Source organism: Palaemon carinicauda, unplaced genomic scaffold (genome assembly GCF_036898095.1).
Source record: "Palaemon carinicauda isolate YSFRI2023 unplaced genomic scaffold, ASM3689809v2 scaffold331, whole genome shotgun sequence".
NCBI lineage: Eukaryota > Metazoa > Arthropoda > Malacostraca > Decapoda > Palaemonidae > Palaemon > Palaemon carinicauda.
Genome location: NW_027170988.1, coordinates 52,501 through 172,338, shown reverse-complemented (window position 1 = coordinate 172,338; position 119,838 = coordinate 52,501). Strand labels below are relative to the sequence as shown.

General features: G+C 38.2%; 1 protein-coding gene across 1 annotated transcript; it reads left to right on the top strand.

The window, feature by feature from the left end:
* The first annotated feature begins 49,579 nt into the window (after window positions 1-49,579).
* On the top strand, window positions 49,580-118,381 carry LOC137636576 (uncharacterized). Its single transcript, XM_068368969.1, has 4 exons — window positions 49,580-49,657; window positions 50,089-50,252; window positions 97,044-97,082; window positions 118,342-118,381. The coding sequence occupies exons 1-4, from the start codon at window positions 49,580-49,582 to the stop codon at window positions 118,379-118,381; spliced, it is 321 nt and encodes a 106-aa protein (XP_068225070.1).
* The last annotated feature ends 1,457 nt before the right edge of the window (window positions 118,382-119,838 follow it).

Sequence of the window (119,838 nt, the reverse complement as noted above, 5' to 3'; positions counted from 1 at the left end):
AATGAAAATTACCTGAAATCATATGTTTTTTAAGACTGACTTCAGATTTCCTAATTTCTTACTTCAGTTCCATGTACCTTGCATCTATTTTGAACCTAAGGATTTTATATCCACAGTTATTTCTCTATAATCTTCACGTACTTGCATCAATACTCTCCTTATATCTCGGTTCCTAATGTAGCCTAAAATATGACTAAATAGTTCAACTGCAAGGCAGCAGTTCACAGTTAATGCAGTGGGCCAAACGTTTTCCTAAAAGCAAGACTACAAGGGAGCAGCTGTCCTTTCGGTCGCTTTCTAAGACACACAGGACCTACAGTTCTCATATAGCTATCATCTTTTTCAAATCTTGTATATTGTTCTTTAATTGAATGTGTGAAAGATTTAGTTATATTCACGATCTTCTTCATGGATTTAAATATTTTTAAATCCCCCTTTTGTTTACATATCTTCACCTCAGATTATGTTTGTATGCCTCTTCATATTTGATATTTTTCCTTTTTCTTTCTCTATTATCCTGTTCTAATTTGCCTGTTCTTCATTCTTTAAAAATTTTCCTATAGACTCTGCTAACAACCCTATCCTTCTGTCAGTATTATATCCTGTTTTTTAAACCCATTCACATTTGGATAATAAATTTTTCCCTGGCGTCCTAATAAGCTCTTTAGTTGTTATTCAAATTTAACTTGCTGTTTACTGTATTCCATCCGCTTTCTTGTTTTACTACGCTCTGGATTCTTTTTCTGTGCGACTTCATATTTGTGTGATATTTGTATCCTCTTGAGTCATATTGGTTCCATAGCCTCTCTATAGCATTTGTACTTGCACTTGTAGCCTTCCACATTGCTTCCAAAAGACCATCTTTTTCTTTCTTAATAGTATCTATATAGTTCTGCCATTTACTATGAAGCCTTATCTTCTACCTTCTTTGATATGTGCTTCATAGTTCATTTACATTTCTCTTACTTTTTCAGTTCATTTTTAAATCAGCAAAATTAAGTTTTTATCTTGCACATAAACGTGTAACTACTTCCTCTTCTGCAACTACATTTTAATTATCCATATGCAATACAGTGATTTTTCTTAATTCTACATTTCAGAAAGAAATTCCTACCTCTAAATTGTCTGATTTGTACATTTTATTACTTGTAGTTTCCCACATCAGTCTTCATTCATGTCTGGCTTTGAAAATATTCTTGTACCTTCTTTCTTCTCATCTTCTGCTATTGTCATTATCTTACATTGGCTACTAGTTCTCCCCTTTCTCGTGTGTCCATTGAGTTTCTCATCCCATCTCTGCCTTGTGTCCTAACCAGATATGTGTTCAAGTTATTCAGGTTCCCCACTTGACAGTTTAGATTTCATGTTGTACATTTATGATTCATTACTCTTTCTGTTGATTTATTTTTGAAATTTAGTTTACCATTTACAATTCATTTTGTCTCTAGCTTTGTTTTTCTATTTGTTTTAAATATGTTAACTAGTTTGCTCTAGCATTATCATCCAGTTTGATAATTCCCATTCAACCTCCAAATGAATCTTTTATTTCTGTTGCATATCACTTTTCCTAATCAAATTTAAATACAATGCTGGGTCCCATTTGTGATACAAATTCTTACTCATAAACAGAATTCCATTCATTCTAACATGCAATATGTCCCTATCCAGTAACAGGTATTATCACACTTTAGTTTGCTTACATAGCCATCTTACATTCACAGCCCATCTCAATATTGATACCATAAAAGTTCCTATCAGCAACCCAATTGTAATGAACACCATTCATTGGGCCATTTTCCCTGTTTGAGCCATTGGGCTTATAGCATTCGCTTTTCCAACTAGGGTTGTAGCTTAGCAAGTAATAATAATTAATGCAGAATGTACTTATTTTCACATTGTCAACAACATATACTACAGTTTTTAAAATTCAATAATACACACACAATTGAATTGCACTCTTGTTCAATCAACACAAATCACTTGAAATTGCTTTTATCTAGATGTTGTTCTCAATTCTTTATGGCACTTCTCCACACACATCAATAAGATTCGAACATCTATTCACCTCCTTCATTACATGCTGACTATTATTCTCATTGCTGAGTTAAATCTGTTCAACTTCTACATATTTTTGTTTTCAAAAAGTTTTTGCTTTTCATAAAATATCATTAGTTATGAGATACTCTATTTAAGCTTCAAACTCACTCGTTCTGCTAATATTCCCCTGACTGGGACATTATATTATTAATCTTAGTAACTTTTCTTGCAAGTTTTCCTTTACTGGTTTTCCTGATTGAGGTGATAAATATTAAGAACACCTTTATTTCCTTCTCTCAAAGACACTTTTAATCTTTAGTAGAAATGATTGACATCTAAAAAGACCTGACTTTCTACCATATCACGGTCTTTCGTCTCCCTTTATTCCTCATTTGCTTTAACTCATTTTTAGAATCCTTAGCTTCTCTTTTAATTTATATATACCTATTACTCACAGCATCTGTTTAGTATCGTCCCTATCTCTTTTTTCCTTTGCTTCCTTTCCAGTCACGATTTATTATGCTTAAGTTCAACTCCTTACTTTATTTCAACCTCTCTCTGTTTCTCTTTGTTTCATTCCCAGTTTAGTAACGTTTCATCCCTTCTCTTCTATTTCTACATTCATATTTCACATATTCTTATTCACTCTGTTATTCAATACTTTGTCCCAGCCTTTTCATAATCTACAATTATGTGGTACTGTACTTTTCCATTAATAAGCTCTTTGTAAAAACTGTCTTTCCTTGCATTAATTTACTTGAGGTATAAATGCTGAATTGAACAAAGATACTATAGTACCTACTTCTATTAACTGAACCATGTACGTTCACAGACACTCGGTTTTTACGGCCCTTCAGATTATATCAATACATACACTATATACCAAACCACATGAATGGCATGAATAGGTCCCATAGAATATTATACCAGCCCTTCCATTCAATCTTATTTCATCTTCTATTGTAATATCTGCTTGACATTTATCCATAATTTATTTTTGTCACTTCTACATATTCCCAAATCAGTAACATTTTATCCAGTTCTTAGTTACCAAATATATATTGCACAGTTTCATCCGTTTTATCTAATATTGTCACATTTAAACCAGCCTCAAAGGATATTTGTTCTTTCAGTGCTAACAAACTAATACTATATACATTATAAATCCTTTTTTTACCAACTTATCATTCCGTTCTTCCACAACAGATCAATCATTCACCATCTCTCTCACTCTTATTCCTCACACTCTTCTGTAATTATTCTTATGTCAGCTTTTATCTCATTTCAACCAAAATCAACCGCTCATGTCCACAGTAACTTGACTCTTAATATATTTATTTATTACATACATATAGTAGTTATTCATGAAGGGAATAAGTGCTTCAATGCTCTGGCTGTTCTTTTACTGTATTTTTTTTTCTGTGACACATTCTAACTATCAACTGTAATAAAGTAAATTGCCTTTCAGTATATGATACTTCAAATTTCTCTTGCGTCTTAATGAAATTCAACCCTTCCTTTCTGTCACTTCTCTTAGACCTCTATTTCCTATGGCTTATCCATTTTATTCATTCATGAAATCCATTAAAAACTTTACAGGAATATCAGTAACCCACAAAGTTTACCACGATACAGACCCCTTTCATTCTTGGATTTCATTAGTAATATTTCATACAATTTTATATAAAGCCTTGTAGTATATTATTGAACTCTTCTTTCATAACCTCAGACCCACTATCACTGAACATTTAGGTACGATTACACAAACATCAAAATGTGACTCTTTAAGCTCGTAATATTCCTGCTTCTCTTAGGTATTTATTATGTAAATTTTTACATATGATCCATCCTTATCCCCATTCATTTATATTCCTTTGCAGTCACAGTCAAAAGCCTCCTTTATACTTTTATCATGAGGATCTTACACATGGGAGATTTGACGCAAGAATAGGTTCAACCAATTCATCCTTCATACATTCACAATATTAAAGTTTCCCTTATGTACACGAGTAAAATACACATTTCAAAGAAACCTGTTTAACTACACCTGTAAGAATATTTCAAGCCTTTCTTCCACAGCCTCCAAGTCTGTGATAACTTCATCTTCGCTCCTTACTGTACTTGAGGTACTTACAAAATTGGCTAATTATATTTTCCTACCCCGAAAACTATTAAATTCTAAAGTTAAACCATCCATATTCCTTATTTTCTAATGCCAATTTGAATAGTATTTTTAATTAATGCGAAACTTTGTACTAACTCACTACATACTGTACACCAAATCACATTAATAATATCTATCACTTTTATATGATATTTTAAGACCTTCCATTCTGGCTCATTTCATTTTCCCTTCCAGACTCTATTCTTATTCATTTAAAATATATCCCACATTTCTGTATTTTCAATTGCATTCCTGGATCTGTAACATTCAATCCATTTATTTTTCTATTTCTACATTCATGTTTTGCACGTTTTGTCCTGCTTTTTACTCCAATCTTAGAGTTAAACCTTTCTCAGATGATTCTTGATATCACATTACAAACCTACAAATACTAAATGTTTTTCCCTCTGTATTTCCATTTTTCCATGTAAATTGTTTTGTTCTTAATCTCTCATAATCATCTTCAGTGTTCTGGATGCTTGCTTTCATCTACCATAAACCCAAATGTATTCCATATTTTCCAAATAACTTTACTGTTTCTCATCATAGTTTATTGCATTCATTCTAAGTACCTGTACACTTATTCATTTCATGATTCAGGTACTTCAGTGCTCTCAGGGTTCTCTCCATTTATGAAGCTTACTTTGATATACTATCACTTCAATTATACTTCTGTCTTCGTACACAATTTCTCACAATTTACTTAAACAATCTGACCATTTTTTGATAATAATTGATCCTCCAAACATTTCTCTTGTCTTTTTCAAACTTGCTTTTTCAATCCATTCTTTCAGAAGTTTCATTTTCTGTACCATGCTGTGATGATATCATTATTGGTCTTGCCATCCCTTTCCCTTACACGCACACAGACACCAATCACGATATTGCCTTCATGGCAGTACTTCTTTACAATTCATTTTGTAATGGACACCACTAAAAACACTGAAAATGTGCATGCTCACTTTCCCTCATCATGGTACACAACAGGATTTTCCATTCATGCACACGTTCATACTGTTCTACAATCTTGTACAACCCACTGATTTTTCTCTTACAAACTTCTCCCAAAGCTTTATTTCTCATTTCATCCCCACTTGTTGGGAATAACTACAATAAATTCATAATTTTCATAACCCCTTCATATTAAACACACTCAAACATCAACTTACCCACCAATGCATTCCTTCCTAATTCTCAGTCCTTTTTGGCAGAAAAATCAATATAAACTCTACTACTCTTCTGTTCTCGTTTCCAGCAGCTTACTTTTTTGTTCTTTTTTCCTCATTTGCTAAAAAAGGTGCCGTGTTGGTAGAGTGCAAAACTTTTCTCATACTTGTTTTACACCTACTATTGTCTTCGGTCTCTGTGATATCCAGCCATCACTTCCGTTGGTACTTTGTAACTTTTCTTCTTAAATTCTACAAATATGTTGTATAATTGTTTTGTCTCAAGTAGATAAGTTTTCTCTGGTTAGTGCTTTATAAAGACTGCCTTTGTCTTGTATTGCTTGTGAGGTATTAGGATCAGAAACTATCAAATATATACACTACGGTCCCTTGCTTTATTCACTGAACCACACACATTCAAATATGCTCATTGTCTATGCCAGTACAAATTAGCATAATACAGATGCTGTAAAGCAAACTTTACATGACATTTATCCAGAGTTTTTCGTTCACACACTTCCGTCCTCTCACTTGAATTTCTGATTCAATAGTATTTATTTTCCTATATTGATTCGATAGTATTTATTTTCCTATATTTCTTTGATCACCGTATACACATTTTGCTCATTCTTATCCATTATCTTTTGTTATCAGTTAAACTTGCCACTGAAGATTTTTTGTGTCATTTCATTCATTCCATACTCCATATCAGTGATTTGCTCTCCAGTGCATAAACACAGTTATTCTTTACATTCTTCTGCAATGATATAGATGTCTGCTTTCATTTCATTCAAAATCAGCTGCTTATTTTCCCACCATTTGTCTCCTCAAATGTATTCAATGCATTCGCTCTTTAGTATTTTTTCCAGGGAAGATTTCTTCTTTTATCAGGTGGTTCTTTTCATTTATGCAAGTCACTATGCTTCTACTACTACTGCATTCAAAGTCCTATTCTATCAGATAAGTTATTTGATAAAACTCTCTACAATATATGGTGCTTTTGAATTTATCTCATTTTACTAACATTCAACCTTCCATTTTGAATATCATCTTTCAAAATTTTGCTCTTCTACTTTATTTGTATATTCTGACCTTTTTGCCTCCATATTTCTGTACCATTCAATGCCTATCTTAGTTTTAGTCATAAGCACCACTTAAAAGTCTTACACAAAGTTGCATTATAAACCTTCTACTACACAAATCCCACCCCTTTTCTTTGTCACCCTTTATAATACTGCATTTCATTCATTGTTTTCACAGTATGAATAACCAACTTCATGTGACTGAAAAGTTATGTTCACATCCTTCCTCAGTTGACCTCTGAATTCCAGTAACCTAAGAATTTGCTCAATTGTGCATATCCACAATATTATGTACCATAACAAATTAATCAAAGATGACTTCCAGACTCCCGTGAGTTAATGTAAAAGTGATGTCGTGAATTGTCACAATAAGACGCATACAATAAACCACCTCACTTTAAACTGTTCTCTACTTCCAACATATTATTTTTTTGTGTTGCTTCTGCATGCATATCCTGTTACACTTGCAACATTTTTCAGAAAGAATCTATTCTTTCATACTTCTCCATACTTTTTACCTTGATACCCAGTCATGTGTTTTTTCCTTATCATTGAATATTCTCTTTGTTGGAGGATATTGCTGACTCTAGACATTATTTTAGTGTCTTTTCAACCTCCCTTTCTCCTCTAACTGCATTCAATGTTCTGTCTAATACTCTACATTTTTTTTTTTTCAAATACACTTCATTCTAAATCTTAGGTTAGATTAAAGTAACGGTAATATCTAAACAAGACTGTGGTAACTTCTGCCTTCATAATTTCCATGTTTCTTGCCGTGTTACTTTGTGTATTTCTTTCTCAATTCTACAAATATGTTGTATCGTCTTCTCCTCTTATTTATGTACCTTTCTTCTTAGCTCATTTTATAGAAAGACTTTTCGTTGCTTTTTGTATGAAGTACAGGGACTAAAATCAAACAAACACGTACACTACAGTACTATTTTTATCAATTGAAGTATGCATATGCACTTGCCGAGTAGTTTTTGTTAAATCAATATTCAACAGACACTACACCAAACCACATATTTAGCAAGTGTAGCCCCTATTTGATACAATATAAAGCCATTTTCTTCAGTCTTATTTCTTTTTTTTATTCTGAACTGTAAATGACATTCTTTCAGAATTTATTTTCCCACTTCTGTTGTCTCGCCCAAGTATGTTCAGTTTACGGTTTGCTACCATCCCCTACTCTCTTGAGTACCTCCTGTAATATTCTTCCAAAAAGTTAACAATAACATTCACTTGGTGATTATACTGTTATAGTCATCCATATATCCTTATAGGGCTTGAACATTGAGACTTGTTCTTTGTACTTACTCCCTTCATTCTTTGCTTTCACATCCACTTGAAATTCATAATCCTACACAATCTCTTGACGCATTGTCCTCTTTGAGGCATTAATTTGCTAATCTTGATTTCCTGGGATGCCTGTTAGAAACTTCTTATGCTTGTTCCTTTTACATAAAAGTTTATCTAATGTTGACACTTGATTCATTAATACCTTGTGTTATGCCTCATATTTTATGAGTAAAATCAATTAACATTTGTTAGATCCTGCAAATTCATTCATTTCAGTACTCCTCTTCTTACCATTATACCCTCAGGCTTTGATCTTTCTGTCACTATTCCTGATAACCTTAACAAAGGTTCTTGGTTTTCCTCTGAGCAATATACTGAGGACACTTTCATCCTTTTCCTCCTTCAGGTTTTTTTTTATGCTCAGTGCTCATTAGAATATTGTTTCTCAAAGATAACAGAAATGTCTCAAAGACTTAACCCTCTCTTCCGTAAATGGTCACCTAATACAGTTCTCTCAAGGAAAATCTTGTACTCCATATATATTTGGGTGAACTTAGACATCGCTTGTGACCCTATCTGTTAAACAACATACTGTACATAGTTCAGTTCATTCATACTCAGCATACATATACAGTAGTCAATTTCCACACTATACTTGTAGTGTTTACTTCCTCTCCTAGGCACTAAAAGGTTTTAATTAGTCCTGCTAGTTTTTAGACGTCACTCCAATCTATGGTTCCAGTTTTAAAATCTTTTTTATAAGAGGATACCACCAACCTGTTAACAGTAAGTAGTTTATACAGTATACTGTATAGTAGCTCCGTGGTATCTTCTTTTCCGTACTCTTGTATAGCTAAATTTATCATATTGTTAAGCGACTCAGGGCTAAACTTGAATAGACTTAAACACTTATTTCAAATTCGTCTGATACACTTGACATTGCTTTCACTCTAGCTCTTGTGTTATGATGCAGTAACTTCACTAGCTCAATGTGTTGGCCTGACCAACCTCTTGACTTCATATCTAGGTATTGTCACCTGCCATACAAAGTTATACAATTATGTTTCACAGTCTGCTTTTTCTTCCTTCAAGGTACTGTACTTTTCCAGTAGAGTACTGTAGTTACTTCATCAAGACTGTTTTTAATACCTCTTGGAAGTAGCTAAATAGATAGATGCCAGTTTTTCAACGTATCCTCAGTCATTTCTCAAACTGCTGCTGCTAATGTATTCACAATTAACTCGAGCATTCTTATTTCTTTGATTATTTCATATGGGACTGTATCTCCCCTTCTTTTATGCTGTTAACATAATCCTTATCCTGCTCCTTTGGTGTCTACAAATGTTTTTGTTCTGGTTTCAGTTGGCTTTTTGATGACCTACTTTTAGTAAATGTTTGTTTTGGCATGATTTAGTCACAAGCTCTCCTTATTAGGTGGTCTTCTACCAAATATATTTAATCTTTTGTCTTTGCAATTTTTCCCTTCATTCATTTCTCTCGTACTGTATCCTCATTGAATCCGGATATTTCAATTGATACTACATTCAGTGTGCTGATTTAGTTCAACTCCAGTGACAGTACTCAGTAATCTAATTCTTTTGAAAAAATATCATCCATATCTCTCCACTTTTATCTTCTTAATTTAGGTTTTTTGGCGATATTCTTTTGTTTCATAAATTCTCACTTGTGGATTTCTCTTCTCATTTTGTTAATGTGTTATTAACTTAACTCGACTATTTCATATACATGTCCTTTATGCTAACTTGTTCTGCACCATATCCAATATTACTTCATTTTCAGTTCCTCTTCCTTAGCAATTTCCTGTTTGTTGATATTCTATTCTATTTCTCCTTATATTTTACTAGAGTCTTTGTAATGTAACTTGATTTGAGATTCTTTATGGTGTATATTGTAATTATTCCTTCTTCAACCTCTTCCTTTGTCTTGCAAAGTCTAATGCAGTACTGTACCAATTTCTTTATATTTCCTATCTCGCTTCATCTGCGTAAATACCTAACCTTAATATTCATGTTGCATATGTTACATAATATTCTACCTGCTTTTAAAATTAATTCTTTGACCCTTTATGTCAGGGTTCCTATTTTGCTACTGAAATTCACAAACTTATATATGATTTTGAAATTTATTTCAGAATTCTTAATAACTTTCTCTAATTACCACTACACTTTTTCCATTTCTTGTACTTGACATTTAGATTTAGCTTAAGGACTTATTTTATCTTTTCAATTTTCATCTCTAATGTTATTTTTCTTTCAATCTTATGTTTACATATGTTTAGCACCTTTGTTCTTCATTATCTATGCTTTTGAAACATTTAAATTTGAATAATCTATTCACCTCAGTTAATGTCTTGCAAATAATTTTCCTACTTGCTATTTGAAAAAACATTTTGCTTGCTGTATTTATTTCCACCCTGTTTTTCTTCACTCTTTAGTCTATATTTACTTCCTTTTCTTGTGTTGTTAGTTTGTTCTATAACAACATCAGTGGTGTAACTTCGCTTTGCTTCCAAAGGACCATTTTTTTATTTTTTAATAGTAACTTCTTTTATTGTGTATTATCCTCTCACTCTTTTATCCAAGATCACTATTCAAAAAAAAAATCTTTCTTCAGACACAATTTGTGGTACACTGGATTTTGCACGTGCACCTCACACTTATTTCCAGATTAGTAGGGGTGCTTTTCATGCTTTAAATTTGAGTTAATATGTCTTTGGTCCTGTAAACTAAGAGTTGTATCCTTTATTTGACAGATTAGATTTTCTGTTATTCTTTTGTTACTTGTAACCACAATTATTGTTTTATACATTGATTATGTATCCTCTCTTTATTCGTTCCCCTTTTCTAATTTTCATTTATTCTTACTTTATTTCCCTTTTGCAATGCTGTTATTAATAGGGGTGCATATAACAATCAGAAGAATATCTTGTCCAGTGTACTTTTGTTGCTTACTCTATTGTGATATTAAAGCACTCCTTTATGTGCCCTATATAGACCCTAACATATATCTCAAATTCTTCTGATACACTTATCACTGTATAATGTTCGCCTAGGCATTCTGTCACTTGATTCTCAAATTCTACAATTACATAATATAATGTTTTCCTCTTGCACAGTATTTATCTTATAATTTCCATCATAGGTTGTATTTTTGATATTTCTACTGGATGACATAAATATCCTTCCATCATAAGATGTATTTTTACTATTTCTACTGGATCACATTAATATCCATCCTTTACAACCTTGTATATTTGCCTATCCTGTCAACTCTCTGGACTAGACCTCAAAAGCTAGGGAACTACAATGCTACCTCTACAAAGCAGTTTAAAAGAACAATAAATGGAGAATTCAACCATGGGGATACCCTGAGCACATTTCATATGATATGACGTCTAGTCCAGAGTTTTGTCCAGGATGTTACATACTTCATTATGGTACGTCAGACATATTCAATTAAGTTATCCTTCTGATTCATGCATCTTTTCAGTCTCTTGGCAACCTTGTCTTTGATTTGAATTTTAATGTATAGTTGTGTACAAGTTTTAATTTAATTCTCTTCTGTATATCTATGTTACACTTTCTTCCATGCAGTCTTTATAAGGTTTCCATATTTGGCATCGAAGGGTGGCCTGTAGGAATTGCTAAAAGGTTTTTGCAGCATCCAATCTACTTTACCTCCATCCTACTTTCTATCAACTGTTACTACTTTGCATACTTTGCGCTACTAACCTTTCCATTGAATGTCCTTACGAGCCCAAGTGTTTGTCCATTTAGCACAAATTTCATGGATTTTCTTCTACCTCTTGCACTATTTTCCATCTGATGTTGGGTGATTGGGTTACTGTTATTTTCTTTTCATTCCTTTCAATCCCCAATATTGCATACATGCATCAGTTTCATGAATCTGTACTGTACCTCCTTTCAATTCCTTCATTTTTCTTTACTTCACACTTACTATACTGGCATAGATGGTTGGAATAACTGCAACTTATATTGTTAACTCATTTTTAATGGCACATCTCCCTATTTTCCAATATTTCCAAATTTCATTATTTCATGCACTTTGAGACTCATTTTTTTTAAAATTCATTGTACACTCAGCTCATGGTCATATTTCTCATTGGTCCTTTCCTCCAGGTATTTTTACTCTATTCCTCTTACATTTTCACTACCTCTTACTTATTTATGTCTGTCTTATCTTTATTTCCTATAAATAATATTAGTGACGACAATGATGTGACGGTGACTTTTTCCAATTTTTTTTTCAATGACAACAACCTATTTCAACTTACTCTACCTCCCATATGCTGCAAAGGAACATGGTGACATCCACGTTTTGGTTCGTTTATTTCAGGGTCTTATAAATCTATAGTTTTATGGGTTATTGTTTCCTCTCTAGTCTTTGGCTATTGAGCAAAGTACAGGTGCAAACATTGTGCCTTCATAACTCTTTTTATGTATTTCTCTCTTATTTTGTTTTGCCCAAACATTTAACATCTATATTCATGGTGCTAATTCCTACATTCTTGCTCTTTTTATTTAGCATTATGTATGTTTTTGGCACTAGTCCATTGATGCTTGGTGTCATAATCCTTAATTTGTAATGAAAATTACCTGAAATCATATGTTTTTTAAGACTGACTTCAGATTTCCTAATTTCTTACTTCAGTTCCATGTACCTTGCATCTATTTTGAACCTAAGGATTTTATATCCAAAGTTATTTCTCTATAATCTTCACGTACTTGCATCAATACTCTCCTTATATCTCGGTTCCTAATGTAGCCTAAAATATGACTAAATAGTTCAACTGCAAGGCAGCAGTTCACAGTTAATGCAGTGGGCCAAACGTTTTCCTAAAAGCAAGACTACAAGGGAGCAGCTGTCCTTTCGGTCGCTTTCTAAGACACACAGGACCTACAGTTCTCGTATAGCTATCATCTTTTTCAAATCTTGTATATTGTTCTTTAATTGAATGTGTGAAAGATTTAGTTATATTCACGATCTTCTTCATGGATTTAAATATTTTTAAATCCCCCTTTTGTTTACATATCTTCACCTCAGATTATGTTTGTATGCCTCTTCATATTTGATATTTTTCCTTTTTCTTTCTCTATTATCCTGTTCTAATTTGGCTGTTCTTCATTCTTTAAAAATTTTCCTATAGACTCTGCTAACAACCCTATCCTTCTGTCAGTATTATATCCTGTTTTTTAAACCCATTCACATTTGGATAATAAATTTTTCCCTGGCATCCTAATAAGCTCTTTAGTTGTTATTCAAATTTAACTTGCTGTTTACTGTATTCCATCCGCTTTCTTGTTTTACTACGCTCTGGGTTCTTTTTCTGTGCGACTTCATATTTGTGTGATATTTGTATCCTCTTGAGTCATATTGGTTCCATAGCCTCTCTATAGCATTTGTACTTGCACTTGTAGCCTTCCACATTGCTTCCAAAAGACCATCTTTTTCTTTCTTAATAGTATCTATATAGTTCTGCCATTTACTATGAAGCCTTATCTTCTACCTTCTTTGATATGTGCTTCATAGTTCATTTACATTTCTCTTACTTTTTAAGTTCATTTTTAAATCAGCAAAATTAAGTTTTTATCTTGCACATAAACGTGTAACTACTTCCTCTTCTGCAACTACATTTTAATTATCCATATGCAATACAGTGATTTTTCTTAATTCTACATTTCAGAAAGAAATTCCTACCTCTAAATTGTCTGATTTGTACATTTTATTACTTGTAGTTTCCCACATCAGTCTTCATTCATGTCTGGCTTTGAAAATATTCTTGTACCTTCTTTCTTCTCATCTTCTGCTATTGTCATTATCTTACATTGGCTACTAGTTCTCCCCTTTCTCGTGTGTCCATTGAGTTTCTCATCCCATCTCTGCCTTGTGTCCTAACCAGATATGTGTTCAAGTTATTCAGGTTCCCCACTTAACAGTTTAGATTTCATGTTGTACATTTATGATTCATTACGCTTTCTGTTGATTTATTTTTGAAATTTAGTTTACCATTTACAATTCATTTTGTCTCTAGCTTTGTTTTTCTATTTGTTTTAAATATGTTAACTATTTTGCTCTAGCATTATCATCCAGTTTGATAATTCCCATTCAACCTCCAAATGAATCTTTTATTTCTGTTGCATATCACTTTTCCTAATCAAATTTAAATACAATGCTGGGTCCCATTTGTGATACAAATTCTTACTCATAAACAGAATTCCATTCATTCTAACATGCAATATGTCCCTATCCAGTAACAGGTATTATCACACTTTAGTTTGCTTACATAGCCATCTTACATTCACAGCCCATCTCAATATTGATACCATAAAAGTTCCTATCAGCAACCCAATTGTAATGAACACCATTCATTGGGCCATTTTCCCTGTTTGAGCCATTGGGCTTATAGCATTCGCTTTTCCAACTAGGGTTGTAGCTTAGCAAGTAATAATAATTAATGCAGAATGTACTTATTTTCACATTGTCAACAACATATACTACAGTTTTTAAAATTCAATAATACACACACAATTGAATTGCACTCTTGTTCAATCAACACAAATCACTTGAAATTGCTTTTATCTAGATGTTGTTCTCAATTCTTTATGGCACTTGTCCACACACATCAATAAGATTCGAATATCTATTCACCTCCTTCATTACATGCTGACTATTATTCTCATTGCTGAGTTAAATCTGTTCAACTTCTACATATTTTTGTTTTCAAAAAGTTTTTGCTTTTCATAAAATATCATTAGTTATGAGATACTCTATTTAAGCTTCAAACTCACTCGTTCTGCTAATATTCCCCTGACTGGGACATTATATTATTAATCTTAGTAACTTTTCTTGCAAGTTTTCCTTTACTGGTTTTCCTGATTGAGGTGATAAATATTAAGAACACCTTTATTTCCTTCTCTCAAAGACACTTTTAATCTTTAGTAGAAATGATTGACGTCTAAAAAGACCTGACTTTCTACCATATCACGGTCTTTCGTCTCCCTTTATTCCTCATTTGCTTTAACTCATTTTTAGAATCCTTAGCTTCTCTTTTAATTTATATATACCTATTACTCACAGCATCTGTTTAGTATCGTCCCTATCTCTTTTTTCCTTTGCTTCCTTTCCAGTCACGATTTATTATGCTTAAGTTCAACTCCTTACTTTATTTCAACCTCTCTCTGTTTCTCTTTGTTTCATTCCCAGTTTAGTAACGTTTCATCCCTTCTCTTCTATTTCTACATTCATATTTCATTTATTCTTATTCACTCTGTTATTCAATACTTTGTCCCAGCCTTTTCATAATCTACAATTATGTGGTACTGTACTTTTCCATTAATAAGCTCTTTGTAAAAACTGTCTTTCCTTGCATTAATTTACTTGAGGTATAAATGCTGAATTGAACAAAGATACTATAGTACCTACTTCTATTAACTGAACCATGTACGTTCACAGACACTCGGTTTTTACGGCCCTTCAGATTATATCAATACATACACTATATACCAAACCACATGAATGGCATGAATAGGTCCCATAGAATATTATACCAGCCCTTCCATTCAATCTTATTTCATCTTCTATTGTAATATCTGCTTGACATTTATCCATAATTTATTTTTGTCACGTCTACATATTCCCAAATCAGTAACATTTTATCCAGTTCTTAGTTACCAAATATATATTGCACAGTTTCATCCTTTTTATCTAATATTGTCACATTTAAACCAGCCTCAAAGGATATTTGTTTTTTCAGTGCTAACAAACTAATACTATATACATTATAAATCCTTTTTTTACCAACTTATCATTCCGTTCTTCCACAACAGATCAATCATTCACCATCTCTCTCACTCTTATTCCTCACACTCTTCTTTAATTATTCTTATGTCAGCTTTTATCTCATTTCAACCAAATTCAACCGCTCATGTCCACAGTAACTTGACTCTTAATACATTTATTTATTACATACATATAGTAGTTATTTATGAAGGGAATAAGTACTTCAGTGCTCTGGCTGTTCTTTTACTGTTTTTTCTTTATTTTCTGTGACACATTCTAACAAGTAATAAAGTAAATTGCCTTTCAGTATATGATACTTCAAACTTCTCTTGCGTCTTAATGAAATTCAACCCTTCCTTTCTGTCACTTCTGTTAGACCTCTATCTCCTATGGCTTATCCATTTCACTCAGTCATGAAATCCATTAAAAACTTTACAGGAATATCAGTAACCCACAAAGTTTACCACGATACAGACCCCTTTCATTCTTGGATTTCATTAGTAATATTTCATACAATTTTATATAAAGCCTTGTAGTATATTATTGAACTCTTCTTTCATAACCTCAGAACCACTATCACTGAACATATAGGTATGATTACACAAACATCAAAATGTGACTCTTTAAGCTCGTAATATTCCTGCTTCTCTTACGGTATTTTTTATGTAAATTTTTATATATGATCCATCCTTATCCCCATTCATTTATATTCTTTTGCAGTCACAGTCAAAAGCCTCTTTTATACTTTTATCATGAGGATCTTACACATGGTAGATTTGACACAAGAATAGGTTCAACCAATTCATTCTTCATACATTCACAATATTAAAGTTTCCCTTATGTACACGAGTATAATACACATTTCAAAGAAACCTGTTTAACTACACCTGTAAGAATATTTCAAGCCTTTCTTCCACAGCCTCCAAGTCTGTGATAACTTCATCTTCGCTCCTTACTGTACTTGAGGTACTTACAAAATTGGCTAAATAATATTTTCATCCCCCAAAACTACTAAATTCTAAAGTTAAACCTACCATATTCCTTTTTAAATACCAATTTGAATAGTATTTTTAATGCAAAACTTTGTACGAACTCGCTACATACTTTACACCAGACCTCATTCATAGCATCTATCACTTTCATATGATATATTAGACCTTCCATTCTGGCTCATTTCATTTTCCCTTCCAGACTCTATTCATGTTCCTTTCAGATTTATTTCCTCACATTTCTATATTTCAAATTGCATTCCTGGATTTGTAACATTCCGTTCATTTATATTTTCTATTTCCATCTTCATATTTGCACATTTTGTCCTGCTTTCTTTTCCAATCTCACAGTTAAACTTGTCTCGGATGATTCTTTATTTCACACTACAAACTTACAAATACTAAATGTTTTTCCCTCTATATTTCCATTCTTCCATGTAAATTGTTTTGTTCTTAATCTCTCACAATCATCTTCAGTGGTCTGGATGCTTGCTTTCATCTACCATAAACCCAAATGTATTCCATATTTTCCAAATAACTTTACTGTTTCTCATCATAGTTTATTGCATTCATTCTAAGTACCTGTACACGTATTCATTTCATGATTCCGGCACTCTAATACTCCCATGGTTCTCTCCATTTGTGAAGCTTGCTTTGATGTACTTTCACTTCAATTATACTTCTGTCTTCGTACACAATTTCTAGCAATTTACTTAACCAATCTGACCATTTTTTAATAATAATTGATCCTCCAAACATTTCTCTTGTCTTTTTCAATCCATTCTTTCCGAAGTCTCATTTTCTGTACCATGCTGTGATGATATCGTTATTGGTCTTGCCATCCCTTTCCCTTACACGCACACAGACACCAATCACGATATTGCCTTCATGGCAGTACTTCTTTACAATTCATTTTGTAATGGACACCACTAAAAACACTGAAAATGTGCATGCTCACTTTCCCTCATCATGGTACACAACAGGATTTTCCATTCATGCACACATTCATACTGTTCTACAATCTTGTACAACCCACTGATTTTTCTCTTACAAACTTCTCCCAAAGCTTTAATTCTCATTTCATCCCCACTTGTTGGGAATAACTACAATAAATTCATAATTTTCATAACCCCTTCATATTAAACACACTCAAACATCAACTGACCCACCAATGCATTCCTTCCTAATTCTCAGTCCTTTTTGGCAGAAAAATCAATATAAACTCTACTATTCTGTTCTCGTTTCCAGCAGCTTACTTTTTTGTTCTTTTTTCCTCATTTGCTAAAAAAGGTGCCGTGTTGGTAGAGTGCAAAACTTTTCTCATACTTGTTTTACACCTACTACTGTCTTCGGTCTCTGTGATGTCCAGCCATCACTTCCGTTGGAACTTTGTAACTTTTCTTCTTAAATTCTACAAATATGTTGTATAATTGTTTTGTCTCAAGTAGATAAGTTTTCTCTGGTTAGTGCTTTATAAAGACTGCCTTTGTCTTGTATTGCTTGTGAGGTATTAGGATCAGAAACAATCAAATATATACACTACGGTCCCTTGCTTTATTCACTGAACCACACACATTCACATATGCTCATTGTCTTTGCCAGTACAAATTAGCATAATACAGATGCTGTAAAGCAAACTTTACATGACATTTATCCAGAGTTTTTCGTTCACACACTTCCGTCCTCTCACTTGAGTTTCTGATTCAATAGTATTTAATTTCCTATATTTCTTTGATCACCGTATACACATTTTGCTCATTCTTATCCATTATCTTTTGTTATCAGTTAAACTTGCCACTGAAGATTCTTAATGTGTCATTTCATTCATTCCATACTCCATATCAGTGATTTGCTCTCCAGTGCATAAACACACTTATTCCTTACATTCTTTTACAATGGTATGAATGCTTTCATTATATTTAAAATCATCTGCTTATTTTCCCACCATTTGTCTCCTCAAATGTATTCAATGCATTCGCTCTTTAGTATTTTTTCCAGGGAAGATTTCTTCTTTTATCAGGTGGTTCTTTTCATTTATGCAAGTCACTATGCTTCTACTACTACTGCATTCAAAGTCCTATTCTATCAGATAAGTTATTTGATAAAACTCTCTACAATATATGGTGCTTTTGAATTTATCTCATTTTACTAACATTCAACCTTCCATTTTGAATATCATCTTTCAAAATTTTGCTCTTCTACTTTATTTGTATATTCTGACCTTTTTGCCTCCATATTTCTGTACCATTCAATGCCTATCTTAGTTTTAGTCATAAGCACCACTTAAAAGTCTTACACAAAGTTGCATTATAAACCTTCTACTACACAAATCCCACCCCTTCTCTTTGTCACCCTTTATAATACTGCATTTCATTCATTGTTTTCACAGTATGATTAACCAACTTATTCACATGTGGCTGATAAGTTATGCTCACATCCTTCCTCAGTTGACCTCTGAATTCCAGTAACCTAAGAATTTGCTCAATTGTGCATATCCACAATGTTATGTACCATAACAAATTAATCAAAGATGACTGCCAGACTCCCATGAGTTAATGTAAAGGTGAGGTCGTGAATTGTCACAATAAGACGCATACATTAAAGCCACCTCACTTTAGACTCTTCTCTACTTCCAACAGATCATCTTTTTGTGTTGCTTCTGCATGCATATCCTGTTACACTTGAACATTTTTCAGAAAGAATCCATTCTCTCATACATCTCCATACTTTTTACCTTGATACCCAGTCATGTGCTTTTTCCTAGTCATTGAATATTCTCTTTGTTGGACGATATTGCTGACTCTAGACATTATTTTAGTGTCTTTTCAACCTCCCTGCATTCAATGTTCTGTCTGATACTCTACATTTTTTTTTCTCAAATACACTTCATTGGAAATCTTATGTTAGATTAAAGTAACAGTAATATCTAAACAAGACTTTATGGTAAATTCTGCCTTCATAATTTCCATGTTTCTTGCCGTGTTACTTTGTGTATTTCCATCTCAATTCTACAAATATGTTGTATCGTCTTCTCCTCTTATTTATGTACTTTTATTTTAGTTTTTTTTTTTTAAAGAAAGCCTTTTCGTTGCTTTTTGTATGAAGTACAGGGACCAAAATCAAACAAACATGTACACTACATTACCTAGTTTTATCAATTGAAGTGTGCATATGCAGTTGCTTACTAGTCTTTGTTAAATCAATATTCAACAGACACTACACTAAACCACATAATTAGCAAGTGTAGCCCCTATATGATATAATATAAAGCCTTCTATCCAGTCTTATTTCTTCTTCTATTTTGAACGCTACTTAACATTCTTTCAGAATTTATTGTCCCACTTCTGTAGTCTCGCCCAAGTATGTTCAGTTTACGGTTTGCTACCATCCCCTACTCTCTTAAGTACCTCCTGTAATATTCTAAGTTAACGATGACATTCACTGCGTGATTATACTGTTGGAGTCATCCGTACATCCTTATAGGCCTTAAAAATGAGGCAATAATTTGCAAATCTTGATTTCCTGGAATGGTTGCTTGAAACTTTTTAAGCAGGTTTCATATATATCTTCATCCAGTAAATGCTTCCTGCCTAATCTCCATTCCATAAGCATTTGTTTTTACAGTTACATTATCTTTCTTTGTTGCTTTTTCAAGTCCATTAGTTCTTGTGCTATCTATCACCTTACTTTGCTCAGTCACTCACAATAATTCATCTGTGTCTTTATTATGCAATAATACACAATTTCCTCTTCTTGATGCACCATCTCATGATTTTTCATCTTCCATGTACATTTCTTCATAGCTTCTTCAGATTGTAGTCCATTTAATAGCAATATCTAATAATTCACCCTCAAGTCAATCCATTATTAGTTTGGGAAATACTTTTTCCCCATTGATCATATGCAATCAGGATTTTTAAAGTCTTAACACGCAAGAACTTATATCCTTAACAGAGAGAAAGGAAACAATTTTTATTCTATACAGTATTTCTTTTTGCAAGACTGTACTATTAGCTTTTTTTAAACCATTCTCTATTTACATTTCTTGACATCCTCTCTACAATACTGTATATGCATAATCAGTATACCCCAATGTCATTGCTTTTTTTTATTCTATTTTCTATCTTTTCCTTCTTTGCCAGTGGCAATTTATCTAAACCAATAATACGTTTTATTCACTCGCCCTTTCTGTTTCTCCATTTTTGTTTCCTTAGTTTTTGTCATAACATTATTTCACCCCTTTTCTATACATGTATTCCTACGATCTTCCATTATTTTGACCACATTCTCACTTAGTGTTATGCTGATTCCACCAGAGCAATGTCATCAGCAAACAGCACACTCAAAGAGACCACCTCCCTTATATCTGATGTGACGACGTTCATCACGAGGTCAAAGATTTAGGGACTTGAAGATAATCCATAGTGTAGACCAACTCTCACCTTAAACTTTCCTGTACTTCTGCCAGAGTTGCTTGTTTGTTTGGCTGCCTCTGCATACATATCCTGTACCAGTTTTTAACTATTCAGAAACTCCAATGTGTCTCAAATTCCTTCATACTTCTTGCCTTGGTACTCATAGGCTTTATAGCAGGTGTAGTCCTTTCTGGTTTTCTCTATATTCTGTTTTCTCTCTTAATGCATAAATTACATGTCATATATCTACCAGGCATAAGCCTAGTTGAATCCATCCTTATTGCAGTTTTCTGTCTTAGACATCTGGCCTCACTTCACAAATATTTCTCTACCCAAACTGGTATACCATCAGTTCCTGCTACCTTTCTCTCCTTTGCATTGTATCTCATGCTCTTTTCATCTCATCTCTACCTATATCTGAAACTTGTCTTGCTTGTGGGTAGCCATATTCTGTTATTCTTTTAGGGTTCTCTTCATTCAGTAATTTCTCGACAGGTATTCTTAGCCTTTTGTTCTTTTACATTACTCACCCTTGGTATGTTTGAAGTATGGATCTTGTGTTAAAATCTTAGATGTTTCTGATTTTCCTTGACAAATAGGTAGTAGATTGGCCAAGGCATCATCCACTCATTAAGATACTACCATTTGAGAGTTATTGGGTCCTTTAACTAGCCAGACAGTACTACATTGGACCCCTTGTTCTGGTTATGCCTCATTTCTCCTTTGCCTACACATACACAGAATAGACTACCCTATTCTTTACACATTTCTCCTCTTTCCTTATACTCTTGACAACCCTGAAATTACAAACAATTATTCTTCACTGAAGAGGCTAACTACATACATACATATACCAAAGGCACTTCCCCCAATTTTGGGGGGTAGCCGACAACAACAAGAAACAAAACAAAAAGGGGACCTCTACTCTCTACGTTCCTCCAGCCTAACCAGGGACTCAGCCGAGTTCAGCTGGTACTGCTAGGGTGCCACAGCCCAACCTCCCACATTTCCACCACAGATGAAGCTTCATACTGCTGAGTCCCCTACTGCTGCTACCTCCGCGGTCATCTAAGGCATCGGAGGCAGCAGCAGGGCCTACCGGAACTGCGTCACAATCGCTCGCCATTCATTCCTATTTCTAGCACGCTCTCTTGCCTCTCTCACATCTATCCTCCTATCACCCAGAGCTTTCTTCACACCATCCATCCACCCAAACCTTGGCCTTCCTCTTGTACTTCTCCCATCAACTCTTGCATTCATCACCTTCTTTAGCAGACAGCCATTTTCCATTCTCTCAACATGGCCAAACCACCTCAACACATTCATATCCACTCTAGCCGCTAACTCATTTCTTACACCCGTTCTCACCCTCACCACTTCGTTCCTAACCCTATCTACTCGAGATACACCAGCCATACTCCTCAGACACTTCATCTCAAACACATTCAATTTCTGTCTCTCCATCACTTTCATTCCCCACAACTCCGATCCATACATCACAGTTGGTACAATCACTTTCTCATATAGAACTCTCTTTACATTCATGCCCAATCCTCTATTTTTTACTACTCCCTTAACTGCCCCCAACACTTTACAACCTTCATTCACTCTCTGACGTACATCTGCTTCCACTCCACCATTTGCTGCAACAACAGACCCCAAGTACTTAAACTGATCCACCTCCTCAAGTAACTCTCCATTCAACATGACATTCAACCTTGCACCACCTTCCCTTCTCGTACATCTCATAACCTTACTCTTACCCACATTAACTCTCAACTTCCTTCTCTCACACACCCTTCCAAATTCTGTCACTAGTCGGTCAAGCTTCTCTTCTGTGTCTGCTACCAGTACAGTATCATCCGCAAACAACAACTGATTTACCTCCCAATCATGATCATTCTCGCCTACCAGTTTTAATCCTCGTCCAAGCACTCTAGCATTCACCTCTCTCACCACTCCATCAACATACAAGTTAAACAACCACGGCGACATCACACATCCCTGTCTCAGCCCCACTCTCACCGGAAACCAATCGCTCACCTCATTTCCTATTCTAACACATGCTTTACTACCTGTGTAGAAACTTTTCACTGCTTGCAACAACCTTCCACCAACTCCATATAACCTCATCACATTCCACATTGCTTCCCTATCAACTCTATCATATGCTTTCTCCAGATCCATAAACGCAACATACACCTCCTTACCTTTTGCTAAATATTTCTCGCATATCTGCCTAACTGTAAAAATCTGATTCATACAACCCCTACCTCTTCTAAAACCACCCTGTACTTCCAAGATTGCATTCTCTGTTTTATCCTTAACTACTGCACTGTAATTGTTCAGTGGCTACTTCCCTCTTGGTAAGGGTAGAAGAGACACACTAGCTATGGTAAGCAGTTCTTTTAGGAGAAAAACACTCCAAAATAAAAGCTTTGTTATCTAGTCTTGGGTAGTGCCATAGCCTCTGTACCATGGTCTTCCACTGTCTTGGGTTAGAGTTCTCTTGCTTGAGGGTACATTTGGGCGCACTATTCAATTTTATTTTCCTTCCCTATTGTTATTTTGAATTTTGAAGTTTTTATAGTTTATATGTAAACATTTGTTTTACTGTTATTGTTCTTGAACTTCTCTTGTAGTTTATTTTATTATTTCCTCTCCTCAATAGGCTATTTTTACCTGTTGGAGCCCTTGGGTTTATAGCATTCTGCTTTTCCAACTAGGGTTGTAGCTTAGCAAGTAATGATAATAAGGGTAATATATTTTCCTCACTTTTGTGCTGGTATGGTACTTTCCAAGTAAAGTACTGTAGTTACTTCATTATTAAGACTTACCATGCAAGCTCTTGCAAGTAGTTGATTTGATACATTCTAGTTTTTCATGGTGTCTTCAGCCATTTCTACAGCTGTTTCTAATATTTTATTTAACTCTGGCAGTCTTATTCCTCTTTTGTTATGCTATTGTATCTCTCTCACTTTTATATCATTGTTGTTACAGTATCGTTTTCCGCTGCTCTGGAATCAACACATCTCTTGTCCTTTCGTCAGATTTGTGATGACCTACATTTAGTAAAACACTTGTTTTGAAAGCTCAACCAGACCATTTATTATACAATATCAAGTTATTTTCTTCATTCAGATAATTTACAAAGAACTATAATTGTTCCAATGTCTCATTTTTTTTTACTTTAATTCTTCATATACTTTATATCCCTAACAGCTGTTAGGTCTTCCTACCCACATTGCATTTCCTGAATATGTATGCTTCTCCTCCCCATGTTGAGATCCCTCCCAAATTAATTTCTCCTTTTTTAAGTTCTTGATTTTCTTATGGCCCTCAATAGCGGTAGACCCTGGGGGTAACTCCTGGAGTAAGAGTTAGTTCAGTACAGTACTTGATTATAATCTTGTTCCTACACCAAGATATTTTTTTTGTGTTTACCCCTTGACATTGTCATCTTTTCCACCCATTACCCATACATTAAAGGTTCAGTTTTCTGATGCGCCTTCATCAATTCCTTCTATTGTCTACCCCTTGTAATACATATACTCTTTCATTTTATTATTTCCTTCATTTCCTTGATTTGACACTTCTGACAACTGCGTTTGCAGCGAATGTGAACTTTCCTTTCAGCTTCCCTTATAGCTGACGTGATGACGTTAATCACAGGGTCAAAGGTGTAGGGACTAGATGCTAATCCTTAAAGTGCTGTCACACTAGCTAATTGTCCGTGAACTTTTTCAGAGTATTTTTATCAAATTATAAAATAAGGTAATGTTCCTACCTTATATGTTGTTGTCATAACTTATAAACAAACTGCCTCATTGTTGAAACAAGTATATATACCTTTTAACAGTTAATATTAAAGGTTTCCTTCTAAGTTAGCATGTCCTGTTTTAATTCAGGGGTTGAAGACGTGCTCACACATTTAAAATTTAGTATACAAAGTCTATAACAGTTCAAACTAGGGTAGGAATAGCTTACTTCTAGCCTGTTCATAATCTTATTTACACAACCATAGTCTCCTTTATTTCTTCAACCAAAAACTGTTCCAATCTCTTCAACCAAAAACTGTTCCAATCTCTCTCTATTCCTTTTGATTATTTGAAATGCATAAACAATAAAGTCTGCTAGTGGTGGGTGGAATTTGATCACTGTCATTTTCAGAATATGAGACGAAGACACCAGAAAGTGGTCGTCAAAACAGAAATTAGATGAAAGTTTTGCTAGTGTGACTGCCTTTAGTGTAGACCAACTCTCACCTTAGACACTTTTCTACTTCTATCAAAGATTCTTATTTATGTGGCTGCCTCTGTAACATATCCTGTACCACTCTTTAGTATAGTTTTCAGAAACTCCCTTCTCACGTATACCTCTCATATCTTCATACTTCTTGCCTTGGTACCCAATCATACATTTTATAGCAAGTGTATTATTTCTGTTTATATTTATTTTTCAATTTTATACCATGCATATTCCGTAGTTCTTTTTGTTTTTTCTGTATTCCATTTTCTGTTTTAATATAAAAATTTCATCATCTGTACTCTTAAAGGTTTAAAGGCTACTCCTTGTTAACTTTCTTCACTGGGCTATTCTCCTTGTTGGGGCCCCTGGGCTTATAGCATCTTGCTTTTTTAACTAAGGTTGTAGCTTAGGAAGTAGTAGTAGTAATAATAATAATTTCTTCAATAATGTTATACAGTATACAGTACTGTTGTCTATGATTGTATATTATTTGTTTATTGGAAAATATAATACATTTACTTTAGATTTGTGTTTTATTATGCATACCAATGTTTTTTTATTAAACATGTTAGAAGAAAACTTGTGGAAAGAAAAAGAATCATATCCTTGGAAATGACTTCTGTGAAACTTAATGCAAGTACTTTTACTCAATCTGTTAAGCAAGAAATAATAGATATGTTAAATGAAAGGCATGAGAAATACTCATTGGGGTGAAAAATTTAAAGTTTGAAAATATGTTTTCTAAATGGAAGAAAAATCAGATTTTGTCGATATAAGATGACTTTTGATGGAATTAGTTACTACCACCCATACTTACACAGGCTTGCATATCATTGTGTAAGTTTCTTAGAATGTTAAGGAATTTTGGAGGTACTCCAAATTTAGAGAGAGCAGTCCATAAAAGGTCTCTGTTCACTGTGTCGAAGGCCTTTGTTAGATTGATAAAGGCTATGTGAAGATCACAGTTTTGTTCATGGCATTTCTCTTGTAGTTGTCGGGCCAAGAATATCATGTCACAAGTGCTGCGTTCTTTACGAAAGCCACATTGCGTCTCTGCTAGTACATTTTCTGAAATGTGTTTGCAAAGTTTGCAAGCATTATTCTTGCCAGGATTTTACTTGCAAAGCCGAGCAAGGTGATGCCTCTGCTATTGTCACAGAGGGAACGGTCCCCTTTACGTTTGTAGATGGTGACAATGTCTGAGACAAGCCACTCATGGGGGACTTCTTCCATGTTCCAAATAGAGAGAATAAGGTTGTGGAGATGTTGGAGTAATTAGCCCCCTCCTTGAATAGTTCAGCTGGTAGACCATCAGGGCCGGGGCTTTTGTTGTTTTTCATGGCCCTTATTGCTTGTATAGTTTCTGGGAAAGTGGGGTTGGTATCTAGGATTTCTGAGTGAGGGACATCAGGGATGTTGTTGAGGATATTAGGCTCTACAGGATTTCGTTGGTTAAGGATCAAGCTAAAATGTTGTGCCCAGCGATCTATTATCTCCTGTTGGTTTTTAGGAGGTTTCCTTCTATAGAGCGAACAGGAGTTATACTATTTTTCGTTGGGACATATAAAATTTTAATAGAGTTGTAGAAACCATGTTGATCATTTGCATCTGCGTATGATTGAGTTTCTTTTGCACGGTCATTCCACCAGTTATTTTCCATGTCTCTGAGTATTTTCTGCACTTCTGATCTTAGCTGTTGGAAGTTTTCTTTGACAGCTACAGAAGTAGGTTGTGAGAGCCATGCATCGTGCGCTTTATTTTTTGCTGTGATTAGGTCATGTATACCATCAGCGTTGTTATCAAACCAATCTTGATGACATCCTGTGGAGAAGCCAAGGGTTTCTTCTGCATTTTCCTGAATTATAGTTTTCAGTTTTGTCCACTCAGAGTCAAGCTCATTGTCGATGTTGTTTGGATCAATGTTAGGGATCTCAGCCAGCTTTCTTGCTATCCCATGACGGTAGTTGTTCCAAGTAGAGGTGTCTTTCAGAGCAGGAATGATTAATTTCTTTGAGGAAGGTTTGTGAGAAAGAGGAGGACGGATGGTTAGCTTGAGCTTAGCACGTATTAGATTGTGATCTGTGTGGCACTCGGCACCTCTCATTGCACGGGTCTGGACGGCACCTTGCTGGTCTCGCTTTTTTATTATGACTTAGTCAATCAAGTGCCAGTGTTTTGACCTTGGGTGCATCCACGAAGTTTTGTGCTTGTTTTTGAGCTGAAAAAGGGTGTTGGTGATGACTAGGTTGTGTTCTGAGCATAAGGAGAGCAATCTGAGTCCATTGCTATTCATATTGCCAACACCATGATGACCGATGGCGCCTCCCCTGATGTGGTGTTCCCTTCCCACTCTGGCATTAAAGAGTCCTAAGAGGATCAGTTTATCTTCCCTTGGAGTTTGGTTAATGGCTGAGTCTAATAATTCATAGAAAGAGTCTTTTGTCTCATCTTCACTGTCCAGTGTAGGAGCGTAAGCACTCAGGAGAGTGGCATAACGACCTTTTGCAAGTGGGATGCGCCTGGACATCAACCTCTCCGAGATGCCAGCTGGTGAGTCTGGGATTTTACTTAGCAGTTTTGTTTTCACTGCAAAACAGACACCATGATTTCTGCGTTCATTTGCTGGATAATCTTTCCAGAAGAATGTGTATCCTTCTCCTACCTCTGTTAGGGTGTCCTCTTCTGAAAGACGAGTTTCACTTAAGGCAGCTATGTCAATGTTGTATCTTTGCAGTGCGTGGGCGACAAGAGCTGTCCTGCGGTGTGGTCTGTCATTTTCATCACTATCAATTAGTGTGCGAACATTCCAGGTGGCAATGTTAAGGGGTATTTTTCTTCTATTTTGACCGCAGTAAGGAATGTCTTGGTGGATGCGGTTATCCACCCGGGTGGTAGTGAATCAGCCAATGTTTAGGTTACCTTTTCTAAACCCTTCCCTGCCAGGGGTGAGCAGTGGGGTCTCCATTTCTGGCTGCTCAGTTGCACTGGAAGCTGCCGAGGAATAGACCTGATTCATGCCATCTCTCCAACGACCATCACTCCAGTGCCGCCCACGTGCTGGACTCGGGCTGATGACTTCCAGCCGCATTCTCGACCTGTCACCGTTACCCTATCCTGTCGCCGGGGGACTTTTGTTGGTTGGTGGTGAGGATGAGAAAGGGTGGTGAAAGTGAACGAAGCAGTGTGCTAGCGCAGAGAAAGGATTATTGTGGCTGTGGGGGTGCGCTCTTCCCAGAACCACATCTTGGTCCTCCTCAACTCATGTCAGTGGCATGAACGATTCAGGACGACTGACAGCAGATTTGGGTTGCAGGGATATGCCGGAAAACCAAGTATTTCAGGAAACCGCCTTATGTGGTACCCCGCGCACAGATTTTTCGTTTGAGGTTTACTCCCGTAGCCTTAACCCACCCAAGGGCTGTCCACAAGGCAGTGGGTGCAGTGCTTGGTAGGCATCAGGGTGCATCCACACGCTTGTGGTCCTGCATGCCGTACATCTGGGGCCTACTGCTGCTCCGAGACACTAGACACGTCTGTCGGGGATCCTGTTGATTTTGCCTGTGATTTTCGGCAGCATTTGTAATAGTGGCCCTGCTTGCAGCACCCGGGGCATGAGGTTCTGCCAGAGGCATGGCGGCCTCCGCAGTTCTCGCAGGGAGGAGGTGGGGGACCCTTACCTGTGCCAGCAACGGTTGCATTCAGATGATCTGCCTCGGGTGTCTTGCTGCCGGCCGCGCAAGCAGTTTTCCTCCAATTGCATTGGCACGCAGCGGCGTCGACGCAGGCCGCCTTGTAAGCACAGCAACCGGCCCTGAGGGGACTAACACTATTGATGTTGTTGCTACATTGGTACACATGGTGACGCATAGCCTCATCACTTAGGCCCACCATTAACTTAGGTAATAACATATATTCAGCTAGATTACACTGACACTGAGGGCACTGGAAATTGCAATCGGTGGCCTTTTGAGAACACTTTAAAAAATAATCACTAACACTTTCTCCTGGGCCTTGTATCGCATTGAAAAACTCCGACCATAACACAGCACGGTTTGTAGAGCGTAACACAATATCACGAATAAAATCCATGGCTTCCGTAGCGGTGAGGTTAGTTCATTCCTGTGAAGTGAATCTGGCGTCCAGCGCTCGTTGCAGAGGGGTGTGCAGTATAGCCTGATGTGGTGGACGACCTCGTGGGGTGGTAGTCTGCACAGTTCGATCCACCATTCCATCGACCTCCTCCAGGACCTGAATGCGGGGGGCTTCAGCTCAATTTCACACTTCTCCTGGGTTGCGGATGCAGGGACACGAGGTGCAGGGGTAGCATGAGTCGTAAGCCGGTCTTGGAGGATGTTGATCATTTGTTGCTGTGCCGCCATGGCCTGCCTGGCTTCTTGCAGGGCAGGGACGAGCCCAAGGAGTATGACGGGGCATGCGGCCCTTGGGGTGGACCGCGTTGAGTGGCGCTGGAAGGGCATGGTGAGGGTCACGGAGGTTCTTGAGAATTACTGCGCTATATTGGATGTCAAGGTGGGACAAGAGATACACGGTGGTGGAGGCATGTGGTTTATTGCGTCCTGAGGTACAGATTAATGACAGTTGCTCTCTGCAACCGGCACACTCACTTGGCACCTGCCCGTCATGGGAAAATATATCGTACTTGCAGGTACTCCATCACTCTTGGTTCAAGTTAATGAGTTTTGTGAAGAGGAAAAGATATATTTAAATATAGAATCCAAGATAGTAGAATCTTTGATACATGTAGACATTGAAAACAGTTTTTCATTTTGTTACAAAACTATTACTAGTTCCTTCTCTTAGTCCTGATGTCTTAGGAATGTATCATATTCCAGAATGCAGAAAGAAAAACGCCTATATTCATCCACTTTTAACGTTAATTGAGACATTCGTTGGATACAGCATGGGAATAAAACAATGTTTTAAATGTGTTTTATTTATTTATTTAGGGAGGAAAATAGAGTATGAATTATACTTATAAATATTATCAAGATTTGACACTCTGGAACAGATAAGGCTGAAAAATCCTGACAAAATCATTTAGTGAGTTGGTAAATCGGATAATAACTACAGTATTCAACATGGTGATTAATCTTGGAGTTTCTACAGTTTCTTGAGGAAAGGGAAAATCACATATGATTAATGTAGAATTTCTTGATCACTTTCATAACACAGTTGGAGATCTCCTCAATTGGTTAAGAATGTTCAATGGGATATGATAACAGAAGATGCACAGACCTGATACCAAACAAAATTGACTATTTATAAAGGAAGGAAGTGTAACCAAAATAAAATATTTGATAATGGTTGCAGTTATAGGCTCAAAATTAAGTTGTCTATGTCGATTGTATTCAGAAAGTAAATGGCAAGGACAATCATTTGTTGAAAGATACTGAGAAATTTTGTCCTTAATTGAAAGCATAAAAAATACCGCCATGACAAAGGAACTTTGCTGGTATAAGAACTCTCTCTCTCTCTCTCTCTCTCTCTCTCTCTCTCTCTCTCTCTCTCTCTCTCTCTCTCTCTCTCTCTCTCTCTCTCTCTCTCTCTCTCTCTCTCTGTTATCCTAAGGAAGTGAACGGGTTTGGTTGCTTCTGATCATACCAAAAAGGCCACCAATTCTTAGACTTGCGCATATCACATTGTGTCTAATGTGGCTTAAGGCTAGGCTCCACTTTGTAGAGCTGATTTTTGCCAATTTTTTTTTTTATTTTTTTTCCTTTGCTAAAAGTCTTCCTCTGGCCCAACCTAACAGAATGCCGTGATACGTGTAGAATTTATCTCCAGCCTCTATAATGCCCCCATGGTCGTCAATGCAACCCTACCTGTATAACATATATCATTGCATGTTGGGCGAGGTGCCAAATGTTCATAGTAAAAATAAGAAATTTCATAAGTAATTGTGTAATATTTTTAGTCTACCTCTCGAAAATTGGTCAAAGTCGTTTTCTATTGTTAGTTTCATCAAAGAAAACCAGTTTAGGGGTGACTATGAGATTATTTCTCATTTTCTTATGTCTTCAGAAAAAAAAATCACTTTTCCTTGGGTTTTTTTTCGGTAGAGGGGTGTTATTATTATCATTACTTGCCAAGCAAGCTACAGCCTTAGTTGGAAAAGCAAGAAGCTATAAGCCCAAGGGCTCCAACATGGGAAAATAACCCAGTGAGGAAAGGAAACGGAAATGAATAAACGATATAAGAAGTAATGAAAAAATAAAAGTAAATATTTTAAAACAAACACTAACAACATTAAAACAAACAATTCATGTAGGCCTATAGCTATATAAAGACTTAATGTCAGCCTGTTCAACCTAAAAACATTTTCTGCAACTTTGAACTTTGAAATAAGGCTTTATATTCATGTGGTTGGTAATTTATATAAAATTAATCTTATTGCAATCATACGACCGTGTACCGAATAGCGGATTCAAATATGACGGTTTGAGAGAGAGAGAGAGAGAGAGAGAGAGAGAGAGAGAGAGAGAGAGAGAGAGAGAGAGAGAGAGAGAGAGAGAGAGAGTGTGTGTGTGTGTGTGTGTGTGTGTGAGTCCAGTCTTCTGGGTTGGTTCAAGTACTCAACTTTTACGAAATTTCTGACGGTAAACGTTATTTATCATAACTAATTTAATTGTCGTTGTTTATTTGTAATTAGTCTCGGATATATTGAAGACCATATTTCGTTTAAGAACAATTTTTCCTTAAACTTAAAAAAAAAAAAAATAAAAAAAAAAAAAAAAAAACACGTGGCTCAGAAGGCAAGAAGGTGCTAAAATTGTTATGGTGACTATGAGCTCATAAGGTCGAAACTCAACTGAACTCGGTGGAATAACCACTCTTGTCTCATGGGTTGGTAGCTTGTGGAACACCTGTATCCTTTTAATAATTATCCGGTCGAAAATCTTCACAAAAAGATATGAGATTCGACCATCTGAGTCGTGGTTTTTACCCTGGTACGAGCTAAAGAGGCTCTCTTCCCTGCCTAGAAGTTGAATAGACCCACAATCGAAGTAATATTCATATGTATTTAATTTTAGAAGCACCAAATTGGATTTAATATATCGGTTGAAATGTTTTATGTAATCTCATTTTATATTTGAATATCTTGAAATATATTTCAATGGTACAGAGGCTTCCCTTTGTAACATATATACCAATTATTTTTTTTTCTTGCTTTTGGATGTACTATGCATTTGCTTTGTACAGTTTAACGCACAACCTTGACTCAAGTTGATGTAATTAGCAACTACAATGGCAATTAATATCGAATTCTACCTTTGTAAATGTAAAACCTCTGGAAATTCATTTATGATCAATGCATCTAGCTGGAAAGGACTCGAACCCTTAGAGGCGTATTGTAGGTTCAAGTCCATACCAGCCAGAAGCATTATTATTATTATTGTTATTATTATTATTATTATTATTACTACCACCTACTAAGCTACAACCCTAGTTGAAAAAGTAGGATGCTATAATTCCATGGGCCCCAACAGGGAAAATAGCCCAGTGAGGAAAGGAAACGGAAAATAAAATATTTTAAGAACTGTAGGCCTAACATTTAAATAAACATTTCCTAGATAAACTATGAAAACTTTAACAAAACAAGACGAAGAGAAATGAAATAGAACAGTGTGCCCGAGTGTACCCTCAAGCAAGAGAACTCTAAACCAAGACAGTGGAAGACCATAGTACAAAGGCTATGGCATTACCCAAAACTAGAGAACAATGGTTTGATTTTGGAGTGTTGACTTACCTTGGTTGCTGATGCAAAGTTATTATAGTTACTTGCAAGTAAATTTTGAAAGGCCATCCCACCAAAGATGAGAGAGAGAGAGAGAGAGAGAGAGAGAGAGAGAGAGAGAGAGAGAGAGAGAGAGAGAGAGAGAGAGAGAGAGAGAGAGAGAGAGGATATTGTGGTCTGGAATATTTTGCATAGAAGAAGAAACCACGTGACGTTTACTCTGTATGAAAGAAGAATTTAAGAAGTCTAATTTCAAGGTAGAAGGAAATAAAAGTAAAGATTGTGAATCTCATTACTATATTAATTTATTTAAGGCACAGGTAATATAAACTTAATAACAATGATGAGAATAAGCTTAAAGAAGCTTTGCAACTATCTGTAATATAGAGAGTAATAAGGAACCAGGTGTATATAATTTTAAATTATATGTCTGATCTTGGGATCCTGAGTGTTAAAATATTGTCTCCTCAGAGGGCTAGAATTGGCCAATGGCCAACTTTGGAATTTCGTTAATTTCTGTTAAGCATCCCCATTGAGAAGTACGATATTGTAAGTATTAGCTAAGACTCCAAACATACATAATTATGTGTAGTTTGTATGAATATGGTTTCTGATACATTAAATGAATGTCTCCAACCGGCATTATACGACTCAATTATCATGTGACCAATTAAAAGCTGGATCTTATAGTTTAATATAACCATTTTATCTGTTAATGGTTGGAAATGGCTCTTGCTTGAATGCAAGTCGTTTGTTTTGTGGTCTGACTTGATATTTGCTTTCCCAATAACACACATATATACATACACATCATATTTAGTATATGATAATACCTAATATTTTATTTCTTACAAAATTTCGTACATAGAAATACAGAAAAGTTATTGAAGTTATTGGAATAGTCAAGCTTTTTTAAAAGTGCTTTTCTTAAAGTGATTTTATTTCCTTGTAGGTAATTATATATTAAAATTGGAATTGATAAGATGGAAGCAAAGTAAATTGTGGTGTATTCGAAAGTATGTAAGCTGTGAATGAATTTTTTTTTTTTTTTTACAGATTGCAAATATGACGCTTCTAGTAGTGTGCCCACAATCACAGTGTTGTACATGTTGACTGAGCAACGAGGAAGTTGTTTTGATTACCTTTGTGAAATTAGTGGTACGTTTCGCGCGATCCTGGATGCAAAATAATTAATATAATTTGGACAATTAAAATCATTAAGGTATGTATAACAGTACAATAGGTAGTAGCCTTGCTTTAAACTATAATATACTTATTTACTTTGATTAGAGCCTCCACGAAATATCTGATGATGGAGTTAGGTCATTTCTAGTTTCGGTAAAGTTTTGCTTAAAGTGTTTTTTCCTTGGTTACATTGCCCTGCAATATAGTAAAATAACACCGAATAATTGCCCAGTGAGGAAAGGAAACAAGTTAATACACTAGGAAAGAATTAATGAGGAATTTAAATAAAATAGTTTGGTAATTATCCAAAGAATACGACAAAAGATGCAGGAGAAGGTAGAAACTAGGGTATTATTTTACTGTATTACAGGGTAGTAGCTTCATAAGTAATAATAATATTAAGTAACATTTGGGTGTATGTATGATAGCGGCCCCCTATATGTATTATTATGGCTAACTTAGAATATGGCAGTGTAATTGGGGTTACAAGGGGCGTTAGCCTCCCCCTATTAGGTATGTAGGAGCCTTTGTATATCAGCGGCCAGTTCCTCACGCGTTCATTAAAATGGACATCAACTAACCTAAACTATCCCCCTAACCTAACCCACAAGCCATGTTTGACATAATACATACAGGTGGCCACTATCATACATACACCCCATTATGTATTTAAGGACACTGCTTGTAGGTTAGGGGGAAATTTACGTAAGTCGATGACCATATTTAATCAACGCATAAGGAACTGGCCGCTGATATACAAAGGCTCTGTAAAATTATATTAAACTTAACCCAAATCCGCCAATCTACAAACTGTGAATTTGATGGGTCTTGGAGTTTAGGAACGAGGTTAAGGTTTGAATGTAGGGCTGGTTGGGAACAAGGTCTTCGACCAAGTAAAGTTGGTTTAATAGGCTGTGTTTCTTTCAATTGAGACTGATTTATAAGACTTCCATCATGTTAAATGTTTAATATTGCTGTTTGAAGGTTGCTCATGAATGGCAGAGGCAAGGGACAGTGGCATTGTCACAGCAAGCAGGACAATGCCCTAGAGACTGACCACATATTTATATGATCAGCGCCCATGCCCCCTCTCCACCCAAGCTAGGACCAGGGAGGGCCAGGTAATGGGTGCTGATCACTCAACAGATAGACCTATATGCTCCCCCAAACCCCCCAACCTTAGCTCACAAGGATGGTAAGGTTGCAGATATTAATGGCACTAACGAGTCTGAGCGGGACTCGAACCCCCGCCTGGCAAACACCAGGCAGAGACGTTACCAATCAGGCCACGACAACCCCTGTACCATGAAAAGATTACAAGAAAAGCTAGGATTTGAGTTTTTCTGTCTAAATTGGTTTATTTTTTCTTTCCTTCAGATACTTAAATGTAAGATAGATATGAATAATTATTTATTTTGTAGTGTATATAATCTCTATTGATATACTGTACGATACAGTATTTAGAGAAAGACCATTTAAGTTTAATTGTAAACAATGGGGGATTTTTTAAAGTATTTAGCTTGACGTAAATTTCAATAATCTACTTGTGCTGTAGCAAATTGAGAGGAGGTTAACCCCCTGGGATGCTGATAAAGTCCAGAAAATTATCAGCTTTAAACTCTCTCAATATTTGGTATTATTTTTCCATTCAGCAGTACAGTACTGTACAAAATTGCATTCCACCAGCATCTGGGTGTATCAAGTGGTCTTGACTTATTCATTTACAGTAACAAACTACTAAACCTAGTAACAGGATTCATCGTTTAAAGGTAGTTGGGGTGGCAGTTCAAATTTCGATGATCAGGAATTGTAGTAGAGTAATATTCTTGGTGCTGGGCATAGGGTTTGAGCTTATAGTAGACAGACATAAGAGAATTATCTGGGGTATATATGCAAAAGTTCCAGTGGGTTCTTTGGCAAGCAACCTCTCATAGGTCAGTAGAACCATGTGAGCGGAGATGGTATCTGTTAGGAGGTTGCTTATTTTTTTATGCATGCTCCGGGCTTAGCGCCAGGCTAAGTTAGCAGCCCGGAGTTGACATCAGTTTGTTTCAAGGAGGAAATACCTGGGTGACGTGATATGCTATGTGATTGGCTAAGGTGCTCTCTTGGAGCTTTATACATTCAGGCAGGTTACTGTCCTGCTCATTGTTTGCCGAATCATTGCCATAGTTGGTGTCGTTCTCACGTGAAGGGGGTTGCAACATACCGTTGGTTAGCTGGCTGGAGAAACAACAATTGGGTCGTATTGAGTGTGGGCTTCTGCGGATAAGGACAGCTTCTGGTATGTTGAGGTTCCTGCCGTCAATTTTCTGGATTATGAATTTGCAGAAATAGAGCCTTGATTGCATCCTGTTGCGTGTGACAGAACAGCCGTTTAGAAAGCCTCATAGTTGTCGTATTTATGTAACTTCTTGGGCATCCTCGTACGAGGTACAGTATAAGTATCTGTATGAAACATTCCTTTTCTTTAGGCTGCCCTGTGTGGGATGGGTGGGGTTGTTCTTAGTTATGAGGCAGTTGGGTGTAGCTGTCTGATAATAGATAACGTTCAAGGTGGTGTCTTTTCCGACAGTGGAGATGTTGTTTGTCATAATATTCCTTATGGCCTTTTCATCTTCTTGGTAGTTCTTGTTCATTAGTCCTTTGTAATATGAATTACAGTAGTACTTGTCTAATTGGGCGTCATTGTATCAGTTGTTCCTTTCTGACCTCTCTGTAGACCTGGTTGGAGGTACCCATGAGTACAGTACTTGGGTAACCCTATCCAACGTCTCATGATTGACCCTGCAGGAGGAATAGTGAGGGGGAAAGGCTTTTACTAAGGTGTTGCTGTTATAGTAGACGTAGATCTTTGGTCTTATTTCGGGCAGATTCCTGGTATGTTCGTGTCTTAGAATAATTGCTTTGATTGGGTTAGTTTGTATGGAGCCAGCTGAAATGTGCGTGCACTGGTGACCCCTCTATGTTGATATGACGTTTCGTGTGATGATTTTAAGATCATTCGAGATCATGCTGGAAGTCATCCTCGAATACGTGTTTATGCCCTTTGAGTGATTTGGTCTATAGGGACGTCTTTCTGAATAAATTGCAGTCTGGATACGATAACCTGCTTTTTATGTGCCTTCAGGAAATCTACTCTGAGTAATAGAAATGTGATGTTTGGAGTGGTGAAACAACTACAGTACAGTATATGACTGATGTCCTTTGCTACTTTCCTACTTCTGGTTCCATAAATCTTTCGCTGGGCGGTTTTTGCGGCAGACTCTTGGATGGTATTGAGTTCTGGTTTTGATCGTTCATCGGTGATGACTTGGACAAACTATTTGCTTGTGCCTATGTTGATGAGAAGTTGCCTGTAGCACATATGTTGGTGATATAAAAACTATTACTGTTCTTTTTGTGTTTCTTGAAGGGGAGATAGCAAAAGGCAGACTTATTTCCCCGTATGAGGCTGGCTGTTGCTGATGGTTAACTGGTTGAGCCACAACAGCGGGGATGTGCATGTTTTTGATAGAATACAGTACTGTGCAGCCTTCATTGATCTCCATGGTTGTTCTTGTGCTTTCTTGATTCTAGCTGTAATCTCCTTGGCATTGCAGGTGCTTGATAGCACACTTGTAGTTTCTTTACCGGGCAAATCTGGCTCACTGTCGTTTTCCTTTTCACTTTAGTAGTGTAGCTTGCGGCGACCGCTGCTACTTGTTGAGTGATTCTGCTGATGTCTGGCCCAAGTAAACCTCACCTTGGGTAATCCTTGAGAGGCATGGTGGATGCATTGGGATTTACTGCGACTTTCTTAGGAGTACTCAGCGCGCTAAGTCCACCGTCATTTCGTGTTGGCCGTCAGTGGCAGGAAGTGTTAATAGTTGTTGGAGTTGCTTGCAAATGTGAGAACCATTGATTTCCTATTGCCATTCCTGCATTGTCTAGAAATTCTCTGGCTCTGAGGTAAGGGCCAGGCTGAATAATGATCTTAGTTCTATCTTCATAGTTCCATATGTGATGGTGGTGTCTGTTTCGACTAACCACTCTGCCATTTGTTCAAAGACATCGTCAATTAAGAATTCTTATTATGGCATCTGCTTTTGTGACGACGACTAGATTTTATTTGACGTGAAGATTATTTTTGTAGATATTCGTCGTCCTCCTGGTTTGCTGCTTACTTGGGGTTTAATATCCCAATTTGGACAGTGTTAATGGTGTTTCTGGAAAGGGAATCGATGGTGGTGTTAAAAGAACTCTTCAGGTAACTGATGGCGCAAGAATTCTCTGGGATCGCTGGTAGTTGTCATTGTTGGTGCACTGACCAGAACTTATATTTTTATGAAGGCTCAAATCAAAGGCTGATAATCTATTTGCTCCACAAATTGCTATTCCCTGAGCATGTCCTAAATGCTGGATTGTCATTAGTTCTTTGTTTAAACGTGGAGTTTTCTTGTTTGCTGGAGATAGCTTCTTGCAGAAAAATGCTAACAGTCTGCGGCTGTAGCCTGCTCGATTCCTGTCCCCACCGCTGTGTATCTGTGGTCAGCGTAAGTGACCTAGTGGAGTGGGGAATCACTCAAGCAGCAGAATTAGGGACATTTTTTGTTTCTTGAAGTAAATTCAGCGAAAGGCAGACTTGTTTCCTATATGAGAAGAGCAGTCTGACTGTTGCTGACAATTTTTTGGTTGGGCTGCTGTAGCATGCTTTTTGATAGCATTCAATTGGGTTTGATTACATTTTTGAGCTTCCGTCCCAAACCTTCAATGAAAAATAGGAAAGGCTGTTTGGTTGCTCGTGTTCTTTCTTGATTCCAATCTTATGTCGTATTCTCTGGCAACCATAGTTGCTTGGTAACACAGTGTTGTTTATGTGGTAGTTACTGCTCATGGGTGGTCGACTGAGTTCTGCCAATGTCGGGACTAAGAGAATATCATCGGTCATTTTTAGGAAATCCTTGAGGGGCGTAGAGATGTATAAATTTTTGTTGGCAGGAAGTGTTGCTAGTTGTCGGAGTTGTTTGTATATGTGTTGGGGGGCATTGATTTCTTGAATGATGACCTTTTTTCTGCCTGTGATCTACCAGATCTTGTTTACTCTTAAGAATGAAGTATTGTAATTGACGGGGAACTAGATACCGGTCTTTGGTGTGTGTGCACAGTTCCTCAGACACCATTGCGGACAGACATGGCTAACAGAGTACGGCCCATCATAGGAATAAAGACCACTCCATTACCATACACCTGAAGGATATGTAACCTTGGATCGTTTCTCTGTTCTACGGGAGCCTTTCTCCATAAAATGTTTTTGGAGAAGTAGTTACCAATTGAAATCCTGGTACCTGGTCTGGGTACCACACCCCTAGTGTTCATGCAAGTGTTTACGCTAGTCTCTTTTGAGCACTTTCTATCGGGACTCGTCTACCGAAGCGACAGGTCTCGGTGAGCTCTCCTTTCTACCCTCCTACAGGGGACTCTCGTCAGCATCAAGACAGACTTCTTTCTTGTCTCGATCTGCAACAGAGTTAATGTTCTGTTCCTACACTGCCTTCCAGATTGATAAAGACAAATCCTTCTAAGAATCCCTTTGTCGACGAAAAGGTTAGTCCTGCACGGCCACCTCCAAGCATTGACACCGATAATTTCCGAAGCTTTACTGGTTAACAACCAGCATTCTTCATACCTTCGGGTTAGGTGGCATCACGAACATGGGACGATATACCTGGTAGTGGCACGATGAGTTATATTATGCTAAGAAATTTCCTCTCCTCCAAGAATCTAATGTATCGGAGGAGGGATGACATGGCTACATGAGTTTTTTTCCATCTAAGGGAAGTGATTTACAAAAGGAGCGCACCTGCTTCTCAACCTACTTGGTGAAGAATCAATTGTGATCCTTATATCATTGCTTGGCAGAAAGGCTTCTTAATCCAGGTCTTCACCATTTCTCAACCGGCTCGTTATTCATCTGAACAAAATACTTCTTCTTTTCCCCAGTTCCAGTCTTTTGTCAGTGTTCGAGGACACCTTCCTGGAAATTCTAAATGCTTTCTCCGTACTGCCCATTTCCTTTTTTCGCTTATTACTCCGCAGTCTGTAGATAATATTTTGGAAAGCATGACCCTGATCTCTCCCAAATAGCTACACACTAGTGGCATTTGAGTCTGCTGTTTTCTTTTTCTCCTTTGTCGAGAAAGTTCCTCAATCTTTGTGGTGATGGATGTCGCTCAGGCCTTGAAGCAGGTTTGCAATTAGGACTTGCGTCTTTACTTGTTTCCAGAATCGTTTGGACTCTTGTGACGTTCTGGGAACATCAAGCCGCTGGGAACCTTTCACAATGTCGAAGGTTTCAAGTGATACTGCTGAAACCCTGGTGGCTGGCAGCAGATACGACATTGACACTCTAGACTGTCCTTTACTAGTCTAGCCTTGACGAAGCTAGTAGGAACCGGCATATCTTTGCCAGTGTCACAAGTCATTCTGGAGGTTAAAAAATCTCCATTACCTTGGTTCAGGATTTTGTGGTCAGGACTTATAACTCGGCTGCTCATCACTTGAAGTCCTCCTTCATCACTTCCCTCCCTGCCTTCCCATCTCGAGAAGACTCATCTCTTCCTAGAGCAACATTAAGAATAGGAGAAAAGACCCCAGAACTCTGATTCTGTCTGGCTTCATGGGACATTCAGATGTGCTTCTCTGGCTAGCGAGTAGACAAAGTAATTAGAACGCTTTTTATTTCTGTCTTTGGAGTACTGTATAGTCAAACGTACTCCTCCATCTGGCAAGGAGACAAATCGGTCGTCTCGGGTTCGAGCTCACAAAGTCAGACATATCGGATCTATACCAGCTCTGGGGAAGAACTTGTCAGGAGTACACTTCTTGAAGGCTAGATTTGGGTAAGGACAGAACCATCTCTTCTCATTATCTATGAGATAGATACAAGTCCCAGGATGCTAGTACTGTATCCTTTGCCTAGTGGCAATTCATAAACAAATCCTGTAGCAAAATTAGCTCCTTCACGTAACAAGAAACATGTCGTATAACATAGCGATGGGAATTTAAGTTTAGAGTGAGAGGTAATCGACTGGTTCTTCTACATGTACTTTATTCCCCTTTCTCGGGGTTCAGCACATGCTTCAGTATGTGCTGGATGTATGGAAGCCACACAATCAAGCAAATTTTCTTGCATATAAGTTTTATTTAGAAGTTTCTCTTCCATCCTCCTAGACGAGGGGAAGGATGGCGAAATGTATACAACCCATTATTCACAATGACCATACATCCTGACAACATATTCGTCATGCGGATATAAGTTTTCCGTGACCGTCTACTAGCGCCTGATAGTGACCTAGCCTAATATCTGTTGCGTCTTCAGTTTATTAATATTTACCCCAAGGTTTTAAAATGATTCCATTGTCTTTCCTTTCAATAGACATGTGTCTAGTAAAGTAATGAGAGAGTAGCCGTTAATGGCAAGAAGCGAAGCATTATGGGTTCTTTGTCATTCAATTTCTCTGTTGACTCGGCAATTGTAAGACTAATCCCCTTCCAGATTATAAGGTTTTTGCATTTAATGTGGTGTTCCTTTGGGTTTGTTAGAGTTATGCATGGAGATAGTACAGTACTGTACTCATTCATTTATATCTTATCGCGCCACTCGTGTATTTTACGTATGGCTCTGACATTTACTTCCTGTAGATCCACATCGGAACATGCAGGTCCCAGTGGGCAGTAGCGGATGTAGTAGATGGTCTGGGGTGATTCACCTCGGGCATTCAGCGTTGATGACATAGCTCTACTTTTGAAGTCCATCTCCTGTTTCCCTAATCATAGGTCTTGCTCTATTTAAGGTGGCCCACTCCTTTCTGTTAAGGGACACTCCAGAAGGTTGGTGTTCACTAGGGTCAGGTAGTGCTCCATGGGTTGAATTACTGTCCCTCTCCTTCCATGTCATCAATCTGTAGGCAGTTGGGTTTAGATGTTCAGGACCCTCCACAGACAGGAAGTATTTTCTTGATTTTAGTCGCCATCTAGTACTGTGTTTTTAATAACCATGGTGAGGAGTGCATTTGCAACCGCTATCTTTCACAGTGATCTTCGGAAGCAAAGGATGATTTTCTCCTATTCATTTCTTCAGATCAAAATTATATTAAGACTAAAAGTCATAAATGGTTGATGGTATTTAATTAGAAATTGACTTATTTGTCCAACAAGAGCTGTTCAATAGCTTTTGGACAAACCACAGTATAAACATTACAATTAGTGTTTGTGATATAAATTAGAATTCAAATTTTTCCTGTCTTTAAATGCAATGTTACAAGTTTAGCTACAGAAACGCGCCAAGAATTGGATCTAAATATTATAAAAGCCTTGACGATTAAGGTTCAGGATATTAGGAGTATACTTACATACAGTATCTTGGTTTTAGCGGAAATGATTCTATGGAAAGAATTTTATTGGCAGTCTAATTGCTAGCATTTTGGTGTTTGCTGAAGATTGTCTTGAAGGATCCTGGCTTTCTTATCGTATTGTGGGGCTCTTGATCCTGTATTAGCTGCTGGTAATGCTGTCTTTTAATTTTTTCTATTTCGATTGATTTATAATTTTCCTATTTTTGAATTACAGTACTTCAAATACTGTACCCTTAGATGAACAATCTGGAGTACTGTTTTTGAAGCTGTATTTTGAAATTGTTCGTTTCCATCAATCTAGACCAGTCTAGAATTTCATTTGTGTTATACAACGATTTCATTTTAATTTTTGCACTATTTCTTTCCTTCACTAGTATCCTGCCTGCATCAGTGTGTGGGAGTCAGTAGCAATATGAACATCATGGGAGGTTCATAGAAATAAACATTATTTTGATAGTAAAATGTGTTATTTCTTTACTGTACAGTACTTGCCTGATGTTCATATACATGCCCACCTTCCTCCCCACTGACTTGTGATGTCACGGCATAAGGAATACAGTACTTCATCATTTCTCACTAGGCGCCAGGTAGGCTTTTCAATCAGGTCAGTCGAAATTGATTTAACAAAAATTTTGTGCCTTCTCCCGGTAAACGAGTTTCACATATTCCCAAAATATCTATTTTCCTCCTGCATCATCATCACTATTTCTTCCTCCTTTTCTCGTAAGGTACTGAGATTAATTTTCGCTATTCTTAGTGATTTAAATTTGTGTTTTTCTTGACCATGTCCGTTTTTGTTCCGAGTCCGGATGTGCCCGGGCATCCGTTGATCAACGGGTCTGTCCTGAAGCAAGTCGTGCGGTTCATGAGCAAAGGATTAGACACTTATCGGCTTGCTAGGCCTGTAATGAGCCATTTCAGAGCTGTTGATTAGTGCCATCCATAAGCCTATAGCTCCCAAAAGCAGTCTTATTATAGGTTTAGGCCACTGCACCTTTACAAGGTTACACAGCTCCTTGCCCTAATGTATTTTGACCTTCGGGCCGCAGTACTTTCAACTTAAAAAACTGAATAACAGAAGCACTTAGGGGTTTGTGTCTTGCCATTAATTGTTAGTGTGGTTCATTACTTTACCAGGTGCATGTGGTCTATTGACAGAAAAGAGAATAGTTTTTTTTATTTTGTTGGTAAATGATAAACCAAACTTCGGGAAAAGAAACAAGGCAAGTATAGAAATGACCAATTTTATTAATAAAACTCAGTTTTACCTTAACTATAGAAACCTGAATCCTTTAAGTCATACTTAGCCTGAAGGTCAAAAGTTAGAGCTCAGCGACCTGTCGGATGGGTAGGGCTTCCTCACCACCCGTCAGTAAATACCTCCACCTCATTAAAGTTTTAACAGCCATACCCAGCTTTGCTGAAAGCATGCTATTCCCCATCTGGATTCTGTCATGTGCAGAACTACTACAAGAAAGGAATTTCTCCAGAACTTGAAAATTCAGGTTTAGAGGTTACTGAAACCTGCTTTCTGGCGCCCATAGGCTTTCATATTTGGATTACCTCTCGGCTGTCATTTTCACACTCTTGAGTGGTTCTGTCAACACCAACCCCATCTCGTCTCGCCGTCATTGTCGGTCTTGGGGGTTCCCTTGCCATTTTCACACTCGGGTGGTTCAGTCATCACCAACCCCATCTCGTCTCGCCGCCATTGTCGGTCTTGGGGGTTCCCTAGCCATTTTCACACTCTCGGGTGGTTCCGTCATCACCAACCCCATCTCGTCTCGCCGCCATTGTCGGTCTTGGGGGTTCCCTAGCCATTTTCACACTCTCGGGTGGTTCCGTCATCACCAACCCCATCTCGTCTCGCCGCCATTGTCGGTCTTGGGGGTTCCCTAGCCATTTTCACACTCTGGGGTGGTTCCGTCATCACCAACCCCATCTCGTCTCGCCGCCATTGTCGGTCTTGGGGGTTCCCTTGCCATTTTCACACTCTCGGGTGGTTCCGTCATCACCAACCCCATCTCATCTCGCCGCCATTGTCGGTCTTGGGGGTTCCCTTGCCATTTTCACACTCTCGGGTGGTTCCGTCATCACCAACCCCATCTCGTCTCGCCGCCATTGTCGGTCTTGGGGGTTCCCTTGCCATTTTCACACTCTCGGGTGGTTCCGTCATCACCAACCCCATCTCGTCTCGCCGCCATTGTCGGTCTTGGGGGTTCCCTTGCCATTTTCACACTCTCGGGTGGTTCCGTCATCACCAACCCCATCTCTTCTCGCCGCCATTGTCGGTCTTGGGGGTTCCCTTGCCATTTTCACACTCGGGTGGTTCCGTCATCACCAACCCCATCTCGTCTCGCCGCCATTGTCGGTCTTGGGGGTTCCCTTGCCATTTTCACACTCGGGTGGTTCCGTCATCACCAACCCCATCTCGTCTCGCCGCCATTGTCGGTCTTGGGGGTCCCCTTGCCATTTTCACACTCTCGAGTGGTTCCGTCATCACCAAACCCATCTCGTCTCCCCGTCGTTGTCAGTCTTATGTGTTACATTGCCAACCAAGCATGGTCCTCATGCCCTGTTTTATGGAAAATTGCGATGTTTTCACATCGCCCCCTTGCAAATAATTACTGTACATCTCTTCAGACAGGCTGCCAACGCAAGAGCCTCTGCTCCACCGTCATATAAACAAGTTATGGGTGCGGAGTTTTCTTATAGTTTGTTTCCTTTCAGTTTATGGGATTTGGTACATCATAAGTGTTAAACAACTTTTTTTATTTCTCCTATCTGAATAATTTTCTTTTCCTTCCCTGCACAAATATTCAGTTGAGGTGATCCTGTCACTTTACTCATAACTGGAAGTCCCTTTATCCCCTTTACTAAAATTGTCAAATGGTCTTGTTTGCCAAGACTTTGATGCTGATGTTCTAATCACTTTGTATCATTGGTGTAACTGTTGTGACTAATATTGTCTTTATGTAGTACAGTAATCATAATTATTTTATAGTTGACGTATGGATATTGGTTGCGCTTTTGATTTCCCTCCACAAATTTATGGACGTTGCCCTATGGGAACTTGCTTTGAATGTTAACCTTTTGTGGCAACCAGCCCTTTTGGTTGCTTATGATCATAGCAGTGGTGCTCTTTTGTACTTGGTGTACGTTTATTTTTATAGTTTTGTATAAGCAGATTATTCCTTCTTTACTGCTGTACAGTACTGCATGTTAACCCTTTTACCCCCAGGCTATTTGGAAATTTCCAACCCTTATCCCCCAGGGGTTAATTTTTTTCAAGCACATTTTGCAGTATATATTTTTTAAATTGCTCTAACAGCCTTAATTTTTGTCATAGAGAGGTCAGGTTGGTCTCATTCTCTTGGAAATTGCCCGAAGTTTTTCAAAAAATTATCAAAAATATGCAAATAAAATTTAAATAGCAGTTTTTTACAAGAACGTACCGGTACGTCCATGGGGGTAAAGGGATGAGTTTTGTGAAACGTACCAGTACGTCCTTTGGGGAACTATGAAAAATATAAAGCCAAATGTGAATAGTACAAATTGAGACAACAGGATGCCAATGTTTCATGTTTCAAATTCCATTGAATGTACTTAACATGGCCATCTTACCTTTGTTGAAGCTTTGCTTATTGGCAGAATATTTCTGGCATATGTCCTTCAGCCTTATTGTATTTTCTTTACTGGTGATGGTGCAAATAATATGAGCACCTTAGTTTGAAGCCCTGCTAGGTAAGATCTATTGTCTTCCTCTAACATTTCTAAACAATTTTATAGAAATTTCCCTTTTGATATAGCTATCTTATTAGTAGTTTTTTTTTTCAATCATCTTCTTTTGGCTCTAACATGGTATGTAAGGAATGCAGTCTTCCAACTACACGGTAATTAGGACCGTTATTTTGGTGTTCTCTTACTGCATATCAAACTAGCAATGCCACTAATGAAATTGTGAATGGGTTCTGTATACACAAAGACCTATAATAGGCAGGAATTCTAACAAAAAATTGCTTTAAAGTGATGATCCCCAATTATACATGAAAACTCATTTACACTCATTGTCAGGAAGGGAAAGTGACATAAAACTGATGATGATGATGACCCTAACGCTTGCTCACAGCAAAATGAAAATGTTAAATACAATTTCCTTGGTCCTTATAAGGCACACATCTATTGTATACACTGTACAGGGATGAGAGTCTGTATCTGAAACGTCGTAAGGTACTGTACATACAAAACAGCAAGGCCACACAAATTCGAAAATGTTCCCAACTATCTGGCTTATGCAGTTAATTGAGCAACAGCATTAAATATAACTGCCTTGAATTTTATTAGAAAAAATTAAACAACTCTTAATTGCAAAGTCTTCAGTGAAATCTAGAACCTCTTGATTGGAATTTGATTCAGGGTTGAATTGTCCACCAGTTCATCCAGTTTTTGTTCATCGCTTTGATTGTTTTTAGTCACTTTCTTCTTGAATCAAATTCCAATCTAGAGGTTCTAGATTTCACTGAAGGCTTGGCAGTTAGTATTGTTTAATTTTTTTCTAATAAAATTCAAACCAGTTACATTTAATGCTGTATCCCACGTGACTGCATAAGGGAGATAGTTGCGACTGTTTTTTAATCTTTGCTGCCTTGCGGTTTTGTATGGACAGTACCTTTCATTTCAGATATAGGCTCCCATTTCTGTACAGTGTGTATACTATGTGTGCACCTTATAAGAACCATGGAAACTTTTTTGACGTGTTTTATTTTGCTATGATTCTATTGCTTCTTCATAACTGAGGGATGCTTATGTCGCATGCCTCCGCCTCTGACAAATGCTTTCAAGCTTCGGATAATATTTGTAGTAGATTCTGGGCTTGGTTATGCTATTAAAGTACAGCCTTTCAACTCTGATAATTCTCTTGCTATCCTTGGAAACACCCTTAAAACTACATGCCTGTGTTTTGACTGTAGACAGGATGGTACAGCACTTGTGGCCTACCTTTGCCATGGATTATAGACCTCATTTTGAAGGCTGTGTGTCGGGCCTTACTTGTTAAGCTAATTGACCTTGATTTATAATAATTGGCAACAGCATTGAGGTGGTAGATGAGATAAATAACGAATGTTATATCCCAAAAGTTGGAGACTATTTGTTATCTCCGCATTGGTCACACTTGGTTGACACATGAATTTCTGCTAGCTGACCAACACCAGCCTTATTGCTACAACTGTTTGGTACCCTTGACAGTGAGGCTTTTGTTGAGGGAATGCCCCATTTATAGTACTGAAAGAAATATAAAAATGGTACGTTTGAGAAGGTGAGGATGGCAGCTTCATCCTTGCCAAGATTCTTGGACGTGATGTATCGTAGTTTGCTAGCAGTATTTTTAGGTTTATTTCAGAAGCAGGTCTTCTGAAAGCCATTTAACTTTTATAATGACATCTTCGCTTTTATGGTTTTAATTTGATATTCTTTTATTCTTTATGACAAATGATATTGGCATCAATGACCTTAGATGTCAGGAGGCCAGAAAACTTCAAATCAATCAGTCAATCAATTGACTGTGGAACAATAACTTATTTGTACAGTTTCATATTTGTTCTTACCAATTGAGACATTTAGCCTTGTTACATTCTGCTTTTCCAACTAGGATGACATAACATATATTCAAAAGTAACAATGATATACAGTACAGCATTTTGACATTGTTACACGAGACTTGTGCACAAGGTGATTTGAAAATAATAATATTTTCTTTAACTTGTGTTAAGTTTCATTCAGGATGTAAAAAGGGACCAGTCAATGTTCTACTGAGTATGAGAGTGAATGGCCCAGATGTATAGGAGTTTGTTTACTATTCTCGCATATTATTCTGAGCTAAGAAACAATAGAATATTAAAGACTTACCCCCAAAAACACATCTGCTTTGCCTTACCATCCCTGTACAGTGCCAGGGTATGTACATCACAGAGAAGTTCTCTCACTAAATGGATAACCAAAAGATATACAGTACTGTAACAGCCGTACAAGATAGGATTTATATCGTATTATACATCCTGCCATGTCTTTTAATCAGTCTACGTCAGTATCATCTTGAAAAGGTTATACGTCAACTCTTCCCTCTATGGTTGTCAGTTTTGTAATTGTTCTCCTTAACTCCTATCAGTTCTAGGTCTTCATCTATCCCCATTTCCATGAGCATACCCTTATGTGCTACAGCTCAGAGTAAAGCTAAATGCGCTTCAGTATATGCCAATAAAAGGCGTTTGCGAATCCATGGATTTTAGGTATAGGACCTTATGGTCAAGATTGCCTATTAAGAAGGACTGTGACTCTTATACGTCAACTACCTGAGATCTTGTGTAATGGGAAACTCGGAGGTACAGCAGATGTCACCATGATGCCTGTGGTTACCGGTACGAGGATGACCTCGGTTGTTGATAGATTGACTGGAAACACGATCACGTGGCATCAGTGCCTCATATTCATGGCAAAGACCTAATCCAGGAGGAGAATTAAATACAACTAAGTAGCGTTTACACTCATGGTAGCATAAAACTACAAGGGATGTCTTCTGTGAATTTCAGAGTTCTGTAGTCACTGTTCTGTGACCTGCGAGACCCTCTATAGCTTCATGTCCACTTTGCTTTCTTGTCTCATTAGATGGAGATGGTTTCATGAAAATGAAAATTAATTGGAGTTTAGTTTAAGGTCACTATTATTAATCAGGTGTTATTAGATTGTAACTTCGGTAACTACAGCTTCCTTCATTAATCTAGAGAAGGAGACTTTCCTGTTCTAGGCTGTATGACATAGATAGCAGTACAGATCCACCAGGTTCCCTTAAATGCTAATATCTTTACCTCTTGATTGACTGCAATTGTGTCCTTGATGTTTTGAAGATTCTGAGCTCTGAAAAGGACATGGATACCCTTCTTGTATTTCTTCTTGTGCTTTGTTTTCTGCCTTCAACGTTAACACCAGAATACTGTGGCTGGGAAGTAGCCAGTTTTGTCCTCAGATGGGGTGTGGGTCGACGTGGGATGATGTTTGGGAAACAGTGTGGGATATTATTGATGTGGGTATGAGGGCGGGTTTGGTGTGGGTGTAGCGGGTAACGGAATTAATAATTAAAACCGTTAAGTTTAAAGGAATGCTCTCTCTCTCTCTCCCTCTCTCTCTCTCTCTTGTGACAGTGTTGGGAAAGACGTAAGTATTCTGGGAGGGTCTGATGTGCACCCAGTGAGCCTTTCTGTCTTAATGAAGTGGCCATGACTGTGGAAGTTTACTGCACACGGCTTTCATCCACATAGCAGTTGCGTTTGAATATGGGAGGGATAGATTTTTAATTTACCTAGGAGCCGCCCACTGTTACTAGAAATTGTTTTTTAATGACAAATGCATACACACAACAACACACACATATACTGTATTGGCTGTTTGTCCTGTTGAAGAAGTTTTCATATAGAAAATTAGGTTTAAGAAGAAAAAGGTTTATTGCTATTTAACCAACTGCTTTTATCGTTTCAGGTTTTAAATTCTGCTCATGCCCAGAGACAAGGGACAGTAACAGTACCCCTAGAGAAGGCCCCACCAGTGAAAAATAGCCCAGTGTGGAAAGTAAATAAAGTAGAAGACTGTCGAGCTCTAGCGGAACTAGAGCTCCAGTCCAGCGATTGCCTTCAAGAGTCCAAGTAAGTATTTTTGTATTTGTAGGTCCTGTTCATTTTTTGTATTTTTTTGTATTTATGAACAGATGGATCTATTTATCAGGTGTAATTATTATTATTATTATTATTATTATTTTTATTATTATTATTTTTTTTATTATTATTATTATTTTTATTATTATTATTATTCATTATTATTATTATTATTACCTGCTAAGTAACAACCCTAGTTGGAAAAGCAGGATGCTATAAGCCCAGGGGCCCCAACAGTGAAAATAGCCCAGTGAGGAAAGGAAACAAGGAAAAATAAAATATTTTAAGAACAGTAACAACATTGAAATAAGTATTTCCTATATAAACTTTAAAAAAAACAAATGGAAGAGACATTAGACAGAATACTTGAACCTTGCCACTGAATTGTAGACAATGCTCTTTTGCATGGGTCTCTTGCTTCTAGTACAGTATTAATATTATTATTATTATTATTATTATTATTATTATTACTAGGTACAGACAACCCTAGTTGGTACATGTATAATTGTTCCGTAACTGAGATACAAATCACGCTATTTAATATGGATAATTACTTTCGGCGTAGCTGAAATGACAAGCCATTAGAATTTTAACGAGGGTTTACTACCCCACCACTAGTTTGCGGGGGGTAGGGGAGGGTAGCTTGCTACCCCCCTCCCCCCTCACACACCTGTGCTTGAGCTCACTTTGATCTCGGCTCGGGTGGTAGTCGGACGTGTCCGCTCTCACCCTCGCCTCTCCGACAGCCATTAATGTCTCTGACTGCCCTTGTGGAACATTCATGTCGGCGGTCGAGATGAACCCTCACACCCTTTGCCCTTACTGTAGAGGCCAACGGTGTGATAGTGGTAATAAGTGTGGTGAGTGTAGGGAGTGGTCTACTTCCCAGTGGGAGAGGTGTTCTCGGCGACTTAAGAAGAAGTCTAGGCGGGATATTTCTCCTACGAAGTTTTCTTTGAAAGGAGAAAATCCCAAGGATTCTTCTTCCGTTGCCCAAACCTCCTCCGAAGCTCCCACTCGATCGGTCTCTTTCGAGAGACCGTCGAGTGGTAGCATAGACCGTGGTTCTGTTTCCCGATCTCGGGGTTCGAGAGATGGCGTTGCCTCCCCTAGCGAGGCAGCTCCACCTCTTCCCCCGGGGGGAGGATTTAAATTTAAATGTAACAAATTTATTCCAGCTTTGGTCTTCCTTGGGGCTCGAGGGTTCGCCCTCCAAGGAAGCACTTATTGACATCATCCGATTGGGTGCCGCTGTCAAACAATCGCCGACTTTGGCAGAGGTTGATCCTCTGTCTATTGTCGACTTTGTGGTGTCAGAGGTATCCAATGCGGTATATCCTAATACCTCTGCCTCTTCTCATCCCGCAGTAGCTGAAGGCTTAGTTTCTCCCGTTCCTGCTCAACCTACGAGGGAGAAACTAAGTCCAACAGTCTCTCCTGCTGGAGATACTCGCCCTCGGGGGAGTTCACTCACAGAGACTCCTCTTCGGAGGACTGCTGAAGGTCAGCTTGCCGATCCAACGGCCCCCAGATGGCGTATACGTCGCAAGGCTCGCCTTCCTCTTTGCCGCAGAGGCCTTCCTTCACCTTATAGGACGGTGAGGAGGCGCTTCTTTGGTTCATCATCGTCGTTGCAGTCCGCCGCAGAGGAGCCTCGTCATCAATCACCGACTGTTCCTACTACGACCCTGATTCTCTCAGCGGATCGTTCGCGATCCTCTTCGGTGGAAGGTCGACCTTCCATCCGACAGACCTGCTGACCTGCCGTTGCCGTTCCTGGCAGCTGATGCGCTTTATGCGCCAACAAAACCTGTCTATCATAGTCAGGCACCTGTCCCTTCGGGGCATCAAGGGCGTACGCGCCATCATGCGCACACTTCCCTTCGCGCCATGCTAAGCATGCGCTCCAACGATCACCTGACCACACTAAGAAAGCGCACAGGCGCTCACCTGCTGAGGTTCCTGAGATAGCGCACAGGCGCTCACCTGTTGCTGTTCCTGAGATAGCGCTCACCTGCGCGCCTTCAACCTACTGCGCGCCATGCGCGCCAATGCTCTCCTACGCGTCAACGCTTGCCAACGCGCCAACGATCTCCTGCGCGCCCATGATTTTTGGATCTGGGTGCGGTAGGGAAGTCTAAGACTTCTTCTACTCGTCAGCGCTCGCCAGCGCTCAATTGCACGCATTCACCTGCACACGCCCACGCCCATCCGCTACAGCGGCTACACACCGCCAGCCTGACGTGCGCCCACAAGAGGCGCGCCAACAAACACAGGTTCCGACTGCGCGCCCGCGCGCAAGGGATATCTCTCCTGCACGCACCCTACAACATATTCTGGGGCGCGCGATCTCTCGCCTGCACGCCCACGGGCCCTTCATCCTGATCCTGCGCGCCCGCACGAACATTCATCCTCGCGCGCGCGCGAGCGCACAATAAGCCTCCTGCGCACTCTCCTGGGTCCCCTGCGCACGCTTCTACGTGCCATTGCTCGCCCGTGTGAGCCCTCGCAATCGCGTTCGCGCGCGCATCAGCATTCCCCCGCACGAGACCCCAGGTATTCCCCATCACGCGAGCGCCAGCGCGCTGCCCTGTGCGATCATCAATACCCTCCCGCGCGTGAGGCTGCAGGACAACGCACGGCAAGGTCACCACCGCCACATTCTCCCCCCCCCCCCTGCAAGCGCAGAACAGCGCGTTCGCCGGTGGGGGGGAAGGTTCCAGAAAGGTCCAGGGGCATTTCTTCTTCCTTTTCTTTACAGGCGAACCCCCCTATGGAAACTCCTCCCAGGGATCGGTCGATCCCTGTCCCTCCAGAGGGAGTGTCTGACAGTGCAGCCATCAGCCAGCAGCCTTGGTTTGGGGCACTAGTCAGAGTGGTTATGCAGGCCTTCAAGCCTGTTCTCTCTGAATTGGGTCACAAATCCTTGGCTGCGTCTACCCCCCTGAAGAGAAAAAGAGGAGTTTCGGACGCGGTGACTTCTCCGAGGACTAAGCTGTCTCCTCGTAAGCCATCGAGGCAGGCCCCCCCCAGACTTTTTTTCCCTCCCTGTCAGACGAGGACTACCCATCCTCAGGGGAGTCACGTGAGGTGAGACTTTCCCCCATCGCACCAATGGGGGAAACCCCACCTCACACTGGAAAGTCTTCTCGGGTAAGGGCAGAGAAGAGCCTACCTCCGTCGTTGTTGGAGTCCTACATCCCTCCCAGGAGGGAGTTGAAGGACTCTAAAACAGTACCGAAATCCTCGACAAGACTTAAAAACGGAGCCAGCCAGTCACTCGGAGAACGTCAGAACGTCCGCGATTTTCCCCAAGAAGAGCCTTTGGGGACAGGAGACTTCGCTGCGAGTCCATCCAGAGGAGAGCTACAGGAGTCAGAACATGCATTTTGGCAAGTTCTAACCCTTATGAGGACTTTCATTGGGTTTGCTGACCCAGAGATTCCCCCTCAAGAGGGCAAAAACATGGTCTTGGACCGAGTATTTTGGACTTAAAAACCCTCTAAGGCCAGTGCGGCTCTGCCCTGGTCTCAGGGGGTTAAGAGTACCAGGGGCAAGATTGCGGTCCAACTCTCTCAGCTAGCCTCCTCCAGCCGATCCAGTGCCGGCAACAAGCTTCTCCCACTTCCTCGCGTACTGCAGAGGGGGTACTTCGAGATCTTAGAGGAGCCTTGTTTAGCTCTTCCCCTTCACCATTCTTTGGAAGAGCTTACCAGGGGAGTCCCTCTTGAGAGAGACTCCAACTGGCAGGTCTCATTCTCAGCGACTGAGATCCTTAATCAGGAGAAGGTTGCGAAGTGTGCTATGCAGGCCACTAAGTGGCTTGACATCTGGTTAGGGACCTTAGGTATTCTGATACGTTCGGAGGATTTCTCCAAAGAACGTACCAGGAAAGCTATGGAGACCTTTTTACTCTCAGGCACTCGTACGATCTAGTTTCTGGCCCACCAAGTCTCGAACTTGTGGGCAAACACCATCTTGAAACGTCGGGATGCGGTGGCTGAGAGGTTCCTTCCGAAGGTCCCTAGCACCGAGATAAGCAGGCTCAGACATTCATCCGTGGAGGGAACGAATCTGTTTCAGCATGCTGCTGAGAGGTGGAGGAAGTCCCACCAAGACTCCCTCCTACATAGGGCTTTGACATCCAAGCCCTATAAGCCTCCAGCACCCCAGCAGCCCTGTCCTACCAAGACCACGAAACCGACAACGGCAGCGAAGACAATGGTGTCTAAGCCCTTTCCTCTCAAGGACAGGAAAGGCAAGAAGTCCTCCAGAGAAGGGAAAAATCCTAGAGGGAGCAGCCGAGGCCGCAAACGCTAGGATTGGAAGTCCCCTGCATGTCCACCAGTGGGGGGCATGCCTACAAAGTTGCGCAGACAGGTGGCAGCGACTCGGGGCCGTTTCCTGGACGATTTCCGTAATCAGTCAAGAATATCGCATCCCGTTCACAACATCTCTACCTCTCCTGACGATGAATCCAGTGTCATCGAGCTCCCTTGCCATGGGATCAGCAAGGGGGCAGACCCTTTGTGCAGAAGTCCAGACTATGTTGAAGAAGGGCGCTCTCCAAGAGGTCCTTGACGGGTCCCTAGGCTTCTTCAGTCGACTCTTTCTTGTAAAGAAGGCGTCTGGAGGCTGGAGACCAGTCATCGACCTCTTGGCTCTAAACAAGTTTGTCAAACAAACTCCGTTCAGCATGGAGACCGCAGACACGGTCAGACTTGCAGTGAGACCACAAGACTTCATGTGTACACTGGATCTGAAGGACGCGTACTTCCAGATCCCAGTCCATCTGTCTTCAAGGAAGTACTTAAGATTCAGCCTAGACAACAAGGAGTACCAGTTCAAGGTGCCGTGTTTCGGTCTCTCCACAGCACCACAGGTTTTCACCAGAGTGTTCACCCTAATATCGTCATGGGCACACAGGATCGGCATCCGTCTCCTCCGTTATCTGGACGACTGGCTGATCCTAGCAGACTCAGCGTCATCCCTTCGTCAACACCGAGAGAAACTTCTGGGACTTTGCCAGGGTCTGGGGATCATGGTAAATCTCGAGAAGTCCTCTCTGCTTCCCACTCAAAGACTGGTTTACCTAGGCATGATTATAGCCACCAATCTCCACAAAGCCTTCCCATCAGACGACAGCATAGCAAGGCTGAGGAAGGTCGCAAGCCCTTTTCTCAGACGAGAAGAGCTTCCAGCCCAATCGTGGTTACGTCTCCTCGGTCAACTCTCATCTTTGGCTCGTCTAGTTCCCAGCGGTCGCCTCAGGATGAGATCCCTCCAGTGGCGACTCAAGTCCCGGTGGAATCATGGTTACGATTCCCCAGACGTCATGATCCCTATGGGACCTGCGGAATGGTCAGACGGACCTCCAGTGGTGGGTCACAGACGAGAACCTACGAAGAGGAGTGGATCTTCTCGTCCTCCCCCGGATTTGATGTTGCTTTCGGACGCCTCAAAGAAAGGTTGGGGCGCCCACGTTCTACACCACAGGACCTCAGGCCTGTGGTCAGAATCAGAAAAGTGCCTCCATATATAAATCTTCTAGAGATAAAGGCCGTTTTCTTGGCCCTTCAACAGGTCCAACAATATCTGGCGGTTCGCTTTGTGGTGGTGATGAGCGACAACACAATAGTGGCTTACATCAACAAGCAAGGAGGTACCTTTTCAAAGCAGCTATCCCATCTTGCAGTAGAGATACTGAGATGGACCAAAGTCCACTCGATTCCACTATCGGCACGTTTTATTCCAGGCAAGAGGAATGTGTTCGCCGACAATCTGAGCAGAGCGTCTCAGATAGTGAGTACCGAGTGGTCTTTGGATCATCTAGTAGCCAACAAAGTCCTGACTTTGTGGGGTTCCCCGACTGTGGATCTGTTCGCGACAGCGTTGAATTTCAAGCTCCCGCTATACTGCTCCCCAGTCCCGGATCCCAAGGCGCTCTGGCAAGATGCCTTCCAACAACGGTGGGACAACGTCGACGTGTACGCATTTCCCCCATTTTGTCTAACGAGGAGGGTGCTCAACAAGACCAGAATATTGGTCAATCTTTCAATGGCCCTCATAGCTCCGCTATGGCGTTAAGCGGAATGGTTTTCGGAACTTCTGCAACTCCTAACGGAACTTCCGAGAGAACTCCCTCCGCGACACGATCTACTCAGACAACCACATGCCAACATCTTCCACAAAGCCGTAGCTCCGCTACGACTTCACGCCTGGAGACTATCCAGCATCTCCTCTCTGAGAGAGGATTTTCGCAACAAGTTGTGATCAGGATGTCTGGACATCTGCGAAAATCATCTGCATCTGTCTACCAGGCAAAGTGGAAAGTCTTCTGTGGTTGGTGTCGTGGAAGGGGTATCTCTCCACTCGATGCCACTATTCCAGCAATAGCGGAGTTCCTCGTGTATTTGCGGGAAGAAATGCGCCTTTCAGTCTCGGCGGTGAAAGGCTATCGCTCAGCCTGAAATGTAGCCTTCAGGCTCAAAGGAATGGACATTTCTTCCTCGCTGGAACTTTCCCTACTCATATGAAGTTATGAACTTACCTGCCCTCAGTCGGAAGTGAGACCTCCTCCATGGAACGTGGTTTGAGTTCGCAGGTCTCTTAAGATACTTCCCTATGAACCATTACGCCAGGCTTCAGATCGCCACCTAACTTGGAAGACGGTGTTCCTACTAGCTTTGGCTTCAGCCAAGCGAGTCAGTGAACTACATGGTCTCTCGTATGACATCGCCCATTCAAGGGGATGGGGGGAGGTAACGTTCAAATTCGTCCCTGAGTTTATTGCTAAGACTCAAAATCCAGGGGTGGCGGACCCTAGGTTCGACTCCTTCCAGATTTCGTGTCTCCGTTCTGTAACAGATGACCCAGACCATCTCCTACTGTGCCCAGTAAGGAGCTTGAGGCTGTGTCTCAAAAGAACGGCTGCAGTCCGTCTTCAGGTGCAAGCATTGTTCGTTAGCACTGGGAGGATTAAGAGGAGGGTCACCAAGAACACCATCTTGGCATGGATTCGTAGGGTGATCCATCTGTCCCTGAATCCAGACCCTCCTCCGCCACGTCGCCCTATAGCATATGATGTCAGGGGCGTAGCTACGTCCCTGGCCTTCAAGAAGAATTTCTCAGTGATGCAGGTTCTTCAGGCTGGGGTGTGGAAGCGTCAGACGACCTTCACAGCCCACTACCTGTAAGACGTGACCCATAGGAGGCTTGATACGTTCTCTATCGGCTCTGTGGTGGCTGCACAACAGCTGGTTTAAAACCTCAGGCTCCTTATTGGACAAGTAGCAGAAGGTTGAGGGCATTGTTACCCAGTCTTAGTCTGCATGAATGAAAAGGTTTGTCTGGCCCTTATTCTTTTCTTCATCCTCCCCTCTCTTGGGGAAAGCATCATCCTGGGTTCTCTGCACAGCTGACCTCAAACCACTGCAGGAAAACCATGTTTCCTTGTGTTCCTAGTATTAAGCTAATACTGTCACGTCCCCATACCCTGACGAGGTGGTATTGGGAGAGTCCTAGCCTAAAGTTTCCATCTAAAGGACTACAGGTCAACTTCCTAGGACGAGTCACACTTTATTATACCTTCACACACAGCTTGCGTAGTCCGCAGTCCTTGCGTAGCAAGGTTCTAGCAAGATGCAGGGACTCCTTATTGTTTAAGTGCTGACACTCAAATAATGAGCGCCCGGGGAAAGCCAAAAACCAGTACTGGCCGGGACTTTCCACCCTTCCTAATGGGTGAGTCACCCCTATTAAATAGCGTGGTTTGTATGTCGGTTACGGAACAAATGACAAATTCGTAGATAATTTGTATTTTTTCTAACTATACAAACCTTAGCTATTTAATCAAACTTGCCCGCCAGCCCTATCCCCCTTGAAGTCCTACCTCCAAGCAAAGTGAGCTCAAGCACAGGTGTGTTTGTGAGGGGGTGGGGTAGCAAGCTACCCTCCCTACCCCCCGCTAACTAGCATTGGGGTAGTAAACCCTCGTTAAAATTCTAATGGCTTGTCATACCTGTTTGCAAATTCATTGACAATGGCCAGTACTATTGTTATTATTATTACTTGCTAAGCTACAACCCTAGTTGGAAAAGCAGGATGCTATAAGCCCAAGGGGTCCAGCAGGGAAGGTAGCCCTGAATAAACTACGAGAAGTAAATAACAATTAATATAGAATTTTCAAGAACGTTAATATCAAAATAAATCTTTCAAATATAAACTATAAAAACTTTAAAGAAACAAGAGGAAGAGAAACAAGGTAGAATAGTGAGCTCAAGTGTACCTTCAAGCAAGAGAAATCTAATCCAAGACAGTGGAAGACTATGGTACAGAGGCTGTGGCACTACCCAAGACTAGAGAACAATGGTATGATTTTGGAATGTCCTCATAGAAGATCTGCTTACCATAGCTAAAGAGTCTCTTCTAATCTTACCAAGAGGAAGGTGGCCACTGAATAATTACATTGCAGTAGTTAACCCTTTGAGTGAAGAAGAATTGTTTGGTAATCTCAGTGTTATCAGGTGTATGAAGACAGAGGAAAATATATAAAGAATAGGCCAGATTATTTGGTGTATGTGTAGCCAAAGGGAAAATAAGCCGTAACCAGAGAGAAGGATCTAATGTAGTTGTTCTCCAGTGATCTTTGGCCCTTGACAAATTATTATGGTTTTATTGTAGTCAAAATTAGCATTTTGTTTAATGCAATATAGATCCTATTACTTCACCTTATCATTAATTTTTTCCCAATCTCCATGAAACCAATTTGTTCAAAGAGACATTTATGTGTTTTAACCCAGTCTGGTTTATACCAAGAAGAGACATAAAATTTTACCTAACCTGCCCAAGGGCTCTCCTTACTGAGAAGATTGTCGGCTATTAATGCCAGCTTCTATTTTTCGTATACTGAAGTAGGGTCATATATCAGTTCTAATGAATCTTGTGGTTGTGGGACCATTTGAATTGCTAGCAATTTGGCCTAGAAAAAGTACATTTTAAAGGCCAAATAATTCATGTCATTTAGGAGAGGATGAGGATCTAAAGTCTTGCTTTGGTTAAGCTTATGGAAGCCACAGTATTAGGAGTGTTCTGTATCTCAGTCAATATTGGCTCTGTAGTACAAGGATAGAGTACTTAAAACTTAAGTTTAGTCCCCACTTCACAAGAGACGTTTGAACATCTTTTGTTATGTAAAAGAAGTCTACAGTATTGTTATTACTAATCTATGTTTACCTTTCATTAGCTTAGAGATATTTTTGTTAGACACTATGCTGGCTATGGAATATGGGTTGTGCTAGTTTGGCTTTCATTTCTTGATCATAGAGACCATATTGTATGACTAGGATATTTCCTTTGAACTAGTTATAGTCAGCTTAAAGCATGTAGTGGCTGGAAATTAGTGGTCACTCTGTGCTCATGACTTATAGATGTGTGATATGGAATGGAATATTGGTTAACAGTAATGCTTTAGGTCAGTCTCAATCATCGTCATCATCATCATAATCTCCTCCTATGCCTATTGACCCAAAGGCCTCAACTTAGAGTAACAAGAACTTTGGGTGTGGAGGAAATGCCCCCCTAAATCTCGATGAAGTCACTGGCAGCAGGGTGATGGATTGGGGCTAAGGTGTGAGACGAGATGTCTTTTCAGCTTTTACTCCTGATGCCAGGTAGATGATTATACTGGAATTAGTAGGGACCGGCAAGGGTCCCTTGCCTTCATCGGATAGGCACTGCGCATCACAAGGCTATCCTTTGATGAATCTAGCCAGTGAATCCTCTACAGATTTAGTCAGCCTCAATAGCATTTTCTTTTTTTTTTTAAACCTGTAGAATTCTACAGAAGTCATTATCTTCATCATCCAAGAGTTTTGTTTTTAACCCTTTAACCCCCAGGCTATTTGGAAATTTCCAACCCTCAACCCCCAAGGGGTTATTTTTTCCCCACCACATTTTGCAGTATATTTTTTTTAAATTGCTCTAACAGCCTTAATTTTTGTCATAGAGAGGTCAGGTTAGTCTCATTCTCTTGGAAAATGCTTGAATTTTTTCAAAAAATTATCAAAAATATGAAGAAAAAAAAATTTATAGCATTTTTTTGCAAGGACGTACCAGTACGTCCATGGGGGTAAAGGGATGGCTTTTGTGAAACGTACCAGTACGTCCTTTGGGGGTAAAAGGGTTAATATATGCAATAAATAAGATTTTTATTCATATAATTATAGGGTCACTGATATGCAGTAGTAGAATGCTGAATTGACATTTGAGAATTTTTTTGTATTCGCACTTTTGACTCGCACAATCCTCCCAGCTTTGAATGGCTACTGTACCATGGTCTTCCACTCTATTGGGTTAAGAGTTCTCTTGCTTGAGGGTACACTCGGGCATACTATTCTGTCTAATTTCTCTTCCTCTTGTTTTGTTAAAGTTTATATAGTTTATATAGGAGATATTTATTTTAATGATGTTACTCTTCTTAGAATATTTTATTTTTCCCGTTTTCCTTTCCTCAATGGGCTATTTTGCCTGTTGGAGTGCCTGGGCTTAGAGCATCCTGCTTTTCCAACTAGGGTTGTAGCCTAATAAGTAATAGTAATAATAGCACAAAGGCAAGAGAGTAAGGAGCAAAGTAAAGTAGACTTCTGTACCAAATCTGCGGCCCAGTATGTGCGTTTGTCTACAATTCATGTTGCCAACACCATTTGATGGTATAGCACTGACAATGACTTATGATATACAAACATAATTTTTTTTATCAGATCTTTAAAACTATTTTGGTGCCACATTAGCTAATGGTCTATGCAGTCCTGTTAACTTTATTATTCCGTCTACCTGTCCATCTACACTTCATCATGTAGTTTACGTGCTTATTTACATCTAAGATACAGTTTGTATCAAGTACAAAACTGTGGTACAGGTTGATGAAAGCAAATACTGTACTATACAAGAACTATTTTTTCAACTATCTTATGCTTTATGCATTTCTGATTGGCGCAAACCATTTTTTTCAAGCCCTTTGTGTATAAGTTAGTACTGTGACCCTAAGAAAAACTGCAATGTACTCTTAAAAAGGGAAGATATGCTGTAATGAATTTGTCAATGCTGTAGCGATGATGCCTATTAATATGCAAACACAAAATTTAAAAAGAACCTTTAATAAGACATGATGCAACCTAAGCTAACCTAACCTAGTACTGTAGGTCCTGGCTTACATTCTCTTCCAACTCTTCTCTTTTCTCTCTAACTAGGTCATTGTTTACATTCTCTTCCAATTCTTCTCTTCTTCTGTCTAATTTCTTCCTTTTTCCTTGTGCAACTTTTATAATAATTTCATTAGATTGTGTTTTATAAGAATATTAGTAAATGTTTATGATCAGTACAGTTTTTGGAATAAGAGGTTGACACTGCATTATAATAAGTTATTGCTTCCATTTGAATGTTATAGTGGAAGATACCCTATTGATTATTAATATGTAAACCATATATAATGGTTTAATCTGAATTTGCAAATGTATTCCACAGAAGTTCAAACTTGCCGTGAATGTTCAAATGTTTACCTGGCTGACATAAGTCACCTTTCATAGTTTATATATGACAGATCTATTTCAATGTTGTTACTGATCTTAAGACATTTCATATTCATGATTCATTACTTATATAGTTAATTATTTCCTCTCCTCATTGCACTATTTTGTCCTGTTGGAGCCCTTGGGCATATAGCTCCTTGCTTTTCCAACCAGGGTTATAATTTTTCTAGTGATGATAATAATAATAATAATAATAATAATAATAATAATTATTAATTATAATGATGATAATTTTAGAAATAACTTAAACTTATCAGGTCTTTTGCTTTGTGAAATGCAATATTGACAATAAGATTTTTTATTTTTTTCTTTATATATGAATTATTTCATATTCATTATTTTGTATTTGTTGAAATGGTTTGTATCAAAAGATTGTTAGTACCGTACTGAAAAATTATCTTTATTTTTTTCAGGATCTATGTAGCCCCGGAGAGCATCAGGCTGCTCAAAGGTATGTACAGTAAATGGTTTAAAATTGTTTTATATAGTTTTCCGACCAATTTCGTACACATTTAGATAATCATTGTTGTTTAGGTACACGTTTTATTAATATTTTGGGCATTTTGGAATGCGTAGGAATGTATAAAAATAAATACCATTATTTCTTATGGGAAAAAAGGTTTTGGTACTCGAACAAATCGGTGGTCGAACACTGATCCTGAACGGATTATGGTCGAGTACCGAGGTATCACTGTATTAATTTATCTTTCTTAGTATACAGTATTAATGGTAGTTCGCTAGCGACTACTTTTACCTATTACCAGTGCAAATACTACTACAGCTTTTTTAGAGTAATAGAGGCTTTGGTTTTATTTAGTAGTGTCATAAGTCATTACCTTGGGCCCATTCTCCTCATAAGTGACTTCTTTAATTCCCAGATGGGTAGATTTTTTAAAGATTCACTAATTCTGGAAACAACAAGTTAATAAGTTTATTGCTAATGAATAGTGAACCTGTATTGCCCTGTGGTAGGGTATAAGAATACTACCACAGGATGTTCTGTGTGTTGTAGAAAGCTACTGACAAAGGACTGCTGCCACCTTGATTTTTAGCAAAAGGCTATGCTTACTACCAATAATTGGGGAAACTGCTGCCTTGCACTTGGACTGTTTAGTCAAAGGTTAGGCCCACCAACAATAACAGATTAACTACTATGAGCTGTACCACAACGCACTCCGAATATTACCATGTCAAACTCATTTTTCTTGCAGGTTTCTTGCTTTTTATTGTAATCCATTTTTTAGTGATACTAAATCAACTTTAGAGGTCTTTAAGGTTACAGATAGAATGTCAGTCATTTTTGGTGTAATATTAACATGCTTTTTTCCCAGTCATATGGGGTAAGCACGGTTGCCTTCTTTAAGAATGATTTTGGTTTGGCTTTGGAGTAGACCCTAGTCCCGATCGGCTGTCCTGCCTGACATCGCTTAGATATCGGTAGTGTATGTTCATGTGCCGTACCAGGCACCAATGTCCTTCCTCTCTGGAGCGAGGCGTGGTTAGGACAAATCCTTTCTTTTGAGTTGAATGAATAAAAAAGGGATTTTGGTGAAGGAAAAATCTATTTCTGGGCGAGGAACCTGTGTCGCCGAGTGAAATGCTCCTTAAAGCACCATTTCAAAGGTATAAATACTGCTAAATATACCAGAGAAAAAAGTTGCATGGAATGCTAGAAATATATCCAGCTCGCTCACCCCTAAAGGGTGTCGGTATTGAAACTGGGGCGAGTGATACCACTACCAGAGGTCCCTTTCCAATTAGACTTCTCCCTCCTCAAAATCCCCCGTTACTACAAGGTGTCGTTCACTACAGCTACTGCCCCCCCCCCCACCACCACCACCACCACTACCTATCCTTCTCCCGTCATTCCTTTTTAGCACCCATGAACGTTCGGACGTGTTTTTCGTAGTTCTGTGTTATCTTGTTTGTGAAGATGTCAGACGTTTTGGAGATCCATGCTCCCAAATTGAGTATTATGTTTGTCTGTTTGGGACTTCTAGGTAGCGACACGTTCATTCTATTACCTTGTTGGGTTTTATCTCAGCCACTTTGTTGACGCTCCCTTACGGGTGTGTATGCGGTCTTTAGGTGTCGCTTCCTCGGATCTCTTTGTTTTGTAAGACTTTCTATTCGTTCCTTTTAATAATTGTAGTCTTATTTTTGTGTTATGGACATCTAATTCAATGTTTTGACATGATTTCCTTTTACTAATTGTAGTCTTATTTTTGTGTTATGGACATCTAATTCAGTGTTTTGACATGATTTTATCTTTTATTTAGGCTATTTGGACATTACAGTAGTTAGCGGCTTCGGTCGGGAGCCTTTCTTACGAGAATTCTTGGTTTGTTTTTACGGGGAATCGGAACACGTTTTCATTAATTTTAGTCCTGCCTGTCGAGATCGGTATTTTACCCGATTTTGGAGGACTAAGCTTTGTTTAAATGGTATAGTTTCCTAAATAAAAATTTTATTTTGATGTTGATTTTAAAAGTTGTTATTGATCAGATGGTTTGGTTAAGGAGCAAACATCATCTACTTGATGTAAGGTTATGTCTTTGTCTGCATCTTGTCTAGTTTTTCTTTCTAATTTTGTACTGGAAATTAATGGTACAATGGGAACTGTTGAAAATACCATTAATAAATTTTTCTTTTTGGATATTTGATCATTAAGTGTCCTTTGAGAATGGAATTAACCGAATTTCATTGTGCGGTGATATTCTGTTGCTTAAAGTAGACTTTGTTTGTTGGTCTCTCTATGCAATCTCCATTTTTGTATGGTAAAATTTCCTTTTTGCTAAAGCGCAGATAAATCTCAGTAGGAATGATTTGTAGGAATTAATTCTTAACAGACTGAACCTGTCAAGACACTACCGCGAGATGGTTATTTGGTCCTTTGACTGGCCAGATATTACTACTGTACATTGGATTCCCCTCTGGTTTTGGCTCATTTTTCCTTTGCCTACTCATACACCTAATATTCTGGCCATTCTTTACACATTCTCCTCTTTCCTCATAGACCAGACAATGCAAAGATGACCAAAAATCCTTCTTCATTCATTCAAGAAGTTAGCTACTGCACTGTAATTGTTCAGTGGGTACACCTACACATACATCTGATATTCTGGCCCATTCTTTACACATTCTACTCTTTCCTCATACACCTGACAATGCAAAAAGGACCAAAAATCCTTCTTGATTCTTTCAAGAAGTTAGCTACTGCACTGTAATTGTTCAGTGGGTACTTTCCACTTGGAAAGGGTAGATGAGACTTTTTAGCTATAGTAAACAGAACTTCTATGAGGACACTCCAAAATCAAACAATTGGTCTCTAGTCTATGTTGATGCTATAGCCTGTGAACACTAGTTCAGCATTGCCACCAAATGCAATACAGGTTTTTGGAAGGAGTGTATTGGCCAACACACCTCCATCTAGAATTTTTGGAATTTACAACTAGTGAGCTATAGTCCACTGGTGTAACAACGTTATCAAAGCATTTGATAACGTCTTACTTTGTATCCATTCTAAGCTCACCCATATCAAAGAGAAAGTGACACGCCATGGTGTTTTTATCTGAAAAACTCATCCGTGTCTCCGTTGCAAGATTGACATGAGATGTATATTCTGCTGAATCGTTCACAGTTGTTTGTCAGTGGTGATATGATGACAGGTTCCTGTCTGTCTGAGGGATAATGTCTTATGGAGCAGGGTCAGTTTGTTTTTGGAGATGATATCTAATATAGTACAGTGCTGGGATAACTCATTGCTCTAGCCGTTCAGGAACAAATATGTTATACTGGGATTGTCCAACTGACTCTAGCCACAGCACTTTCGTTCATGACTTCCTTTGCGTCGCTTTGGACTATGTCGTTACTGCTGTATCGATTTCCCAATTCCTGAAATATTGTAACCATTGGTTTCACATGGGTTGGAAATTTGATTGCATCAAATCTATTGGTTATGGTGCGTAGTTAATGTATAAATTGTTCCACATGAAGTTTCAAATTGATCATTTATCCGAGCAATTTCTGGACTAGCTGTGATGCACTGAATCAAAGCAAAAGGGTAATCTGTGATTCCAAGGATGTGTACCAACCGTGTGTCACACGATCGTACATAAATTATTTTGTATATATTATGCTTGTATCTGCGCTCTTCCCTCGCACTAAAAAGAACCTGAATACAGTATTCATGTCTCCGGTTTTCCTCTGTAACATTGTCACTTTCTCGAACATGTATTTTCCTGTTGCCTTGAGGTTTTGTATATAAAGGAGAGTGTTCCTTAATAAAGTACTGTACTCAGTTGATTGCATCCTGCCTTTGAGTTCACAACCCCCTCTCGGCCCATCACAGATGCCTCCGTTTGCTTTGGGTTGTGCACTCATCTGTTCATGGGCTTAGTCATTGGCTATTGTAATGCAGTTTGTGCATTCTCTGCATTAGGGAGTTTTAAGAACCAGATTCCAATATTGGAACTGTGGTGACTGCTTAGCATTTGACTTGAGCCATGTTTTCAAGTTCATCTTTTTCCCATCATCCAAGAGAGAGACTGCATAATCCTTATTGGCTGACATCCTGCAGTATGTACAAAGAGGCTGCTGTAACTTGGTGTATATACCGAGATCTCGTGACGGCAGTCCTTTTAATATTGCATCTGCTCGACACATGGTTGTAACTTGACTGAACAGGGATCAAAGTCCAGCCACTTCCACTGAGAAAATCTCCAAGTAATTTCATGAGATTCTTCTCAATGTGGAGCCCTCCAATTACTACAACAAACTGTGTGTCACCCATGGGATCTTAATTGCAGGTTTCTGACCTGGATGCAAGTGGTTGATAGCCTTTTCTATCATTTTCATTACATGCAATATTGTTGCAGCATTGTGGGCTGGTTCAGTGAACAATGGCATGAGTGCTGTGTGTGTTATTAGTGTAGAATAACAATCTGCCTACCTGTATGGTATGCTGCCCATGACTCAGTCTTGTGTGCTAGTCTCCTGCTTATCTTGTACAATGTTTGACATCTCTACAATTAGCCATTTTCGGCTTCACCTTTGGTATCAAAAGCAGTGTCTGCCTTGGATTCACCTGTGGACACGGTTGCAATCATGTCAGTTTGAGGTAAGCTGACAGCATCAGTGTTCTCTTAGTAGCAGGATATATGGGTACAGGTTCTTATTGGTTTTTTATTTGTCTTGCACTTGAAACTGAAGCATAGATATGGCAGTTCCTTGGAGTGAATTCATGGCATTTCTGGCAGAGGGATTGTGATCAATATTATCTACAGCTCTGACGGTAAACAGTTCACCTTTCAATGGGGAAGGTAACACACATTAATCTCTCTTTGGGCAGGATGTGTTGTACAATGCTAGCGGTGTTTTTGGAATTATTTCAGAAGCAGGTCTTCTGAAAGCAGTTTAAATTTTATAAGGACATCTTTGCTTTTACGGTTTTAAATTGAACATTCTTTTATTCTTTGTTTATAACAAACGATATTGGTGTCAATGACCTTCGATGTCAGGATACCAGAGAACTCATAAATCAATCAATCAATTTCAAAATGAGTACATGCATGTTTGAAAAATGCATGGACCCTGTCATATGAGATACACCGACCACAGTTTGACAGTCTTTCCAGTCAAACCAGTATAAATCACAAGAGGAGTTTCTCTGGTCTTGTGGTGGCCAGTATAAGATATAACCAATTCTTTCTGAGATTTTCCTTGTATTGAGCACCACCAACTGAGATATTGGTAGTGCTACTTGTGTTGCAGAACTAGTGGATTGGTTATGTGTTGTGTGATTAATGTAATTAACGATTTTTGTTTGTAATATACCTTGGAAAACACTGCCACAGTTATGAGGTGGTTAGATTGTTTACACCTTTAGGAGTTGTCGGAAAAACAATGTCGTTGTGACGAGGGGGACAGATCGTTCACACCTTGAGTTGTCAGGTAGCTGTTATCCAGGTAGGGTGATTGCCCCGGGGCTCTGAGGTTGTGAATTCGTGGTGTGGGTCCTTTCTTACTATTCTCCTCATTGGTTGGTGAGTTGCAACTCGAAGCTCGTCCATTACTACCACCGAGGGAACTTGTAAGGTGAGTTTTAACTACATTATGGTGCTTGATACAGTACTTTGCCCTCACAGGATCATGCTCACAAGAGCAAGAACATACTGGAATGTCCTTTTTCTCAGTATTTGTGCAGCACTTGCCATATGGACGGCATCATCATCATCATCATCATTGTTGGAATAAGCAATCTTGATGGCATCTTCAATGTCAGAATGGAAGATCAGCATCTCCTCCTAACATTGGGTTCGGCTCTTAAGATCTGGAATAGCACTCGCAAGTCTCTCCTTTAGTCTTGTGGTATTCACTTTTCCAGTATAATTGGAAACTTGTTCTTTTAGTTGGAATTCATACAATTTTCCCGAAGTTTGACCTTTTCAAGATTGGTAGTGTTTAATTTTGATGGAATTCTTCCATACTGTATAAGAAATAAGCTCAGCCAAAATACTATAAGACAACACTTTGCTTGTACAGTCATCATGTTTTAGTGCAGCTTCATGATGTCAAAGTTGGTTATACTATGTCATGCAGCTTGAATGATAGTGTGCATTTAAGGCATGCATATCACCTTCAGAGAGTTTTCCCAACAGCTTTCGCTCTTGAATATATGGGCATATTGGTGAAGGCTTAGGTTGAGTTTGTCTGTACATCGTGTAACTTTTTATGTTTGTCACTTTCATCGCAATAGATACAGTTACTTGACTGAGACATAGAACCGACATTGCTTTGTCTTGTCCTGACAGGGCGTGGTTCGAATCCTGGCTGTTCTTTAGCCTTCCGTTTTTTTAGCGTGGAGCTTCTGTTTATGCCAAACTGCATGGTTTCTATTGAATGACACTTCAAATCAGTGCCCAGTGTCCTGACTTTTAATATTGATATTTTCTGGCAAACATCCTATGTCATATAATTCCGAAAAAGTTTCAGCAAAAAGTTTATATCCACATTGTTTACTGCCCTTGTGTTTGGAAGTGTCCACAAGGTTTTCACCATAGTACTTGGTGACATGAGATGTCATGTAGAGGAAAACAGATGATTGCAGAGATGGAGAAATAACATCCTGAGTCATATATTTTTCGTAGTCCATACAGCAAGAGGATATAAACAATGGTGCTCTGCAAGGGGAATAGCTCTTGTCAAGAGAAGCAAGAAGAGTACGCGATGATGCGTATGCACAGAGTGCTGACAGTGTAACTCGTGCACATGCGTTTGTAATGGACAAAATTTATAGAGTTGAAGGATGCATTTTTGCATTCAAAGAGTTATCTTGAGCATACTAAGCAAGTTACATACAGTGAACTATCATATAATAGTCTGCAAAGTAAATAACATATAGTGAATTTATCAAGTATGAAGGTACGAAGAAAGTTGCGTAAATGGCACGTGAGCTTTGTACACTATGTAGCCTTGTTAAAGCTTTGAGATCTGCAGGGAGTTTTGGAGGACATTGATGACTTTTCCATGTGAAGACTACGGACCCCAGGAGATCATACTTTGGAACTTGATTGGGACCTGGCACCGGATGGATATAAGAATTGATGTTTTTGACGTAGCACTCGACTGCTTGAGAGCAAATCTCTTACTCACGTGATCACTCTCCAGCAGTGACGTTCCTAATCTTGTCTCATCTGTGGGATTTTGGGTCCTGTCGGCAGCTGTGTTCGCCCACATTCAGCCTGGACAGGGGACAGGTGGGGCATCATAGTTGCATTGCACCTGAGCATCTCTGGTAGCAGCTCAGCAGTCACTGTCATTTGCCTTTTCTTGCCAACTTTCCATGGACAACAGAGGATGAGCAGACACTCATTACAGAGAAGATGACCATATAGTACCTGAGCAGGAGAACGACCAGAATGGTTAGGCATGTTTCGTAACTCGAGTAGGCCACGTTCAAAGACCCTGCAAGAGTATCCTTAAGGGGCCATTTTGAGGATCTAAGTGTTTGACAGCCTTGACGGCACCCTCAAAGTGTCCATTTGACTGCAGGTAGTGTGGCGATAAAGTTACGTATTTGGTATACACTCCAACGCTCTAAAAAGTCAGCAAACGCTATCCTATTAAACTGCCATCTTCCATTGGTGAGTAGACTCAGGGAAACATCAACCTCTCTGAAGTAGTGGCAGAAGTGCAGCATGGTTCAGGAGGCAATCGTCGAGCCTAGTGTTTATAAGACTCAACACCTCATTGGCTGTCATGCAGTTTGGAGGGTGTGTGGCAACATAGAGCTGCAGGAACTAGTATGTTTGCGCTCCATAGCGCGTAAGGTCGCCATCAGTAGAGAGGGCTTCTCACAACTTTCAATACGGTAACAAAAAAGTTTGCAGGTAGTACCGATTTGTGGGGAACGCAGACATGATGTAATCATGAAGGCGAACATAGTGAGGGTTGGCCTGTGCTGCTGTCGACATGTCTAGCAGGGTCTGGGCGACATCGATAGTTGGGGTAAGAAGCTATTACTGTACAGTACAATGTTGATGACAAACCTGATGTGTGATGTTACCTCTGTACAGCAAGTCGTATTCTCGGATATAGGGTAGCTGACTGGTGCCAGGGAGACTGCATCTGGAATCAATATTTTCCAAAGTGTTACACTTTAGTACAGTAAATTGCTACTGTGTTATGTGCTCCTTCACTCTCTGAAGCTGCGGATTTTCAACAATGTTGATGGTGTAACTGTTGATTGTGGACACTAGTGGAAAATGATCAGTTTGCCGTGTGAAGGTTGGCAGTCTTAGGAGATACAGGGGCATTTTGTGAGGACCCAAGTGTCTCTAGCTCTATTGATGGATACCTCGTCTTGGCATCTGTGAAAAAGCAGGATCCAATCCAGACTTCTCAGAGGCATCCGTTATCATGAACCAGTAAGAGGACGTAACCTATCACGTAGAGATGAGATGCATTGGTCTGCAAAATAATTGGCAGGGTTGGGGTAAAAAGAGATCTGAACAGGTGGGCTTGAGAGTTCATGCTTCACAGGGTTGAAGGCCTGGTTGTGAGGGCTTGGGTGAAGGAGCTGTGTTGTCATGGCAATATCTGGGGATAACTGCCATTTGGTTTACTAACACCATGAAGGAACGTACATCCGTCTGTCAGGTTAGACGGTGGGTGGAAGTCTTGCAAAGCCGTATCTCTTCCTGGATTTGCAGTTGTTCTTTCTTCAGGAAGGGTGAAGCCGCAAAAGTTCACTTGCGGCTTATGCCACTGTGAACTTGTTTCTGTTGAAAGTGATGCCATTTTATTTGACATTGGCTGAGTAGTTCATGGATCTTGTTGTAGTACACTATGTCAGTAGGTCATATTCAAAGATGGGAATGTCAGAGTCAAGCTTAACATACTTCATCGTGCCTTTCACAGGCTTTGCAGGTGGAATCAAAAGCCCATATGTTCTCAGCAATTGTAGAAGGATCCTTAAGGTGTAATTGAAGTCGTCAGGTGTCGGTCACCCTCTGCCAGCTCCATCTGCTGGTAGCCGTGTAGAGCATCCATGATGGTGAAGAATTTAGTGAAGTCAACAGCGTGGACAACCGCTATGGGCGCATTTGAAGTTCAGCGTGGTAAGATCCACTCTGTTGCTTTCATGATGATGACTGGAGAGTTGCATCATTCGAATGGTTCACTTCCTCAATCTTAATGACTGCTTGATGGACCATGGAGTCTAGTTCATTCTTGATAGGTTTATCAGAAAGTGTAGGTGATTTGCACAGAGGCGTTTATAGCGAATGGGACTGTGTCCTCCTTAAGGTGAATTGTCATGGGAGGGTCTGCCATCAGCCATAATGAAGCTGCTTTAAGGTCCTCCTTAGACATGAGCATGTCTTGGAGAGTTTATAGGAAATATTTTCAGGCCTTGGCAGGGGTCCTATTGGCATGGAAGGGTAGTTCCTTACATCACTTAACAAGAACGTCTTGTAGAATGGACTCTGAAAAGCCTTGTAGGATGATTGCCAACTCTTTTCAGTTTGCATATGACATGAGTCGTATCTGAATACCTTTGTGGTGAGACAGGACTGCTTGGCCAAGGACAGGGTGGCTTTAATGGTACCTGAAGCTGTTGTTATTTTTATTTATCTGCTGTGAGTATCATCAAGACGGCAAGAAGCTGTACTTCATTCCTGATGATTTGAAGCAGTACTAAGTGGAAGGGCCCATCTGTGATATATCGGTGGAGATATCTCCTATTTAGGTGAGCACGAATGATATGAGCGATGGTGAGGGGCAAGTATGTGTGGAAAGGGTATCTACCTTATGACAATTGGAGGGCTTTTTAGAAGGGAATGTGGCACTTAATGGCGTTCGTCTGTTGTCTGCAACATCTGTTATAATGATTCACTTAGCCATGGTGTCTGTTTGTGACCTTGTTTGCAGGGCACTTAGGAGTCCTGCACCAGTGTCTCTTACAGGTACAGTTTCTTCATACACTGTTGGTGGCTGGACACTTTTCTGCAGAGCCATGCTTCTTTGTGCAGTAAGGGCAGTAAGTGTGCATGTTAGGGGTTGGTTGTGAAGTAGCACCTCTGCTGCCATGACCTTTGGTTTTCTTTGTAGGTAGAGATGGTACTCAATTTAGGAGGGGCATGTATTGCTGTGGTGGCTGTCAATGTCACCTCATAAGAGCGACATTCGTTCACTGTGGTATCAATTAAGCTGAAGCATTCAGGCCAATGAGCGCTTTGTCCCTGACTCCCATGATTAGGATCATCTTTACCTTGAGACTCTTTGCAAGCAGCAGGTTCTACAGGACAGATGTACATATCCTCTGTTACAAACTTCAGTCGGACGTAGAAATAGCTGAAACTTTCCTTTTCCTTCTGTTTGAGGAAAGCAGTTCCCTCTCTGTCGTAAAGCTTCATTCCGCAAATTGTTTGTGCGTTCCTGGAGAACATCGAGGACTTCCATGCTCTGATACGTGTCTGGTGTTATGTTGAATATGTATTCGAGTATTCTTTGGTTCTCAGGCTGAGGCACATACAAAGTTGTATTAATTGCTTCCTGTAATAATTATTAGGTCCACCATCGTGCTGTGGTTATCATAGTGTCTACGCTATTCCCTAAATCTGATATGTGGCGTTGGGACATAAGGGCGGTGGTGTTTGACAATGGTCTTCTGTGAGGGTGGTGGCTGTGAGGATTGTGTGGGAAGATTTTGTGACTGCTGGTGTTGCTTGCTGGTGGGTAGAGCTGACCCTAGCTTCAAAATGATGGGGGAATGCTGCTCTTCCTAATTCCTTTTTAATTTGTCTTCTTGGCAGTTGTCTTCTCTTCAACGTTGATCCTCCTCTCACCGACATGCAGCCAACTCAGACTGTTGAGATTCCTCCATATATTTGAGCTTTAAATCCCCACTTGAAGTTTTGAAAGGCAGTATATTCAGATGTGGTAAGAACAAATGTGTTGGTTATACCATTGCAAAATCTGGTGGAGCTCCAGTGTTTTGGTGAGACTGAGTGTGAAGGCAACTGGCAGTCATCAGTGTCCTTGTTGCGTTGCATATCCCTAGAATCGTCTTGATGTGTGGTAGAAGCCATTATGGATCATTTTAAGCGGTATCATTCACATTTTAAAAGAAGAGCAGAAAAGATGAGAGAGAATTTGTATAGTTTGAATTTTAAAATCAACTGTAGCAAAGATTGGCAGCCACAGGAGGGCTCTCGGAAGGGGTGGGCACAGACAACTGACCATTGAGACGCATACTGAGACGCAATGGGTAATGTGTGTTCAGTGATGAGAGAGAATGAACACATATTGGAGTCCAGAGCTTGATGGAAGTGGAGGGATCTCCTGTATGTTTGGAGAGGGACATAAGAAAAATGCTACCCACTAAAATCAAAACACTAACACCACACTGCACTGGCACTGCATCATGTCACAAACACCACACCAACACTGTAAGATCCATATGCTATCATAAGCTGTGTGCTGGGGAGGATATTAAAAGATCCTTTAGAACTTAAAGGTTTATACTTGCAACAAATGTTTTCATTTAGTCTTTTTATAGTTTGTTTATGAAAAATCTCTTTTAATGTTTTTACTACTCTTAAAATATGTTATTTTAATTGTTCAGTACTTCTCATGTAGGTTTTTTATTTCCTTTTCTCATTGGGCTATTTTCCCCTTTGCCGCCCTTGGGCTTATAGCATCTTACTTTTCCAACTAGGATTGTAGCCTAGCTATAATAATAGCAATGATAATAATAATAATAAAAATAATAATAGTTCTATGATAGGTTATTGCTGGAAGAGATCTTGTTTAGTAGCTTTAGTAAGATGCAATTTTCAAGACTTGATTTTCATTTTGATAAATTGTTCTGCCTGGTTAGTGTACAGTAGTTAGGTTAGGTTAGGACTTGGGTCAATGAACTAAGGTTGTATGCGGGTAAAATAAGCTGGCCTTATGTCAGCTTCTTCTCTTGCTCCAGGAGCATCCCATAATTATACAGGACCTCTTAAAAATAGGCATTCCTATTCCTTAAATGTGGTTTTGACATTTAACTAGATTTTGACTTTTAACCAGATTTTGACATTTAACCAGATTTTGACATTTAGCCAGATTTTGACATTTAACCAGATTTTGACATTTAACCAGATTTTGACATTTAGACAGATTCTGGCTTCTATGGTATTGGATAGATATGTGCAAATCTGCATATAGCAGCTATTTCTTTTGCCAAAATACCAAAAATTGCAGAGTTCATTCGCTTCTATTGCATTTTAGTCTGAAATACTACCACTAGAGAGTTACTGGGTCCTTTAACCTGCCAGAAAATACTACATTGGAGCCATCTCTCTGGTTACGGCTCATTTTTCTTTTGCCTACACATACACTTAATAGTCTGGCATATTCTTTCTACATTCTCCTCTCACCTGACAACATTGAGATTACCAAATTATTCTTCTTTAGCTATGGTAAGCATCTCTTGTAGGAGAAGGACACTCCAAAATGAAACCATTGTTCTTTAGTCTTGGGTATTGCCATAGCCTCTGTAACATGGTCTTCCACCGTCTTGGGTAGTGCCATAGCCTCTGTACCATGGTCTTCCACTGTCTTGGGTTAGAGTTCTCTTGCTTGAGGGTACACTCAGGCTCACTATTCCATCTAATTTCTCTTGTTTTGTTGAAGTTCTTGTATTATATATAGGAAATATTTATTTTGATGTTGTTACTGTTCTTAGAATATTTTATTTTTCCTTGTTCCTTAACTCACTGGGCTATTTTCCCTGTTGGAGCCCTTGGGCTTTTAGCATCCTGTTTTTCTAACTAGGGTTGTACCTTAGCAAGTAATAATAATAATAATAATCATCATCATCAGTTGAACTTTTGAAGTTCAAACTTGCAGTGAATGTTTTTATATTGAACAGGCTGACATTTTAATGGTATTACCGTTCTTAAAATATGTTGTTTTAATTGTTCATTACTACTCTTGTTGTTTATTTCCTTTCCTCACTGGGCTGTTTTTCCTTGTAGGAGCCCTTGGGCTTATAGCATCCTGCTTTTCCAACTAGGGTTGTAGCTTAGCTAGAAATTATAATAATAATAATAATTTAGTATTTGTGTGAATAGGATCGTGATTAGTTTGTTTTCTTTAAAAGGAGCCACCCACTGTTACTAGCCATTGCAGTTGGGAATACATACACAGATATATATTGTATTGTGCATATAGTTATGCTTGTGTCTGTATGAATACATACACATACTTGAATGTGTATATACAGTATGCATATATATGAATGTTTTTATGCATTTATATGTACACATACATACACACACTATATATATATATATATATATATATATATATATATATATATATATATATGTATGTATAAATGTATATATATTATATACATATAAATAGTGTGTGTTTGTATGTGTGTATGTATGTATGTTTGCACATATAGGCCTACCTATATCAACCATCTGAAAATATTGTATAAAACGGAATAGTATTTGCTAAAAAGCCAATATGCTCTAATAGCATTTAGTATAATTTAATTATAATTGATATCAGAAAGGGCAAATGAAGAAAAATATCTATACTTTTCATAGATTAGATTGAAAATTGATGTTCAAGAACATTTCTTAGAATAGATTGAAAGTTGATGTTCTAGAATCTAGGTTACTCTAGTGATCTTCACACACACACACACATACACACACACATACACACACACACACACACACACACACACACACAGAGAGAGAGAGAGAGAGGGGGGGGGGAATATTTGTCAAGGTTGCCTAGGGGGGTTGAATATTGATTCACCTCTTTATGTAAGCTAGTAATTCATTTTACATTATCTGCGTTGATAAATTTTGATCTTGTTTAACATATATTTCGTTGTAATGAGGAAAATAGGTCAGATTTTAAGAATAAAACGACGTATTAAGACATTTAAAAAGGGCCATCGGCCTAAAGCTTCCTCCTGTCAGCTGGAAGTGATGACGTCATAGTTTTGTTTCGGTTTTGTCGTAATATTAGGCTTACTGAGCTAATTAAGGGTGATATTATAATGAAATTAGTATTAATGGTTATTTTAATTATTATAACGAGTTTGTGTAGTGTTTATTTCCTATTCTTAGAGATGTACACTCCGTGAATCGTATGATATAGTGGTTTCCAGATACCGAGAATTCGATTCAGTATTTAAAAACGGCCATAATTCTTATATGCAAGCTTTTTTATATAATTTATTCATAGGATTAATGTATATAAGTATTGTGTATGCTCATTCTATAAAGAATATGACGGTATAATAAAAATTAAATTGATAAATGAGTAAAATTAGCTGACATTTCATCCTAAGCTGGTTCGATATCGGACATTCCCGATCGTCAAACCAAAGGCTATTTGGCTTCTATTATACCGGCTTTATGCCTTCAATATTGTGAATAAGGCTTATATATATGGATTCCTGCCATAGAAAAACCTATTTTAGGAAGGAGAAATATGAAAATTAATGCCGATTTTATTTAAAATGATGACTCAAAGTTTCGAGGCGAAGTGATGTGGCATATTCTTTACAACAGTATAGGAAAATAGTACTTAAAAAAATTCCTGCTTCACAATCAAATATTTTTTTTATTATATTGAATTAGTTTTGATAAACATTCCATAAAAATACATTAATCTGTTTTATCAACAAGGTAATATGATGAAATAATTATTACTTACAAAATAATAGTATTGGTTTAAGCTTTAATTACAATTAAATGTATTGGTATTATTATTATTATTATTATTATTATTATTATTATTAGCCAAGCTACACCCCTATATATATATATATATATATATATATATATATATATATATATATATATATATATATATATATATATATATATATATATAATATATATATATAATCTTGTTTCTCAAATCTTGATGATTCCTCTAAAACTCATTTCCTTTTAGAAACTTTACATTAATGGTGTTTTCACATCACAATCAGTTTTTTGTAGATGTGTTTTCTTCCCACTTAGTGATTTGCCATCACTTTCAGTCAAATGGTATTTTTCATTAATCATGTAGTTAATTTATTTCCATATTTTATTTCCTTTCCTTACTGGGCCCATTTCCCTCTTGGAGTCTTTGGGCTTATAGCATCCTGCTTTGTAAAGTAGGGTTGTAACTTAGCTAATGATAATAATAATAATAATAATAATAATAAACTTCTCCACAACTTTATCATTTTAATAAGCTTTCATACCAAATACAATGTTTTAGATATATATATATATATATATATATATATATATATATATATATATATATATATATATATATATATTAAAAGTACTGTACAGTATCTAAATCATCCACATTCCTTTCATAGTACCAATTACTTTATAAATCCTTTACTTTTTCTCCTTTTCTCACAATTTTCAATAATATTCTGAGTTAATTAATTGAAATCTCGTTTCTCTTTCTCATATTTCATTAAAGTTTTTATATTTTATATAGGAAATATTTATTTAGATGATGTTACTGTTCTTAAAACATTTTATATTCCTTATTTTCTTTACTCACTAGGCTTATTTCCCTGTTGGGGCCCCTGGGCTTATAGCATCCTGCTTTTCCAGCTAGGGTTGTTGCTTAGCAAGTAATAATAATAATAATAATAATAATAGGTCTAACTTTGATTGATTTGGCTTTTATTGAAGGAATAATTTTTAGTTTCTTTTGGATGGAGGTTGGTAATGTTTATTGTCTATAGAGATGAATGACTATTTGATAATATTTTCTGTCATTATTCAGGGATGTGATATTTTCTATAAACATTTTAATGATATTTAATTGGGTGATTTTATTTATAGTGTTATTGGTTCTTCCTTAGTGTTTCCAAATGAATTACTATACAAAGATGGGATAGTGAGTTAAGTCAGTCCTAATTTCAGTGTACCATCAGTAGGTTTCTTTCCCTTCACTGGACGTTTGTGCCAAATCAAGGGTATGTGCTGGCATATTATTATTATTATTATTATTATTATTATTATTATTTATTGCTAAGCTACAACCCTAGTTGGAAAAGCAAAATTCTATAAGCCCAAAGGCTCCAACAGGGAAAGTAGCCCAGTGAGGAAAGGAAACAAGGAAGAATATTTTAAGAATAAAATAAGTATCTCCTATATAAACTATAAAAACTTTAACAAAACAAGAGGAAGAGAAAAAGAATAGTGTGCCCAAGTGTACCCCAAGCAAGAGAACTCAAATCCAAGACAGTGGAAGACCATTGTACAGAGGGTATGGTACTACCCAAGACCAGATAACAATGGTTTGATTTTGGAGTGTCTTTCTCTTAGAAGAGTTGCTTACCATAGCTAAAGAGTTCCTTCTACCCTTATAGAGGTTAAAGGGGTCAGCTGGGCAAGACCAACCCTCATTTTGGTGCCCAACCACAGCACTGGCCTCCTCCGTAAACAATTTAAACTCATGGTCCTTGGCGGGGATCGAACTGCTGCCATGCGAATGCTAGGCAAATACAGTACCACTGTACTAGCCAGAAGGCTTGTATTGTATTGATGTTGTTTAACAAATATTCTAGTTTTATACTGACCCAAATTATGAAAACAACAATATCAGGTTATACCGTTTACTAATTCATAGCCATTCTGGTCTTACAACCTTTCTTAGGCTACAATTATCTATTGAAATTGTCTATATATAAGTCCAGATACACAGTCAGCTGTACCGTACATTTACAGAAAGTTGATTCCATGGTTGTGTAGTTTGCCCTTCTACTTTGGGACAGGTATATTCATTGTGGTTATGGAATCCACTTTGGTCCCTTTTCTACTGATCCCCATAGTTCATTCTGATGTTCAGGAAAAGGAAATTTAATAAATAAGAAGAACGATTAGGATATACTGTATAGTAGATTGATTCAAGGATCTGTAGCAGTTGGAAGAGCGTATTAGATCAATTCTACTTTGTTTTTCATATAAATTTCTAGTGTTTTGTAACATTTTGTGGGGTGTTCTCTTTCTTGCTTTTCATACGTACTGTATATTTATACAGTATATTGTATATGTTACGTTGCTTTCTGCCTTTATTCAGATAATTAGGAGATTAGTTCATGTGACATGAATTTGTAAGCTTAGTTTGCTGTATTAAAGGCATCAGTTTGTCTCCATAAGATTCATCATATACATTATACTGTATTTGTTATGTCTATGTTATATGATACAGTATAATAGGTAACTTTGCTAAGGTGCACTTATCAAAGTAAAGTGCATAGTGGCCACTTTCCTCTTGGTACGGGTAGAAGAGACTCTTTAGCTAGGGTAAGCAGCTCTTCTAGGAGAAGGGCACTCCAAAATCAAACCCTTGTTCTCTAGTCTTGGGTAGTGCCATAGCCTCTGTACCATGGTCTTCCACTGTCTTGGGTTAGAGTTCTCTTGCTTGAGGGTACACTCGTGTATACTATTCTATCTAATTTCTCTTCCTCTGGTTTTGTTAAATTTTATATAGTTTATATAGGAGATATTTTAATGATATTACCCTTTTTTTAAGTATTCTATAACTTTTTCCTTTCCTCACTGGGCTATTTTCCCTGTTGGAGCCCTTTGGCTTATAGCATCCTGCTTTTCCAACTAGGGTTGTAACTTAGCAAGTAATAATAATAATAATACTGGGTTTTCCTTTACAGCTTAGTCTTGTAAGAAATTTTCTCTACTCTTTCCTACCTTGTGATCTGTATAAAGATTCTTGTACATGTTTAAAGACAGATTGGATTCCAGGGTCACTTATGTTCCACGACCATTGGACAAAACCTTTCTTTGTGCATATACATGATACAATTTTGTTTTCATTTTCTCCTGGCTTTAAAGCTTCATTCTTTTGTTATGGTAGTGGAAATAGCACTGGAAAATTGGTCCTTGATTATAGTGTACAGAAGTTTGTTATAAATTTTTCTATCTTCTATGTATCTTCAATAGTTGGAAGAACACATAAAAAATAACCTTTGGAGTAATATTGAAGAGCTTTGCATTTCATTCTGTTATTTTCTTTACATTTTTCTGGGTCTCAAGGTTATAGTATACACTTTTTTTTTGGTTTATTTATGTATATAAATGTATATAATTTGTTTTTATTGAAATGTTTTCTGCTATTTTGGATAATTAGGTCAAGTACAGTAGTACAATTTTCTTATACTGTACAGTAGTAAACTTTGTATGCTGTTCTAAGCAGCTTGTTTCACTATAAAGTATCAGTACATATCTCGGTGAAAAAAAAAAAGTGTTTATAACTTCTGTATCTAATGTAACAGTTAGTAACTTTGCTTGGATTTGTTTATTATAGCAAAGTGCAGAGTTACTGGGTGTTTCATTACATGGTTAGACACACAGGGAGTTCTCTCTTCCTTCTTGTGGATTTTTATTTAGATTCTTAGCACAGCCTGCCAGATATTGAAGGCCTTTTTATTTGCCAAACTGCTTGTGGTATTAAGTGAAATATTTCTACAGACATCCTAATCACTTGGTTTACTTTATACTGTAATCTGATACTGTAGGATTAGAACTGTTTTGTAATACAGTACAGTGTTTGCTAATGTTAATATTCAGAGTTCAACGATGGAAGTAGGATTTTGACTTAGAATTAGCTGAAGAGGGCACAGTGCAAGCAATATGAGCTTTGTAAAAGTAGGCACTATACTTGTACGCAATATGGACTGTCAGAAAATCCTCCTTTAATGGAAGTGTATTAGATAATTGGTGAACTTTTGCAATCTTATCGGTTATTTTAGCTATTAAAAGTTAATCTTACCTTTGTCTTCAATCTCTAGGCTTTTTGTCAAGTCTTGTTTTGTTGAAGTTCCAATCAACATAACATATACATGGTAAGCAGCTCTTCTAGAAGGACACTCCAAAATCAAACCATTGTCCTCTAGTCTTAGGTAGTGCCATAGCCTCTGTACCATGGTCTTCCACTGCCTTGAGGTAGAGTTCTCTTGCTTGAGGGTACACTTAGGCACACACTTCTATCTTATTTCTCTTCCTCTTGTTTTTAAATATTTTATAGTTTATATATGAAATATTTTTTAATGTTGTGACTCTTCTTGAAATATATTATTTTCATTGTTCATTACTTCTCTATTAGTTTATTTATTTTCTTATTTTCTTTCTTCAATGGACTATTTTCCCTGTTCGGGCCCCTGGGCTTATAGCATCCTGCTTTTCCACCTAGGGTTATAGCTTAGCAAGTAATAATAATAATAATAATAATAATACAGGATGGGTTGTGTATGTCATTGGAGAATGATGGAAGTAGGGAATACTCTCTTAGAGTTTAAACACTGATTCATCTTGGTCATATACATTTTGAGAAGATTGTCATTTGGAGCTTTCAGAAGTAAATTACTGTAATCATAGATAATTTATTAAAACAGCACTGTTTATTATGCTGAGTTTGGGTGCATTCAATACAGACAATCAAGTAGATTGTGTTTATTCAAACTTCTGGGTCTCTTACCAAGATGATGATGATTTAGTACTGGTAATCTTCATAGCTAAAGGGGTTAGTAATGTCTAATTCTCAACTGTTATGAAGGAGTTAGCCCTCTGGTAGTGTGTGATGTTAACCTTGCTCAATGCTTTCCTCCAGCCTTTTCCTTCTAACCAATTGTTAACTGCTTTCCAATCTGCATTTCATTGTATAAGGGGACCAAACATCACTGAATGCAATCTTTGTAATGATAAAGCATTGTCATTGAATCAGAATAGTTGTGCTAAAAAGGGGTTGCTTAAAATATAATTCATGAGCTTTTCCAGGATTCTCGTGTTTTTTAACACATTTCCTTACATGTATAATAAGTTATTTATGTGTAATGCATTGGGATTAAATACTGTGATGGTAAAAGTTTACTGTCATGTGTTTTGTTATTAATCTCAACAGCAATGGGCCACTGAAATGTAAGGGGACACAGAAAGTTGGGTTTAATTTGGAGGTGCAATATGTGGTTGTTCATTCTTTTATAAAATATATACAGGAGTAGTTGATACAAAATTGATTGGGATTATTGAAGTAAAAGTGATGGTGGTAATTGAAATATAAGTAAAAATGCAGTATACAGTATTGATATTCTTGAAATAAGCACTCTTTTTAGTGACAAACTTTATAGTAAATTCTATTCTCTACTTTGACTTCATGATATCACACATTAGGCCTGATTTTCTGCACATGATACCTTCTCCATACATGAGTTGGACTTTACCTCAGCCTTAGCTCATAAACAGTACAGTATATTGGTTACAAATTCTCATTTACCAAGTAAATCGTAAGAACCTATCTAAATACAACCAGGCTAATTGCAGAAATTGAAGCATTCCTTAACTATGTCGAGTTTAAGGACCTCAATGTGTGCTGATGGCAACTTCCTTCATTTCTCTGGTACTACCTGACAACTCAGTGTTCAAGTATGGTTCAACTGTTATAGTGATTTTTCTGAGTGTGTGAAGTTAACTTATTATTGAATTTATCAGATTAGTGGATTTGAAGACACTTGTTTAAAGTTGTCATGCAAATTTTATGATACAATTCACAGATAGAATCACCTGACTGTTCTAGCAAGCAATTTTTTTTATAAGATATACTCATACTAAAGTACAATAAGAGAGATTGCATGTAAACCAGTTGTTTTCCTAGTTTGAACCTGGACTATTAGTCCTTCATGTAGTAGGACAAGTATTCTGTTTATTATTTCTCTCTGATAAATTCCCAAACTCTTCAACTAGATAAGATGTATCTATACATCACTTATACTATGAGAACAGGTATTTTGTTTTGATATTTTTCAGATGATTTCCCAAAACTCTTCAACTGGATAAAATGCTGAAGCTGTAGGTGCCTTTTCTACATCTGTTATAACTTGGGTTCTTCCCTGTTGTTATTTTCAAGTTCCCACAGACGTCTGTGAACATGAATGTCCTGGTTGCTGTCATTTTGGCCTCCTGCTTCATCATCAGACTTACATTATATAGCTCTGTGTGTGAGTTGGGAAGGATGGCAGCTGAATCATCCTCTTTTTGGAGTACAGTATGTCATACAAGCCTATTTCAGTGGCGTCCCTCTCTTCCCATAGAAGGGCAGTGGCACAATTGATTGATTGGTTATTAGGTATTATTTGGCATTGTAACAGCAATGGTCATTGATGCCAAGCAGTGCCACTAGTGCATCTAAAGCAGGTGCACTATAGGCATTACTTCCAGGTCTTTGCAGCCTCCGTTTTGGGCCCCAGTTTTAACTTTACCTCTGTTCCCAGTTCCCTTTTCCATTTTGACTTTTACTTCAGGGATTTCCTCCAGTTGCACATAGTACTTAATGGCCTCCTTGGCCCCAGTATTTGGCCATATGGCATAAATTTATAAATCCAATTCATTGTCTAAAAAAAAAAGGTCCCTCAGACCCTGTCATGATGTTTGGACCTGGGGATTAGATGTCAGATCTTTTCATTTATGGAAATGTATTATGTATGGTTTGGCCAGAAACTACCCAATTATACTGCAGTCTTGATATATAGTCTTTGCATGTCTATGTACAGTAGACTTTAATCACTTCTAATCAAAGCTTAGAAGTGCTTTGAGTCTCTTCGTCTTGACTTTTACTCTCATCAGTGACTTTTTATGTCATGTTTACATATCTGTATATATTACTAGTGTACGGGATCTGTAAAATATGACAGCTAAATATTCAGATATGCACATGCATGCACTCCTCTCTCACCAGGGTATGACTACTCCCTCTCTCCCTACCCTAGGGATGGGAAGAGCTAAGGGGGAGTTAAGATACACACACACACACATATATATATATATATATATATATATATATATATATATATATGTGTGTGTGTGTATATATACACTCTGTCTATATATATATATATATATATATATATATATATTATAATTATTTTATATTTAACCAGACACCTGGCTCATTATATAGCGGAGGTTACATGCTGTATATTATGTAGTAGTGGCTTTTTTTCTGCACATTGTTCTAGTAGTTTCGTTCCATGCCATATCGGGCTTTTGTATTGATAAGATATTTTAAATAATCATAATAGTAATTGTGATGTGACTATTTTGAATGCAATGATCATCAAAAGTGAATAGGATTTTATATTGACACATTGGAATAATGTTTTCTCTTCTCTTCCAACAGAACGGCCACTGGGGTTACCAATCAGCCTGGCATCATGTGAATGGTAAGTACATGACATCTTCTGTATTCATTCATTGATTTGCTTCTCTTTGTAGTAAGCAAATTTAATTGCCCAACATATGGTACATTTAAATTCATAAAGAAGTTAGTGGTTGAAACCTTAACCCAGGGTGCCTATTTTATAACGTCCCTGCCTGGTGGATCGCCAGACTGGGGTTAGAGTCCAGCTCAAACTCTTTAGTTCCTTTGGTCGCTGCAACTACACCATCCTTTTGAGCTAAGGATGGGGGTTTTTGGGAAGCCTTTAGATCTACCTGCTTAATCATCAGTAACCATTGCCTGGCCCTCCCTGGTCCAAGCTTGGATGGAGATGGGCTTACAGGCTGATCATTCTGTATATATGGGCAGTCACTATGACATTATCCTGCTTGCTAGGGCAATATCACTGTCCCTTGCCTCTGCCATTCATGAGCGGCCTTTAAACCTTAAACCTAATGTACTGTTCTCTACTAATGTTCTTCGCCTATTATTATTATTGATATTATTATTATTATTATTATTATTGGTTAAGCTAAAACCCTAGGTGGAAAAGAAGGATGCTAGTCCAAGGGCTCCAACAAGGAAAAATAACCCAGTGAGGAAAGGGAATAAGAAATTAAACTACAAGAGAAGTAATGAACAATTAAAATAAAATATTTCAAGAACAGTAACAACATAAAAATAAATATTTCACATTCAAACTATCAAAACTTCAAAAAAAAAAAAAAAGGAAAATAAACAAGATGAAGAGAAATAAGATGAGAATGGTGTATCCGAGTGTACCCTCAAGCAAGAGAACTGTAACTAAAGTTATTAATCCCAAAAAGACTTGGAAAGCCATGTTCCAATTTCTCCTTCTCTCTGCTTATAGTTAGAACCGAGTCCAAGTTATGTTTTGCAATATTCCTCCACCAGGCTTTGCCTAGCTATAGGAGATCTATTTTAATGTTAATAGTTTTAAAAATATTATTTTTCCTTGTTTCCTTTCCTCACTGGGCTATTTTCCCTGTTGGAGCCCCTGGGCTTATAGCATCCTCCTTTTCAACTAGGGTTGTTGCTTAGCAAGTAATAATGATAATAATAATAATAATAATAATAATAATATCACCGAGATGATCATGCCTTTGTGCGAGGTGTCTTTTTAAAGGTTTAAATTCCACTCATGAATGGCAGAGGCAAGGGACAGTGACATTGCCCTATCAAGCAGGACAATGCCCTAGCGACTGACCATATACAGTATACATATGATTAGCACCCAAGCCCCCTCTCCACCTAAGTTCGGACTAAGGTGGGTCAGGCAATGGCTGTTGATGACTCAGTAGATAGATCTATAGGTTCCCCCAAACGCCCCCATCCTTAGCTCACAAGGTTACAGCGACCAAAGGAACTAACGAGTTTGAGCAGGACTCGAACCCCAGTCTGGGGTTCACCAGTCAGGGACGTTACCACATTGGCCTCCAATACGTATGATATGATCTCGGAATTTCGTTTGTCTTTCTTTTTGGTAGGAAGTAGGCAACCGTGAACTGTAGGTCTACATAACTGACAAAAGAATTTCGGACAATACATGAAGGTTCCTTGTACGAAAATGTGTTCCATGTCATTACAGAGGCACAAGATATATTTTCACTTTCCTGTCATTATTCACAAGTACAAAATGTTCATCCTTGTTTATTTATAATTGGAAAGACAGACCTGAACCTCTTCACTACTTTTTGGTAGTGCCATAGCCTCTGTACCATGGTCTTCCACTGTCTTGGGTTAGAGTTCTTTTGCTTGAGGTTATACTCGGAGACATTATTCTATGTTATATCTCTCTCTCCTGTTTTTTTTAATTGAAGTTTTTTATAGTTTATATATGAAAGATCTTATGTAATGTTTTCGCTATTCTTAAAATATTTATTTTTTATTTTTCATTACCTCTCTTGTTTATTTCCTTTCCTCACTGGGATGTTTGTCCCTGTTGGAGGCCTTGGACTTATAGCATCCTGCTTTTCCAATTAGGGTTGTAGCTTGGCTTGTAATGATAATATGGGAGAGATTTTTCTTCTTTCTTGGTGGCAGGCAGCAAGTTTTTTCAAGTTTTGTGGTTCAAGTTGATTACCAGGAAAGTCTTGGAGAACTTTTCTGATTCTAGCATGGAATCTCTCTCTCTCTCTCTCTCTCTCTCTCTTCGGTGTATCTGTGTGAGTGAATTTAATTGAAAAATAAATGCACATCTCTTCACTTGTACTTTAAACTGCTGTGCCTCGAGTTTCTTCTCCATGTCCCGCCTTAATCTACATCAACTTCAAAGTGTCATATTCGCAGGGAATGTTTTCATGCTGAACAGGATTGCATAAGTCTCTCTTTATAGTATGTAATGGAAGATCTGTTTTAATGTTATTTTTACCCAAAACCTTTCCATGGAGATCAGATATCTGCTTTCCAGATACTAACGTCCTTGTCCTTTCCTAATGGGATGCATAAGGACTTCGTGCTATTAAAATTTTGCTCTTGGGTAGAGCGATTCACTTGAAGCATTTAAAGAATTCTTATGATCTTATCTAACTTCATGTTAAACTCGTTTACCTAAGTGTTACAGTTTACTAGATCCGCTGGAAGTCTATTCCATGCATTTGCGAGAGAGAGAGAGAGAGAGAGATATTATGACGCAGTTGACTAGGCTTAAAACATGTATGGGGTGTGGTGGGACCATGGGTGGACTCGCAGGGGAGAAGGAAGGAGAGGGGGGGGTAGACATTGGCTGGCTGTAGCTAAAAATAGATTCTAGAGGGTGGTGAAGGGAGTAACGAGGCCGTAGATCAAACAGAATAAGGATAGGGAATAAAAACAGTCGTAGATATAATGGAATTAAGAACACTAGACCATGAGAATGATTTAGATGTGTGAAATAGACTAATTCGTGATTAAATATAGAGATATACCGATTGATACTGTTCGTTTGCATTAGAGAGATTGTTAGCAAAAGTTTTTCGTCCTCGAAAATCAATTCTGTAGTTTTATGAGGCATGTAAGAGTCACACTTGGCTGATGTGTGAATGATGGCGTCAAGTAGGAAATCAATTAACAATAACAACAACAATAATAAGTTTTGTTGAAAGCAATTGCTCCCTCAGTGGCGTTAATTTTTTAATGAAGTTTTCCTGTGGTTCTTATAGAAGTTCATTACGAAATTATCGCCTTGAAAACATCGGCTTGAATAACGGGTTTCCTTCCCCCACCCACTACTAAACCCCCCCCCCCCCCTCTCTCTCTCTCTCTCTCTCTCTCTCGATCCATATACCCGGGTAGTCTCCCTCCCCTCTCCTCTCTCTCTCTCTCTCTCTCTCTCTCTCTCTCTCTCTCTCTCTCTCTCTCTCTCTCTCTCTCTCTCTCGATCCATTTACCCGGGTAGTCTCCCTCCCCATTCCGGCTATAACGCAACTCAGTCGTGTGCTTGTGTACGCTATGTAAGTGTGTGCGTGTCCACATCGCATGTGTACTGTGGAGTTAGAGGTCAGCTGATGGCATACTTTGCAGTGTATAGTTTTAATTACTTCTTTTTATTGTAATATCGTATTTAATCTTAATCTTAACACTGGCATGTATTATGTCGTGGTAGAATATTCTTTAAATTTTAATAAAGTTGACGACATTCTTAGGTAAATTAAAATTTGTTTGATATATTAGTTGCTCACACACACACACGCATACACACACATTATATATATATATATATATATATATATATATATATATATGATTTAACAGATAAAATGGCTGACCCCAGAGAACCAACACTTTGTCACTGCAACATTCATATCAAGTGTTGATAAATTCCTTGGGCTAGAAATGTCTGTATATATTTATTTATAAGCTCGTTGCAAGTTTTTTTTTTTTTTTTTTTTCTTTGACATTTGGTGTCTGCTACGCAACAAAGTTAATTGGAGGTGCCTCATTCCCATAAATAAAATTTAGAAAAAAAAAACAATATTTCGAGTGACTATCGCTCTGGTATTGAATTATAAGTAATGTTCTTCATTCAAATCTGCTTGTCTAGAATCTCGTATAATAGTCTAAATATTCACGAAACCTAGATTCTACCATGGTCTTCCACTGCCTTGGGGTTAGAGTTCTCTTGCTTGAGGGTACACTCAGGCACACTGTTATCTCATTTCTCTTCCTCTTGTTTTGTTAAAGTTTTTATATTTAAATCGGAGATATTTATTTTAATGTTACGCTTCTTATAATATTTTATTTTCCTCTTTTCCTTTCCTCACTGGGCCATTTTCCCTGCTGGAACCCTTGGGCTTATAGCATCTTGCTTTTTCAACTAGGGTTGTAGCTTAGCAAGTAATAATAATGAATTATAATCTATAATAAATTGTGTGTTGCGGGACGGTCTAACGAAAGCGAAAGTGTTTTGTGTTACGGGGACAGAGGGGAGTTTGTTTACAAACTGATCAGCTGATCGATACCGAGGGAACGTTTTATATGCTAATCATTTATTTCGAGTGATTTTGAATGGATTTTAATGACGTTTTCATAGTTTTATGTCATATTCAATTTAGAGTTAGATATACTACGATTCCTTGATTTAGAATGTTATTTCTAACTAATAAAATGACAATTTAAAGGAATGTTGGTAATAATGACGTCACTGAAGCAAAGTAGACGAGATTCTTATATAGTTAGCATCAGCTGATGAGGGTGATGATGAACTTAGTGATAACTTGCAAATGTGGTTTAAAGCTGATTTTATAGAATAGTTTTTCGTTAATGCTAATCTTAGTTCATGTATGTATGTATGTATATAAATATAATATGGTATATATATATATATATATATATATATATATATATATATATATATATATATATATATATATATATATACCACTATATAAGGGTAAGGGAGATGTGCATGAGTGTTGTAATTCAAGAGGTATTAGTTTGTTGAGTGTAGTTGGAAAAGTGTATGGTAGAGTACTGATTAATAGGATTAAGGATAAAACAGAGAATGCAATCTGGGAAGTACAGGGGGGTTTTAGAAGAGGTAGGGGTTGTATGAATCAGATTTTTACAGTTAGGCAGATATGCGAGAAATATTTAGCAAAAGGTAAGGAGGTGTATGTTGCGTTTATGGATCTGGAGAAAGCATATGATAGAGTTGATAGGGAAGCAATGTGGAATGTGATGAGGTTATATGGAGTTGGTGGAAGGTTGTTGCAAGCAGTGAAAAGTTTCTACAAAGGTAGTAAAGCATGTGTTAGAATAGGAAATGAAGTGAGCGATTGGTTTCCGGTGAGAGTGGGGCTGAGACAGGGATGTGTGATGTCGCCGTGGTTGTTTAACTTGTATGTTGATGGAGTGGTGAGAGAGGTGAATGCTCGAGTGCTTGGACGAGGATTAAAACTGGTAGACGAGAATGATCATGAATGGGAGGTAAATCAGTTGTTGTTTGCGGATGATACTGTACTGGTAGCAGACACAGAAGAGAAGCTTGACCGACTAGTGACAGAATTTGGAAGGGTGTGTGAGAGAAGGAAGTTGAGAGTTAATGTGGGTAAGAGTAAGGTTATGAGATGTACGAGAAGGGAAGGTGGTGCAAGGTTGAATGTCATGTTGAATGGAGAGTTACTTGAGGAGGTGGATCAGTTTAAGTACTTGGGGTCTGTTGTTGCAGCAAATGGTGGAGTGGAAGCAGATGTACGTCAGAGAGTGAATGAAGGTTGCAAAGTGTTGGGGGCAGTTAAGGGAGTAGTAAAAAATAGAGGGTTGGGCATGAATGTTAAGAGAGTTCTATATGAGAAAGTGATTGTACCAACTGTGATGTATGGATCGGAGTTGTGGGGAATGAAAGTGATGGAGAGACAGAAATTGAATGTGTTTGAGATGAAGTGTCTGAGGAGTATGACTGGTGTATCTCGAGTAGATAGGGTCAGGAACGAGGTGGTGAGGGTGAGAACGGGTGTGAGAAATGAGTTAGCGGCTAGAGTGGATATGAATGTGTTGAGGTGGTTTGGCCATGTTGAGAGAATGGAGAATGGCTGTCTGCTAAAGAAGGTGATGAATGCAAGAGTTGATGGGAGAAGTACAAGAGGAAGGCCAAGGTTTGGGTGGATGGATGGTGTGAAGAAAGCTCTGGGTGATAGGAGGATAGATGTAAGAGAGGCAAGAGAGCGTGCTAGAAATAGGAATGAATGGCGAGCGATTGTGACGCAGTTCCGGTAGGCCCTGCTGCCTCCTCCGGTGCCTTAGATGACCGCGGAGGTAGCAGCAGTAGGGGACTCAGCAGTATGAAGCTTCATCTGTGGTGGAAATGTGGGAGGTTGGGCTGTGGCACCCTAGCAGTACCAGCTGAACTCGGCTGAGTCCCTGGTTAGGCTGGAGGAACATAGAGAGTAGAGGTCCCCTTTTTTGTTTTGTTTCATTTGTTGATGTCGGCTACCCCCCAAAATTGGGGGAAGTGCCTTTGGTATATGGATACATATATATATATATATATATATATATATATATATATATATATATATATATATATATATATATATATATACTGTGTATATATATATATATATATATATATATATATATATATATATATATATATATATATATATATATATATATATATATATATATACAGATATATATATATATATATATATATATATATATATACAGTATATATATATATATATATATATATATATATATATATATATATATATATATATATATATATGTATATGTATATGTATATATATATATGAAGAGTTTCTAAGCCTTATAATGTAAGTCCTGTCCTCATTATCTATCCAAGTACAGTCTTTATTTTGATCCTCTCAAAATTGAGCAGACAGTAGTACTCTAATTATGTTTTTTCAGTAATAATGGTACTGATGATGATATTATTATTATTACTAGCCAAGCTAAAACGCTAGTTGGAAAAGCAAAATGCTATAAGCCCAAGGGCTCCAACAGGGAAAATAGCCCAGTGAGAAAAGGAAATAAGGAAATAAATAAATGATGAGAATAAATTAACAATATTTCATTCCAAAAACAGTAACAGCGTCAAAACAGACATGTCCTATATAAACTATTAACAACGTCAAAAACAGATATGTAATATATAAACAATAAGAAGACTCATGTCAGCTTGGTTAACATAAAAACATTTGCTCCAACTTTGAACTTTTGAAGTTCTACTTAGTCAACTACCGGATTAGGAAGATCATTCCACAACTTGGTCACAGCTGGAATAAAACTTCTAGAATATTGTGTAGTATCGAGCCTCATGATGAAGAAGGCCTGGCTATTAGAATTAACTGCCTGCCTAGTATTACGAACAGGATGGATTTGTCCAGGGAGATAAGGATTATATTAATAGTAATAATGCCAGTAATCATAATAATATGGTAGTAATTTTGATAAGTATGGCGATAATACAGTAATAATGATAACAATAATGATAATTATCCCAGGACTGTTTTTGAGTCCTAAATTAATCCTAATTGCCCTGAAGTGAACTCCTAACACAAGTGTTTTATAAACCAGCTACAAATATTGAAAGTCTTTTTCATAGAACTTTCACTTTGGCCAAGTATTTTGGTCATCCTTCTTTTAAACACTTTTAAAAGGCTCCTCCAAATTCCAGGTCCTTTTTCTCTTACTAGACTAAAAGGGTTTAGTTCAGAGCCATGTTTTTATTGAAATTAAGTCACTATGGCCAAGTATTTGGGACATCCTTCCTTTAAACACTTTTAAAAGGCTCCTCCAAATTCCAGGTCCATTTCTTCTTACTAGACTAAAAGGGTTTAGTTCAGAGCCATGTTTTTATTGAAATTAAGTCACCACATTTTTTACTCTTTCTTTGCAGAAATATTTCCTTTGGGGGTAGATAGGGTATTGTGAAGCCCCTCTACTTCCCCCTCATGAATTACTCAAAAAAGGGATTAGCTTGGAAATTGGTACGTTTAGTTTGGAATTATTTATTTTTTGTTTCCATTTTCTTCTGAAAATGGGAAATTGTATGGGTGAGGTTTCTTACCAGATATTGACTGTCAGTAAATCTTGGAGGTTTTAACCTTGAGTTTGCCATAATGGTATTAAAACATCCAGTCATTATTTAGAGCTCATCATAATGGTGTTGGTGTCAAGACAACTGTAGATAAATTAGGAACCATATACTCATCACCTTGCCTGATTCTAGTGATAATTGTATGATATGTGCTTCTGCTTTTAGTTGGACTTGTGAAAGGAAATAATCCTACCAAAAATTGCCAATACATATTTAATAAGTTTTTTATCCCTTCAATGCCTAATAACAAAGAATCCAGTCTTTTTATAGTTTATCTATGACATATCTGTTTTGATGTTGTTACTGTTTTTAGAATGATTTATTGTTAATTTGTTCTCCTCATTTATTTATTTCCTTATTTCCTTTCCTCACTGGACTATTTTTCCCTATTGGAGCCCCTGGGCTTATAGCATCCTGCTTCTCCAACTAGGGTTGTAGCTTGGCTAGTAATAATATTTATAATAATATCAAATGGTGCGTATGAAACTATTAAAAGGTTCACGTTTTTACCACTATGGACTTCAGTCTCACTCACTGAGGTTAGTGCTTGATGTAAAGTAACCGGCTAAATGGATGTTGTTCAGACATAACTTGTCAAATGATTTAAGTTAAGTACTTATTCCAGGTGTTTTAGATATAATTTTCCTTTGGTAACTTACATCCCAGGATGAATTACAAACATCTTGTTTCTTCAAGGAGTTCTTTCATAGCAGACATTGCTTTAAGGATATTATTTTATGTGTATTCTACTCTTGTAATGGTTTAAAGACATCTCTTGTCTCTTAGCAGATTCATTGTCCATGACCAGTGCTATTATTATTATTATTACTTGCTAAGCTACACCCCTAGTTGGAAAAGCAGCATGCTATAAGCCCAAGGGCTGCAGCTAGGAAAATAGCCCAGTGAGGAAAGGAAATAAGGAAATAAATATACTACGAGAAGTAGATAACAATTAATATAAGTTTTTTATGAACAGTAATATTAAGATAAATCTTTCATTTATAAACTATGAAAACTTTAAAGGAAGAGAAACAAGATGGAATAGTGAGCTCGAATGTACCCTCAAGCAAGAGAACTCTTACTCAAGACAGTGGAACACCATGGTACAAAGGCTATGGCACTACCCAAGACTAGAGGACAATGGTTTGATTTTGGATTTCTTCGTAGAAGAGTTGCTTACCATAGCTAAAGAGTCTCTTCTTGCCTTACCAAGAGGAAAGTAGCCACAGAACAATTACATTTTAGTAGTTAACCCCTTTAGTGAGTAGAATTGTTTGGTAATCTCAGTGTTATCAGGTGTATGAAGACAGAGGAAAATATATAAAGAATAGGCCAGATTATTTGGTGTATGTGTAGCCAAAGGGAAAATAAGCCATAACCAGAGAGAAGGATCTAATGTAGTTGTTCTCCAATGATCTTTGGCCCTTGACAAATTACTGTGGTTTTATTGTAGTCAAAATTAGCATTTTGTTTAATGCAATATAGATCCTATTACTTCACCTTATCATTAATTTTTTCCCAATCTCCATGAAACCGATTTGTTCCAAGGGACTTTTACGTGTTTTAACCCAGTCTGGTTTATACCAAGAAGAGATATAAAATTTCACCTAACCTGCCCAAGGGCTCTCATTATTGAGAAGATTGTCGGCTATTAATGCCAGCTTCTATTATTCCTATACTGAAGTAGGGTCGTATATTAATTCCAATGAATCGTGTGGTCTGGTACCATAAATTGCTACCAATGGGGCTTAAAAAGAATACATTTTGAAGGCCAAATAATTCATGTCATTTAGGAGAGGATGAGGATCTAAAGTCTTGCTTTGGTTAAGCTTATTGAAGCCACAGTATTAGGATGGTTCCGTATGTCAGTCAATATTGGCTCTGAAGTACAGTATACTTTCTCTAAAGTAAGAGTCAACAAGGATAGAGTACTTAAAACTTAAGTTTAGTCCCCACTTCACAAGAGACTTTTGAACATCTTTTATTATGTAAAAGAACTCTATAGTATTGTTATTACTAATCTACGTTTACCTTTCATTAGCTTAGAGACATTTTTGTTAGACACTATGACACCTATGGAATATGGGTTGTGATAGTTTGGCTTTCATTTTCTTATCATAGAGACCATATTGTATGATTAGGATATTTCCTTTGAACTAGTTATATTCTGCTCAAGGCATGTAGTGGCTTGAAATTAGTGGTTGCTCAGTGCTCATGACTTATAGATGTGTTATATGGAAAGGAATATTGATTAACAGCCATCTTTAGGTCAGTCTCAATCATCATCATAATCTCCTACGCCTATTGATGCAAAGGGCTTCAAATTAGAGTGACAAGAACTTTACGGGTTGAGGAAATGTCCCCGTAAATCTCGATGAAGTCACTGGCAGCAGGGTGATGTATTGGGTTTAAGGTGAGAGACGAGATGTCTTTTCAGCTTTTACTCCTGATGCCAGGTAGATGATTATACTGGAATTAGTAGGGACCGGCAAGGGTCCCTTGCCTTCATTGGATAGGCACTGCGAATCACAAGGCTATCCTTTGATGAATCTAGCCAGTGAATCCTTTACGGATTTAGTCAGTCTCAATAGCGTTTTCTTTTTTTTTTAAACTTATAGAATTCTACAGAAGTCATTATCTTCATCATCCAAGAGTTTTGTTTTTAATATATGCAAAAAAATAAGATTTTTATTCATATAAATATAGGGTCACTGATGTGCAGTGGTAGAATGCTAAACTGACATTTGAGATTTTTTTTGTATTCCCACTTTAGGCTCACACGATCCCCCCAGCCATGAATGGCTACTGTACCATGGTCTTCTACTGTCTTGGATTAGAGTTCTCTTGCTTGAGAGTACACTCGGGCATACTATTCTATCTAATTTCTCTTCCTCTTGTTTTGTTAAAGTTTATATAGTTTATATAGAATATTTTATTTTCCCTTTTTCCTTTCCTCAATGGGCTATTTTGCCTGTTGGAGCCCCTGGGCTTATAGCATCCTGCCTTTCTAAATAGGGTTTGTCACTTAGCAAGTAATAATAATAATAATAGCACAAAGGCAAGAGAGTAAGGAGCAAAGTAAAGTAGACTACTGTACCAAATCTGCGGCCCAGTATGTGCGTTTGTCTACAATTCATGTCGCCCACACCATTTGATGGTATAGAACTGACAATGACTTATGATATACCAATATAATTTTGTATTACATCTTTAAAACTATTTTGGTGCCACATTAGATAATCACTGCAGTCCTGTGAACTTTACATTGTCTACCTGTCCATCTACACTTCATCATGTAGTTTACTTGCTTATTTACAGCTAAGATACAGTTTGTATCAAGTACAAAATTGTGGTACAGGTTGATGAAAGCAAATACTGTACAAGAACTATTTTTTCAGCTACCTTATGCTTTATGCATTTCTGATTGGTGCAAACCATTTTTTCAAGCCCTTTGTGTATAAGTTAGTATTGTGACCCTAAGAAAAACTGCAATGTACACTTAAAATGGGAAGATATGCTGTAATGAATTTGTCAATGCTGTAGCAATGATGTCTATTAATATACAAACAGAAAATTTAAAAAGGTCCTCTAATAGGACATGATGCAACCTAAGCTAACCTAACCTAGTACTGTAGGTCATTGCTTACATTCTCTTCCAATTCTTCTCTTCTTCTGTCTAATTTCTTCCTTTTCCTTGTGCAACTTTTATAATAATTTCATTAGATTGTGTTTTATAAGAATGTTAGTAAATGTTTATGATCAGTACAGTATTTGGAATAAGATGTTGACACTCCATTATAATATTGTCGTTGCTTCCATTAGAATATTATAGTGGAAGATACCTTATTGATTATTAATATGTACAGTAAACGATATATAATGGTTTAATTTGAATTTGCTAATGTATTCTTCAGAAGTTCAAACTTTCTTTGAAATTTAAATGTTTACCAGGCTGACATAAGTCACTTCTCGTAGTTTATATAAGACATATCCATTTCAGTGTTGTTACTGATCTTAAGACATTTTATATTCATGATTCATTACTTCTCATATAGTTAATCATTTCCTTTCCTCATTGCACTGTTTTGACCTGTTGGAGCCCTTGGGCTTATAACTCCTTGCTTTTCCAACCAGGGTTATAACTTTTCTAGTTATAATTGTAATAATAATAATTATAACAATAACAATATTAGTAAAGATTTTAGGTCTTTTGCTTTGTGAAATGCATTATTAACTATGAGATTTGTTAGTTTTTGTTCAGATATATGAGGTAAAACTTTATATTGATTATTTTGTAATTGTTGAAATGGTTTGTATCTAAAGATGGTAGTGCTGTACTGAAAAATGATTTGATCTTTTCAGGTGTTTAAGGCCTCGGGAGAGCATCATGGCTATAAAAATGTAAGTACCATAAATGTAATAGTTTTTGACTAGGATAAGGTCATTTAGACTACACTCTTATCATTCTATCCCCATTATTATTAGCCATTAATAGTCCACTACAGAACAAAAGCCTCAGAAATGTCCTTCCACTCAAGTCTGTTTGTGGTCTTTCTGTGCCAGTCCACACCCACAAACTTTCTTAGTTTGTCGATCATTCATCTTTTCATCATTCCCCTTCTTCTTTTGCAATCTCTAGGGGTCTATTCTGTTATTCTTAATGCTCATCTATTATCTATCTTTCTCATCATATGCCCAGCCCATGTCCATTTCTTTTTCTTACATGTTAGAATATACTTTACTTTGCTCTCGTATCCACGTTGCTCTTTTTCTTTCTCTTAGAACTATTCCCATCATTCAGCAAAAAGTTTATATCCACGTTGTTTACTGGCCTTGAGTCCACAAGGTTTTCACCATAGTCCTTAGTGACATGAGATGTCTTGTAGAAGAAAACAGATAATTGCAGGGATGGAGAAATAAGATTCTGAGTCATAAAGTTTTCATATTCCATACAGCAACAGGGTATAAACAATGGTGCTCTGCAAGGCAAGCAGCTTGTGCGAGGATGTGTATGCACAGAGTGCTGACAGTGCAACTTGTGCACATGCGTTTGTAATGGACAACATTTATAGAATTAACCCTTTTACCCCCAAAGGACGTACTGGTACGTTTCACAAAAGCCATCCCTTTACCCCCATGGACGTACCGGTACGTCTTTGCAAACAAATTCTATATTTTTGATAATTTTTTGAGAACATTCAGGCATTTTGCAAGAGAATGAGACCAACATGACCTCTCTATGACAAAAAGTAAGGCTGTTAGAGCAATTTAAAAAATATTTACTGCAAAATGTGCTGGGGAAAAAATAACCCCTTGGGGGTTAAGGGTTGGAAATTTCCAAAGAGCCTGGGGGTAAAAGGGTTAAAGGATGCATTCAAAGAGTTATCTTGAACATACTAAGTAAGTTACTGTACATATAGTGAACTATTATGTATTAGTGTGCAAAGCAAATAACATACAGTGAATTTATGAAGTATGGAAGTACAAAGCAAGTTGCATAAGTGGCATGTGAGCTTTGTACACTATCTAGGTTTGTTTAAGCTTTGAGATCTGCAGGGAGTTTTAGAGGACATTGACGACTTACCATGTCAAGACTAGGGACCACAAGGGATCATATTTGGGAACTTAATTGGGACTGGGCACCGGATATAAGAATTGATGTTTCTGACGGAGCGCTCAGCTGCTTGAGAGCAAATCTCTTACTCACATGATTGCTCTTCAGTAGTGACTTTTCTGATCGTGGTCCATCTGTGTGATGCTCGGTCCTGTCGGCAGCCGTGTTTGCCCACATTCAGCTTGGACAGGGGACAGGTGGGGCATCATAGTAGCATTGCACCTGGGCATCTCTGGCAGCAGCTCAGCAGTCACAGTCATGTGTGTTTTCCCTAGCCAACTTTCCATGGACGACTGAGGATGAGCGGACACACATTACACAGAGAAGATGACCATATAGTACCTGAGCAGGAGAACGACCAGAATGGTTAGGCATGTTTCATAACTCGAGTAGGCCACATTCAAAGGCCCTCCAGTTGTATCCTTAAGGGGCCATTTTGAGGATCTAAGTGTTTAACAGCATTGAAAGGTGCAGTGGTTTGCGGACTGTGGCCAGAGGTAGCACCCAAACAGCCTAGTGTCCAAATGCCGACCACAACCCAACGTTCACTACACAAAAAATATACTACGGTGGAATAACCAAAAAATCTAGGTAACAGGTCAAGAGAACGGAGCACTGGGCACCACCCCTTGATTTATACTGGGCAAGGGGACCCAGCTAGAATCTTACTTCCTTTCTAAATTCCCTTTCCTTGGGCTAGCTGGATTAACATGTAAGATGACCGTTGATTCATTTCTGAGAAGTTAGCAGCATTTATAGATATAGCTCTATATTCTTTAGGTAAGATGGTTTTAAACTTGGGAAAAAAAATATCAGAACATTAGGTGAAAGGGAAAGAATTCTTTTATACTGACAATGGGACACAGTGTGAAAGGAAAAAAATTATGATAAATGACTTATTAGAAAGATTAAAATAAACAGTAGCTGAGAAAAGGGACAGCAATGGGGTACTATGAACATCGTGAACACCCTTCAGTATGTTCTCAGCTGGAGTACAGCCAATCTCAATGTGGTGGGAATGGTTGCAGCTGAGAACTGCTCGGGATAAGTACTGGTCCCATTTCCGAGATTCCCCAGAAATCACCCTCAGTAACTCACCAATGGTACGATTCACCTGATCCACTGCACTGTTACTAGAGGGTTTATACGGAGTTGTTTTCACATGTACAACATTGTACTGCTCCAACAACTCAGTAAATTCCTGGGAAATAAACTCAGGGCTGTTATCAGTCAATATCCGGACTGGAACACGAGGAATAACAGGAAAAACTCGGTCTTCAAGCGCCTGCCATATCGTACTGCTCCTCTTATTCCTTATGGGTACTGTTGTCTCCCACTTGGAATAATGCTCAACTACCATCAGACACCCAGTAAAACCAGTACTGGTTGTTGGGAGACTCACAAGATCCATAGCAACCAATTCAAAGGGAGAAGAGGTCACTATTTTCAAGGTCAGCGGGGCAACCACCTCCCTTGAGACCTTACAAGTCTGACATTCCCAACACGTCCGGCACATATCTCTGATCACATTAATCAAAGATCTGTGCCAGATGAGTCGACGGAGCATTGCAATCATTTTTCCAATCCCCCAGTGATCATTCTGGAGGTGTGTCTCGGCAACTAGGTCAATCAGGACATTGAAGGTGACTACTGGGACTACTGAGCCATCTGGATTCCGCTTCACTAGCAAACCCTGGTGTACTTCCAGGTCCGACAAACATCTCCTTTAGGGTAGTTAGGAGCGTGGAACTCGAGATGCAGGAACCCCAGAGTAGATCATCTCAATGACAGATTGAATCTGTCAGTGATCTCCTTGGATCTTGGACACCTGACTAAAAGACAGAAGAGCATTTCCGGAGAACACTCCCCGATCAGGTTCAGGATCAGTTACCTTCATAACAGTGGTCTCGGTATGCAGGGAGGAGACTGAGAGTACCTTGAGAGACAACTTAGGAGCAGCAGTATGGTCATACACCAACTGTTCTCGGGGTGAATCCAGTGTCAGGTAGGCTGCGTCCAGTAGATTTCTACCAAAAACAAAACAAAAGTTAATGTCTTTGGCAGCTACCACTGCATAGTTAAACAGCGGTAGCCTCCACCCGGTAGACACTTCACCTCTAACTGGACATAGCCTAGAATGCTGATGCAGGAACCAGTCAACCCCTCTAACTGTTCTCCTGACAGTACCTTGTACTTTATGCCAAGTTGGCTCAGTACAGACTCGCTTACAAGACAAACCTGTGCTCCTGTATCAACAAGAGCACAAAATAAGGTCTCCTGAATCATTACTATACCTACTGCCAAGTGTTGAGACACATGGGTACAACTGGACTGACGAGGTGCCTTTTTGTCACATACCGGATTACAGGACAATCCTCCGGCGTTTCCTGATCATCAGTGTCCAAGCCTTCAGCATCAGGCACACGAGATTTTACCTCTGCTTATGGCCCAGAATCACGTCAGATGGAGGGACGTAATTGTGGAGCTCAATCAGAGGGTTAAAATGCACTCCAGACAGACACTGAAGATGCACACATTGAGGCTCAGTCACCCTCACCCGAAGCATCAACAAACAACTGCAAGGGCTTAGCATCAGCGGAGTAGTCAGATTATGACAACATAATGTCCTCCTTGATTAGTTCCTTCAAGTGCACAAAGGCACCGTCCATTTCAGCAGTCCACTTCAGTTTCCTAGTCCCGTGGGATTTTCGTCCTCCAGTCTTCGCAGATAATGGTTTGGCTATCTGTGAGCACATGGGGATAAACTTCCGTTGGAAGTTTACCAGTCCCAGGAATCCCTGTAGCTCACGCACAGTGGTCGGTCTAGGGAAGTCCTCCACTTTCTGAATGTATTCTGGTAGCTTACGCATACCAGAACGTCCAACCAGATGACCAAGATACTGGACCTCGGCTTGAACCCAAGAACACTTCCCGAGTTTTATCTTAAGTCCGTGCTTCTGGAGAGTAGCCAAAACTCATTCTACCAGTTTCAGGTGTTCCTCGAAAGACGACCCAAGTATCAAGATGTCATCAATGTAGACAACCACCTTGGCTTTTGGGAACTCTTAGAGAATACTCTGCATTTCTCTCTGGAACACTGCAGGTGCATTTTTCAGACGAAACGATAAGCGTCTGAACTGCCAGTGTCCAAAGGCGATAGAGAAAGCCGTGTATTCTTTACTGTCCTCTGCCAAAGGTAACTGGTAGTATCCACGAACCAGGTCAAAGGTTGTAAAGTATTTGACTCCTTGAAGTCCAAATACGGAATCCGCCATGTTAGGCATCGGGAACTTATCAGAGACAGTCATCTTATTCAGTCTACGGTAGTTCACACATAAGCGTATACTATTGTCCTTTTTCTGGACTGGAACAGTGGGTGAAGACCAAGGAGAGATGCTGGGTTCAGTGGTCCTTCTGAGAAGAGTCCAGTTCGTCGGAGATAGACAGATTGTCTATCTCTTCCAATACGCTCAGTTCAGGAGTCAGGTCACTCTCCTGTGCTATCAGGCAGGATAGAGGAGCATCCACCATTACTATGGCGAACACCTTCCCCAAGAGATCGCCCTTCTTGATCTTGGCAGTTTCTTCAAATGAACCCTTGATTAAAACCGAGGCTTTTCCCTCCTTCAGTTCGAAGATGCCAGGGATTGCTGTAACTTTCCTTGACAGACCGGGGCTTATGATGTCGCCATCATAATACATTTCCGGCCAACAATTGGTTGGACAAGCAGGGCACCTAAGAGAGGTGTCAAGTCCCTTAGGAAAGTTTACTGTAACTGGAACAAGTACTGGCTCAATACTGGCAATCCTCATTGAATTGGCTGCGTGGACCTCAAGTGCGTAAAGCACTTGCTGACAACAGGCTCCACGTATCGGGACATAATACTCCCAAAGAGGCTCTTGGGGAGTACTGCCAACGCTCAGCCGATTTTGGGCTCCGTCAACTATCACCCCATTTGCACTCAAGAACTGGTAACCAAGTACGTAGTCCCTGAAGGCACTACATGGAACACTCGGGGTGAATGTCATTCCATGCAGTATAGGGGTCAACAGTACAGTACCTAAGGTCTTAGGTCCTGTTTGTCCTAAACTCTTCAGACCAATGGTGTTGGGTACCATCTGCAGCTGGTAATCCTGCACAACTCTCGATGAGAGGAGGTTGACCTCAGCTCCGGAGTCAATGAGAGCATTCAACGCTCCCGATGGAAAATCAGACAGTCACTGGGGTTTAGGGTTAAACAGGACCTAACACCTTAGGTACTGTACTGTTGACCCCTATACTGCCTGGAATGACATTTGCCCCGAGTGTGCTCCATGTAGTGCCTTCAGAGACTATGGCTGAGCACGTAGTGCTTGGTTACCAGTTCTTGAGTGCAAATGGGGTGATAGTTGACGGTGCCCGAAATCGGCTGAGCGTTGGCAGTACTCCCCAAGAGCCTCTTTGGGAGCATTATGTCCCGATACGTGGAGACTGTTGTCAGCAAGTGCTTTATGCAATTGAGGTCCACGCAGCCAATTCAATGAGGATTGCCAGTATTGAGCCAGTACTTGTTCCAGTTACTGTAAACTTTCCTAAGGGACTTGACACCTCTTTAAGGTGCCCTGCTTGTCCGACCAACTGTTGGCCGGATATGTATTATAATGGCGACATCACCAGATATAAGAATTGACGTTTCTGACGTAGCGCTCAACTGCTTGAGATCGAATCTTTTACTCACGTGATCAATCTCCAACAGTGACGTTCCTAATCTTGTCTCATCTGTGGGATTTTGGGTCCTGTAGGCAGCTGTGTTTGCCCACATTCAACCTGGGTAGGGGACAGGTGTGGGAATCACAGTTGCATTGCACCTGAGCTTCTCTGGTAGCAGCTCAGCAGTCACTGGCATGTGCCTTTTCTTGCCCAAATTTCCATGGACGACTGAGGATGAGCACACACACATTACAGAGAAGAAGATCGTATAGTACCTGAGCAGGAGAACAACCGAATGGTTAGGCATGTTTCGTAACTCGAGTAGGCCACATTCAAAGGCCCTGCAGTTGTATCCTTGAGGGGCCATTTTAAGGATCTAAGTGTTAAGCAGCATTGACGGCACCCTCAAAGTGTCCATTTGACTGCAGGTAGTGTGGCGATATAGTTACGTATTTGGTGTACACTCCAACGCTCTATAAAGTCAGCAAACTGTATGCTGGTAAACTGGCATCTTCCATTGGTGACTAGACACAGGGGAACATCAACCTCTCTGAAGTAGTGGCAGAAGTGCAGTATGGTTCAGGAGGCAATCGTGTCATCTTTGTAAAGAATTACTTTGGACCAGCCAGGGAGGTGGCCAGCGACAACGAGGGATTTTCCGGCTACCTGGAAGAAGTCCAAATGGCTTTGATGGGTGATAGTCATTGTGAAGAAGCTCCTGTTGTTGTCTGAAATGTAGGACTTGGCATGGATTGCAGGCAATGACCATGTTGGCAATATCAGTGTATATTCCAGAAGACAATTTGTCATGCTTAGTGTTTGGTAGACTCTGCACCTCGTTGTCTGTCATGGAATTTGGCGAGTGTGTGGTAACATAAAGCTGCAGGAACTAGTATGTTTGCGCTCCATTGAGCATGAGGTCGCCATCAGTAGAGAGGGCTTCTCACAACTTCCAATACGGTAATAAAAAAGCATACAGTTTGTACCGATTTGTGGGGAACCCAGACATGATGCAATCTCGAAGGTGAACATAGTGAGGATCGGCCTGTGCTGCTGTCAACATATCTTGCAGGGTCTGGTCAGCATTGATAGTTGGGGTATCCACTTCTTAAGAAGCTATTACTGTGCAGTGCAATGTTGATGACAAACCTGACGCGTGATGTTACCTCAGTACAGCAAATCGTATCTTCGGATGTGGGGTAACTGACTGGTGCTAGGGAGACTGCATCTCGAATCCATATTTTCCGACGTGCTACAAAGTAGTACTGTGAATAACTACTGTGTTATGTGCTCCTTCACTCTCTGAAGCTGCGGATTTTCAACAATGTTGATGGTGTAACTGTTGATTGTGGACACTAGTGGAAAATGATCAGTTTGCAGTGTGAAGGTTGGCAGTCTTAGGAGATACAGGGGCATTTTGTGAGGACCCAAGTGTCTCTAGCTCTATTGATGGATACCTCGTCTTGTCATCTGTGAAAAAGCAGGATCCAATCCAGACTTCTCAGAGGCATCTGTTATCATGAACCAGTAAGAGGACATAACCTATCACGTAGAGATGAGATGCATCGGTCTGCAAAATCATTGGCAGGGTTGGGTTAAAAGAGATCTGAACAAGTGGGCTTGAGAGTTCATGCTTCACAGGGTTGAAGTCCTGGTTGTGAAGGCTTGGGCGAAGGAGCTGTGTTGTCATGGCAATATCTGGGGATATCTCTGCCATTTGGTTTACTAACCACATGAAGGAAGGTTCAACCGTCAGGTTGGACGCTGGGTGGAAGTCTTGCAGAGCCGTATCTCATCCTGGATTTGCAGTTATTCTTTCTTCAGGAAGGGTGAAGCCGCAAAAACTCACTTGTGGCTTATGCCACTGTGAACTTGTCTCTGTTGAAAGTGATGCCATTCTTTTTGGCAGTGACTGTGTAGTTCATGGATCATGTGGTAGTATGTTGGTAGGCCATATTCAAAATGAGAATGTCAGTTACAAGCTTGACATACTGTACTTCTTCATGCCTTGGAGAGTTGGGTTACTGCGGTAACAATAAGCATCGCTGGTGGCAGTGCAATTCTGGAAAGATCCGTATGGTGTAATAGAAGTCGTCAGGTGTCGGTCACTCTCTGCTAGCTCCATCTGCCGGTAGCCATGTAGAGCGTCCTTGGTGGTGAAGAATTTGGCATAGTCAGCAGGGTGAACAACAGCTATGGGCGCATGTGAAGTGCAAGCTGGTCGGGAGGCTTATGCGTTCAGCGTGGTGAGATCCACTGTGATGCTAACTTCTTTGGTTTTCATGATGACTGGAGAGAGGCACCATTCCAATGGTTTGCTTCCTCAATCTTAATGAGTGGTTGATGGCCCATGGAGTCTAGTTCATTCTTGACAGGTTTTCAGAAAGTGTGGGTGATTTGCTGTGAAGCATTTATGGCAAATAGGGCTGCATCTTCTTCGAGGAGAATTTTCATGGGAGCGCCTGCTATCAGCCTTATTGAAGCTGCTTTAAGGTCCTCCTTAGATATGAATTTGAAAATTTGGAGGAAATATTTTCGGGCCTTGGCAGGGGTCATGTTGGCATGGAAGGGTAGCTCCTTACATCGCTTAACAAGGACGACCTACAGTGAACCCTCGTTTATCGCGGTAGATAGGTTCCAGTCGCGGCCGCGATAGGTGAAAATCCGCGAAGTAGTGACACCATATTTACCTATTTATTCAACATGTATATTCAGACTTTTAAAACCTTCCCTTGTACGTAGTACTGTTAACAAACTACCCTTTAATGTACAGAACACTTAATGCATGTACTACAGTACCCTAAACTAAAACAGGCACAAATATTAAAGGTGATTTTATATCATGCATTTCCTAAACATGCTAAAAAGCACGATAAAAAATGGCAACCAATGTTTTGTTTACATTTATCTCTGATCATAATGTATAAACAAACTGGAGGTAGAGCTTTGCTTATTACCCAGACATATTTCCCATACTTTTCCCTTAGAACTACTGTACATCACATCTTCCTACTTAGATATATATATATATATATATATATATATATATATATATATATATATATATATATATATATATATATATATATATATATTACTGTATATATATGGGTTATGGAAAAAATCCGCGAAGTGGTGAATCCGCGATGGTCGAACCGCGAAGTAGCGAGGGTTCACTGTATATGATGGTTCGTGGAAAGCCTTGCGGGATGATGGCCAACTCCTTGCAGTTTTCATATGACATGAGTGGTATCAGAATACCTTTGTGGACTATAATTTGGTGAGACAGGAAGGAGAAGGACAGGGTGGCCTTAATGGTACCTGAAGCCGTTGTTATTTTTATTCATCTGCCGTAGGTATCATCGAGATGGCAAGAAGCTGTAGTTCATTCCAATTGCTGGGGGCCCATCACTTGTATATTGGCTCATGTGTCTGGAAGCATTATAATCTTGGATGTCTGGGTGATGCTGAGGGGCAAGTAGTTGTGGAAAGGGTATCTACCTTGTGACAATTGGAGGGCTTGCTAGAAGGGGATGTGGCACTTTTTGGCGCTCATCTGTTGTCGGCAACATCTGTTATAGTGATTCACTTAGACGTAGTGTCTGTTTGTGACCTTGTTGGCAGGGCACTTAAGAGTCCTTACCAGTGTTCCTTACAGGTAGTTTCTTCATACACTGTTGGCGGCTGGACACTTTTCTGCAGAGCCATGCTTCTTTGTGCAGGAGGGGCAATAAGTGTGCCTGTAAGGGGTGGGTTGTGAAGTAGCACCTCTGCTACCATGACCTTTGGTTTTCTTTGTAGGTAGAGATGGTACTCAGTTTAGGAGGGGCACGTAAGGCTGTGGTGGCTGTCAATGTCACCTCATAAGAGCGACATTCGTTCACTGTGGTGATCAATGAAGCTGAAGCGTTCAGGCCAATTAGCTCTTTGTCCCTGACTCCCATGATTAGGATCATTTTACCTTGAGACTCTTTGCAATCAGCAGAATGTCCAGGACAGATGTCCATATCCTTTGTTACGTTCTTCAGTCAGATGCAGAAATAGCTGAAACTTTCCTTTTCCTTCTGTTTTGCGGGAAAGCAGGTTTCTATGTCGTAAAGCTTCATTCTGCAAATTCTTTGTGTTCCTGGAGAACATTGAGGTCTTCCACGCTCTGATACGTATCTGGTGGTATGTTGAATATGTATTTGAGTATTCTTTGAGTCTCCAGGCTGAGGCACATGCAAAGTTGTATTAATTGCTTCCTGTAATAATTATCAAGTCCACCATCATGCTGTAGTTATCATAGTGTCTACGCTATTCCGTAAATCTGATATGTGGCGTTGGGACATAAGGGCGGTGGTGTCTGACAATGGGCTTCTGTGAGGGTGGTGGCTGGTTGGGCAATGGCTGTGAGGATTGTGTGGGAAGATTTTGTTAGTCCACTAGTGTTGCTTGCTGGTGGGAAGGGCTGACCATGAGTAGCTGCAACATGGGGAAATGCTGTTATTCCTAATTTCTTCTTAAGTTTTCTTCTTGGCAGTTGTCTTCTCTTCAACGTTGATCCTCCTCTCACCGACATGCAGCCAACTCAGACTGTTGAGATTCCTCCATATATTTGAGCTTTAAATCCCCACCTGAAGCTTTGAAAGGCAGTATATTCAGATGTGGTGAGAACAAATGTGTGGGTAACACCATTGCAAAATCTGGTAGGGTTCCAGTGTATTGGTGAGACTGAGTGTGAAGCCAACTGGCAGCCATCAGTGTCCTTGTTGTGTTGCATATCCCTAGAATTGTCTTGATGTGTGGTAGAAGCCATTATGGTTCATTTTAAGCTGCATCATTCCCATTTTAAAAGAAGAGAAGAAAAGATGAGAGAGAATTTGTATATTTGTAATCTTAAAATCAACTGTAGCAGAGATTAGCAGCCACAGGAGGGCTCTCGGAGGGGGTGGGCACAGACAACTGACCATTGAGACGCATACTGAGACGCAATGGGTAATGTGTGTTCAGTGATGAGAGAGAATGACCACACATTGGAGTCCAGAGCTTGGTGGAAGTGGAGGGATCTCCAGAATGTTTGGAAAGGGACATAAGAAAAATACTACCCACTAAAATCAAAACACTAACACCACACTGCACTGGCACTGCATCATGTCACAAACACCACACCAACACTGTGAGATCCATATGCTATCATAAGCTGTGTTCTGGGGAGGATACTACAGTGTTTGGGCTTGTCTGACTAATGTTCTGGTGTGCATCTCTTCGGATGATACTGGAACTGAAACCAGACACTTTTTCTTTTACTTTCATGATGTGCTAGCTGTTCAGTTGTTTGCTTTTATGCAATTTTTTCACCCAGAGAACTATTTTTGTCTTCTAAGATGATATTAAAAGTTCCTTTGGAACTTAAAGGGTTATACTTGCAACAAATGTTTTCATTTAGTCTTTTTATAGTTTATTTATGAAAAATCTCTTTTAATGTTTCTACTACTCTTAAAATATGTTATTTTAATTGTTAAGTACTTCTCATGTAGGTTTTTATTTCCTTTTCTCATTGGGCTATTTTTCCCCTTTGGAGCCCTTGGGCGTATAGCATCTTACTTTTCCAACTAGGGTTGTAGCCTAGCTATAATAATCGCAATGATAATAATAATAATAAAGATAATAATAGTAATGATAATAATAATAATGAAAATAATAATAGTTCTATGATAGGTTATTGCTGGAAGAGATGTTGTTTAGTAGCTTTAGTAAGATGCAATTTTCAAGACTTGATTTTCATTTTGATAAATTGTTCTGCCTGTTTAGTGTACAGTAGTCAGGTTAGGTTAGGACTTAGGTCCATGAACTAAGGTTGTATGCGGGTAAGATAAGCTGGCCTTATGTCAGCTTCTTCTCTTGGTCCAGGAGCATCCCATAACTATAAAGGACCTCTTGAGAAAAGGCATTCATATTCCCTAAATGGGATTTTGACATTTAGCCAGATTTTGACTTTTAACCATATTTTGATGTTTTACCAGATTTTGACATTTAGCCAGATTTTGACATTTAACCAGATTTTGACATTTAACTAGATAGTGACATTTAGCCAGATTTTGGCATTTAACCAGAGTTTGACATTTAACCAGATTTTGACATTTAACCAGATTTTGACATTTAGACAGATTCTGGCTTCTATGGTATTGGATAGATGCAAATCTGCATATAGCAGCTATTTCTTTTGCCAAAATACCAAAAATTGCAGAGTTCATTCGCTTCTATTGCATTTTAGTCTGAAATACTACCACTAGAGAGTTACTGGGTCCTTTAACCTGCCAGAAAATACTACATTGGAGCCATCTCTCTGGTTACGGCTCATTTTTCTTTTGCCTACACATACACTTAATAGTCTGGCATATTCTTTCTACATTCTCCTCTCACCTGACAACATTGAGATTACCAAATTATTCTTCTTTAGCTATGGTAAGCATCTCTTGTAGGAGAAGGACACTCCAAAATGAAACCATTGTTCTTTAGTCTTGGGTATTGCCATAGCCTCTGTAACATGGTCTTCCACCGTCTTGGGTAGTGCCATAGCCTCTGTACCATGGTCTTCCACTGTCTTGGGTTAGAGTTCTCTTGCTTGAGGGTACACTCAGGCTCACTATTCCATCTAATTTCTCTTGTTTTGTTGAAGTTCTTGTAGTATATATAGGAAATATTTATTTTGATGTTGTTACTGTTCTTAGAATATTTTATTTTTCCTTGTTCCTTAACTCACTGGGCTATTTTCCCTGTTGGAGCCCTTGGGCTTTTAGCATCCTGTTTTTCTAACTAGGGTTGTACCTTAGCAAGTAATAATAATAATAATAATCATCATCATCAGTTGAACTTTTGAAGTTCAAACTTGCAGTGAATGTTTTTATATTGAACAGGCTGACATTTTAATGGTATTACCGTTCTTAAAATATGTTGTTTTAATTGTTCATTACTACTCTTGTTGTTTATTTCCTTTCCTCACTGGGCTGTTTTTCCTTGTAGGAGCCCTTGGGCTTATAGCATCCTGCTTTTCCAACTAGGGTTGTAGCTTAGCTAGAAATTATAATAATAATAATAATTTAGTATTTGTGTGAATAGGATCGTGATTAGTTTGTTTTCTTTAAAAGGAGCCACCCACTGTTACTAGCCATTGCAGTTGGGAATACATACACAGATATATATTGTATTGTGCATATAGTTATGCTTGTGTCTGTATGAATACATACACATACTTGAATGTGTATATACAGTATGCATATATATGAATGTTTTTATGCATTTATATGTACACATACATACACACACACTATATATATATATATATATATATATATATATATATATATATATATGTATGTATAAATGTATATATATTATATACATATAAATAGTGTGTGTTTGTATGTGTGTATGTATGTATGTTTGCACACATAGGCCTACCTATATCAACCATCTGAAAATATTGTATATAACGGCGTAGTATTTGCTAAAAAGCCAATATGCTCTAATAGCATTTAGTATAATTTAATTATAATTGATATCAGACAGGGTAAATGAAGAAAAATATCTATACTTTTCATAGATTAGATTGAAAGTTGATGTTATAGAATCTGGGTTACTCTAGTGATCTTTACACACACACACACACACACACACACACACACACACACATATATTTCGTTGTAATGAAGAAAATTGATCAGATCTGAAGAATAAAACGACATTTTAAAACATTAAAAAGGGCCATCGGCCTAAAGCTTCCTCCTGTCAGATGGAGGTGATGACGTCATAGTTTTGTTTCGGTTTTGTCGTAATATTAGGCTTACTGAGCTAATTAAGGGTGATATTATAATGAAATTAGTATTAATGGTTATATTAATTATTATAACGAGTTTGTGTAGTGTTTATTTCCTATTCTTAGAGATGTACACTTCGTGAATCGTATGATATAGTGGTTTCCAGATACCGAGAATTCGATTCAGTATTTAAAATCGGCCATAATTCTTATATGCAAGCTTTTTTATATACCTTATTCATAGGATTAATGTATATAAATATTGTGTATGCTCATTCTCTAAAGAATATGCCGGTATAATAAAAATTAAATTGATAAATGAGTAAAATTAGCGGACTTTTCGTCCAAAGCTGGTTCGATATCGGACATACAGACAGACAGACAGACAGACAGGACATTTCCGATCGCCAACTCAATGCAATTTGGCTTCTATTATACCGGCTTTATGCCTTCAATATTCTGAATTAGGCTTATATATATGGATTCCTGCCATAGAAAAACCTATTTTAGGAAGGAGAAATATGAAAATTAATGCCGATTTTATTTAAAATAATGACTCAAAGTTTCGAGGCGAAGTGATGTGGCATATTCTTTACAACAGTATAGGAAAATAGTACTTAAAAAAATTCCTGCTTCACAATCAAATATTTTTTTTATTATATTGAATTAGTTTTGATAAACATTCCATAAAAATACATTAACCTGTTTTATCAACAAGGTAATATGATGAAATAATTATTACTTTCAAAATAATAGTATTGGTTTAAGCTTTAATTACCATTAAATGTATTGGTATTATTATTATTATTATTATTATTATTATTATTATTATTAGCCAAGCTACACCCCTATATATATATATATATATATATATATATATATATATATATATATATATATATATATATATATATATATATATATATATATATATATATATATATATATATATATATATATATATATATATATATTAATCTTGTTTCTCAAATTTTTATGATTCCTCTAAAACTCATTTCCATTTCGAAACTTTACATTAATTGTGTTTTCATATCACATTTTTTTTTTTAGATACGTTTTCTTCCCACTTAGTAATTTGCCATCACCTTCAGTCAAATATTATTTCTCATAAATCATGTATTTTAGTTATTTCCATATTTTATTTACTTTCCTTACTGGGCTATTTTCCCTCTTGGAGTCCTTGGGCTTATAGCATCCTGCTTTTCAAACTAGAGATATAGCTTAGCTAGTAATAATAATAATAATTATTATAGATAGTAAAAATAAACTTCACAATTTTATAATTTTAATAAGCTTTCATACCAAATACAATGTTTTAGATATATATATATATATATATATATATATATATATATATATATATATATATATATATATATATATATATATATATATATATAAAGTACTGTACAGTATCTAAATCATCAGCATTCCTTTCACAGTACCAATCACTTTAAAAATCCTTTACCTTTTTCTCCTTTTCTCAAAATTTTCAATGATATTCTGAGAGTTAATTTAATTGATACCATGGATGATTTAGTATGAATTTATTTCCCAAGATTGATTGCATTCTTGCTGTTTCAAATTGCAACCTAGGTGTTTCTCCTACTCTCTGTACATCTGGTTATCAATACTTTGCAGTTTTGATTATATAATTAGTAATGTCATTACAATAGGTATAACTTTGATTGATTTGGCTTTTATTGAAATAAGTATTTTGAGTATTGTCTAAAGGGATGAATTACAATTTAATAGTATTTCATGTCATTCCACATGAACGTGATATCTGTTATACAAGTGTTAATGATGTTTGATTTGAGGGTGAAATACATTATTATTATTCATTGCTAAGCTACAACCCTATTTGGAAAAGCAGAGTGCTATAAGCCTAGAGGTTCCAACAGGGGAAATAGCCCAGTGAGGAAAGGAAACAAGGAGAAATTAAGTATTTTGAGAACAGTAACAACATTGGAATAGATATTTCCTATATAAACTATAAAAAACTTTAACAAAACAAGAGGAAGAGAAATAACCTAGAATAGTGTGCCTGAGTGTACTCTCAAGCAAGAGAACTCTAACCCAAGACAGTGGAAGACCATGGTACAGAGGCTATGGCACCCAAGAGTAGAGAACAATGGTTTGATTTTGGAGTTTCCTTTTCCTAGAAGAGCTGCTTACCATAGCTAAAGAGTCTCTTCTACCCTTACCAGGGGGAAAGTGGCCACTGAATGATTACAATGCAGTAGTTAACCCCTTGGGTGAGGAAGAATTGTTAATGATGTTTAATTTGAGGTTGAAATACATCAATGTAGCATTGTTGACTCTACCTTAATCTCACTTCAAATCAGTTTCCCTAATGTACAAAGATGAGACAGTAAATTAAGTGAGACTGAATTTCAGTGTGCCATCAATAGGGTTCTTTTCCTTCACTGGACATTTGTGCTAAATTAAGTGTATGTGCTGGCATCTGATAAAGGTTAAGGGTGTATGGATACAGTTCCAGTATTATCAGATTAGCCTAGATGCTCACCAGAACGTAAGCTGTGCCCGACCACAGCAGTGCCTCCTCCGTAAACAGCTTAAACTCATGGTCCTGTGCTGGAATCAATCTACCGCCATGCAAATGCTCGGCAAATACAGTACCACTGTACTAGCCAGGAGGCTTGTATGGTATTTATGTTGTTTAACAAATATTCTAGTTTTATACCCACCCAAATTATGAAAACAACATCAGGTCATACTGATTACCAAGTCACAGCCATTCTGATTACTAGGTCACAGCCATTCTGGTCTCACAACCTTGCTTAGGCTGCTGTTTTCTATTGAAATTGTCTATATTAGGTTGAATGCTTATTGCAAGTGTTCATAGGTAGTAGAGTCTAGCCTTTTCTTTATAGATTCTCCTCTGTCCTCATACACCTGACAACACTGAGATTACTAAAAAATTCTTCTTCGCTCAAGGCGTTAACTACTGCACTGTATTTGTTCAGTGACTACTTTCCTCTTGGTAAGGGTACAAGAGAGACTTTAGCTATGGTAAGCAGCTCTTCTAGGAGTGGGACACACTAATCTTGGGTAGTGTCATAGCCTCTGTGCCATGGTCTTCCACTGTCTTGAGTTAGAGTTCTGTTGCTTGAGGGTACACTCAGGCACACTATTCTATCTGATTTATCTTCCTCTTGTTTTATTATAGTTTATATAGGAATTATTTGTTTTAATGTTGTTACATTTCTTAAAATAGTTTATTTTTCCTTGTATCCTTTCCTCACTGGGCTATTTTCCCTGTTGGGGCCCCTGGGCTTATAGCATTCTGCTGTTCCAACTAGGGTTGTAGCCTCGCAAGTAATAATAATAATAATAATGATAATAATAATAATAATATTAATGTATAAGTCCAGATACACAGCTGTACATTTACAGACAGAGTTGATTCCATGGTTGTAGAGTTTGCCCTACTACTTTGGGACAGGTACAGTATATTCATTGTGGTTATGGAATCCATTCTGGTCCCTTTTCTACTGATCCCCATAGTTCATTCTGATGTTCAGGAAAAGGAAATTTAATAAATAAGAAGAACGATTAGGATATACTGTATAGTAGATTGATTCAAGGATCTGTAGCAGTTGGAAGAGCGTATTAGATCAATTCTACTTTGTTTTTCATATAAATTTCTAGTGTTTTGTAACATTTTGTGGGGTGTTCTCTTTCTTGCTTTTCATACGTACTGTATATTTATACAGTTGCTTTCTGCCTTTATTCAGATAATTAGGAGATTAGTTCATGTGACATGAATTTGTAAACTTAGTTTGCTGTATTAAAGGCATCTGTTTTTCTCCTTAAGATTCATCATATACAGGATACTGTATTTGTTATGTCTATGTATTATGATACAGTAGAATTGGTAACTTTGCCAAGGTGTGCTTATCAAAGTAAAGTGCATAGTGGCCACTTTCCTCTTGGTACGGGTAGAAGAGACTCTTTAGCTATGGTAAGCAGCTCTTCTAGGAGAAGGACACTCCAAAATCAAACCCTTGTTCTCTAGTCTTGGGTAGTTCCATAGCCTTTGTACCATGGTCTTCCACTGTCTTGGGTTAGAGTTCAATTGCTTGAGGGTGCACTCGGGTATACTATTCTATCTAATTTCTCTTCCTCTGGTTTTGTTAAAGTTTATATAGTTTATATAGGAGATATTTATTTTAATGATGTTACTCTTTTTTAGATATTTTATTTCTCACTTTTTCCTTGCATCACTGGGCTATTTTCCCTGTTGGAGCCCCTGGGCTTATAGCATCCTGCTTTTCCAACTAGGGTTGTAGCTTAGCAAGTAATAACAATAATAATACTGGGTTCTCCTTTACAGCTTAGTCTTGTAAGAAATTTTCTCCACTCTTTCCTACCTTGTGATCTATATAAAGATTCTTGTACATGTTAAAAGACAGATGGGAGTCCAGGGTCACTTGAGTTCCACGACCATTGGATGAAATCAGTCTTTGTGCATATACATGATACAATCTTGTCATTTTCTCCTGGCTTAAAAGCTTCATTCTTTTGTTATGGTAGTGGAAATAGCACTGGAAAATTGGTCCTTGATTATAGTGTACAGAAGTTTGTTATAAATTTTTCTATCTTCTATGTATCTTCAATAGTTGGAAGAACACATGAAAAATAACCTTTGGAGTAATATTGAAGAGCTTTGCATTTCATTCTGTTATTTTCTTTACATTTTTCTGGGTCTTAAGGTTATAGTATACACATTTTTTTTGGTTTATTTATGTATATAAATGTATGTAATTTGTTTATATTGAAATATTTTCTGATATTTTGGGATGATTAGGTCAAGTACAGCAGTATAACTTTCTTATACAGTCGTAAACTTTGTATGCTGTTGTAAGCAGCTTGTTTCACTATAAAGTATCAGTACATATCCCGGTGAAAAAAAGGTGGTTATGACTTCTGTATCTAATGTACAGTTAGTAACTTTGCTAGGATGTGTTTATTATAGCAAAGTGCAGAGTTACTGGGTGTTTCATTACAAGGTTAGACACACAGGGAATTCTCGTCTCTCTTCCTTCTTGTGGATTTTTATTGAGATTCTTAGCACACCCTGCCAGATATTGAAGGCCTTTATATTTGCCAAACTGCTTGTGGTATTAAGTGAAATATTTCTACAGACATCCTAATCACTTGGTTTACTTTATAATCTGATACTGTAGGATTAGAACTGTTTTGTAATACAGTGTTTGCTAATGTTAATATTCAGAGTTCAACGATGGAAGTAGGATTTTGACTTAGAATTAGCTGAAGAGGGCACAGTGCAAGCAATATGAGCTTTGTAAAAGTAGGCACTATACTTGTACGCAATATGGACTGTCAGAAAATCCTCCTTTAATGGAAGTGTATTAGATAATTGGTGAACTTTTGCAATCTTACTGGTTACTTTAGTTATTAATAGTCAACCTTACCTTTGTCTTCAATCTCTAGGCTTTTTGTCAAGACTTGTTTTCTTGAAGTTCCAATCAACATAACATATACATGGTAAGCAGCTCTTCCAGGAGAAGGACACTCCAAAATCAAACCATTGTCGTCTAGTCTTGGGTAGTGCCATAGCCTCTGTACCTTGGACTTCACTGCCCTGGGATAGAGTTCTCTTGCTTGAGGGTACACTCAGACACAATATTCTATCTTATTTCTCTTCCTCTTGTTGTTAATTATTTTATAGTTTATATATGAAAGATTTTTTTTTAATGGTTTTACTGTTCTTTAAATATTTTAATTGTTCATTACCTCTCTTATTAGTTTATTTAATTCCTTATTTTCTTTCTTGAATGGGCTATTTTCCCTGTTTGGGCCCCTGGGCTTATAGCATCCTGCTTTTCCACCTAGGGTTATAGCTTAGCAAGTAATAATAATAATAATAATAATAATACAGGATGGGTTGTGTATGTCATTGGAGAATGATGGAAGTAGGGAATACTCTCTTAGAGTTTAAACACTGATTCATCTTGGTCATATACATTTTGAGAAGATTGTCATTTAGAGTTTTCAGAAGTAAATTACTGTAATCATAGATAATTCATTAAAACAGCACTGCTTCCTATACTGAGTTTGAGTGCATTTAATACAGGCAATCAAGTAGAATGTGTTTATTCAAACTTCTGGGTCTCTTACCAAGATGATGATGATTTAGTACTGGTAATCTTCATAGCTAAAGGGATTAGTAATGTCTAATTCTCAACTTTTATGAAGGAGTTAGCTCTCTGGTAGTGTGTGATGTTAACCTTGCTCAATGCTTTCCTCCAGCCTTTTCCTTCTAAACAATTGTAAACTGCTTTCCAATCTGCATTTCATCGTGTAAGGGGACCAAACATCACTGAATGCAATCTTTGTAATGATAAAGGATTGTTATTGAATCAGAATAGTTGTGCTAAAAAGGGGTTGGTTGAAATTCATGAGCTTTCCCAGGATTCTCGTGTTTTTTAACACATTTCCTTATATGTATAATGAGTTATTTATGTGTAATGCATTTAAATTAAATATTGTGATGGTAAAAGTTTACTGTCATGTGTTTTGATATTAATCTCAATAGCAATGGGCCACTGAAACATAAGGGGACACAGAAAGTTGGGTTTAATTTGGAAGTGCAATATGTAGTTGTTCATTCCCTTATAAAATATATACAGGAGTACTGTAGTTGATACAAAATTGATATGAATAATTGAAATAAAAGTGACAGTGGTACTTTAAATATTATTAAGAATATAGTACATGTATGTACAATACAGCATGCAGTATTGATATTCTTGAAATAAATATTTGTTTAGTGACAAACTTTATAATAAATTCTATACTCTTTACTTTGACTTTGTGATATCACACATTGGCCTGATTTGCTGCACATGATACCTTCTCCATACATGAGTTGGACTTTACCTCAGCCTTAGCTCATAAACAGTACAGTATATTGGTTACAAATTCTCATTTACCAAGTAAATCGTAAGAACCTATCTAAATACAACCAGGTTGATTACATAAATTGAAACATTCCTTAACTATGTCAAGTTGAAGGACCTCAATGTGTGCTGATGGGTATGACTACTACCTCTCTCCCTACCCTAGGGATGCGGAGAGGTAAGCAGGAATTAAAATGCACATATACTTACACACACACATATATATATATATATATATATATATGTATATATATATATATATATGTATATATATAAATATAAATATATATATATATATATATATATATATATGTGTATATAATATTTATTATATATTTAACCAGACACCTGGCTCATTATTATATAGGGGAGATTACACACTGTATATTATGTAGTAGTGCCTTTTTTTTCTGCACATTGTTCTAGTAGTTTTCTTCCATGCCATATCTGGCTTCCATATGGATGAGGTATTTTAAATAATCATAATAATAATTGTGATGTGACTATTTTGAATGCAATGATCATCAAAAGTGAATAGGATTTTATATTGACACATTGGAATAATGTTTTCTCTTCTCTTCCAACAGAACGGCCACTGGGGTTACTAATCAGCCTGGCATCATGTGAATGGTAAGTACATGACATCTTCTGTATTCATTCATTGATTTGCTTCTCATTATAGTTAGCAAATATAATTGCCCAACATATGGTACATTTAAATTCATAAACAAGTTAGGGGTTGAAACCTTAGCCCAGGTGGCCTATTTGGTAACGTCCCTGCCTGGTGGATCGCCAGACTGGGGTTAGAGTTCAGCTCAAACTCTTTAGTTCCTTTAGTCGCTGCAACTACACTATCCTTTTTAGCTAAGGATGGGGGTTTTTGGGAAGCGTATAGATCTAGCACCCATTGCCTGGCCCTCCCTGGTCCAAGCTTGGATGGAGAGGGGCTTGGGCGCTGATCTTGTGTATATATGGTCAGTCTCTAGGGCATTGTCCTGCTTGCTAGGGCCATGTCACTGTCCCTTGCCTCTGCCATTCATGAGTGGCCCTTAAACCTTAAACCTGATATACTGTTCTCTACTAATGTTCTTCGCCTATTATTATTATTATTATTATTATTATTGGTTAAGCTAAAACCCTAGTTGGAAAAGAAGAATGCTAGTCCAAGGGCTCCAATAGGGGGAAAAATAGCCCTGTGAGAAAAGGTAATTAGACAATATATAAACTACAAGAGAAGTAATGGGATTTATTATTATTATTATTGTTATTATTATTATTATTATTATTGGCTAAACTACAACCCTAGTTGGAAAAGCAGGATGCTATAAGCCCAGGGGCTCCAACAGGGAAAATAGCCCACTGAGGAAAGGAAAGAAGGAAAAATAAAATGTTTAAGATTAACATTAGAATAGATATCTCTTATAGCGAAGCCAAGCCTGGTGGAAGAATATTGCAAAACATAACTTGGACTCAGTTCTGACTATAAGCAGAGAGAAGGAGAAATTGGAACATGGGTTTTCAAGTCTTTTTGGGATTAATAGTTTAACCACCAGAGGATCTTCCCCTGTCTTGGGGTAGAGTTCTCTTGCTTGAGGTTATACTCGGAGACATTATTCTATGTTATATTTCTCTCTCCTGTTTTTTTAATTGAAGTTTTTATAGTTTATATATAAAAGATCTAACGTAATGTTTTCGCTATTCTTAAAATATTTTATTTTGATTGTTCATTACTTCTCTTGTATATATCCTTAATTCCTTTCCTCACTGGGATATTTTTCCCTGTTGGAGCCCTTGGGATTATACCCTCCTGCTTTTCCAGTTAGAGTTGTAGCTTGGCTTGTAATGATAATAAGGGATAGATTATTTTTCTTTCTCGGTAGACAGCTGGTTCAAGTTGATTACCTGGAAAATCTTGGAGAGCTTTCCTGATTCTAACCTGTTTATTTTGCAGATAATGATTATATATTAATATACTAAACGGAAATATATTCTTCAATTTCGTACGTTACAGAACGATATTGTAAAAATATTTCATGAAATCTCTCTCTCTCTCTCTCTCTCTCTCTCTCTCTCTCTCTCTTAAT

Excerpts from the sequence above, each read along its gene's own strand:
- LOC137636576 (XM_068368969.1), top strand. The coding sequence starts at position 49,580 with ATGGGGTGTGGGTCGACGTGGGATGATGTTTGGGAAACAGTGTGGGAT. Across the intron at positions 50,253-97,043 it reads GATTGCCTTCAAGAGTCCAA|GTGTTTAAGGCCTCGGGAGA; the intron begins GTAAGTATTTTT and ends TGATCTTTTCAG. Across the intron at positions 97,083-118,341 it reads AGCATCATGGCTATAAAAAT|AACGGCCACTGGGGTTACTA; the intron begins GTAAGTACCATA and ends CTCTTCCAACAG.